We start from the raw sequence: 144,179 nt of genomic DNA, 5'->3' as shown, positions 1-144,179 counted from the left end.
GTGACTGCAGCAATGAAATTAAAAGACGCTTACTAGTTGGAAAAAAAGTTATGACCAACCTAGATAGCATATTCAAAAGCAGAGAAATTACTTTGCCGACTAAGGTCCGTCTAGTCAAGGCTATGGTTTTTCCTGTGGTCATGTATGGATGTGAGAGTTGAACTGTGAAGAAGGCTGAACACTGAAGAATTGATGCTTTTGAACTGTGGTGTTGGAGAAGACTCTTGAGTCCCTTGGACTGCAAGGAGATCCAACCAGTCCATTCTGAAAGAGATCAACCCTGGGATTTCTTTGGAAGGAATGATGCTAAAGCTGAAACTCCTGTACTTTGGCCACCTCATGTGAAGAGTTGACGCATTGGAAAAGACTCTGATGCTGGGAGGTATTGGGGGCAGGAGGAGAAGGGGACGACCAAGGATGAGATGGCTGGATGGCATCATGGACTCGATGGACGTGAGTCTGAGTGAACTCCGGGAGATGGTGATGGACAGGGAGGCCTGGCGTGCTGTGATTCATGGGGTCGGACAAGACTGAGTGATTGAACTGAATTGAAAACCAATCGGCTCAGGAGCACAATGTCTTTACCAGGATTTAATCCACAGTGACTTTCATGTTTTTTAGTACATTCCCCACCCCTTCCTATCCCACCCCCGCCACTTCACTGTGTTCTATAGCTTTGCATTAATAAGTGTATAATTAATTGTTGTGATGGTTTGTAATGTGAGAAGCAATTCAGGTTGTGGTAAATACATCTCAAAGACCCTAACTACAATTTAAAGCAGAGCACAATTTACTTAGATTATTTTCACTTTCTGCTTGGTTTCACCTTTACTCATTTCTATGTATTAATCTTTCCATTTGGCCCATTTAACTATTTTATCTTTGCTTGCAACCTCAGAAGAAAAAAAAAAAAACCTCTAAAATCAGTAAAATTAAATTTTAAAATAATAGTAAAACTTCTTGCATCATGCTTTATGCCTAATGCACTTAAAAATATTTACTCACTACAAATGTCCTCAGAAGGAAAGTAACCTCCTACACTTCAGGCATAAATAAATTGAAATAATCTTTTATATGAAGTTAAAAGTTATTTTAAAGACAGCTAATATTCAGACTTGAATTGGTACAGGTATCAAAATGCCAGTAAGCCAAAAAAAGAAAAAAATAATGTTTTAATAAGTAAAACAATTTAATGAATATTTATATGGAATAATATAGTATGGAATGTGTTTAGTAGAAAAGTAAGTAGTTCAAAATTAGTCCAAAGTAACTTGGCTTATGCAAGATCACAGGATGTCATCATACTTGAAGAAACTGTTCATGCCATTTCTCTTGTCACCATGTTTCTAGTCCTTGATTCTTTTCTATGCTACTGTCTTATTTACTTTATTTACATTTTTGGTTTTATTAGAGCCACATGCACCACTTAATTCTTCTCTTAGCTTCTTAGAGGCTTATTATGATTCCCGGACTCTACATGATCTCCTTTCTCTTGGCGCCACAATTTCTTTTGGTTTTTACTCTTTGAAAGACATTCTATGACACAGCTGCAAGATCTCTTATGGAATGAGATCTATGTTGCTTAAATATAGAGTTCTGTGTGCATCCATGGACCTATGAAACAGCAATCACTACTATAAATTACCTAGGAATTAAGTTTTAATATATAAGATCCAATGAGAAAAAAATTGAAACTCCTATAGGATATAGAGATGAGTTGAATAAATCAATAAATATTTTATACTCATGGATAGGATTGAATTTCTTAGTATTTTAACTTCCCTTCCCCTTCTGTGAAGAAGGTAAAAGTAAAATTAACAATCAAGAAAGTGTTAAATATTAATCAGTGAAATTGCTGTTCCATGTAATGAGAGGTATGATTAACTCAGCGTTCTTCACAGGAGGCTTGAAATTAAGAAATTCCCTAGAAAAGTGAGCACACACTAGATGTGAATAGACTTTAGATCCTTCTATGTAAGCTTCTATCTTATATTTTTCTATGTGCATATTTGTATCTTCTATATTACATCTTCTATATTACATAGCCTTGCACTGATCACATGGTTGCTATTTATTTTTTAATCATTAATAAAGAATATTTAAATATGATTAATAGTAACTTGATACTTTGATTTATTGAGATTCACATTGCATAGTATTTATTTTCTTAAAGAAAAGCAGAAATGCACAAACCTTTTTTTTTTTAACAAAACTATAACTTTTCATTAAACATGTCAAGACTACTTTTTTATTGCTATTCAGTCTCTAAATCATATCTGACTCTGTGAATCCATGGACTGCAGCATATGAGGCTTCCCTATCCTTCACTATCTACCAGAGTTTGCTCAAACTCAATTATATTGAGTCATTGATGCTATCTAACTAGCTCGTCCTCTGTTGTCCCCTGCTTCTCTTTCCCTCAATCTTTCCCAGCATCATGAATCTGCTCTTTGCATCAGGTGGCCAAACTACTGGAGCTTTGGCTTCAGCATCAGTCCTTTCAATGAACATTCCTTTAGGATTGACTGCTTTGAGCTCTGCACTCCGAGGGACTCTCAAGAGTCTTCTCCAACACTACAGTTCAAAAGCATCAATTATGTGATGCTCATCCTTCTTTATGGTCCAACTCTCACATCCATACATGACTCCTGGAAAAAACATAGATTTGACTAAACGGACCTTTGTGAGAAAAGTGATGTCTCTGCTTTTTAATATGCTTTTTCATAGCTTTCTTTCCAAGGAGCAAGTGTCTTCTAATGTCATGGCTGCAGTCACCATCCAGAGTGACTTGGGAATCCAAGAAAAGAAAATCCCTCACTGTTTCCACTCTCTCTGTTTCTATTTCCTATGAAGTAACAAGACTAGAGACAATGATCTTCGTTTTGTGAAAGTTGAGTTTTAAGTGATCTTTTTTTTTTCTCTCTCTCTCCTCTGTCACCCTTATCAACGAGGCTCTTCAGTTCCTCTTCAGTTTCTACCATTAGAGTGAAATCATCTTCATATCTGAGGATGTTGATATTTCTCTCAGCAGTCTTGACTCAGCTTATGATTCATCCATTCCAGCATTTTGCATGTTATACCCTGCATATTAGTTAAAAAAGCAAGGTGACAATATACAGCCTGGATGAACTCTTTTCCCAATTGTGAAACTGTCCATTGTTCTATGTCCAGTTCTAACTTTTGCTTCTTGACTTGCATACAGGTTCCTTAGGAGGTGGGTAATGTAGTATGGTACTCCCATTTCTGTAAGAATTGCCCATTGTTTATTGTGATCCACAGAGTCAAAGGCTTTAGTGTAGTCAATGAAGCATAAGCTGATGTTGTTCTGGAACCCCCTTGCTTTCTCTTTGATTCAACAAATGTTGGCAGCTTGATCTCTGGTTCCTCTGTCTTTTATAAACCCAACTTATACATCTGGAAGTTCTTGGTTCACATACTGTTGAAGCCTAGCTAGAAGGATTTTGAGCATTATCTTGCTAGCATGTGAAATTAGCACAATTGTATGATAGCTTGAAGATTCTTTAGCATTGCCCTTTGTTGAAATTGAAATGAAAACTGGCCTTTTCCAATCCTATGACCACTGAATTCCAGTTAAGCTATTTCAAATCCTTAAAGATAATACTGTTATAGCACTGAACTTAAAATGTAGCAAATTTGGAATAGCTTAGCTGGAATTCCATCACTTTCACTAGTTTGCTCATAGTAATTTTTCATAAGACTACCTTGTTAGTGGTAGTCACTCAGTTGTGCCCTACTCTTTGTGACCCCATTGTCTGTAGCCTGACAAGCTACTCTGTCCATGGAATCCTCCAGGCAAGAATACTGAGGGTAGCCATTCCTTTCTCCAGGAGATCCTCCCAACCCAGGGATTGAACCTGGGTCTTCTGCATTATAGGTGGATTCTTACCATCTGAACCATCAGGAAAACCCCAAGATTAATTTACTTCTGTATAAGTTTTGACACAAGAAAAAGGAAGTTTGTTTGGTTTGATATTATTTTATAGAAAATTGTATTTATGTATACTGATGATAAGCAATTATGGACTGTATTAAAATATTTATTTTTATTCTTCTAAGTGGGGTAGTCAATAACTTAGGTAAATATGAACAGGAAAATAATTTAATATAATAATTTTAGCAAAAATTTTATTTTTACATAAATACATTGGGAAGCATTATTTAGTCAATAAAATACTTCATTTTGAATGAATTTGTTCTTAATGCTGTAAGGGATAGGATCCATCCAATAACTGGTTTACCATTTTTACTCAATTTGATTTTGAAATAGTTTAAATTTTAAATAAGTAGCAGAAGTACTGTATACCTTGGTTGACTCTTGTTGCCAGAAGAAGGGACTAGATCAAAATTTGTATCTAATTAATTTCCAGTAACTCTCTTGTGTACATCTAACTAGAGGATGCTCTGCAACTTTCATACCTTCTTTAGTCTTTCTTATTCTATTTTTCAAATAATAATTCTCCGATTTCACCTGTTTTTTCCTTTTTGTGTGAACAAAGTCCCACTAATTAATATTAGTCTCCACCCTAGTTGTCAAATCTCCTCTAGAAACACCATAAAAATCCTACTGATGAAAATAAAGCTAACCTTATTAGAGTTATTGCAGTCAGGAAGTCTCTGCTTGGCCAAAGTGTTAGCACTGCCTCAAATGGGAAAAATCAGGGGAGAATATATTTAGTATATAAATATACTAATATATATTAATATAAGTATGACAAAAACAAATATTAATATATACTAGTATAAAAATATAGCAGGGTCTTCGCTGGATGCTTTTGAAGTAGGTCTTCCAAAGCAGGGACCGTGGCAAAACCAAAGACTTCAAAGCTTTAGACTGTAGACACAGAACAGTGAAAGTATTAAAGCAAGTATCAAAGAGAAAAATACGATAATTTCTTTTTGGTAAGTATGTTAGTTTGTATGCCCTATTATCTCAAAGAAACAAGTAACTACCTCATTTTGGTTTGAAATAAGAGATGCTTATGATATATAAAGAAAATATGTTTTGCCCCAGCAATGATTACAAAAGAATATTATGTTGATTTCAGTTCTGAAACACTACTAATTTTTTTAATTCCAAAATTTGAAATTATAACAAGCAGACAATTTTTTAAAGTTATTTATTGGACTTACACCCAATGAGAAAAATATAAATAAAACTATCTCTGATTCAAACTTTCACAAACTAAAATGATTTCTTCTCTTTTCTTGCTATTTAATCTTGAATAAATCATTTAAAACATTTGTTATAAAATCTTTAAGCAGTTAAATCTCTACATTTTAGCAACAGTGAACTTTAGTTCCAAAACTTTGCCTGCATATTTAACAAGGATTAAATTAGTAACAGCACAATGAAGTACTGAGTTCAACATCTGGCAAATAGTATTCAACCAAACATTTGTCAAAATTTAAATATGTAATAAATTATAGACATTATGTACATATAATAAATGAAGATGATCTTTAATTCACTGTAATTCTTAAAAGTATAAAATGATTATTTTATGATTACTTGCAACTATGCTGTGTCTATTTCATTTAGTAAAAAGTCGCTTGGCTCAAAGGAATGCTGAATATTTATATCTCCCAGTGTTCTATGATAATGCAAAACATGAGCTATTGTTTATCTGAGGAGATTAAAAAATATTACAAAAGGGTAAGAATGAGATCATAGTATATATTATAAATATTTTGACTTTGTTTTCATACATTTAATTTTGCTAATTTTAATATATCTCTATTAGACAAGATCCTAACAGTCCATCCTGAATATTCAGGAAATCAGTCCTGAATATTCATTGGAAGGACTGATGCTGAAGCTGAAACTCCAATATTTTGGCCACCTGATGCGAAGAGTTGACTCACTTGAAAAGACCCTGATGCTGGGAAAGATTGAATGCAGGAGAAGGGGACAACAGAGGATGAGACGGTTGGATGGCATCACCGACTCAATGGACATGAGTTTACTTATTTACATGAGTAAACTCCAGGAGTTGGTGATGGACAGGGAGGCCTGGCATGCTGCAGTCCATGGAGGTGCAAAGAGTCAGACACGACTGAGCGACTGAACTGAACTGAACAGAATTTTAGTATATCTCTATTAGACAATAAAGAAGGTTACTTCACAATGCCTTATTGAGAAAAGTTATAAATAAATGTAACTAATTGAATTAAGTTGGGCATATAGATGTATAAAGTCACTTCACATTTCTCCAATAAAGCAGAGAACTGAAGAGTCCTTTCCACAGTTTGGTCCTCTAAGACAGGTTGTGAATGAATTTGCTGTCAAATCTGTCAATAACTGAGGGAGGAGGAGAATAACATACGAGCAGGAGATTAACAAACTAGAGTGGGTAGGAAAATCACCATTCATTAATGTTATGGCTTATAAAAAGCAGAAGAAGCTTTGGTGAAAAGCTTGTAATTAATGATTGTCTTCTGGTTTTCTTAACGTTTTACAAATGGAATTAAAACTTTCACCCTCTCTCTGTCTCTCTTTCACACACACACACACACACACACACACACACACACACACACAATGGGTTCATTAGGAAAAGGAGAAAAAAGTTTCTCATGATCTTTGATGTAGATTTTTCCTGAATTCTAAACTAATGAAAACTTCTGCTTTATTAGAAGCATGTTCATAATGTTAATTTTAACATTGGGAGCAAAGGAGACTTCATGAACCATCTCTGCATGCACACCTACAAGCATTTATGATAAAGATAGATGTTCCTACAATGTGTAACATTCAAAAATTTACAAGTCATTATTTATAGATGGATAATTTGATACAGGGCTTTCCTGATAGCTCAGTTGGAGAATCCACCTGCAATGCAGAAGACCCCAGTTTGATTCCTGGGTCAGGAAGATCCGCTTGAGAAGGGATAGGCTTACCCACTCCAGTATTCCTGGGCTTACCTTGGGCTAGGTTGGTAAAGAATTCACCTGCAATGCAGGAGACCAGGATATAAATTAATCTCCAATTAAATCTTAAAAAAAAAAAAATAAAAGACTATGGTACACTAAAGAGAGAAAATAATTTGGACTCAATTGTTTAAGAAATTTGTCACACAGGATAATTGTGAATATTTAATGTCTATAAAAGGAGTACACCAAGGCTGTATATTGTCACCTTGTTTATTTAACTTATATGCAAAGTACATCATTCAAAATGCTGGGCTGCCTGAAGAACAAGCTGGAATCAAGATTGCTGGGAGAAATATCAATAACCTCAGATATGCAGATGACACCACCCTTATGTTAGAAAGTAAAGAGAAACTAAAGAGCCTCTTGATAAAAGTGAAAGAGGAGAGTGAAAAAGCTGGCTTAAAAGTCAACATTCAAAAGCACATATCATGGCATCCAGTCCCATCACCTCATGGCAAATAGATGGGGAAAGAAGGGGAACAGTGAGAAACTTTATTCTCTTGGGCTCCAAAATCACTGCAGATGGTGACTTCAGCCATGAAATTAAAAGATGCTTGCTCCTTGGAATAAAAGTTATGACCAATGTAGACAGCATATTAAAAAGCAGAGACATTACTTTGCCAACAAAGGTTTGTATAATCAAAGCTATGGTTTTTCAAATAGTCACGTAGGGATGTGAGAGTTGCAGCATAAAGAAGTTGAGTGTTGAAGAACTGAATCTTTTGAACTGTGATGTTGGAGAAGACTCTTGAGAGTCCCTTAGACTGCAATGAGATCCAACCAGTCCTGCATATTCATTGGAAAGACTAATGCTGAAGCTGCAGCTCCAATAATTTGGCCACCTGATGCAAAGAAATGACTCATTAGAAAATACCATGATTATGGCAAAGATTGAAGACAAGAGGAGAAGTTGTTGACAGATGAGATAGTTGGATGGCATCACTGACTCAATTGACATAAGTTTGAGCAAGTTCCAGAAGATGGTGAATGACAGGGAAGTCTGCTGTGCTGCCACCAATGGGGTTGTGAAGAGTCTGCTATGACTCAATGACTGAGCAACAACAACAGATATCTATTTGATTTAAAAAAAAAAAGTAACTTGCACTTGTATTTGAGATTTTATAACATTTTTAATCATAACTGAGATATCCACATGTCTGATATATAACATTCATATTATTATCTTGGCTATGTTCAGTCAGTTAGTCAGTTCAGTCAGTCATTTCAGTCAATCAGTCATGTCTGACTCTTTGTAACTCCATAGATTGCAGCAGGCCAGGCTTTCCTGTCCATCACCAACTCCCAGAGCATGCTCAAACTCATTTCCATTGAGTCGATCATGTCAACCAACCATGTCATCCTCTGTCATCCCCTTCTTCTCCTGCCTTCTATCTTTCCCAGCATCAGGGGCTTTTCCAATGAGTCAGTTAATCAGGCTAATCCACGTTTAACAGTAGTGACATTGATATTAAAATAATAACTGAATGTAAAGGACATCTTGCCCAAACAATCAATATTTTGTTAATCAGAATCACAGAAACCTTGTACAGCTGCAGAAGATAGCACTCTCCAAGAGCTTAATTGTTCCTGTAAATGCTCTGTTAAGTTTTGGAGTTGGTGCAATGCATTTACATAGAAATTAGCAACACAGATGCTCACCACCATCGTATATTTCCTTTGTTTTTAACTATAATTTAATGGTTTCTTGTATAATACTAGTCCAAGCCAATTAAAAAAGCAAATAAATAGTCATGGTGAAGGGTGCATTGCTTTCTTTGCCTTCATGAAGCATGTGCACACCATAAGATAAGATGCCAATCAGTTACCAGTGTGTCCACTCTTTTCCACCACTAGTAGCAGAAAAGCATTAACATTTTTGAAAAATGTGAAAGGTTATTTGCCTAAGATGGGGCAAACCCTAAGGTGCAGAAAGTTCATAGTATTTCTTGCAATGCATTAATCTTGGCTTTAAAGTAATAGAAAGTATTCCAAAAATGTCACAGTTAACTGTTTAAACACAATGCATTTGCGGCCTACCAGCCACCTTTAACTGCTTCATATTTTTAAGTAGAAAATTGCATTATGGTTACAAACATGAAGAAAAGCAAATGGTGTTATAGTTGGTCAAAGTAGATAGTCCACCTGTATAGTTATAAAAAGATAGTTTCTGGTATAACCATAGTAAAATAGTTGATTTTCAGTCTGTTTCAAATGACTTAAGGTGTCATGGCCACTCCCTACCCTCAATTCTGTGCTTGTTTAGCATAATGCTTCCTCTGTACAGAATAATGATGCATAGTCAATGTTCTAGGGGTATATACATATGTGATTAAGGAATTAATGGGTAAAAATGATGGGTACCTTAATTGTATAAATCCATTTTAATTTTCCTAATGTATTTTTATTTTAAATTGATATTATAGACTGATACTTTCATGATAAAGATTCTATTTCCAGCTTTTGATGGTAGACTGTTGACAGCTTTTAAGTCTCTGTCCTTCCTGTCTCTCTTCTGTTCACATCTGATAAGTTTATAAAGAGGCCTGCTTTCTCCTTCCTTTGACACATGTGAGAAGCTCAAGCCATGCAAGCTCCTCCCTGTGCACAGAAGCAGTCTAGCCCCAGCCCCACCCGTAACAACAAGAGACCCCCAAGCAGTCTCCTTTTCTTCCTCTCTCAAATCATATTTTGAACCTGCTTAGAAGACCTGTTCTTTTCTCCCCAGAAAAGCCCTACTGTGTAAATAAGAGATCTTTTTGCCCCATGGTATATTTGTGGCTTCATCAGTCTTTACATTTGAATGACATTTGGCTTGGGAGTGGGGGTCCATCTCGCATCTGCAGATTTTCTACAATAGCTTTTTAATTTTAAAGTATGCATAGGAAATATTCAGTGAAATGATAAAGTATTGCTTCCTATACCTAACTCAAGTTTGGAAATCAGACAGACTAGTGGGACATTGAAATATTCATATATTCTTATGAGTCTACTATGCATATCAGAATTTGAGAAACAAAATTTTACACTCTTCCCTCTAAATGATGGCTCCAATTTAAGAGTTATTCTGACACTCTTCTCTGTGGCTTCAAACTTTCTGTCTTTATTATCAACAAGTCTTATGGTACAATGTACTCAATTTGTTTCCACTTTAAATATAATGTAGCTAAATATGAAAGTCATTAATAACAATAATAAGCAAAAAATATCATCCTGATCTCTTATATCAATCTTTACTAGATTTGTCTAGTTTCTAACCAGAGTTAGAGAGAAATCTCCGTAGGTTGTTTGAATTTTCCATGCATCTTTGTTGTATTCAGCATCCAAGGGCTTGTTAATAGGCTGGCGTCTGGCTGACCCCATCAGCAATGCAGGAGGAATATTAAAACAAGGATTTCTTAGCCCTTTTCACAATAAGTATTGGGTTTAACCCACAAAAGCAAGCATGTCTTTAAGGTTCCTTTGGACTCAGTCAAACATAGAAAAACTAGTAATGCACATAGTTCAGATCTCACAGTTTAGAGTGGGAAACTATCACTAATTGTGCCAAAGTTTCTCTCCTCTTTTATAGCCTGGCATGTCAACTGATGAAAAAGCACTTCCACTGAAAAGAGTCTTGGGGATGGGATGGTGCTCAGGAAACCCCTGCACGAACTGGATTGGGTTCTCTCAGCCCACACTTTTTGGCTAACAGGTAACACCCAACCGACAGTAGCTGTCCCAAGGCTCTTTTGGATTGTAGTAAGACGATAAATTGTAATCTATCTATCACCCTGGGGAATGCTGATCTGAGGCTATTAGCTATGCCCCTGGTCTTGGCAATTGACAGAAGGAATACTATGCCAGGGAAAGTTTGACACAATGGGAAATTCCCTCCAAATGTTGCTATATACTATCATTCTTAGTTCTAGAACCATCAAAATATCAGTACATTCTGTTAGGTATGAAAATGTGAAAAGCTGCTCAGTATAGTGCTACTTTAGTCACTCAGCAGAAAATAACATTCAATAATTTAACAGATTTTTCACAAAACAGCATTAGGAGTATATAAGCTAGGCAGTACTTTAACTATAGGAGAATATTTGAATTCACAGTAATAATATTTGTGTTTACTTACATAATGTAAATAAAATTAAGACCACAAATTATCCTCCTTTAATCAACATAAAATTTTCTCCCATTTGTGCATTTTCAAAAAAAAAAAAAATAATAAAACCCTAACCTCTGACACAGCTGCTAAATTTTAAATGTAGCCTGAAAATGAAATCAGTAAACCACATAAGAGAGCAGATAATCAATATAGTAAACATATGCAATGTTTTCAATCCGTGTGTAATTTTAAATTGAACACTAAATAATTTCACCTTTATCCATCTCAATATATGCACTGCTCTTGCTAATTATATAACACAAGATTAATGGCATGTCTCATATAATTATTTATAAATTAGGCACCACATGTTAAAGCCCCTAATGCCTCTAATAATTAGTGAGGTAAAACTAGTCAGTGAATAAAGTTTAGTTGCACTAAGAAAGGTTCACAGGACACTAAGTCACGTCAGTCATGTCCGACTCTTTGTGACACTGTAGGCTATACCCTGTCAGGCTCCTCTGTTCATAGAATTTTCCAGGCAAGAATATTTGCCTTTGAGTGGGTTGTCATTTCCTCCTCTAGGGGATCTTCCCAATCCAGAGATCAAACCTGTATCTCCTATGTCTCCTGCATTGGCAAGTGAGTTCTTTAACACTGGCACCACCTGGGAAGTCTAAGGTTCACGAGAACAGGAGGATAAGGGGTAAAAGAGGATGAGATGGTTGGGTGGTATCAGCAACTCAATAGACATGAGCTTAGACAAACTCCAGGAGATAATGAAAGACAGAGGATTCTGGTGTGCTCAGTCCATGCGGTGGCAAAGTGTCAGACACCACTAGCAACTGAAAAACATAAAGAATGTATCTAATTCAACCAAGTAAATTACCTCAAAACAAATAGAATATATTTTCCATTTAGATAGGGCTTCCTTTGTAACTCAGCTGGTAAAGAAATTGCCTGCAATGCAGGAGACCTGGGTTTGATCTCTGGGTTGGGAAGATCCCCTGGAGAAGGGAAAGACTACCTACTCCAGTATTCTGGCCTGGAGAATTCCATGGACTTTATAATCCATGGAGTCACAAAGAGTCAGAAACAACTGAACAACTTTTACTTTCTTTCATATACATATACATTTTGTATGTTCATAGAAATTTTGTCCAAAGAGAGAGTAAGAGACAGCACATTAGAAAATACTAAGTGTTAACAGAAAAATTAAAAGAAAAACAAAAACATTTATGGGGAAATGGCCAAAATGTTGAAGTAAGTATACCTTGAGCTTACCTCTTCCTATAGGCACATCAGAATTTTAAATATTCATGGAATTATTATCGAGGAGAAATACCTGAGTACTAGCATAAGACTTTTGCATAACAAAAGATAATACAAAAGAGGAACCACAAGTTGGGTAAGAGGGGTAAAGGCATGATATAGTCAGGATCCACACTCGTGGATAAGCAAACCCACAAAAAGGAAGATAATCATGATTATAGAGATCCTCCTCAAGGAATACTTGGTCAGATTCCCTTACTGTGTTTCCCAGACTTGGTGTCCTGCACCAGAAAGATGAGTTATTGAGGTTCAAGAGGGAGGGGATATATGTATACCTATGTTGATTCATGTTTACGCTTGGAAGAAACTAACACAATATTGTAAAAAAATGATCCATCAATTAAAAATAAATAAATTTAAATTAAAAACTAATTAAAAAAAAAAAAGAAAGAAAGAAAACATCTGGTTTTAAAGACCAGTTGGAATGGTATACAGGAGAGTCAGAGGAAACAGAGAATCTACCCTTAAAGGGCATATGCAAAATCTCACACACTGCAAGAGCCATCATGGAAGCAGTAATTTGAAAACACCCTGTTTCAGATCCACTTGCCTATCTTTAAGTAGCTGCATGGCAAGTCAAGAGACCACTGGGGCACAGATGCTAGCTATAGCCATGATGTAGAGCTTCTTCTACTAGAAGCACACTGGAGCAGGCAGGGATCACTTTGAACACCTTCTAGACTGTTAGTGCCACCAGTCAGCTGGCACCAGCTTCAGGTTTCACCAAGTCCCACAACAGCACTATTCAGTAGTCTGAGACCAACACAGAGACTGCTGGTCCTCACAGTCAGCCACCCAATGCCTCAGCATCCACCAGCAGTCAAGACCAGGCCTAGATCCCATAGGTCATACATCCAGTTGTGTAGACACCTGGTGTCACTCACGTGAGGTCAGACATAACTAGGAGCACATGAGTTATTCAGCAAGCCTGCTGGATCCAGCCCTGACTAACAGCAGGCTAGGAGCATCTACATTAGGCAGGCCAGGCAAATAGATAGACCAGGAGCTATAAGTGCTCGATAATGAACCGACAATACTCAGACTGGCCACAACAGTAGGTCTCATGCAGCCCATATAATGGACTGTTTAGAACACACGACTCTGGTAACCAAAGAGGATTTGCTGCTGGGATCTATAGGACATCTTCTACATAAGCTTTCTTCTACAAGACTGGGAGATTTAACTAACCTACATAATACATACAAATAAACACGGAGAATTAGGAAATATTAGGTGACCAAAAAAATATATATAATAATAATACATTCCAAATGAAGGAACAAAATAAAACAAAGAAGAACAAAGTGAAATTGATATAAGCAATCCATCCAAAAAAAGAATTCAAGGCACACAAAAATTATATTCAAAACTTTGGAGAAGAACAAATCCATCGAGTAAAAAATTTAACAGTTTTACAAAACAAAACAACAACAACAAAAAAGTACCAAATAGAGTACAAGAACATAATAGCTGAAATACACATACACTGGATGGAATTGGCATAGTCTTATGCTCCACCAGGAGCCCCAGCCCTATCCAGCAGTATGCTGAACTAACTTTAGGCCCTATCATCTCCACAGCTTACCTGGCTGCCTTAGATCATGAAGATGGACTAGGTGAGCAAGTTGAAAGACAAAATAGTGGAAATAAGAACAGAAAAAAAAAGAATGTGGACAGTTTAGTAAAGTGAAGAAAAGAGAAGAAAATCCCTATATCCAAGAATACTACTTGGCAAAACTATCATTCTAATTCAAAGATTTAAAAAAAAGAGAGAGAGAGACTTAAAGACAAAGACTAAAATAGTTCAGGACCAAAAAATCAACTATAAAAGAAATATTGAGATAAATTTTCTAAGTGGAATAAAAAAGACTACAAATAGATATACAGATATTATGAAAAATGTAATATCCTATCTAAAAGGTAAATATGCAGTAAGGCAGTATATGACCATTTATAAAGCTGGTAGGAAAGCTAAAATTAGTAAAATCATCTATATCCACAATTAGTTAAGTTATATATAAAATAACACATTATAAAACATAATGTTGAAAGCATTAAAAGTGGAGAGAGTTTGAGGAGTAAAGCTTCAGGACTGTTAGAATGTTCTCTAACTTAAGAGATCATCAAATTATAATGATTGTATTCATTTTACATACCTCAATTCAGTCCAATTAGCTCACTCAGTAATGTCCGACTCTTTGAGACACCATGGACTGCAGCACGTCAGGCTTCCCTGTCCATAGTCAACTCCTGGAGTTTATTCAAACTCATCTCCATTGAGTCAGTGATGCCATCCAACTGTCTCATCCTCTGTTGTCCCCTTCTCCTCCTGCCTTCAATCTTTCCCACCATCAGGGTCTTTTCCAATGAGTCAGTTTTTTGCATCAGTTGGCCTAATTATTGGAGATTTAGCTTCAGCATCAGTCCTTCCAGTGAATATTCAGAGTTAATTTCCTTTAGGATGGACTTGTTGAATCTCGTTGCATTCCACATGACTCTTGAGAGTCTTCTCTAACACAACAGTTCAAAAGCAACAATTCTTTGGCACTCAGCTTTCTTTATAGTCCAACTCTCACATCCATACATGACTACTGAAAAAAATCATAGCTTTGACTAGACAGACCTTTGTTGGCAAAGTAATGTCTCTTCTTTTTAATATGCTACCTGTTGCTGTGCTGCTGCTGCTGAGTCATTTAAATCTTGTCCGACTCTTTGTGACCCCATAGACGGCAGCCCACCAGGCTCCTCTGTCCCTGGGATTCTCTAGGCAAGAATCCTAGAGTTGGTTGCCATTTCCTTCTACAATGCATGAAAGTGAAAAGTGAAAGTGAAGTTGCTCAGGCGTGTCTGACTCTTAGCGACCCCATGAACTTTCACCCACCAAGCACCTCTGTCCATGCGATTCTCCAGGCAAGAATATTGGAGTATCTAAGTTGACCATAAATTTTCTTCCCAGGAGCAAGCATCTTTTAATTTGAGGGCTGCAGTCACCATCTGCACTGATTTTTGGGCCCGAGAAAACAAAGTCTGTGACTGTTTCCCCATCTATTTGTCATGAAATGATGGGACCAAATGATCTTTATTTTCTGAATGTTGAGTTTTAAGCCAACCTTTTTACCCTCCTCTTTCACTTTCATATATATGAAAGTGTGAAAGTGTTAGTCACTCAATTTTGTCTAACGCTTTATGACCTCATGGACTGTAGACCACCAGACTCCTCTGTCCATGGAATTCTCCAGGCAAGAATACTGGAGTGGGTTGACATTCCATTATCCAGAGGACCTTCCCAACCCAGGGTTCAAACCCAGGTCTTCTGAATTGCAGGCAGGCTCTTCATTGTCTGAGCCACTAGGGACACCCACACGTAGTAGCTATATAAAAATCATGTTAGCACAATCAAGAAATCTATGACAGATACAGACATTCTTACACAAAATAAGAAATATAACACAATGCTAACAATAGCCATAAAATCTCAAGTGGAGAGAGTTTAATATATAAGGATAAACTTAAAAAAATACAAAACAATTGAAATTGCAATCAATACATACCTATTAAATTTGCTGTAAGTGTAAAATGAAAAAAACAAAACAAAACAATACTCTAATAAATAGACATAGTCTAGCTGGATAGATAAAAAAAATAAGACCTATCTATATACGCTTCCTATAAGAGAGTCACTTCACATCTAAAGACACACATGGACTGAAAGTGAGGAAATAGAAAAAGGTATTCTATGCCATTTGAAGTGAAAAGAAAGAAAATATAGCTATGTTTACGTTTTTAACTTAAATTAGACAAAATAGACTTTAAAACTAAGATTGTAATAAGTGACAAAAGGACAATATATAATGATCAAAAAATAAATGTAAGAAGACGATATAGCAATTTTAATTATATACACAACTAACATGAGAACCTAAACACATATATCAAGTATTAAGGGATATAGAGATAAAAGTTGATACTAACACAATAATAGTCCAGTTCAGTTCAGTCGCTCAGTCGTGTCCGACTCTTTGTGACCCCATGAATTGCAGCAGGTCTGGCCTCCCTGTCCATCACCAACTCCTGGAGTTCACTCAGATTCACATCCATCTAGTCAGTGATTCGATCCAGCCATCTCATCCTCTGTCACCCCCTTCTCCTCCTGCCCTCAATCCCTCCTAGCATCAGAGTCTTTTCCAATGAGTCAGCTCTTCGCATGAGGTGCCCAAAGTACTGGAGTTTCAGCTTTAGCATCATTCCTTCCAAAGAACACCAAGCACTGATCTCCTTTAGAATGGAATGGTTGGATCTCCTTGCAGTCCAAGGGACTCTCAAGAGTCTTCTCCAACACCACAGTTCAAAAGCATCAATTCTTCGGTGATCAGCCTTCTTCATAGTGCAACTGTCACATCCATACATGACCACAGGAAAAACCATAGCCTTGACTAGATGGAACTTAGTTGGCAAAGTAATGTCTCTGCTTTTGAATATGCTATCTAGGTTGGTCATAACTTTTCTTCCAAGGAGTGAGAGTTCAGTTAATAACAATGAGTGAAATGGAATGAGCCAAAAATTTCTGAATATGTATCAAACTGGAGAAGTTTTTGTCTTGTCTAAATGAGAATGTCCATGGGTTTAATCATTACTGAATTTGTGTAATGAGTAAATGTGGTTCCACAGCCAAAAATAAAAAAAAAAAATAAAAAATAAAAGGAACAATATGTGCCCCACCCTCCAAGTCCTCCTGTGTAGTCATCTAGAAACATTAAATTAAAAGACACTTGCTCCTTGGAAGGAAATATATTAAAAACCTAGATAGCATGCTAAAAAGCAGAGGCATCACATTGCCATCAAATATCCATAGGGTCAAAGCGATGGTTTTTCAAGTAGTCATGTATGGATGTGAGAGAGTTGGACCATAAAGAAGGCTGAGCTCCAAATAATTGACTCTTTCAAATTGTGGTACTGGAGCAGACTCTTGAGATTTCCTTGGGCAGCAAGGAAATCAAACTAGTCAATCCGTATGGAAATCAACTCTGAATATTCATTGGAAGGACTGTTCCTGAAGCTGAAGTTCCAACACTTTGGCCACCTGATATGAAAAGTCAGCTCATTAGAAAAAAACCCTGATGCTGGGGAAGAATGAAGGTGAAAAGAGAAGAGGGCAGCAGAGAAAGAGATGGTTAGATAACATCATTGTTACAATGGGCATGAATTTGAGCAAACTCCAGGAAATTGTGGATGAAAGAAGAGCCTGGCATGCTAAGTCCATGGGGTGGCAAAAGGTCGGACACAACTTACAACATATAACCACAACAACAGGAACATGAACTGAACATTCAAAGTTTTACAACATCTAGAGAAGATCTTCAGTTCTTTCTTATTACCGTTCCAATTTCATATCTCATCTTAATATCTATGTCAAGCATATTACAATCTTTTCAAGTCCTAGTCTGAGAGAAAACAATTTGTGACTTCTGCTATGGAATTTCTTTGTCTCAAGAAAATAGAGATTAAAAACATTTACTTTAGAAGATACTGCTTTACTGCATTTGGTAAGATAACCTAATTAGTTCAGGGATTGGGTGATGCCTAAAGAGAAGTTTCATCATCAGTATGCCATGGCGAAGCATTAAAACTTGTATAAATGAAAACCTAAATATTGAGTGACATCTCCCAGGAAGGTTTGCACTATTGGTATTCTACAACACTGCTTCCTCTTGAGTATATGCCATTCCTTGGTCTTTCTTGCCAAATTTTCCCAGTTTTTCAAATAGTTATCCTTTGCAGGAAAGCATCCCTGATTTCATAAATTATGTCAGAAGAAATTTAGAAATTTATAGCCAAAGTAACTGAAATGAATCTATTTCATAAAGGAAGATAAATTGAATTAATATACTACTAAGTTTGAATGTTTTGTTTGTTCCTTTTTGGTTACTCTTACCCATTTGATTCCCCCCCCCCTTCATATTTCTTTCCCTTTACACCCTAGAATTATCACAATAATTTAATCACTTGGAAGTCAATCTAGACTTGTCCCTGATTAACCCTTCAAGCTGATGCGGAAAAAAAAAAAAAACATTTTGACTACTTTGACTATATTTATTTCTTCATTTTAGGACTTTTAAAAACACTTAGGCATTTTGAGTTTAGCACATAACAAAACTCACTACTTGAAACATAAATACTTTCTGAACTTTACTCGAAAGATAGAACTCTTTACTTTATGTCTGAATTATTAATAGGAAGAGCAAGTGTTTGGGTCCAAAGTGCAAAATCATCTTATCATTGGAAGTGAAATACAATGACATTATATATATATATATATATATATATATATATATATATAAAATAATGCTAGTCTTTTGAGAGTTTCTTCTCATGAGCAATTAGGAATAAGTAATATTTAAAATATTACAAGGGAGGAAATGAAAAATGTGTGATAAGACAATATGGAAATAAGCTGGTCACTTTTTCCTCATACTTTCAAAAGAGAATCAGTTCAGTTCAGTTGCTTAGTCGTGTCCGACTCTTTGCAGCCCCGTGAATAGCAGCAGGCCAGGCCTTCCTGTCCATCAAAAACTCCCAGAGTTTACTCAAACTCATGTCCATTGAGTTGGTGATGCCATCCAGCCATCTCATCCTCTGTTGTCCCCTTCTCCTCCTTCCCCCAATCCCTCCCAGAATCAGGGTCTTTTCCAATGAGTCAACTCGTTGCATGAGGTGGTCTAAAGTATTAGAGTTTCAGCTTCAGCATCAGTCCTTCTAATGAACACACAGGTCTGATCTCCTTTAGGATGGATAAGTTGGATCTCTTTGCAGTCCAAGGGACTCTCAAGAGTCTTCTCCAACACCATGGTTCAAGAGCATCAATTTTATGGCACTCAGCCTTCTTCACAGTTCAACTCTCGCATCCATACATGACCACTGGAAAAAACAGAGCCTTGACTAGATGGACCTTTGTTGACAAAGCAATATCTCTGCTTTTAATATGCTATCTAGGTTGGTCATAATTTTCCTTCCATGGAGTAGGAGTCTTTTAATTTCATGGCTGCAAACACCATCTGCAGTGATTTTGGAGCCCCCCAAAAATAAAGTCTGACACTGTTTCCCCATCTATTTCCCATGAAGTGATGGGACCAGTTGCCATGATCTTAGTTTTTTGAATGTTGAGCTTTAAGCCAACTTTTTCACTCTCCTCTTTCACTTCCATCAAGAGGCTTTTTAGTTCCTCTTCACTTTCTGCCATAATGGTGGTATCATTTGCATATCTGAGTTTATTGATATTTTTCCCAGCAATCTTGATTCCAGTTTGTGCTTCTTCCAGCCTAGCATTTCTCATGATGTACTCTGCATATAAGTTCAGTAAGCAGGGTGACAATATACAGCCTTGATGTATTCCTTTTCCTATTTGAAACTAGTCTGTTGTTCCAAGTCCAGTACTTACTATTGCCAGAGGACATTTCCATCTCTTTCAGAATATTTCACAGTTTATTGTGATCCATGCAATCAAAGGCTTTAGCATAGTCTTTAGGCAGAAGCACGGCCAAGAGGAGCTACCCCATGCCCAAGATCAGGGTTGGTGACTGAGAGTGCCAGGCTGCAATGGTGCAGGAGACAATAATCAATACTAAATGAGTATTTTGTTTTTTTTTTTTTTTCTTTTATAAACTGTGCACAATGTTACACATCTTATATAAATATATAAAATATATATTTATAGGTATTTAATATATATTTACATATATATATATTTCAGGGAATACTTGCTAGGAGATTATTTGATAGCATAAACTCTTCAATAATTATGATTGTTCTACTTATTTGTGTATCAATTCTCGTATTTTGTTTGAAAATCATCTATTTTGTTAGGCTATGAAATTTGCTGTGGTCAGTGTTCCTATTATCTTCCATTTCTGTGTGCCAGTCTATCTTTGTATTCTTATGCTGATCAACTTGTGCATTTTATCATTTAGTAAATTAGATTCCCACGGAATGTGTCTATCTGATAGGTCTTTTAAAGCAAAATATTTTTTTTCATTATCCTTTAATTATTTGAGGAGTTTTATTTATTAAGGAAAATTTCATTTTTATTAATTCTCTTTTATGACTTTTAATTTCTCAAAATAAGTGTAGAGATTTTTTTCTTCTCTGTTCTAAGTTGGTGACATCATCTGAGTTTCCAGAATTTAATGTGGGAATCTCTTTCACTGTTTTCCATACACATTAGTAGAGGGTGGTCTAGCTTTTCTTGCTTCCTTTGAGTTCCCTTAGTTCTAAAATTTACCTAGCAGTGTTTATCAAATTGTAGTTAAATTTTCCATGATGACATAAGTATCCTAAATTAAAATGAAGCAACTGCAGCAGGTATTAATCTATTTTGCCTTGAGTGTTTGTAAGAAAATCCTGTTAGGACATACACAGAGAGAAAGCACAGGTGTCCTGAATGCACAGAGGGAAGGGCCATGTGAAAAGTCCTTAAGAGAGTGGGCCATATGCATGTTGAAGAGAGAGGCCTCAGAGGAAACCATGTCTGCTGCCAACTTAATCTTGGACTTAAAACTTCCAGAATTGTGAAAATTTAAAATAGGTATTTGCTTAATCTACCCAATCTGCAGAATTTTATTATGGCAGCTTGAGTAAACTAATATATCTAGCAAAATGAATAGTATGCTTACTTGCTGCTATACTTAGGCTCTTTTAAATATTTTTAAATTTTCTTTAATTGTTCAACTAAAATAAGTTATCAAATTGATAATAGTAGTCACATAGCATTAAATTGTATTTATGAAATTATTAACATTCAGCTTACTAGTGATAAATGTTTTACTGTGCTTTAAGATTTCACATAACAGGTACTTTGCTGTTGCTTTGGCAATTATTATGCAACAGTCTATTTTATATGACCATTCACGAGGAAGGATGTACTTACTTGTACGAGATTATTCTCCTCTTTACCATTCTGTAGACATACTAACCATTTTATTCCATATTTCAAAGAGACATTTAGACATAGTTATATATATATTTTTTTCCCATCATGTTTATGGTAGAATAGTTTGTAAGAAAGTTTGAAGAATAGATCGTGTAATCAGGAGGAAAATGAAATTCCTATTTTCAGCTTGGCATACAACATATGTTATAAACATTTTGAGTCTACCAGCTTATTTAAAAATTATGAAAATACTACCTTGCTTTAGGCAGTCAGTTCAGGCGATCAGTCATGTCCAACTCTTTGTAACCCTATGGACTGCAGAATGCCTGTCTTCCATGTCCATCATCAATTCCCAGAGCCTTCTCAAACTCATGTTCATTGAGTTGGTGATGTTATCCAACCATCTCATCCTATTTCATCCCATTCTCCTCCTACATTCAATCTTTCCCAGCATCCGGTTATTTTCCAGTGAGTCTGTACTTTGCATCAGGTGGACAAAGTATAGGCACTTTAGCTTCAGCATCAGACCTTCCAAAGAATATTCAGGACTGATTTCCTTTAGGATTGACTGGTTTGATCTCTTTGCTGTCCAAGGGACTCTTAAGAGTCTTCTCCAATACCACAGTTTAAAAGCATCTATAGTTCCATGCTCAGACTTCTTTATGGTCCAAATCTCACATCCATAAATGACTACTGGAAAAAAAAAACATAGCTTTGACTAGATGGATCATTGTTGGCAAAGTAATGTCTTTGCTTTTTAATATGCTGTCTAGGTGTCATAGCTTTTCTTCCAAGGAGCAAGCATCTTTTAATTTCATGGCTGAGATCACCATCTGCAATGAAGAAAATAAAGTCTCTCACTGTTTCCATTGTTTCCCAGTCTATTTGACATGAAGTTATGGGACCAGATACCATGATCCTAATTTTTTGAATAGTTGAGTTTTAAGCCAGATTTTTCACTCTCCTCTTTCACTTTCATCAAGAGGCTCTTTAATTCCTCTTCACTTTCTGCCATAAGGGTGGTATCATCTGATATATGTGAAGTTATTGATATTTCTCCTGGCAATCTTGATTCCAGGTTGTGCCTCATCCAGCCCAGTATTTCACATGATGTATTCTGCATATAAGTGAAATAAATAGAGTGACAGTATACAGCCTCGTACTCCTTTCCTATTTTAGAAACAGCCCATTGTTCCATGTTTGGTTTAACTATTGCCTCTTGACCTGCATATAAATTTTTCAGGAGGCAGGTCAGATGGTCTGGTATTCACATCTCTTGAAGAATTTTCCACAGTTTGTTGTGATCCAAACAGTTAAAGGCATTGGCATAGTCAACAAAGCAGAAGTATATATATATTTTTTTTCTGGAACTCTCTTGCTTTTTTCTATTATCCAAACGGGTGGTGGCAATTTAATCTCTGATTCCTCTTCATTTTCTAAATCTAACTTGAGCATCTGGAAGTTCTTTGATAATGTACTGTTGAAGCCTGGCTTAATTAATTTTGAGAATTACTCTGCTAATGTGTGAGATGAGTCCAAATGTGCAGTAGTTTGGACATTCTTTGGCATTCCCATTTTTTGAGATTGAAATGAAAACTGAACTTTTCCACTCCTGTAGCTTCTGTTGAGTTTTTGAAATGTGCTGGCATATTGATGCAACATTTCATCAGGACTTGAAATTTTTTAGGACTTGAAATAGCTCAGCTAGAATTACATCACCTTCACTAACTTTGTTCATAGTGATGTTACCTAAGGCCCACTTGACTTCTGAATCCAATGCCTGGCTTTAGGTGAGTGATCATCTGCTCAGTTCAGTGGCTCAGTCATATCTGACACTTTGCAACCCCATGAATTTCAGCACACCAGGCCTCCCTGTCCATCATCAACTTTCAGAGTTTACTCAAACTCATGTCCATCGAGTCGCTGATGTCATCCAGCCAACTCGTCCTCTGTCGTTCCCTTCTCCTCCTGCCCCCAATCCCTCCCAACATCAGGGTCTTTTCCAATGAGTCAACTCTTCGCATGAGGTAGCCAAAGTACTGGAGTTTCAGCTTCAGCATCAGTTCTTCCAATGAACACCCAGGACTGATCTCCTTTAGGATGGACTGGTTGGATCTCCTTGCAGTCCAAGGGATTCTCAAGAGTCTTCTCCAAAACCTCAGTTCAAAACCATCAATTTTTCAGTGCTCATCTTTCTTCACAGTCCGCCTCTCACATCCTTACATGACCATTGGAAAACCATAGCCTTGACTAGACAGACGTTTGTTGTCAAAGTAATGTCTCTGCTTTTGAATATGCTATCTCGGTTGATCATAATTTTTCTTCCAAGGAGTAAGAATCTTTTAATTTCATGGCTGCAATCGCCATCTGCACTACTTTTGGAGCCCTCCAAAATAAAATTGGATATTGTTTCCACTGTTTTCCTATCTATTTGCCATGAAGTGATGGGACCAGATGCCATGATCTTAGTTTTCTAAAAGTTGAACTTTAAGCCAACTTTTTCAACTCCTCTTTCACTTTCATCACGAGGCTTTTTAGTCCCTCTTCAATTTCTGCCATAGGGTTGTGTTCATACAATCATTATTATCTGGGTCATTAAGATTTTGTTGTATAGTTCTTCCGTGTATTCTTGTCACCGTTTCTTAAAATCATCTGCTTCTGTTAGATCCATAAAATTTCTGCCCTTTATTATGCCCATCTTTGCACAAGATGTTCCCTTGATATCTCTAATTTTCTTGAAGAGATCACTAGTGTTTCCCATTCTATTGTTTTACTCTGTTTCTTTACTTTAATCATTTAGGAAGGCTTTCTTATCCCACCTTGCTATTCTTTGGAACTCTGCATTCAGATAGGTACAGTTTTCTTTTTCTCCTTTGCCTTTAGTTTCTCTTCTTTTCTCAGCTATTTGTAAGGCTTCCACAGAAAACCATTTTGGCTTTTTGTATTTTAAGCAATAAACTACGTAAACTGGCAAAATTAATTCAATATGTAAGTATAAATAATTTAGGATTTTTTCAAGTTTATACTATTAATCTAACAAAGATATAGTTTTAAATATTAAACATTTTTCTAAAGTTTTTAGATTATATATTTTGTGTATTGATTTATTCATACTGCCTGCCAAATCTTATACCATGAAGAACAACTGTAAAACAAACTATTAGTACATTTAATTCTTAGTGTTGATGTATAGCTTGTTCTTGTATATCTATTGAAAGCAAGTACATTAAGAATTTAATTTTTGATAGATGAATTTGCTCAGAAAGAGGGATCTGTGGTTAGTATCAGTATTCTCAGACATATGGGGCTTCCTTTTGGCTCAACTGAGAAGAGTCTTCCTGCATTGCAAGAGATGTAGATTTGATCCCTGGGTTAGGAAGTTCCCCTGGAGAAGGAAATGGCAGCCCACTCTATTATTCTTTCCTTGGAAGTCTCAGGGATAGAGGAGCCTGGTGGGCTACCATCATGGGGTCTCGAGAGTTGGAAATGATTTAGTGAGTAAACCACCACCACCACCACCCAGACATGTGCCATTTTATGCTAATTTCTATCAACCTATATCTTTTGGAATGGAGTTCAAGGGAAAACTTCAGAAGACAATGAAAGAAAATTGTTAGTATAGCCTATTCAATAATAAGAGTACATAGTTAATAGTTAATCCATGAACAGTGACAAGTATTATTGATTATAACAGTTTTCATGTTGTCTTTCATTATGGCCAATGAGAAGACATTTCAGATCAGATCATATATGAAATGTCTCTGCTTAACCAAATATAACGTGTACAGTAAAATATACAATCAGTAGAACATGAGTTTTTGCAAAATAGAAAGCTCAGGATATTTCATGCTGCTTAAGTACTAGTTAAAAGCATTCCTTTTGTAGTCAGTTGTATGATTTATATATATTAAGTAGCAAATTACCCTAGGAATAAAATTTTAATCAACTCATGCTCACACTTTTGTAGATCAAGTTAATAAAGTTATGCTAAAAATAATCTTGTGGTAGACAGAATTTTAAATGGCTTTAAGATTACCATCTTTAAGCTTTCATCCCTATATACTCTCCTTCCATTGAGAGCCAATAGAGCCTATAAATATACAGGATACTACATTATTAAGATATACACAGAAATGAGGAAATAATTTTGAAGATATAAGTAACTTTTTTAATCATTTAACTTCGAGTTCCGGAGACATCTTGGATGGACTTGTCAATATCAGAAGGGGTTTTTCTGAAGTTAACGCTGTGCTGTGAGAATCTCTGTAGAAGAGACCTGTAGTCAGGACCTGAAGGAAGTCTCTCAGAGTTTAGAGTGGTTCTTACATGAGCTAGCAAGATAGTGTGAACCTTATTGCTGCAATCATAAGAAGTTAATTTCTTCATAGAGTCCCTTGAGTCTCAGATGAGACTGTACTCCCAGCTTATATGTTAGTATAGTTTGTGAAACGCTGAAACAAGGTCCCAGTTAACCTATGCTTAGCCTCCTGAGTCATGGAGGTGAGCTGGAATTCAGAGAAAACTCATTACCAGCTGACATACATATTTAAGAAACAAATCACGTCAGAAATTTAAAGTACAAAATTAGGTGAGCTTAGGTTTAAGGAACCAGTATTTAGTTCAATAATATCATCAATATTAATTTTCTGTCCACCTCTATACTCTGCAAATTTCCTCTCCTATATTGTTAGCCTGCTTATTTGACTTATATGCAGAGGATATCATGTAAAATGCAAGGCTGAATGAAGCAAAAGCTGGAATCAAGATTGCTGAGAGAAATATCAACAGCCTCAGATATGCAGATGACACCACTCTTATGGCAGAAATCAAAGAGGAACTAAAGAGCCTCTTGATGAAAATGAAAAAGAAGAGCATAAAAGCTGGCTTAAAACTCAACATTCATAAAACTAAGATCATAGCATCTGGCCCCATCTCTTCATGTCAAATAGATGGGGAAACAATGCAAACATTGAGATATTTTATTTTCTTGGGCTCCAGAATCACTGCAGATGGTTTCTGCAGCCATGAAATTAAAAGATGCTAGCTCTTTGAAAGAAAAGCTATGACCAACCTAGACAAAATATTAAAAAGCAGAAGCATCATTTGCTGACAAAGTTCCACCTAGTCAAAGTATGTTTTCTTCCAGTAGTCAGATATGGATGTGAGAGTTGGGCTATAAAGAAAGCTGAGCACTGAATAATTGATGCTTTTGAACTGTGGTGTTGGAGAACATTCTTGAGGATCCTTTGAACTGTAAAGATATCAAACCATCAATCCTAAAGAAAATCAGGTCCTGAATATTAATTGAAAGGAATGATTCTGAAGATGAAGCTCCAATAATTTGGCCACCTGATATGAAGAGCTGACTTATTGGAAAAAAACCCAATGCTGGGAAAGATTGAAGGCAGGAGGAGAAGGGGATGACAGAGGATGAGATGGTTATATGGCCTCACTGACTTGATGTACAAGAGCTTGAGCAAACTCCAGGAGTTGCTGACGGACAGGGAAGCCTGGCATGCTGTTGTCCATGGTTTCGTAAAGAGTCAGACATGACTGAGTGACTGAACAGAACTGATGTCATTGACCAGATGGATCTTCAGTGTGATGGGTTTCCTTTTCCATTCAGTTGATAGATATTTAGTTGTTTGCAGTATACCTAGTAATAAAGGAGTCAGTGTTTATTGTCACCCTGGAGAAGTTAAGGTGCTAGACAACAGCTGAGTTTAAAAATCTAAAGCAAAACAATATTGAACCAGTGGATTGAAGTTTAGCAAAGATGAATCATAACTTCTCTTTGAAGCATTCATATGCCAATTACATAAAATGGGAATATCTGGACTGGTAACAGTTTATGTGAAAAAAAGAGAAACTTTTGGTTGACAAAAATCCAATTTAAATGAAATGCTGCTTAAAAGCATATGTAATACTAGGTTATATTAAAATTAATAATGTAGACTGACTTTTGCATTCCATATCTCATGAAGAATGAATATGACAGATACTTATAAGTTTACATGGAATTGTGAAAACTAGACAGCATTCCAGGGAGGCCAGTTAAACTGAAAACTAAAAATGGTGTTACATGACAAAAGGTTAAAAACTCTTTGGAAGTTATATATGAAAATAAAAACACATAAAGAAATGCTCATTGATTATTACTGTTTTCTCAAGTAGACAACCTGTCAAGAAAAATCATGAGTTCCAAATCACAAGAGAAAATGTTCAGTAAAATTCTGAATGACCATCTCTTCACACTTAACAGTTTTCAGTGAGAAACAATTGAAGTATCACTATAAGTTTTCTCTAGGTTGATGTTTATATAACTATCCAATTTATCCTGAAAAAACTCTGAAATTCTTTAGTAAAAATATTTGTACTAATTTAAAGATAAAATTCATAATACATAAGCTGAGTAAACTTTCTTTTTCTTCTTAATACAAATCATTTGTTATCAGGTAACATTTGTCTAAAAAAAATGAAACAAAACTAAGCAAAGTAAATGAAACAAAAGCAGTGATTATAATTTTTAAAGCATCTTTTCTTATCATCTGATATTTTGATGTTCATATTCTCCTTTTTTTCTATGTTTGATTCTTTCCCAAAAATTAAATTAATATTTCCAAGTATAATATAGAGTACAAAAATGAAACTGCAAATAATTATTGGCATTACCTCACTGAAAAATGAGAGTTCAAGGTTATCAATTCTATAAATATAGAAGAGGAATCATTTTGGGAAAACTATTTTCAAACTACCTATGTACTATCCAATCAATTTACATATCCATACTAAGTGAAAACATACAGTTGAAGACTCTCTCTGTGGATTCTTCAGGTTGAATGTGATTACTACTTCATATTTGCTGCTTTTTCCATGTTAGAGATAATTATGGGAATCGTTTATAAGCAATTCTAAAGTAAAGTATTGACAAATAAGTCAATTGGTAAAACTAATATTTTATATCAGTTCAGTTCAGTTCAGTTACTCAGTTGTGTCCAACTCTTTGTGACACCATGAATAACATCATGCCAGTCCTCCCTGTCCATCACAAACTCCTGGAGTTTACTCTAACTCATGTCCATCGAGTCGGTGATGCCATCTAGCCATCTCATCCTCTGTTGTCCCCTTCTACTCCTGACCCCAATCCCTCCCAGCATCAGAGTCTTTAACAATAAGTCGACTCTTCGCATGAGGTGGCCAGAGTATTGGAGTTTCAGCTTTAGCATCAGTCCTTCCAATGAACAGTCAGGACTGATCTCCTTTAGTATGGACTGGTTAGATCTCCTTGCAGTCCAAGGGACTCACTCTCAGAGTCTTCTCCAACACCACAGTTCAAAAGCATCAATTCTTCAGTTCTCGGCATTCTTCACAGTCCAAATCTCACGTTCATACATGACCACAGGAAAAAACCATCGACCTGACTAGACAGACCTTTGTTGGCAAATATATGTCTCTGTTTCGAATATGCTATCTAGGTTGGTCCTAACTTTCCTTCCAAGCAGTAAGTGTCTTTTAATTTCATGGCTGCAATCACTACCTGCAGTGATTTTGGAGCCCCCCAAAATAAGGTCTGACTGCTTCCATTGTTTCCCCATCTACTTCCCATCAGTTCAGTTCAGTCGTTAAGTCGTTTCCAACTCTTTGCGACCCCATGAATCGCAGCACGCCAGGCCTCCCTGTCCATCACGATCTCCCGGAGTTCACACAGACTCACGTCCATTTTGTCCGTGATGCCTTCCAGCCATCTCATCCTCTGTCGTCCCCTTCTCCTTCTGCCCCTAATTCCTCCCAGCATCAGAGTCTTTTGCAATGAGTCAACTCTCCACATGAGGTGGCCAAGGTACTGGAGCTTCAGTTTTAGCATCATTCCTTCCAAAGAAATCCCAGGGTTGATCTCCTTCAGAATGGACTGGTTGGATCTCCTTGAAGTCCAAGGGACTCTCAAGAGTCTTCTCCAACACCACAGTTCTAAAGCATCAATTCTTCAGTGCTCAGCTTTCTTCACAGTCCAACTCTCACATCCATACATGACCACAGGAAAAACCATAGCCTTGACTAGATGGACATTTGTCGGCAAAGTCAAGTCTCTGCTTTTGAATATGCTATCTAGGTTAGTCAAAACTTTTCTTCCAAGGAGTAAGCGTCTTTTAATTTCATGGCTGCAAAAACCGTCTGCAGTGATTTTGGAGCCCCCTAAATAAAGTCTGACACTGTTTCTACTGTTTCCCCATCTATTTCCCATGAAGTGATGGGATCCGATGCCATGATCTTCATTTTCTGAATGTTGAGCTTTAAGCCAACTTTTTCGCTCTCCTCTTTCACTTTCATCAAGAGGCTTTTTAGCTCCTCTTCACTTTCTGCGATAAGGGTGGTGTCTTCTGCATATCTGAGGTTATTGATATTTTTCCTGGCAATCTTGATTCCAGCTTGTGTTTCTTCCAGTCCAGAGTTTCTCATGATGTACTCTGCATATAAGTTAAATAAGCAGGGTGACAATATACGGCCTTGACGTACTCCTTTTCCTATTTGGAACCAGTCTGTTGTTCCATGTCCAGTTCTAACTGTTGCTTCCTGACCTGCATACAGATTTCTCAAGAGGCAAGTTAGGTGGTCTGGTATTCCCATCTCTTTCAGAATTTTCCACAATTGATTGTGATCCACACAGTCATAGTCTTTGGCATAGTCAATAAAGCAGAAATAGATATTTTTCTGGAACTCTCTTGCTTTTTCAATGATCCAGTTGATGTTGGCAATTTGATCTCGGGTTCCTCTGCCTTTTCTAAAAGCAGCTTGAACATCAGGGAGTTCACCGTTCATGTATTGCTGAAGCCTGGCTTGGAGCATTTTGAGCATTACTTTACTAGCATGTGAGATGATTGCAATTGTGCAGTACTTTGACCATTCTTTGGCATTGCCTTTCTTTGGGATTTGAATGAAAAAGGGACTTTTTCAGTCCTATGGCCACTGCAGAGTTTTTCAAATTTGCTGGCATATTTAGTGCAGCACTTTCACAGCATCATCTTTCAGGATTTGAAATAGCTCAACTGGAATTCCATCACTTCCACTAGCTTTGTTCATAGTGATGCTTTCTAAGGCCCACTTGGCTTCACATTCCAAGATGTCTGGCTCTAGATTAGTGATCACATCATCATGATTATCTGGGTCATGAAGATCTTTTTTGTCTAGTTCTTTTGTGTATTCTTGCCACCTCTTCTTTATACCTTATACTTCTGTTAGGTCCATACCATTTCTGTCCTTTATAGAGCCCACCTTTGCATGAAATGTTCCCTTGATATCTCTAATTTTCTTGAAAAGATCTCTAGTCTTTCCCATTCTGTTGTTTTATTCTATTTCTTTGCATTGATGGCTGAAGAAGGCTTTCTTATCTCTTCTTGTGATTCTTTGGAACTCTGCATTCAGATGCTTATACCTCTCCTTTTCTCCTTTGCTTTTTGCCTCTCTTCTTTTCACAGCTATTTCGTTTAAGGTCAGGAATCACGGCAGAAAGGAGATACCCCTCGGCCAAGGTAAGGAACAGTGGCTGTGCTGTTCTGGAGCAGCCGTGAACAGATACCCCATGCCCAAGGTAAGAAAAACCCAAATAAGATGGTAGGTGTTGGAAGAGGATATCAGAGGGCAGACACACCGAAACCATTCTCACAGAAAACTAGTCATTCTAATCACACTAGGACCACAGCCTTGTCTAACTCAATGAAACCAAGCCATGCCCACGGGGCAACCCAAGATAGGTGGGTCATGGCGGAAAGATCTGACAGAATGTGGTTCACTGGAGAAGGGAATGGCAAGCCACTTCAGTATTCTTGCCTTGAGAACCCCATGAACAGTGTGAAATGGCAAAATGATAGGATACCCGAAGAGGAACTCACTAGGTCATTAGGTGCCCAATATGCTACTGGAGATTAGTGGAGAAATAACTCCAGAAAGAATGGAAGGATGGAGCCAAAGCAAAAACAATACCCAGCTGTGGATGTGACTGGTGATAGAAGCAAGATCCAATGCTGTAAAGAGCAATATTGCATAGGAACCTGGAATGTCAGGTCCATGAATCAAGGCAAATTGGGAGTGGTCAAACAGGAGATGGCTAGTGTGAACATCGACATTCTAGGAATCAGAATCAAAATGGACTGGAATGGATGAATTTACTCAGATGACCGTTATATCTACTACTGCCGGTAGGAATCCCTCAGAAGAAATGGAGTAGCCATCATGGTCAACAAAAGAGTCTGAAATGCAGTAGCTGGACGCAATCTCAAAAACGACAGAATGATCTCTGTTCGTCTCCAAGGCAAACCATTCAATATCACAGTTATCCAAGTCTATGACCCAACCAGTAACACTGAAGAAACTGAAGTTGAATGATTTTATGAAGACCTACAAGATCTTTTATAACTAACACGCAAAAAAGATGTGCTTTCATTCTAGGGGACTGGAATGCAAAAGTAGGGAAGTCAAGAAATACCTGGAGTAACAGGCAAATTTGGCCTTGGAATGTGGAATGAAGCAGGGCAAAGGCTAATAGAGTTTTGCCAAGAAAATGCACTGGTCATAACAAACACCTTCTTCCAACAACACAAGAGAAGACTCTACACATGATCATCACCAGATGGTCAACATCGAAATCAGATTGATTATATTCTTTGCAGCCCAAGATGGAGAAGCTCTATACAGTCAACAAAAACGAGACCAGGAGCTGACTGTGGCTCAGATCATGAACTCCTTATTGCCAAATTCAGACTTAAATTGAAGAAAGTAGGGAAAACCACTAGACCATTCAGGTATGACCTAAATCAAATCCTTTATGATTTTACAGTGGGAGTGAGAAATATATTTAAATGCCTAGTCTGATAGATAGAGTACCTGATGAACTATAGAATGAGGTTCGTGACATTGTAGGGGAGACAGGGATCAAGACCATCCCCATGGAAAATAAATGCAAAAAGCAAAATGGCTGTCTGGGGAGGCCATACAAATAGCTACTTCCCATAATGTCCAATAATTCTGAGAGATTATTAACATCTAATTGAACTGAATCAAATAATATTCATGCACAAGCATTTTGGTTTGTTTGTTTGTTTTGGTTATAACTGATTTATAATGTCTGTGGGGTATAACCTTTAAGGTGGGCTTTAGAGCCCCAGTCTCCTGATGTTCACACACTTGCGTGATCCCTTTTACTTTTTTGTAAGTAAGAGTAAAAGTGTGCTCAGTTTTTCAGTTTTATCAGACTCTTTTTGACTCAATGGCCTGTAGCCTACCAGGTTCCTCTGTCCATGGGGGTTTCCAGGCAAGAATATTGGAGTGGGTTACCATTTCCTATTCCAAGGGTCTTCCCAACCCATGGATGTAATCTGCATCTCCTGCATTGAAACTGCATTTCTACACTAGAAGTATGGATAGGACCTCACCAGTAATAAAGCAAAGATGAAAAGATGTATGTGATTATATATATATATATATATCACATAAGGTTGTAACATGAAGGTTTTTATGACTCTAGTCTGATGGCTCTGGAGAAGGCAACTGCCATGTTGTGAATGAATGTACGGAGAGAACCAGCCAAATAAGAATAGATGTCCCTAGTTCAGCAGCCTAGAAGGAACTGAATGCTGCCAACAACCTAAGGGAGATTGGAAGTCGAATTGAGACTTGAATGAGCTCACAGCCCAGCCAACAACTTGATCCAGTCAGACCCTAAACTGAGTACTCATTTGAGCTGTTCCATGAACTTTTTACCCACAGAAAGTGTAAAGTTATATATATTATATATATATATATATGTAAACTGGCAAATGCACCAAGTGCATGCCATGACTTATTGCTCTGTGTATCTGTCTTGCTCTATACATTGATTTGGAGAAAAATACTACTCACAAGTTTAAAATGAACATTTTTTTTCCTTCTTCTCAGATTTTTAAAAATGTTCTAAACAAAGTTGATCTACAAGCAGTCTCTTATTCCTAAAAAGTGGATTTTTTCTGTTGAGAGTGAAACTATCACAATTTCAGTTTCATGAGAATAGGATTCTGCTACCCACAGGACCTTTTTATCTCTACAGTCTATCCAACTCAGTTGATCTTATTCCAATATGTCTGTCTCACAGTAGCCTATGATGTGTGTGTCTCACTGTGTATTCAACCACAGACTTCTTGATAAATATTTCAGTTTTTTTGTTTTTTTGGCTTTAAAATTATTTCTGGAATAAACATCATTCATCATTAAACATAAATTTATGTACTAGTATACCTAATTGCTCTGGCAGCTGCGATGGTGCCCAAGCATGCCCAAGAGGAGCTACCGCATGTCCGAGGTCAAAGGCAGAAGCCAGGAGGACACTATGCCCGGGGGCAGTGGTCAAGAGGAGCTATCCCACGTCTGAGGTCAGGGGCAGCAGCTGAGAGAAGCTACCCCGAGTCCGAGGTCAGGGTTGGTGGCCGAGTGGAGCTACCCGTGTCCAAGGTCAGGGGTGGCGGCCGAGAGTGCCAGGCTGTGACAGCACAGGAGCAGGCTAGAGGAGCTACCCTACACCTGAGGTCAGGGGCGGCAGCCAAGAGGAGCAACCCCATGTCCAAGGAGCAGTGGCTGCATGGGATAGGAGGGCCTAGAGGAGCTACAATACGTTCAAGATCAGGAGGGGTGGCAGTGAGGAGATACCCCTCATCCAAGGAAAGGAGCAGCAGCTGTGCTTTCCTGAAGCAGACATGAAGAGATACCCCACGCCCAAGGTAAGAGAAATCCAAGTAAGACAGTAGGTGTTGCAAGAGGGAATCAGAGGAAAAACACACTGAAGCCATAATCACAGAAAACTAGTTAATCTAATCACACTAGGACCACAGCCTTGTCTAATTCAATGAAACAAAGCCATGCCCTGTGGGACCACCCAAGATGGGCTGGTCATGGAGGAGAGATCTGAAAGAATGTGGTCCACTGGAGAAGAGAATGTCAAACCACTTCAGTATTCTTGCCTTGAGAACCCCATGAACAGTATGAAAAGGCAAAATGATAGAATATTGAAAAAGGAACTCCCCAGGTGAGTAGGTGCCCAATATGCTACTGGAGATCAGTGAAGAAATAATTTCAGAAAGAATGAAGGGATGGAGCCAAAGCAAAATCAATACCCACCTGTGGATGTGACTGGTGAAAGAAGCAAGGTCCAATGCTGTAAGAACAGTAATGCATGGAACCCTGAAATGTTAGGTCCATGAATCAAGGCAAATTGGAAGTGGTCAAACAGGAGATGGCAAAGGTGAACGTTGACATTCTAGGAATCAGTGAACTGAAATGGACTGGGATGGGTGAATTTACTCAGATGACCATTATATCTACTATTGCGGGCAGGAATCCCTTAGAAGAAATGGAGTAGTCATTGTGGTCCACAAAAGAGTCCGAAATGCAGTACTTGGATGCAATCTCCAAAACAACAGAATGATCTCTATTCATTTCCAAGGCAAACCATCCAACATCAGAGTAATCGAAGTCTATGCCCTAACTGGTAATGCTGAAGAAGCTGAAGTTGAATGGTTCTATGAAGACCAACAAAGTCTTTTAGAACTAACACCCAAAAAAGATGTCCTTTTCATTATAAAGGATTGGAATGCAAAAGTAGGAAGTCAAGAAACACCTGCAATAAAAGGCAAATTTGGCCTTGGAATATGGAATGAAGCAGGGAAAAGTATAATAGAATTTTGCCAAGAGAACACACTGTTAATAGCAAACACCCTTTTCCAATAACACAAGAGAAAACTCTACACATAGCCATCAAAAGTTGGTCAACACTGAAATCAGATTGATTATATTGTTTGAAGCCAAAGATGGAGAAGCTCTATACAGTCAACAAAAACAAGACTGGGAGCTGACTGTGGCCCAGATCATGGGCTCCTTATTGCCCAGTTCAGACTTAAATTGAAGAAAGTAGGGAAAACCACCAGATCATTCAGGTATGACCTAAATCAAATCTCTTTTGATTATACAGTGGAAGGGAGAATTAGATTTAACGGACTAGATCTTATATATACAGTGCCTGATGTTCATGACATTGTACAGGAGACAGGGATCAAGACCACCCCCATGGAAAAGAAATGAGAAAAACCATAATGACTGTCTGGGGAGGCCTTACAAATAGCTGTGAAAACAAGAGAAGTGAAAATCAAAGGAGAAAAGGAAAGATATAAGCATCTGAATGCAGAGTTCCAAAGAATAGCAAGAAGAGATAAGGAAGCCTTCCTCAGCGATCAATGGACAGAAATAGAAGAAAAAAAAACAGAATGGGAAAGACTAGAGATCTCTTCAAGAAAATTAGGGACACCAAGTGAACATTTCATGCAAAGATGGCCTCAATAAAGGACAGCAATGGCATGGAACTAAGAGAAGCAGAATTTATAAGAAGAGATGGTAAGAAGACACAGAACTGTACAAAAAAGTTCTTCACAACCAAGATAATCACGATGGTATGATCACTCACCTAGAGCTAGACATCCTGGAATTTGAAGTCAAGTGGGCCTTAGGAAGCATCACTATGAACAAAACTAGCGGAGGTGACGGAATTCCAGGGGAGCTATTTCAAATCCTAAAAGACAATGCTGTGAAAGTGCTGCACTCAATATGCTAGCAAATTTAGAAAACTCAGCAGTGGCCACAGGACTGGAAAAGATCAGTTTTCATTCCAATCCCAAAGAAAGGCAATGCCAAAGAATGCTCAAACTACCGCACAATTGAATTCATCTCACAATGCTAGTAAAGTAATGCTCAAAATTCTCCAAGCCAGGCTTCAGCAATACGTGAACTTTGAACTTCCAGATGTTAAAGATGGTTTTAGAAAAGGCAGAAGAACCAGAAATCAAATTGCCAACATCCGCTGGATCATGGAAAAAGCAAGAGAGTCCCAGAAGAAAACATCTATTTCTGCTTTATTGACTATGCCAAAGCCTTCAACTGTGTGGTTCAAAATAAACTGGAAAATTCCGAAAGAGATGGGAATACCAGAGGACATGATCTGCCTCTTGAGAAACCTATATGCAGGTCAGGAAGTAACAGTTTGAACTGGACATGGAACAACAGACTGGTTCCAAACAGGAAAAGAGTATGTCAAGGCTGTATATTGTCACTCTGCTTATTTAACTTATATACAGAGTACATCCTGAGAAACGCTAGGCTGGAAGAAGCACAAGCTGGAATCAAGATGGCCAGGAGAAATATCAATAGCCTCAGATATGCAGATGACACCACCCTTATGGCAGAAATTGAAGAGGAACTAAAGAGCCTCTTGATTAAAGTGAAAGAGAGAGTGAAAAAGTTGGCTTAAAGCTCAACTTTCAGAAAACGAAGATCATGGCATCTGGTCCTAGCATTTCATGGGAAATAAATGGAGAAACTATGGAAACAGTGTCAGATTTTTTTTTTTTTTTTCGGCAGGGGCTCCAAAATCACTGCAGATGGTGATTGCAGCCATGAAATTAAAAGACCTTAGTCCTTGAAAGAAAAGTTATGACTAACCTACACAGCATATTCAAAAGCAGAGACATTACTGTGACAGCAAATGTCCATGTAGTCAAGGCTCTGATTTTTCCAGTGGTCATGGATCGATGTGAGAGTTGGACTGTGAAGAAGGCTGAGTGCCAAAAGATTGATGCTTTTGAACTGTGGTGTTGGAAAAGACTCTTGAGAGTCCCTTGGACTGCAAGGAGATCCAACCAGTCCATTCTAAAGGAGATCAGTCCTGGGTGTTCTTTGGAAGGAATGATGCTAAAGCTGAAACTCCAGTACTTTGGCCACCTCATGCAAAGAGTTGACTCATTGGAAAGACTCTGATGCTGAGAGGGATTGGGGGCAGGAGGAAAAGCGGACGACAGAGGATGAGATGGCTGGATGGCATCTTCGACTCGATGGACATGAGTTTGTGTGAACTCCGGGAGATGGTGTTGAACAGGGAGGTCTGGCGTCCTGCGATTCATGGGGTCGCAAAGTGTTAGACATGACTGAGTGACTGATCTGAACTGAAAGTAACGTCTCTCAGTAGTGCCCGACTCTTTATGACCCCATGGACAGTAGCCTGCCCCAAGGTCCTCAGTCCATGGGATTTTCCAGGCAAGAGTACTTGAGTGGGTTGCCATTTCCTTCTCCAGGAAATCTTCCCTGCTGGGGTCCAGTCCCGGTGTATCCAGGGTGATTTGAAGGAGAGATGGATAGGTGAGGAAAATTTATTTATTTAGAGATATAAGATTAGATTAGGAAGAAATAGTATAGTAGGAAATTTAGGCGGAGAAAAAGAGGCTAAATAACTTGGTTTACGGGGAAAACCGAGACAAGAGGTTTGCACCATCTACGTTAGGCCACTGGCACCCACTTGACTATCAAAAGGTGCCCCACCTTAGGCTCCCTTTCACGTTGATCTTAGCAGCCAGGACAAGAAATTATACATGGTGAGCCTCCCTGCTCCAGATGGGAATTCAGCCAAAAAAGGGGAGAAAAGAATGACATGGGGAAGCCCAGCATTGGTGCAAGACTCCAAAAACTTTATTTTTTAAAATCAGCTTATATACTCCAAGTTGTACATAAAGAAATAATGGAATATGCAGAGTTATGCAGGGGCAGCAGTCCTGAACCTCATTGAGACCAGACTTTCTTTTTGCATACCCTCCTGTATTCAAAAGGTCTTCTGGCCAAGAGGCCTGTTGACATTTTTATGGCTCTCTTCCTGGATAATTCTCTATCAATTAGAAAACTTCTTTTCCCTAGAAGTGTTTTTTCTTTATGCTGCATCACCCTCAAAGTACTAAATAAAGTTACATTCCTGTAGAACAAAGGTGCAGTGGGTTATAACAAAGAAAGTACTTAACTCAAAGATCTAATGTTGCCAATACCAGGTCTACTACCTGTTTTTCTATATACCAACTATCTTTACAAATAAAAGATATGAAAATTTGTCAGCAAGTATTGGCTCAACAAATGAAACCTTTAATCAGTCCTATTCTAATGATTTTGACTCCTCAGAAGCCCCTACATTCTTAGGATGTTTTAAGCTTCCTGTGCCTCCCACAGTCGGGAGGCCTCAAACAATCACATGTGCAGCCGTACAAGTCCTGCAAGCAGGCTAGCAAGCCATCAGAGGGGTTTTTGGATTGAAACACCCTTTCAAATGCAGAAGACTAAAGCCTTGAGAGGACTTTTTCCAGAGTGTGTCAGAAGAGTGGAAAAGCAAAGTACAAAAGCCGGCACACTTTGGTTTTTGGGGGTACATGCTCAGGAAATAACAGGGGGAAGCCCTGAGATTTAACTTGCCTTTCCCATCAGATCTCTACCACATGACCTTGTCACGGGTGGGATTCCTCACGCTGGTTCCCAGCACTTCCTAACCAGGGATCGAACCCAGATCTCCCACATTGTAGGCAGATGTTTCACCATCTGAGCCACCAGGAAAGTCCGAACTGAACTGAAGTGATACCTAATTGCTATGAAATTGAGTTTAAGAAATAATTTTTAATTCACGTATGATCTTTCTATTATTTTCTGAATTTAGTCTTATACATTGAAAAATACATTCTAAAATTTTTGAATCGTCAATAATCTTATTCTTATTGAGATAACATTGAAAGCTTTCAGGAGTTGGGTAAGTACACTGTATCTGCATATCAGTCAAATTAAGTATAACTTCCATGTTGTACACAGTACATAGCAAAGTTGATGTTGCTGCTGTCGTTTACTCACCCAGTCGTTCCAGCTCTTTGTGACAGCAAGGACTGTAGCATTCGAGGCTTCCCTGTCCTTCACCATCTCCCAGAGCTTTCTCAAACTCATGTCCATTGAGGTGGCAAGGCCATCAAGACACCTCATCCTCTGCCATCCCTTTTTGTTCCTACTTTCAATCTTTTCCAGCATCATGGTCTTTTTCAATGATTCAGTTCTTTGCATCAGGTGTCTAATTTATTGGAGTTTTAGCTTCATTCCTTCCAATGAATATTCAGAATTAATTTCCATTAGGACTGACAGGTTTGATATCCTTGCAGTCCAAGGAACTCTCAGGAGTTGTCTCCAGTACTATAGTTCAAAAGTATCAATTCTTCAGCACTCAGCCTTCTTTATGGTCCAACTCTCATATCTTCTATACATGAGTAGTTGAAAAAAACACATAGCTTTGACTATACAGACCTTTTTTGGCAAAGTTATGTCTCTGTTTCTTAATATGTTGTCTAAATTTATCAGGAAATCAAACCAGTCAATCCTAAAGAAATAAACCCTGAATATTCATTGAAAGGATTGATGCTGAACCTGGAGCTCCAATACTATGGCCAACTGATATGAAGGGCTAACTCATTAGAAAAGACTCTGATGCTGGGAAATATTGAAAGCCAGAGGAGAAAGGGATTGCAGAGGATGAGATGGTTGGATGACATCACCAGCTAGATGGACATGAGTTTCAGGAAGCTCTAGGAGTTGATCTCGGGCAGGAAAGTCTGGTATATTGCAGTTCCTTGGGTTGCAAAGAGTTAGACACAACTGAGTGACTGAACTAATTAAGTTTATCATAGCTTTTCTTCCAAGGAGCAAGGGCCTTTTAATTGCATGGTGGTAGTCATCATCTGCAGTGATTTTGGAGTCCAAGAAAAATAGTCTGTCACTGTTCCCCATCTATTTGCCATATGGGACTGGATGCCACAATCTTAGCTTTTCAAGGATTGAGTTTTAAGCCAACTTTTTCACTCTCCTCTTTCACTTTCATTGAGGCATTTTAATTTCTCTTTTTATCATCTGCATATGTGAGATTGCTGATAATTCTCCCAGCAATCTTGATTCCAACTTGTGCTTCATCCAGTCTGGCATTTCACATGTTGTATTCTGCATATAAGTTAAACAAGCAGGGCGACAATCTATAGTATTGTAATACTCTTTTGCTAATTTTGAAACATTGTTCTTTTTCTTTTTTTTTTTTTTAACAGCACTGTGCAGTCTTATTAACCATTCAAGTAGTGTAGCATCTGTAAGATTGTAACATAATTAGGATTTAAAAGACAACACATATTCAACATCTAATAATTTGAAAGAAGCCTATACATCCTCTTTTTACAGGCATGTTTTCATGGAACCAATACAGTACTAGCCATTAACCCAGCACACCAGGTGTACTGAAGTAGAAAAAAATGCAACAAGAAAAATAGCTACATTAGAAAGACTTCAACACTTTATAAAAAGAGTAATACACTTTTTATTTCTTCCCTTTTCCCCTAAATCAACACCATATGGTCTGAATCTACCTATACAGTCCTACATCAGCTTCTAGAATATTTGTCAGGGGGAAAAAAGTAAAATGACACTGGCCAGTACAGTCTTAGGATATTTCAGAAGGGGAGGGGGAGAAAGTCAGTTCTCAGAACAAATTAGTTGGCTTCAGTCTCATCAGCAGGAACTTTGAATTCTTTGTTCTTCCACACTTCTTTAATGTGCTTGTCTTTCTCTCATAAACGGTCCAGTTTGGCAGATGTATGTGCGTCCTTTGTTGACTTCCATCTTGTGGGTCAGCTTCTCTTCCACCATTTTACTGATGTTGTTGTTCTTCTCTATCAATTTCTGAAGCTCTTCTTTCTCACACTCCCATTTCTCACGGAGCTACTTCAAGACCTCAGCTTCATGGGGCTTGTGTCTTTCTTCTGCAGCTTCTAATTTCTTTTGAATTTCCTCCAGAGAAAGATCCTTGTTCTTAGGAGAGGAAAGGGGAAATTCTGGGAGAGATTCTTTTGATTGAGGGCTGAGAATCAGCTCAAAAGCCTGGCCAGAGGCATATTTCTCCAATTCCTTCACCTGGATATCAGAAGAAGCTATGGTGACGAGAAGACAAGAGACTGGAAATGTACTCTACATGATTCACGGGAAAGAAAAACCCTGCTCAGCCCAAGCTGCCCAGCCACACTCTGAGCACCACCAGACTGGAATGTGCACCAGTCAATTGTTCCATGTACAGTTCTAACTGTTGCTTTTGACCTGTATACAGGTTTCCCAAGAGACATGTAAGGTGGTCCGGAATTCCCATCTCTTGAAGAATTTTCCACAGTTTGTTGAAATCCACACAGTCAAAGGTTTTGGCATAGTGAATAAAGCAAAAGTAGATGTTTTTCTATAACTCTTTTCCTTTTTCTATGATCCAGTACATGTTGACGATTTGATCTCTGATTCCTCTGCCTTTTTTCAATCCTGCTTGAACATCCAGACGTTGTTGTTTCACATACAGTTGTAGCCTAGCTTGGAGAATTTTGAGCACTACTTGCTAGCATGTGAAATGAATACAATTGTGTGGTAGTGTAACCATTCTTTGGCTTTCGCTTTCTTTGGTATTGGAATTAAAGCTAACATTTCCAATCCTGGCTCCACTGCAGAGTTTTCCAAATTTGCTGGCATATTGAGTGTAGCAACTTAACAGCATCATCTTTTAGGATTGATAGTGGTAAAGATAAATATTATATGTGGACATTTAGCTATTATTTTTAAATGTTTACAGATACAAATATAAATGTATGTATTTATTGCAGTCTATTTCAAATGTTTAAATTTTAGTAGAATGCATGAGAAAAAAAGAGAGAGAAAAAAACAGAGAATATATTTAATTTACTTGCAGTATTTCTTTTCCCAGAATAAATTATTCATTATATGATATGTCTCTCAATTATAACTACTTCTTACCATATTAAAAGAACTTATTGAGCTAATAGTACCAAAAAATCATTAAAATTAATGGAATTTTAAAAGATAAATTGTGACTTTAGAAAGGCAAAATGGTGAATGTAATTATTCCCTTAATTTACCTTTATATTTTTTTCATTTTAAGTGTATAGGAATGCAAGGGATTTCTGTGTGTTGATTTTATATCTTGCAAATTTGCTATATTCATTGATTAGCTCTAGTAATTTTCTGGTGGAGTCTTTAGGGTTTTCTATGTAGAGGATGATGTCATCTGCAAAGAGTGAGAGTTTTATTTCTTCTTTTCCAATCTGGATTCCTTCTATTTTTTTTTTCCCCCCTGCTCTGATTACTGTGTCCAAAACTTCCAAAACTATGTTGAATAGTAGTACTGAAAGTGGGCACCCTTGTCTTGTTCCTGACTTTAGGGAAAATGCTTTCAATTTTTCACTACTGAGGATAATGTTTGCTGTGGGTTTGTCACATGTAGCTTTCAATATGTTGAGGTATGTCCCTTCTATTCCTGTTTCTGGAGAGTTTTTATCATAAATGGATGTTGAATTTTGTCAAAGGCTGTCTCTGCATCTATTCAGATAATCATATGGTTTTTATTTTTCAATTTGTTAATGTGGTGTATTACATTGATTGATTTGTGGATATTGAAGAATCCTTGCATCCCTGGGATAAAGCCCACTTGGTCATGGTGTATAATCTTTTTAATGTGTTATTGGATTCTGTTTGTTAGAATTTTATTAAATATTTTTGCGTCTATGTTCATCAGTGATATTGATCTGTACTGGCCCTGATATTGGAAAAGAAGAAATAAAACTCTCACTCTTTGCAGATGACATCATCCTCTACATAGAAAACCCTAAAGACTCCACCAGAAAATTACTAGAGCTAATCAATGAATATATTAAAGTTGCAGGATATAAAATCAACACACAGAAATCCCCTGCATTCTTATACAATAATAATGAGAAAATAGAAAGATAAATTAAGGGAAAAATCCATTCACCATTGCAATGGAAATAATAAAATACTTAAGAGTAAATCTACCAAAAGAAACTAAAGACCTGTATATAGAAAACTATAAAACACTGGTGAAAGAAATCAAAGAGGACACTAATGGAGAAATATACCATGTTATGGATCAGAAGAATCAATATAGTAAACATGAGTATACTAACCAAAGCAATCTATAGATTCAATGTAATCACTATCAAGCTACCAAGGGTATTTTTCACAGAGCTAGAACAAGTAATTTCACAATTTGTATGGAAATAGAAAAAAAAAAAATCTCAAATAGCCAAAGCAATCTTGAGAAAGAAAAATGGAACTGGAGAAATCAACCTACCTGACTTCAGGCTCTACTACAAAGCCACAGTCATCAAGACAGTATGGTACTGGCACAAAGACAGAAATATAGATCAATGGAACAAAATAGAAAGCCCAGAGATAAATCCACGCACCTATGGACACCTTATCTTTGACAAAGGAGACAAGGATATACAATGGATTAAAGACAATCTCTTTAACTAGTGGTGCTTGGAAAAATGGCCAACCACTTGTAAAAGAATGAAACTAGATCACTTTCTAACACCACACACAAAAATAAACTCAAAATGGATTAAAGATCTAAACGTAAGACCAGAAATTATAAAACTCCTAGAGGAGAACATAGGCAAAACTGTCTCCAACATAAATCACAGCAGGATCCTCTATGACCCACCTCCAAGACTATTAGAAATAAAAACAAAAATAAATAAATGGGACCTAATTAAAAGTTCCTGCATAACAAAGGAAACTATAAGCAAGGTGAAAAGACACCCTTCAGAATGGGAGAAGATAATAGCAAATGAAGCAACTGACAAATAATTAATCTCAAAAATATATAAGCAACTCCTGCAGCTCAATTCAAGAAAAATAAACAACCCAATCAAAAAATGGGCCAAATAACTAAATAGACATTTCTCTAAAGAAGACATACAGATGGCTAACAAACACATATAAAGATGCTCAACATCACTCATCAAAGAAATGCAAATCAAAACCACAATGAGGTATCATTTCACACCAGTCAGAATGGCTGCTATCCAAAAGTCTACAAGCAATAAATTCTGGAGAGGGTGCGGAGAAGTGGGAACCCTCTTACCCTGTTAGTGGGAATGCAAACTAGTACAGACACTATGGAGAACATTGTGGAGATTCCTTAAAAAACTGGAAATAGAATTGCCATATGACCCAGCAGTCCCACTGCTGGGCATACACACTGAGGGAACCAGAATTGAAAGAGACACGGGCACCCCAATGTTCATTGCAGAACTGTTTATAATAGCTAGGACATGGAAGCAACCTAGATGTCCATCAGCAGATGAATAGATAAGAAAGCAGTGGTACATATACAAAATGGATTATTCCTCAGCCATTAAAAAATAGTACATTTGCATCAGTTCTAATAAGTTGGATGAAACTGGAGCCTATTATACAGAATGAAGTAAGCCAGAAAGAAAAACACCAATGCGGTATACTAATGCATATATATGGAATTTAGAGAGATGGTAATTATAGCCCTGTATACGAGACAGAAACAGATACACAGATGTATAGAACAGCCTTTTGGACTCTGTGGGAGAGGGTGAGGGTGGGATGATTTAGGAGAATGACACTGAAACATATTTAATACCATATGTGAAATGAATCCCCAGTCCAGGTTCAATGAATGATACAGGATGCTCAGGGCTAATGCACTGGGATGACCCAGAGAGATGGTATGCGGAGGAAGTGGGAGAGGGGTTCAGGATGGGGAACATGCTTACACCCATGGCAGATTCATGTAGATGTATGACAAAACCAATACAACATTGTAAAGTAATTAGCTTCCAATTAAAATAAATAAATTTATATAAACAAATAAAAAGAAAGAAATTCTTCAACTGTTGAGAGTGTTCACAACTCCACATAAGGTTTCCCAACCTGGTGATCCAAAGAAGTGACTGGGAATCCCCAGAGAATATGACTTAAGGCCAGAGGGATTTGATTACAAGACATCAGAGGACTGAGAGATACAGAAACCCCACATTTGTGTGTGTGTGTGTGGTGTGTGTGTGTATGTGAAGTCACTCAGTCATGTCTGACTCTTGCAACCCCATGGACTGTAGCCCACGAGGCTCCTCTGTCCATGTGATTCTCCAGGTAAGAATATTGGAATGGGTTGCCATCTTCTCTTCCAGGGAATCTTCCCGACCCAGGGACTGAACCCAGGTCTCCCACATTGTAGGCAGACACTTTACTGTTTGAGCCACCAGGGAACAAACAAAACCTTCCATACACCAAGACTCAAAGGAAAGTACCAGTGACTCCTCAGGAGACTTAACCAAAAATACCTGCTAACATTGGTGGTTTTCCTGAGGTGGTGTGGGTTGGCAGGGGCTCACAACAGGGATGGACCCTGGCTGGATCAGGCCAAGAATGAACCCCTTGGTGCAAACCCTCTTGAAAGTGAAAGTGAAGTCGCTCAGTCACGTCCGACTCTTTGCAACCCCATGGACTGTAGCCTATCAGGCTCCTCCATCCATGGGATTTTCCAGGCAAGAGTGCTGGAGTGGGTTGCCATTTCCTCCCCAAGGGGATCTTCTCAACACAGGAATTGAACCTGGGTCTCTCACATTTCAGGCAGATGCTTTACCATATGAGCCACCAGGGAAGAAAACCCTCTTGGGAGTTACCAATAACCAACCATAAAGTCCATATACCCAAGGGCTGGTTCACCTCAGGCCAAAAAACTACCAGGGTAGAGATAATTTGATTAAAGCTTTACTGAGCAAGGCCTTGCCCAACAGGGTAAGGCCCAGTTTTTCCCACCACCAGTGCCTTCCATCAGGAAATTTGCACAAGCTTAGCCTCCTCTACCAGAGGGCAGACAGAAGAAGAAAGAAGAACTGCAATCCCACAGAGACTAAAGTAAAACCACATATTCAAAATTTAAACAGCATAAAAAAGAAGAAACTTATGTCACAGATGAAGGGACAAGATAAAACCTCAGAAAAATCACTAAATGTAGTAGAGATAGGCAACCTACCAGGAAAAAGAATCCAGAACAATGATAGTGAACATAATTCAGGATCTTGGAAAAAGAATAGAGGGAAAAGTTGAGAAAATTCAAGGAAAGGAAAAAAGTGAACCCACCTCTCCCACGTTGCAGGTAGACACTTTACCATCTGAGCCACCAGGGAAGCTGAAGATGCAAGAAACTTTACCAAAAACCTAGAAAAAATGAGAGAACAAACAAACAGAGATGAATAATACATGTGACACAATACATAGCAAGATAAATGAGAAAGAGGAATAGATAAATTACCTGGAGAACAGAATGTTGGGAATTATTGCCACAGAACAGAATAAAAAAAAAAAAAAAGAATGAAAAGAAAGAAAGAAATGAAATGAAGACTGTCTCAGAGACCTCTGGGGATATGCATGAACATTCACATTATAGGGGTGGGTCCCAGAAGGAGAAGAGAGAGGGAAAGAGCTGAGAAAATATTTGAAGAGATAATAGCTGAAAAATTCCCTAACATGGGAAAGAAAATAATCAACCAGGCACATGAAGCATAGAGAGTCCCAGGCAGAATAAAATTAAGGAGAAAAACACTGAGACACATAACAATCAAACTGATAAGAATTGAAAACACAGATAAAAATGTTGCTCAGTTGTGTCTGACTCTTGGTGATCCCATGGACTGCAGCACACCAGGCTTCCCTGTCCTTTATTAGATCACAGAGTTTGTTCAAACTTGAATCCATCCAGTTGGTGATACCATCCAACCATCTCATCCTTTGTTGCCCCCTTCTCTTCCTGCTGTCCGTCTTTCCCAACATGAGGAGCTTTTCCGATGAGTAGGCTCTTCACATTAGGCGACCAAAGTATTACAGCTTCAACTTCAGCATAAGTCTGTCCAATGAATATTGAGGGTTGATTTCCTTTAGGATTTACTGGTTTAATCTTGCTGTCCAAGGGATTCTCAAGAGGCTTCTCCAGCATCACAGTGTGAAATCATAAATTCTTCAGTGCTCAACGTTCTTTTTGTCAAATACTCAAATTCTGAATGATGACACTGTGAAAGTGCTGCATGTAATGTGCCAGCAAATATGGAATACTCAGCAGTGGCCATAGGACTGGAAAGGGTCAATTTTCATTTCAATCACATAGAAAGGCAATGCCAAAGAATGTTCAAACTGCCACACAATTGCATTTATCTCATACATTAGTAAAGTAATGCTCAAAATTCTCCAAGCCAGGCCTCAGCAATATGTGAACCATGAATTCCCAGATGTTCAAGCTAGTTTTAGAAAAGGCAGAGGAACCAGACATCAAATTGCCAACATCTTCTGGATCAATGAAACAGCAAGAGAGTTTCAGAAAACAAACAAACAAACAAACAAACAAACAAACAAACATCTATTTCTGCTTTATTGACTATGCCAAAGCCTTTGACTGTGTGGATCACAATAAACTGTGGAAGATTCTTCAAGTGATGGGAATACCAGACCACCTGACCTACCTCTTGATAAATCTGTATGCATGCAGATCAGGAAGCAACAGTTAGAACTGGACATGGAACAACAGACTGGTTCCAAATAGGAAAAGGAGTACGTCAAGGCTGTATATTGTCACCCTGCTTATTTAACTTATATGCAGGGTACATCATGAGGAACTCTAGGCCGGAAGAGGCACAAGGTGGAATCAACATTGCTGGGAGAAATATCAATAACCTCAGATATGCAGATGACACCACCCTTGTAGCAGAAAGTGAGGAAGAACTAAAGAGACTCTTGGTGAAAGTGAAAAAGGAGAGTGAAAAATTTGGCTTAAAGCTCAACATTCAGAAAACTAAAATCATGGCATCTGGTCCCTTCATGGCAAATAGATGGTGAAACAGTGGACACAGTGGCTGACTATTTTTCTGGGCTCCAAAATCACTGAAGTTGGTGATTTCAGCCATGAAAATAAAAGGCTCTTGCTCCTTGGAAGGAAAGTTATGACCAACCTAGGCAGAAAAATCAGACATTATTTTGCCAACAAAGGTCCATCTAGTCAAGGCTATGGTTTTTTCAGTGGTCATATATGGATGTGAGAGTTGGACTAAAGAAATCTGAACACTGAAGAATTGATGCTTTTCAACTATGGTGTTGGAGAAGACTCTTGAGAGTCCCTTGAATTGCAAGGGGGTCCAACCAGTCCATTCTAAAGGAGATCAGTCCTGGTTGTCCATTTGAGGGAGTGATGTTGAGGCTGGAACTCCAATAGTTTGGCCACCTGATGAGAAGTGTTGACTAATTTGAAAAGAACCTGATGCTGGGAAAGATTGAGGGCAGGAGGAGAAGGGGAAGACAGAGGGTGAGATGGTTGGACAGCATATCACCTTCTCGATGGACATGGGTTTGGGTGGACTCTGGGAGTTGGTGATGGACAGGGAGGCCTGGCATGATGAGGTTCATGGGGTCGCAAAGAGTTGGACATGACTGAGAGACTGAACTGAACATATGTTTACATGCCTACTGGAAAAAAAATAAAAAAGTAATTTTGACAAATAAGGACCTTTGCCAGCAAAGTGATGTCTCTGGTGTTTTTAAATATGCTCCCTAGGTATGTCATAGCTTTCTTTCAAGGAGCAAGCATCTTCTAATTTCATCACTGTAGTCACTGTCTGCAGTGATTGTGGCGCCTAAGAAGATAAAGTCTGCCATGGTTTCTATTTTCTCCCCATCTATTTGCCATGAAGTGATGTGACTGTGTTCCATGATTTTATTTTATTTTATTTTATTTTTAAATTGAGTTTTAAGCCAGCTTTTTCACTCTTCTCTTTCACCTTCATCAAATGGCTTTTTAGTTCTTCTTCACTCCTGGCTTGAGGGTGGTGTCATCTGCATATCTGATGTTATTGATATTTCTCCTGGCAATCTTGATTCCAGCTTGAGCTTCACGCAGTCCAGCATTTCACATGATATACTCTGCATATAAGTTAAATGAGCAGAGTGACAATCTACAACCTTGATGTACTCTTTTACAAATTTTGAGCCAGTCCATTGTTGCATGTCTTGTTTCTATCTCTTTCCTTCTAGTCTTGCGTGCATGTTTCTCAGGAGGAAGGTAGGGTGACCTGACATTCCCTTCTCTTTACGAATTTTTGGCAGTTTTTTGTGACCCACATTGTGGAAGGCTTTAGCATAATCAATGAAGCAGAAGTAAGTGTTTTTCTAGAATTCCCTCGGTTTTTCTGTGATCCAATGAATTTTGGTGATTTGATCTCTGGTTTCTCTGATTTTTCTAAATCTATCTTGTACATCTGGAAGTTCTTGGTTCAAGTAGTTTTGAAGCTGAGCTTGCAGGATTTGGGGCATTATCTTGCTAGCATGTGAAAGGAAAGGAATAATGTTGTAGTTTGAAATTTCTTTGGCACGACCCTTTTTTGGAATTGGAATGAAAACTGACATTTTGCAGTCCTGTGACCACTGCTGAGTTTTCAAAATTTGCTGCCTTGTCGAGTGCAACTCTTGAAGAGCATCATATTTTAGGATTTTAAATAGCTCACCTGGAATGCCATTACCCCACTAGTTTTGTTCATAGCAATGCTTCCTAAGACCCACTTGACTTCACACTTCACATGCCAGGATGTCTGGCTCTAGGTGAGTTATCCCACCATAGTGGTTTCAACGTTTTAATTTAAAACTATTCATCACAAAAATCTAGTATGTTATCCATGATATTGAAGTGAAGCAGAAACCAAAAGTATTTCAAATATAAGATTCTACAGTGCTGAATGTATATTCGTATGTATTTGGTAAAACTGTTCACTGATTATACTACCTTAGTTTTTCATGGAAATTCCATGGTGGCTCAGACGGTAAAGTGTCTGCCTGCAGTGCAGGAGACCCAGCTTCGATCCCTGGGTTGGGAAGATCCCCTGGAGAAGGAAATGGCAACCCACTCCAGGACTCTTACCTGGAAAATTACATAGTTTTTCATGAAGCAATCTCTGGTACCAAAAATGAAACAGTCTCATATGCATGAAAGCAAATTAAAAAAAAAAAAAAATCTTTTCACCAACCCTCCAGGGCAAGAGTGAAAGGGATCTTTCCCCCTCATTAACAGATGCATTGCTTACAAATGTTTGCAATATGAAAAATTTCACCAAGTCAAGCTAAACAAAGTTTCATTAAAAATAGTTCTTGAGACTGTAATTGTATGCATAACTGCAAGTATTTTTTAAAGGATATAGTGAAAAATTACTCGATTACTTTTAGAATTTTATCATTATGATAACAAGTTTTTTGCTTCACATTTGCTTTACAAGACAGTATTATACACTATGAACATTGTGCAGTGATTGAATTATATCAACTTGGAAAGTAATAATAAAATGTCAGAAAGCTATATGATGATAGAAATTAGTCATAATCTCCAAAGTTCAGCTTATCTTTTTGCTATAAATCTCATAGAAGAAACTAAAGGAAAACTGATTTTAATGACCTATCTTGCTCTCAAATAAAAGCTGAATAATCATGGAATTTCCCCTTAAGCATCACAATTTGTTTGATCATTTATTTGTTAGAATGTTGTAGTTTTTACTAAAATAATTAAAAAATAAATCTGATAACTCATAGAAGGTAAATGGGAAAATATTTGTTCAGACAGCCTTTTATTTCTTTTTAAAAATATTTTAAATTAGTTTTTATTGGAGTATAGTTGTTTTGCAATGTTGTGTTAGATTATACTGTACAGAAAAGTGAGTCAGCTCTACAAACATCTCCTCTTTTTTGGTAGTTCCTTCCCATTTAGGTCACCACAGAGTCTTGAACAGAGTTCCTTGACCTACACAGAATATTCTCATTATTTATCTACTTTATACATATTATCAGTATATATGTTGAACTTAATCTTCCAGTTCATCTCACCCATTCTATCCCCTTTTTCTCTTTGGTGTCCATACATTTGTTCTGTATGTCTGTGTCACTAATAGGAACATTAGTGCTTTGAAAACACTGTTTGAAGTAAGCTGACATAGAAAAGATGGACTCACTAATCCCTCTGAAATTTTCTTTAGTTCTATTCAGAGTTTTCAGTCCAACACTTACACAATGGGACAGATATATGCTAATAAGAATGCTAACTACTTCAATTAAAAAGTAATTGAATGAATAATGAGTGAATATACATGCACATGCATATTACCTAACAAAATATTATTTGAATATTCCCAAAGCCCATGGGCTTCCCAGGTGGCATTCGTGATAAAGAAACTGTCTGCCAATGCAGGAGATTTAAGAGATGTGGGTTTGATCCATGGATCAGAAAGATCCCCTAGAGGAAGAAATGGTCACCCGCTCTAGTATTCTTGCCTAGAAAATCCTATGGACAGAGGAGCCTGGCCGGGGGGTGGGGGGCGGCTACAATCCATAGGGTTACAAAGAGTCATATGTGACTGAAGCAACTTATCACCCACTGAAAGCCCATTCTATCGACCATTCTACTATTTGTAAAGGAGAAAATAAATGAGAAGTTATGCCTACTTTTTAATGCTATATATATTTGAATTGCTAAAACAACATGTATAAAACGTACATTTTCCTTAAGACAAGCATGTTCCATATGTCTATTATGACATGCATCATTTTGTATTTCTAACAAACCAGTCAATCCTTAAAGAAATCAACACTGAATATTCATTGAACAGACTGATGGTGAAGCTGAAGCTCCAAAATTTTGGCCATCCTATGTGGAGAGTCAATTCATTGGAAAAGACCCTGATGCTTGGAATGATAGAAAACAGGAGGGGAAAGGGATGACAGAGGACAAGATGGTTGGATGGCATCACCGACTCAATGGACATGAGTTTAAAGACACTGATGATGATGGTGAAGGACAAGGAGCCTGGTGTGTTGCAGTCCATGAGGTCAAAATGAGTAAGAAATGATGGAGCAACTAAACAGCAATCAAGTAGAGAAGGATATAGCTGAATCCTCATTAGGACAAAAATAATGCATTTTGCTCAGTTGAGCAATATAATTGAATACAATCAGAACATTTTGGAAAAGATAATACATTATATGTTGAATCTCTGAGGTTTGTCACTGACTAGGAGGGGTGACAATAAAGAGATACCCCTCATCCAAGGTAAGGAGCAGTGGCTGCACTTTGCCGGACAGCCGTGAAGAGATACCACGAGACCAAGGTAAGAGAAACCCAAGTAAGATGGTACGTGATGCGAGAGGGCATCAGAGGGAAGAACACTGAAAATATAATCACAGAAACCTAGTCAATCTAATCACACTAGGAACACAGTTCAGTTCAGTTCAGTCACTCAGTCACGTCCAACTCTTTATGACCCCATGAATCACAGCACGCCAGGCCTCCCTGTCCATCACCATCTCTTGGAGTTCACTCAAACTCATGTCCATCGAGTCGGAGATGCCATCCAGCCATCTCATCCTCTGTCATCCCATTCTCCTCCTGTCCCCAATCCCTCCCAGCATCAGAGCCTTTTCCAATGAGTCAACTCTTTGCATGAGGTAGCCAAACTACTGGACTTTCAACTTTAGCATCATTCCTTCCAAACAACATCCAATACTGATGTCCTTTAGAATGGACTGGTTGGATTTCCTTGCAGTCCAAGGGACTCTCAAGAGTCTTCTCCAACACCACCTTACAAAAGCATCAATTCTTCAGCGCTCAGCCTTCTTCACAGTCCAACTCTCACATCCATACATGATCACAGGAAAAAACATAGCCTTGACTAGATGGACCTTTGTTGGCAAAGTAATGTCTCTGCTTTTGAATATGCTGTCTAGGTTGGTCATAACTTTTCCTCCAAGGAGTAAGCGTCTTTTAATTTCATGGCAGAAGTCATAATCTGCAGTGATTTTGGAGCCCCCCAAAATAAAGTCTGACACTGTTTCCACTGTTTCCCAACCTATTTCTCATGAAGTAATGGGACCAGATGCCATAATCACCGTTTTCTGAATGTTGAGCTTTAAGCCAACTTTTTAACTGTCCTCTTTCACTTTCATCAAGAAGATTTTTAGTTCCTCTTCACTTTCTGCCATAAGGTACCATCTGCATATCTGAGGTTATTGCTATTTCTCCCAGCAATCTTGATTCCAGCTTGTGCTTCTTCAAGCCCAGCGTTTCTCATGATGTACACTGCACAGAAGTTAAATAAGCAAGGTGACAATATACAGCCTTGATGTACTCCTTTTCCTATTTGGAACCAGTCTGTTGTTCCATCTCCAGTTCTAACTGTTGCTTCCTCACCTACATATAGGTTTCTCAAGAGGCAGGTCAGGTGGTCTGGTATTCCCATCTCTTTCAGAATTGTCCACAGTTGATTGAGATCCACAGAGTCAAAGGCTTTGATATAGTCAATAAATTAGAAGTGGAAGTTTTTCTGGAATTCTCTTGCTTTTTCCATGATCCAAGGGATGTTGGCAGCTAGATCTCTGGCTCTTCTGCCTTTTAGAAAACCAGCTTGAACATCTCGAACTTCAAGGTCCATGTATTGCTGAAGCTTGGCTTGGAGAATTTTAAGCATTACTCTACTAGCGTGTGAGATGAGTGCAATTGTGCAGTAGTTTGAACATTCTTTGGCATTGCCTTTCTTTGTGATTCGAATGAAAACTGACTTTTTCCAGTCCTGTGGCCACTGCTGAGTTTTCCAAATTTTCTGGCATATTGAGTGCAGCACTTTCACAGCATCATCTTTCAGGAGTTGAAATAGCTCCACTGGAATTCCTTCACCTCCACTAGCTTTGTTCATAGTGATGCTTTCTAAGACCCACTTGACTTCACATTCCAAGATGTCTGACTCTAGGTGAGTGATCATACTATCATGATTATCTTGGTAATGAAGATCTTTTTTTGTATAGTTCTTCTGTGTATTCTTGCCACCTCTTCTTAATATCTTCTGCTTCTGTTAGGTCCATACCATTTCTGTCCTTTATCGAGCCCATCTTTGCATGAAATATTCCCTTGGTATCTCTAATATTCTTCAAGAGATCTCTAGTCTTTCCCATTCTGTTGTTTTTCTCTATTTCGTGGCATTGATTGCTGAGTAAGGTTTTCTTATCTCTTCTTGCTATTCTTTGGAACTCTGCATTCAGATGCTTATATCTTTCTTCTTGTCCTTTCTTTTTCACTCCTCTTCTTTTCATAGCTATTTGTAAGGCCTCCCCAGACAGCCATTTTGTTTTTGGTATTTCTTTTCCTTTGGAATGGTCTTGATCCCTCTCCTGTACAATGTCATGAACCTCAGTCCATAGTTCATCAGGCACTTTATCTATCGGATCTAGGCCCTTATATCTATTTCTCACTTCCACTCTGTAATCATAAAGGATTTGATTTAGGTCATACCTGAATGCTCTAGTGGTTTTCCCTACTTTTTTCAATTTAAATCTGAATTTGGCAGTAAGGTGTTCATGATCTGAGCCACAGTCAGCTTCTGGTCTTTTTTTCTGCTGATGGTATAAAGCTTCTCCATTTTGTCTACAAAGAATATGATCAATTTGATTTGGATGTTGACCATCTGCTGATGTCCATGTGTAGAGTCTTTTCTTGTTTTGTTGGAAGATGGTGTTTGCTAGGAACACAGCCTTGTCTAACTCAACAAAACTAAGCCATGTGCTGTGGAGCCACCCAAGACAGGTGAGTCATGGTGGAGAGGTCTGACATAATGTGGTCCACTGGAGAAGGGAATGTCAAACCACTTCAGTATTCTTGCTTTTGAGACTGTATGAAGAAGCAAAATGAACAGTAAGATAAAGTAAAATGACAGGATAATGAAAGAGGAACTTCACAGGTCCGTAGGTACCAAATATTTTACTGGAGATCAGTGAAGAAATAACTCCAGAAAGAATGAAGGGATGGAGCCAAAGCAAAAACAATACCCAATTGTGTATGTGACTGGTGATAAAAGTAAGGTCCAATGCTGTAAAGAGCAATATTGCATAGGAACCAGGAATGTCAGGTCCATGAATCAAGGAAAATTGGAAGTGATCAAACAGGAAATTGCAAGAGTGAACATCGATATTCTAGGAATCAGTGTACTAAAATGGACTGGGATGGGTTAATTTGACTCAGATGACCATTATATCTCCTACTGCATTCAGGGATGCCTTAGAAGAAATGGAGTAGCCATCATGGTCAACAAAAGAGTCTGAAATTCAATACTTGGATGCAATCTGGAAATGACAGAATGATCTCTGATCGTTTCCAAGGCAAACCATTCAATACCACGTAATCCAAGTCTATTCCTCAACCAGTAATGCTGAAGAAGCTGGAGTTGAACAGTTCTATGAAGACCTACAAGATCTTTAGAACTAACACCCATAAAAGATTTCCAGGAAGTCACGAAACACCTGGAGTAACAGGCAAATTTGGCCCTGGAATATAGAATGAGGCAGGGTAAAGGATAATAGAGTTTTGCCAAGAGAACGCACTGGTCATAGCAAATACCATTTTCCAACCACACAAGAGAAGACTCTACACGTGGACATCACCAGGTGGCCAACACCAAAATCAGATTGATTATATTCTTTACAGCCAAAGATAGAGAAGCTCTATGCAGTCAGCAAAAACAAGACCGGGGGCTGACTGGCTCAGTTCATGAACACCTTATTGCCAAATTCAGACTTAAATTGAAGAAAGTAGGGAAAACCAATAGACCGTTCTGGTATGACCTAAATCAAATCCCTTTTGATTATACAGTGGAAGTGATAAATAGATTTAAGGAACTAGATCTGATAGAAAGAGTGCCTGAAGAACTATGGACAGAAGTTCATGACATTGTACAGGAGACAGGTATCAAAACCATCCCAATGGAAAAGAAATGCAAAAAAGCAAAATGGCTGTCTGAGGAGGCCTCACAAATAGCTATGAAAAGAAGAGTAGTGAAAAGCAAAGGAGAAGAGGAAAGATATAAGCATCTGAATGCAGAGTTCCAAAGAATAGCAAGAAGAATAGAAAGCCTTCTTCAGCAATCAATGCAAGGAAATAAAGGAAAAAAAAAAAAAAACAGAATGGGAAAGACTAGAGATCTCTTTAAGAAAATTAGAGATACCAAGGGAACATTTCATGCAAAGGTTGGGTCAATAAAGTATATAAATGGTATGGACGTAACAGAAGCAGAAGAGATTAAGAAGAGGTGGCAAGAATACTCAGAAGTACTGTACAAAAAAATCTTCACGACCAAGATAATCACGACGGTGTGATCACTCACCTAGAGCTTGACATCCTGGAATGTGAAGTCAAGTGGGCCCTAGAATGCATCACTATGAACAAAGCTAGTGGAGGTGATGGAATTCCAGTTGAGTTATTTCAAATCTTGAAAGATGATGCTGTGAAAGTGCTGCACTCAATACGTCAGCAAATTTGGAAAACTCAGCAGTGGCCACAGGACTGGAAAAGGTCAGTTTTCATTTTAATCCCAACGAAAGGCAATGCCAAAGAATGCTCAAACTACTGCACAATTGCACTCATCTCACACACTAGTAATGTAATGCTCAAAATTCTCCAAGCGAGGCTTCAGCCATAAGTGATCCATAAGTTTCCAAATGTTCAAGCTGGTTTTAAGAAAGGCAGAGGAACCAAACCTCAAATTACCAACATCCACAGGATCATGGAAAAAGCAAGAGAGTTCCAGAAAAAACTTCTATTTCTGCTTTATTGACTATGCCAAAGCCTTTACTGTGTCGATCACAATCAACTGTGGAAAATTCTGAAAGAGATGGGAATACCAGACCACCTGACCTGCCTCTTGAGAATCTTATATGCAGGTCAGGAAACAATAGTTAGAACTTGACATGGAACTACAGACTGGTTCCAAATAGAAAAAGGAATATGTCAAGTCTGTATATTGTCACCCTGCTTATTTAACGTATATGCAGAGTACATCATGAGAAATGCTGGGCTGGAAGAAGCACATGTTGGAATCAAGTTTGGAGGGAGAAATATCAATAACCTCAGATATGCAGATGACACCACCCTTATGGCAGAAAGTGAAGAGGAGCTAAAAAGCCTCTTGATGAAAGTGAAAGAAGATAGCGAAAAATTTGGGTTAAAGCTCAATATTCAATAAACTATGATCATGGCATCTGGTGCCATCACTTCATGGAAAACAGATGGGGAAACAGTGCCAGACATTATTTTGGGGGGCTCCAAAATCACGGCAAATGTGATTGCAACCATGAAATTAAAATACTCTTACTCCTTGGATAAAAAGTTATGACCAACTTAGATAGCATATTCAAAAGCAGAGACATTACTTTGCCAACAAAGGTCCATCTAGTCAAAACTATATTTTTTTCCAGTAGTCATGTATGGATGTGAGAGTTGGAATGTGAAGAAGGCTGAGCACTCAAGAGTTCATGCTTTCGAACTGTGGTATTGGAGAAGACCCTTGAGAGTCCCATGGACTGCAAGGAGATCCAACCAGTCCATTCTCAAGGAGATAAGTCCTGCATATTCTTTGGAAGGAATGATGCAAAAGCTGAAACTCCAGTACTTTGGCCACCTCATGCAAGGAGCTAACTCATTGGAAAATACTCTGATGCTTGGAGGGATTCAGGGCAGGAGTAGAAGGGGACAACAGAGGATGAGATGGCTGGATGGCATCACGACCTCGATGGACAGGAGCTTGAGTGAACTCCAGGAGTTGGTGTTGGACAGGGAGGCCTGGAGTGCTGCAATTCATGGGGTCGCAAAGAGTCGGACACGATTGAGCTACTGAACTGAACTGAATTGAATTGAACCTAATTATTATTGAGAAGACTAATTTTCTGTTGCCAACAATGTAAGTCACACTACTTTGAAAATAGCTTCCAATTTTGGTCTTTAATAATATATTCAGGACAAATTAAGAAAAACGTAATATGTGTAAAGTAGGTAATAGTGACCTTCAGGCGAAAAAAAAAAAAAAAATCTTAAAAGTATGCTAAACATGGTTCCCTGGCCTTCCAGTGTTTAGGATTTCAGGCTTTCATTGCCAATCCTGGATTTGATCTCTTGTTAGGGAACTAAGGTCCTGCAAGTCTTTTGATGTGGCTAGAAAAGAAAAAAATAAATAAATAAATAAATAAATATATGAACTTACATAAAAAGTGTATAAAGTCTTTAATATCACCATGATGATTTTCAAGACATAGAATGTATTATATATGCCATGAGAACATAAGAAAAAGTATTAATACAATGAGGTCAAAGAATTAAATTTTGCTAAGTCAGTAAAAAATCTGCCTGCAATGTGTGTGACCTCAGCTTGATGCCTGGGTTAGGAAGATCCCCTGGAGAAGGGAATGAAAACCAACTCCAGTATGTTTGCCTGGAGAATTCCATGGATAGAGGATCCTGGTAGGCTACAGTCAATGGAATTGCAAGAGTCGGACACGACTGAGCAACTGACACTTTCACTTTGTTTAAGAAAGTAATATAAGTCCAAAACACTGAGGATGGTGACTGCAACCATGAAACCAAAAGATGGTTTATCCCTGTAAGAAAAGCTATAATAAATCTAGAGAGTATATTAAAAATCAGATACATTATTTGCTTACAATGATCCGTAAAGTCAAAGCTGTGATTTTTCCAGTAGTCAGAGAGAAATGGACCATAAAAATTCTGTGTTTGGAGGAATTGATGCTTTCAAACTGTGATGTTGAAGAAGACTCTTGAGAGTTTTTTTGACTTCAAAGAAATCAAATCAGTCAATCCTAAAGGAAATCAGCCCTGAATATTCATCGAAAGGACTGATGCTGAAGCTGAAGCTCCAATAATTTGGCCATCTGGTGTGAAGAGCTGACTCATTGGAAAAGACCCAGATACAGAGAAAGATAGAAGGCAGGAGGAGAAGGATGACAGAAAATGAGGTGGTTCAGTGGCATCACTGACTCAATGGACAAGAGTTTGAGTAAACTCCCAGAGATGATGAAGGACAGGGAAACCTGGTGTGCTACAGTCCATGGGGTTTCAAAGAGTCAGACATGACTGAGCAATGCACAGCAACAAAGCCAAAACACACACACACACACACACACTTTATAATTTTGTATGAGTGAAAGTGTGTTAGTCACTCAGTCATATCTCACTCTTTGAGAACCCATAGAGTGTAGCCCACCAGGCTCCTCTGTCCGTGGAATTCTCCAGGTAAGAATACTGGAGTGGGTCATCATCCCCTTCTCCAGGGGATTTCCCTGACCCTAGGATTGAATATGATTCTTCCACATTTCATGAAGATCCTTTACCATCTGAGCCATAGCTTTGTATAAGGGAAATTAATTTGAATTGAAATTTACCCCACAGAAATTTACACCTTTATGATGAGAATAATAAAGGAGAAGAGAGAAATTCACTTGCAAATGTTCTCGTAGATTTTATCATGCTGATTTAAAGGCTAGAATAGATAATTGCATCCTATTTTAAAATACTTTGATGCTGTGAGACATACTGCTTGTTATGTTATAGAAAATGTTAAACTTCATTGATTTTCTCATGTCTTTGGTTCTTTTGGAACATGCTTCCTGAAAAAGATGATGGTTTATAGATCATGTTTTGTAGAACTGTAAAATACTTAGTGGCAGTGAATGAGACAGGGAGAACTTCTTGTTCCTTCACTGTAAATGTACTACTGGTTCCAAAATATAAATCAGAAGAATAGAATATACACCAAGATAGAGCAGGAGGTACATCAAATCAAGTGTTAGAAAGATATCATGTACTATTTAACATCAGTAATTCTTCTCTGACTTATAATACTGGTATTATATTTGTTAAAATATTATATGCTCTGAAATATTTTATATAAAAATCTGTTTCAAGCAATTATTATAAAATACTTTGATAAGTCATAAAATTATCTTTTTTCATTTTTTTGTATGAGAAAATAAACAATTTTGGTTAGCTTTTGAAAATTTTGTTAAAGACATTAATGAATGTTGTCTGCAGATTTAACATTGGCAGACATGAAATAAAACTTAACTTTCTATTGACAAAATTATATAAATAAATTTGCAAGAAGAAAACATTTGTATTCAATTCTTGAATTAATTATATTGCAATCAAAGTAATAGTTAAGATTCAGTTCCACAAGGCCAAAGCTTGAAATAATGTGCTGTAATAATGTTGACACATAAAAATATTAAAGTAAAATTTCATCCATATCTTAACTATATACTTCAGTTACAATGAATATAAAATACTCTTTTTAAGGATAACACATGAATCCTCACTTCAGAGATTGGATAATAATATGGGAAAGAGGACACACCCACAGACTGTACAAAACAATCAAAGCTGCAAAACAGAACCACTATTATGGAAACAAAGTTTGGGTGAATTTTAAATGCTAAAACCTACCTCAAACAGACAGATGGTAAATCCAGATCAGTTTCTGTATAGAAAAGGGACATAGTGCTATATAATACATGCTCATGTTAGATTTATGTGACTATAAGTAGGAGAAAGCATTGTGCCTCAGTCTCTGAAGCTGATTTATATATATATATATTTTTTTCCCTTGTACAAAACACAAAGGACATCCCAGGTGGTGCTATAGTGGAAAAGAACTCGCCTGCCCATGTAAGAGAAGTAAGAGACAAAGTTTCAATCCCTGGGTTGGGAAGCTCCCCTGGAGGGGGGCCTGACAACCCAATCCAGTATTCTTGTCTGAAGAATTCCATGGACAGAGGAGCCTAGCAGGCTATAGTTCATAGGACAGGAAAGAGTTGGAAACAATTGAAAAGATTTAGTATGCTTGTATGTACTAAGCACAAAATGGACTCACATTTTTCTACAAGAAAAAATTAAAAAAAAAAAAAGTCTCTGTTCATCATCAAAAAAAAAAAATTACCAAAAGATTTTTAAAAACATCCTACAGATTTCAGAAACCTTTGTGACTAGAATAATCTCACCCACATATGTCCAGCATTACAGCTGACACTTTAGGTTTATTTAAAGTTAGCTAATCGTTCAGTCAGTTCAGTTGCTCATTCGTATCCGACGCTTTGCGACCCCATGAATTGCAGCACACCAGGCCTCCCTGTACATCACCAGCTCCCGGAGTTCACTCAGACTCACGTCCATCAAGTCAGTGGTGCCATCCAGCCATCTCATTCTCTGTCGTCCCCTTCTCCTCCTGCCCCCAATCCCACCCGGCATCAGAGTCTTTCCCAATGAGTCAACTCTTTGCATGAGGTGGCAAAAGTACTGGAGTTTCAGCTTCAGCATTATTCCCTCCAAAGAATCCCAGGGCTGATCTCCTTCAGAATGGACTGGCTCTGTCTCCTTGAGTCCAGGGGATCTCAAGAGTCTTCTCCAACACCACAGTTCAAAAAACATCAATTCTTCCACGCTCAGCTTTCTTCACAATCCAACTCTGGCATCCATACTTGACCACTGGAAAAACCATAGCCTTGACTAGAGGGACCTTTGTTAGCAAAGTAATGTCTCTGCTTTTCAATATGCTATCTAGGTTAATATGTAAACATAATTTGAAAAGTGTTGTGGATCAGACAAATAACAATATCTTTCAAAAGACAAATTAAAATTTGATCTTTCAAAGTTCATCTGATGAATATAAAAGACAGAGAAAATAACTGATTTTCATCCTCACAAACATTTTTTTCCCCTAAATTCTGTAGTTTTGAATAATACCTGTAATTGTTTCAACCCGTTTAAGTGGAGCAATTAAAATGCATAAAGAGTGAAAATCTATTATAACATTTGCAGAAATGTATTATAAACATCCTATTTGCAACTTAACAGTGACAAGATATTTTATTCAATTTCAGAAATTTTAAAGTTAAATATCAGTTAATATCAATAATATATCTTTTTTTCTTAAGTTTTGTGTGTTTTTTTTCCACTTTAAGTGTTGAAATCTAAATAAACAACAACTGTAAAATTTATCTTTATGGAGAGTTTGATTAGTTTTGAAAAAGCCAAACAGCACAATTAAAAGACTACTAAGGAAAGGAGTTTTGAAAACTAATTTTGGGGCTCCCAAATCACTGCAGATGGTGATTGCAGCCATGAAATTAAAAGATGCTTGCTCCTTGGAAGAAAAAATATGACTAACCAAGACAGTATATTAAAAACTAGAGACAATTCTTTGCCAACAAAGGTGTGTCTAATCAAGGCTATGATTTTTTTCAGTAGTCATGTAAGGATGTGATAGTAGGACTATAAAGAAAACTGAACACTGAAGAACTGATGCTTTTAAACTGTTGAGTTGGAGAAGACTCTTGAGAGTTCCTTGGACTGCAAGGAGATCCAACCAGTCCATCCTAAAGGAAACCAGTGCTGAATGTTCATTGGAAGGAATGATGTTGAAGCTGAAACTCCAATATTTTGGCCACCTGATGCAAACAGCTGACTCATTGGAAAAGACCCTGATGCTGGGAAAGATTGAAGGCGGGAGGAGAAGTGGATGACAGAGGATGAAACAGTTGGATGGTATCACTCACTCAATGGACATGAGTTTGAGTAAACTCCAGGAGTTGGTGATGGACAGGTAGGCCTGTGGTCGTCCATGGGGTTGCAAAGAATCAGACACCACTTAGTGACTGAACTGAACTGACTTTCTAGTCATGGTGCACAGGTTTCTCACTGTGGTGGCTTCTCTTGTTGCAGAGCACAGACCCTAGGAGCATTGGCTTCAGTCGTTGCAGCCTGTGGACTCAGTAGTCACGGCTCTCGGGCTCTAGAGCACAGGCTGAGTAGTTGTGGTGCACCATCTTAGTTGCTCTGCGACATGTGGGATCTTCCCGGATCAGAGACAGAGCCTGTGTCTCCTGCATTGGCAGGCAGAATCTTTATTATTGAGCCACCAGAGAAGCCCTACAAAAATGCTTTTGATGCTCAGACTAACTGCCCTTTGTTGCAAACTTCTATATAACTTGATTCTTCCTCCTGATCCCCGCCTCCTCGGAGCAGTTCTTTCAGGGTCGCTTAAGATGCTATCTCCCAGGCCTGAAGCTGTAAAAATTCCCACCAAATAAAACGTAACTCAATTTTTAAAATTGTGACTATTTTTAAGTCAACACTATTTACTCAGCTAAATCCTGCTGTCATTCCAGACCAGGTTAAGAATGGAGTGCTTTGTTTCCACAGCATCCTGTGCTTGTTTCATAGCACACAATGCCCAGTGGTATTATTCATTTACAACTGTTTTTCCCCACCAGATTGCAAATCCCATGCAGGCAAAGCCATATATGCCTCCTCGACTGCAGCAGTGCCTGCATCTGGAATAATGCCTGACTGTAGCCAGTGTTTCATTTTTTGAAATATTTATTGGCTGTACTGGAAGCAACAGTTAGAACTGGACATGGAACAACAGACTGGTTCCAAATAGGAAAAGGAGTACGTCAAGGCAGTATATTGTCACCCTGCTTATTTAACTTATATACAGAGTACATCATGAGAAATGCTGGACTGGAAGAAACACAAGCTGGAATCAAGATTGCCGGGAGAAATATCAATAACCTCAGATACGCAGAAGACACTACCCTTATGGCAGAAAGTGAAGAGGAACTAAAAAGTCTCTTGAAAGTGAAAGTGAAAATGGAGCTTGAAAAAGTTGGCTTAAAGCTCAACATTCAGAAAACGAAGATCATGGCCTCCGGTCCCATCATTTCATGGGAAATAGATGGGGAAACAGTGGAAACAGTGTCAGACTTTATTTTTTGGGGCTCCAAAATCACTGCAGATGTTGATTCCAGCCATGAAATTAAAAGACGCTTACTCCTTGGCAGGAAAGTTATGACCAACCTAGATAGTGTATTCAAAAGTAGAGACATTACTTTGCCAACTAAGGTCCGTCTATTCAAGGTTATGGTTTATCCTGTGGTCATGTATGGATGTGAGAGTTGGACTGTGAAGAAGGCTGAGTGCTGAAGAATTGATGCTTTTGAACTGTGGTGTTGGAGAAGACTCTTGAGAGTCCCTTGGACTGCAAGGAGATCCAACCAGTGCATTCTGAAAGAGATCAGCCCTGGGATTTCTTTGGAAGGAATGATGATAAAGCTGAAACTCCAGTACTTTGGCCACCTCATGTGAAGAGCTGACTCATTGGAAACGACTCTGATGCTGGGAGGGATTGGAGGCAGGAGGAAAAGTGGACAACAGAGGATGAGATGGCTGGATGGCATCACTGACTCGATGGACATGGGTTTGAATGAACTCTGGAAGATGGTGATGGACAGAGAGGCCTGGCATGCTGCTTTTCAGGGTGTCACTCAGACATGACTGAGGGACTGAACTGAACTGAATATGAGACATTAACTGAATTTGCCTATTCTAAATATGAAGCACTGATAGAACATTCTGTTACCTGTTGTTATCTACCATTTAGAAATACAATAGTATTTTGCATTTCGTTTTTTTTGTGTGTCATTTTAAAGGTTTATTTTTTTCTTTTTTTAAATTTAAATTTATTTATTTATTTTAATTGGAAGCTAATTACAATATTGTATTGGTTTTGCATTTCTAAAGTGTATACACTGTAAAGGTCATAGTTAGATTTGCAAAATAAGTAAGGTAAGTAGGTAAGACAAAAATGGAGAAATAAAAAAAGGGTAAGGAAGGACATTTGAGCAGATCTTATATTTAAGTGGTATGAGGAACAAGAGAATGGTTGGAGAACACTGTAATTAATCGTGGTCTAAAAAAGAATAAAAAGAAAAAAATGAAAAAAAAAAAAAAGAATGAGAACATTGTTCATGGTTGTGAATGGCTAGAAGGTGAATTGGTAAAGTATTTCTCACTGGAATTGCAAATAAGAAGCAAATATGGCTGATCAGGTGTCAGATACTTGAATTTCAAATTATATATGAAGCTGAAGATTATGATCAGGAAACTTTAACATAATCTATGTGTGATGAAACAGCTTCAATGATGAAGAATGACTTGGAAGGAAAATTGTGTGTGAGAAAGCACCCTTATTTATTAAGATGGACAGACTTAGTTGAGTCAACAGACACATACTGTAACCTTTACAGAATTTGTGAACTTACACACAGAACAAGTGCACCTGAGCTACTTGTGCTGGTTACTAAAGACTGTTCAAGCCCAGTTGTCCTGGTTATAGTACACCTCACCTCTAAGCCTGAAGGCTGTAGAGTCTTGTGTGATTGGAGGAGCGACTCTGCTCCCTGGAACCATTTTCCTGAAAAGTTTATTAAATTGAATAGGCAATTTATGTTGACTGTGTATGTTTGTCACTCAGACATGCCTGAATCGTTTTGATCCCTTTGACTGTAGCCTGCCAAGCTCCTCTGTCCATTCCTTTCTCTAGGGAATCTTTCTGACCCAGGGATCAAAGCCAGGTCTTCTGCACTGTGGGTAGATTCTTCACCCTCTGAGCCCCCAGGAAAACTCCTGTATGTTGAGTAACTATATGTTGACTACCCAGGTGAAAATAAGAGATTGTAACAGAAATGGCAAAATGGTTTAGTGAAAAGTGCCAAGATTCGAAATATTTTTTTTTCTTTTATGTAGTATTTTATTTAAGATTTTAAAACAATGTATTGAAATGATAACCCATATATTTATTATCCAAAAGAAGAGCTTTGTCTATGTCAGCTTCCAGTCTTTTTCCAGATAAAATCCTGGATTAAGTTTCTTTATGTCTTGCCTACTGTGTGAAAATTAAAGAAGTTATTTCAGCAACTTGTTCCTCAGTGTTTCATCTACAGACTGGGAATTAGTAATTACTATTGCAAAGATCTTGATAATTAAGTGAATAAATGACTAAGAAATTATCTTGTAAAAGTTGACAATTCATCCAAGTGATGTTGTTTATTGACTTTAATTTGCCTATTAATGAATATATATTTTGAATTTTAATGTATTTCCATACAGATGTTTTGTTTTGGGTAATTGCCTTAGCACACTTTTCCTTCACTGATTTTGCATCTTACAGCATATTTAGAATAGTTTCCCTCTACATTATGAAAACATACACTCTTTTGTGTTTCAGATGCCATCTTAAGTATCTGTTAGTCCCAGTTTTGTTTGTGGTTCTCTTTTCATGATAGATATATATGGCAATTTTGTATAATCAGTTATATCCATCTTTTCTAGCTTCTCCTGCTTTTATGGTTTGTAAGCAACTTTCCTTGATAAATCTCAGATCACTAACTATTCAATATTTTACGTATTTTATTCTGTTTCATTTATATTTAAAATTTGAATCATTTAACAATTTAATGTCTAAATGTTGGGAGATGAAGCATAATATTTTTCTATATACTCAGTTGTTCCATGAAAATGTATTGAAGAGTTATGTCTTATCTCCTTATTGTAATACGATATTTTCTTATTTTGAGCATGTTTCTGAGATATCAAATTTCATATAATATTTTTATATGTTCATTGTATTGTGAATTTATTATGTTTAAAAAATCTCATTAAGGTGGATGAAACTGGAGCCTATTATACAGAGTGAAGAAAGCCAGAAAGAAAAACACCAGTACAGTATACTAACACATATATATACAGCCTTGACGTACTCCTTTTCCTATTTGGAATCAGTCTGTTGTTCCATCTCCAGTTCTAACTGTTGCTTCCTGACCTGCATACAGATTTCTCAAGAGGCAAGTCAGGTGGTCTGGTATTCCCATCTTTTTCAGAATTTTCCACAGTTTATTGTGATCCACACAGTCAAAGGCTTTGGCATACTCAATAAAGCAGAAAAAAAAGTTTTCTGTAACTCTCTTGCTTTTTTCCATGATCCAGCAGATGTTGGCAATTTGATCTCTTGTTCCTCTGCCTCTTCTAAAACCATCTTGAACATCTGGAAGTTCACGGTTCATGTATTGCTGAAGCCTGGCTTGGAGAATTTTGAGCATTACTTTACTAGCATGTGAGATGAGTGCAATTGTGCGGTAGTTTGAGCATTCTTTGGCATTGCCTTTCTTTGGGATTGGGATGAAAACGGACCTTTTCCAGTCCTGTGGCCACTGCTGAGGTTTCTAAATTTGCTGGCATATTGGGTGCAGCACTTTCACAGCATCATCTTTCAGGATTTGAAATAGAATCACCAGTCCAGGTTTGGTGCATGATACTGGATGCTTGGGGCTGGTGCACTGGGACAACCCAGAGGGACGGTATAGGGAGGGAGGAGGGAGGGGGGGTTCAGGATGGGGAACACGTGTATACCTGTGGAGGATTCATGTTGATGTATGGCAAAACCAATACAATATTGTAAAGTAATTAACCTCCAATTAAAATAAATAAATTTATATTAAAAAAAAAGAGATAGCTCAACTGGAATTTCATCACCTCCACTAGCTTTCTTCATAGTGATGGTTTCTAAGGCCCACTTAACTTCACATTCCAGGATGTATGGCTCTAGGTGAGTGATCACACCGTTTTGGTTATCTTGGTGGTGAAGATCTTTTTTGCACAGTTATGTGTATTTTTGCCACCTCTTCTTAATATCTTCTGCTTCTGTTAGGTCTATATCATTTCTGTCCTTTATAGAGCCCATCTTTCCATGAACTGGTCCCTTGGTACCTCTAATTTTGTTGAAGAGATCCCTAGTCTTTCCCATTCTGTTGTTTGCCTCTATTTCATTGCATTGATCACTGAGGAAGGTTTTCTTACCTCTCCTTGCTATTCTTTGGAACTCTGCATTCAGATGCTTATATCTTTCCTTTTCTCTTTTGCTTTTTGTTTCTCTTCTTTTCACAGCTATTTGTAAGGCCTCCCCAGACAGCCATTTTGCTTTTTTTTTGCTTTTCTTTTCCATGGGGATAGTCTTGATCCCTGTCTCTTGTATAATGTCATGAATTTCAGTCCATAGTTCATCAGGCACTGTATCTATCACATCTAGCCCCTTAAATCTATTTCCCATTTCCACTGTATAGTCATAAAGATTTGATTTAGGCCATACCTGAATGGTCTAGCAGTTTTCCCTACTTTCTTCAATTTAAGCCTGAATTTGGCAGTGAGGAATTCGTGATCTGAGCCACAGTCAGCTGCCGGTCTTGTTTCTGCTGACTGTATAGAGCTTCTCCATCTTTGGCTGGAAAAAATATAAACAATCTGATTTCGGGGTTGACTGTGTGTATATTGTCACCCTGCTTATTTAACATATATGCAGAGTACATCATGCAAATGCGGGGCTGGAAGAAGCACAAGCTGGAATCAAGATTGCCGGGAGAAATATCAATTACCTCATTTATGTAGATGACACCATTCTTATGGCAGAAACTGAAGAGGAACTCAAAAGCTTCTTGATGAGAGTGAAAGAGGAAAGGGAAAAAGTTGGCTTAAAGCTCAACATTCAGAAAACGAAGATCATGGCATCTGGTCCCATCTCTTCATAGGAAATATATGAGGAAACAGTGGAAACATTGTCAGACTTTATTTTTGGGGGCTCCAAAATCACTGCAGATGGTGACTGCAGCCATGAAATTAAAAGACACTTATTCATTAGATGGAAAGTTATGACCAACCTAGATAGCATATTCAAAGCAGAGAAATTACTTTGCCAACAAAGGTCCATCTAGTCAAAGCTCTGTACTTCCCAGTGGTCATGTATGGATGTGAGAGTTGGACTGTGAAGAAAGCTGAATGCCAAAGAACAGATGCTTTTAAACAGTGCTGTTGGAGAAGACTCTTCAGAGTCCCTTGGACTGCAAGGAGATCCAACCTGTCCATTCTGAAGGAGATCTGTCCTGGGTTTTCTTTGGAAGGAATACTGCTAAAGCTGAATCTCCAATACTTTGGCCACCTCATGGCAAGGTTGACTCATTGGAAAAAACTCTGATACTGGGAGGGATTGGGGGCAGAAGTAAAAGGGGATGACAGAGGATGAGATGGCTGGATGGCTCACCGTCTCAATGGACACGAGTTTGAGTGAACTCTAGGAGTTGGTGTGTACAGGGAGGCCTGGCGTGCTGCAATTCGTGGAGTTGCAAAGAGTCGGACATGACTGAGCAACTGAAATGAACTGAACGCATATATATGGAATTTAGAAAGATGGTAGTGATAACCCTGTATTCGAGACAGCAAAAGAAGCACAGATATATAGAACAATCCTTTGGACTCTGTGGGAGAGTACTAGGGTGCAATGATTTTGTGAAAATGACATTGAAACATGTATAATATCATATGTGAAATGAATCTCCAGTTCAGGTTTGATTCATGAAACAGGATGCTCGGGGCTGGTGCACTCTGATGACCCAGAGGGATGGTATGGGGTGGGAGGTGGGAAGGGGGTTCAGGATGGGGAACACGTGTATACCTGTGGCAGATTCATGTTGATCTATGGCAAAACCAATACAATATTGTAAAGTAATTATCCTCCAATTAAAATAAATAAATTTATTCTAAATAATTTTCGTTAAGTATTATATGATTTGTGTGATATATTATCCTTTTATCTCCAAAACTTTTAAACTATTTATTTTATAATTTGATTTGAAGTTCTTCAATTCCCAATGTACTTTCTTAGAATTTTATTTGTAACTTCAGCATATTCATACAAATGTTTGAAAGTATAGCCCTTACTATATTTCACAGTAATTTGAAGGAAATATAGTATTTTCTGAGTGACTAAGCACACACACACACCTCACACATTATTTCCCCTTCTGTATTAGTGCTTTACAATTCCTATAGAAGAAAGTTCTACGTAAGTAAACCTCTAAGGAACTAGCTTGCTTTCTGGTATGACAAGTAATTAATTGCATTTTTACCTTGATGGTTAAAGTTTATTGATAGAGATGCCTTAGGCAACTTAATATCTATCAACTTCAATCTTGAAATTCTTTTTAGTGAAATTCATTTCAATAAGTATCATAGGAAACTTTGTTGTACTTTTTAAAGATGTGTGCTGTGTTCCTGGCAATTTTTGAAAGTAAAATGTGAGAAGAATCACAATTCACATGGGGATTCACTATATCATTTTGTTGCACAATTTCTTGAGAGAAACAAAATACTCTTCACATATGCCAAAATCAGAACAAGGTATCAGTATGTTAGGATATAACTGGGAGGTTATGTTATGTCTTAGGAGACTGGTTGATTTTACTCTGTACTTGGGTTGCTTTTGACTTCATAGTTGTAACTAAGTCTACTTTGTCCAGTTCATTACATCGGGGAATGAACTCTGCACACAATACTGTACAGGAGAGAAGGAATTCCAAATAAAATGATGACATAGATGAAATCATGCTAACAATGACACTTTGGAAGTAAGGTGACAGAATTCATTAAAAATTAAAGATCAGTAAAGTTCATAGGGCTTCTCAGTGATCTTAGTGGTTAAGAATCTGCTTGCCAATGCAGGAGACGGTGGTTTGATCTTTGGGTTGGGAAGATCCCATGGAGAAGGAAATAACAATACACTCCAGTATTCTTGCCAGGAAATCCCATGGACAGAGGGATTCACAACTCTCTACTTAAAAACATGGAGTCTCATGGAAATCATTTACCTCCTCTAAGAGACTGTTGTTAAGACAATTCAGGATAGGGTCTCAACTGTGAGATTATAGTATAACATCAGGGTTCCTGACAACATTTTTTACCAAATGGGCAAAAAAATGTGTACTGAGGGTGTTAGTTTGTCTCATAAAACTTTAAATTTTGACATAGTCTTACACTTCTTAATGATATCAGATCAATTAGTCACATTTTTCTCCCCAAACCAAAATTTTAGTTCTATTGAAAGTATACTGAGGAAGGTAGCCCTTTTTTCTTTCTTTTTAAATTTTCATATCTAAAAAGCTACCTTCATTTTTACAGTAAGAGCGTATCACCTTCAGGGTTGAACAGATTCAAACGGGCTCTAAATGGGGACACTATTTGAGATTGTATACTAATGTTTAAAAGTCAGCAGTACGGCCACGTTACATATTTGGATTCTTTTAAAGTGTCATTTAAATATATATATATATATATATACATATATATATATAATAAATTAGAATTGCATTGCATTTATTCTGAGCAATACAAAATCCCATGCAATATTCAGTTTACAAATAAAATGCATATGATAGCTTGGGACCTTCAAACAAGGAATAAAGCAATCCCAAATGGATGAGGGGAGGGTAGGATCAAAAGATAGAGGTAGTACAACAATTTCATGATTTCAACTTACAGTTTTTATGTCAAGTATTAAAATAACATACAAAATGTTTTCCAATACGTTCTAGCTTCAATTGTTACTGGTAAAAATAACTCATGTCAACATGTCATTTTAAAGATATAGAATAGGAAAGAAAATAATAGTATAGGCAGAGTGACAGACATTTCTTGCCAAAATATGAATAATTCCAACTCTTTTATGCAGTTTTCAATTCTGTTGGGGGGTAATGTCTTATTCAGTTGCTGTTTTGTGCTTGCTATGTATTTTATACAATATTGTCAGTTAAGTAGGTTAAACAAATGCAACATCCTGTACTTTGAAGCCTGGGTAAAAATAATAAGACAAAATCAGAAAAAAAGTCTCCATAGTCAAGAGATATGTCTAGTGAGGAAGAGCTTTTCCAAACTTAAAAATCCATTTGATAATGATGACTACCATTTATTTTGAAAATCTGTTGGAAATGAATGCATTCTTGTAAAGATATTGCAAATTTTGTTTTTCACAAATTAATTTTTGGCTTTGACGTTTATCTAAAAACACTTGAAAGTGAACAAAACCACATATTCTATCTTCTGATTTACTATTCTTATGTGTAACAAATAATTTTTGTATTTATTTTCAGGGTTAGCGAATTTTATCCTGCACATATTTAATCTTAAGAAATTAGAACATTTTTCTTCTCAACTGAAATATTTCTTTATTTTAAACTTCATGTAAAATCATAATCAATTTTAATGTCATACTCTAGTTTTTCAGAGTTTAAAAATATTTTTTTTTCTTTTTTTAAAGAAAGCTTAGGATTTACTCTGAACACTTTTTATATGTAACATACAATATTTTTATTTATATTTATAATTTTTTCCATTACATCCCCAGTATTCATTTATCTTATAACTATACCTTTTTATCTTTTGATTGTCTACATCCAATCCACTTTCCCCAAACTCCCACCTCTGCTGACCACAAATCTGAATATTTTCCTGTGAATGTCTTTGTTTCTTTTTGAAATGCAACTTATCTACAACACTTTAGTTCCTATTACATGGAATAATAATTCAGTACTTCTATACATTTCATAATTATCAACACAATAATTCTAGTTACTGTATGTTAGCATACAAATAAATTACACTGTTATTGACTATATTCCCCACATTGAAGATTTCATACCTGTGATTCATCTATTTTGTACTAAAAGTTTGTTCCTCAATCTCCTTCACTGATTTCTCTCATCAGTCCATTGCTCTTCTCTCTGACAACCACTTATTTATTCCCTGTATCACCCATGACTCTATTTCTGTTTTTTTATTACCACTTATTTGTTTGGATTTTTTAGAGCCACATATATGCAAGCCATAGAGTTTCTGTCTACCTCTGTTTGACTTATTTTACCTAATACAATACGCCCTATATTCAATCATCTTGTTGCAAATGGGAAATTTTCATTCCCTTTATGCCTGAGTAATATTCTTTTGTGTGTGTGGACACACATACATCATCATCATCATCATCATTTATCACCATCTTTATCCATTTGTCTAGTAGCTTCTATATCATGACTCTTGTAAATAGTGGTGCCACAACTATTGGGTTGTATATATATTTTCAAATTAATGTTTTCATTTTCTTCAGATAAATATCCAAGAGTGGAATTGCTGAATCATACAGCAATTCTATTTTTAACTTTTGAGGTACCTACATATTGTACACCATAGTTGCTGTAGCAATTTAAATTTCAACAATATATGAGTGCTCTCTTTTGTCTACATCCATTCTAACTTTTGTTATTTGTGGTCTTTTTGATAATAGTCATTGTGACAGGTGTCAGATGATATTATATTCTGACCTTGATTTGCACTCCCTGATGATCAGTGATTTTGAGCATCTTTTCATGTACCTGCTGGCCATCTGTATGTCATCTTTGGTAAAATATTCAGATCCTTTGCCAACTTTTATTTTTGCTGCACTCCATGGAATGTGGGATCTTATTTCTTTGACCAGATATTGAACCAACATCTCCTGCATAAGATATGTGGAGTTTTAGCCACTGAGCCACCTGGGACGTCTCCTTTTGTCCACTTTTCCACTGAGTTATTTATTCTTTTGATATTGAATTATATGAGTACTTTGCATATTTTGAACATTAAAATCTACTATTATAACAATGTTAATTCCTATATTGCTTGCAAATGTTTTATCAACCAACAGGCTGTGTTTTCTTTTGTTGATAGTTTCCTTCACTGTTCAAAAGCCTTTTGGTCTAATATAGTCTTATTTGTTTACTTTTGTTTCTGTTGCCTTTGCCTACAGACACAGTTCTGAAAATATATTGCTGAGACTGATGTCATATAATGCAGTGTCTGTGTTTTCTTCTAGAACTTTTCTTCAAGAAGTCCTATCTTTCCTACTACCTCTACTTTGTACTCAAAATAGATGCTTTCACAATTCTGAAAATTAATCCTAGTAAATATTTATTTTAAGTAGATGTGTATCAATCTTATTTGAAACACTATAGAAAGCCCATCAAATATATCACAGGTTCCTCAATTCACATGAACTTAGTTCTAGGAATTTTGTTGTTGTTGTTTGTTTCTGCTCTCAATTGTATTGGAAGATAATAATCTTCACTGGGAAAAATGTTAGTTATCTGCCCATCGTGATATAAACTATATAATTTAATGTAATTGAAGTATAATATTGATTCATAAAATCTTCATGTATTATAGTATCTATGATATTAGTTTTTAAAAGTTAAAATTCACTTTATTAACTTCTCTTCTATTTCCATAAAAACAGTTTTGTACTGTAAACAAAATAAAGGGTATTATCCAAAATATATGTTTAATTGAAATACTCAGTAGCCTTAGTTCATCCAAGGAAAACACTTTACAATGCATCTCTATGGTAGTCAGAATAGTGGCCTTCAAACATAAATGGTTACATACTAACCTCCAGAACATGCAAATTAAATACATATGAATATAAAGGACAAAGAGGATTTAGATAAAATTAAAGGTCTAACCAAATAATCTTGAATGAAGTGTTCTATCCTGGATTAACTAGAGATTCAATATAATCACTCCCCAAAAGTAGAAGGAAATCGAAGAGGAGGTCAGAGTGATGCAGTGTACAAACTCACCATTTTTGGCTTGAAGCATGAAAGAAGAGAACTAGGAGCCAAAAAATTTGGATGAATACATATAATGATTAAAAACATGTTATTTTTCATGACTCTTTGAAGGAAAGTGAATGTTTACTATGAAAGTAAAAAAAAAAAAAAAAAAAAAAAACAGCAACCAAAGCATAGAAAGGACAAGTTGAAAGTAGTTGAAGACGAGTTTAAAAAGAAAAAGAAAAAAAAAAAAAAAAGAACCCCCCCCCCAAAAAAAAAAAAAAATCCCTGTGCTACTTTCATTCAGGCCAGATACAGTAGCCCCTATTATTCCAAAACACAAGGACCAGACACACTGGGACAGCTGCCATCAGAGGCCACAGCTCCTGCATTCAGAGGTGAAAATGGTTCATGGGACAGTTTTGGGCACATGGGGTTCCTTATATAGACAACTCAAGATATTTTTGTATAGAAGTGGTGAGAACTATTTCTGCTTTTGGTGATGCATTTACTTGAGAGCATCTTAGCAAATTTGAATGAGATGGTGAATGTGTTTCTGTCAATGGTAACAAGAGTCATGTGGGAGATGCCCATATGCAGATGGACTGCACTATTATTGCCAACTTTGTCAGGATGATTTTCCTTAGTATGTTGCATGGTCTTTTACTAAAGTTCCAGTTTAAGGGGTAAAGGCAGATGAATACAATAAAATCATGTGCACATAATGTAAATGAAGGGCCACGATATCCAAAGCAGCTGTAACGATGGGGATGAAAATAAATGAAGTAAGTAATAATGTTCTAAAAATAGTGGCTTTTTGTCATATTAGGTCTATTATTGATCCAGATACCTTTGCCTTTGTGGGTCTCTCTGCTTCTCTCTATCTAGATAGCTGGATAGATAGATATAGATACATATACATATAGATAGCAACTCATAGATAAGGTACATTACATAATATAATCCAGGCTATACACATTTGTAATACTATTATTCATTATTATCATGTATATTTTCCTTTGTTTTCTAAAAATAGTTTAAAATTATAACGTTTTCACAAGCTCATAAAATTATCATTGGTGAGCTTTAGGCAACTACGCTTACTATATCTGGTTGAAAAATTATTCCTGGTATTCATAACTATTAATGTGCTGTGCTAAGAAATTGCAGTTGTGTCTGACTCTGTGCATCCCTATGAGCTGTGGCTCACCAGGTTCCTCTGTCCATGGGATTCTCCAGGCAAGAAAACTAATCAATTAAAATTCACAGTATGAATGGACTCAGAATTATTTATTAATGAGTATAAGCACTAAGATAATGATGAATGCTATGAAGTCTATTTTTCTATTTTATTTACAGTGTCTTCAATTATATTGAAAATAATGAGTATTAAATGAAAATATTATATAATGTGCATATATCATTTCTGAACAAGATAAGTGAACAATGGAAATTACACTATTAGTCAAGCCAAGGCATGCACAATAACACATGTGTGCAGGAACATTACTCATAGAAAAAGTCCAAAACTGCCACATCATCTTGTAAGGTATAAACGAAGAACTGATAATGGTAAACGACAGCTCATATGTGCTCTACACAGTTTCCCTGATAGAAGTGACTTGGGAACATTGAACTTAGTAAAATTCTCCATCAGTGTGCCATGGCATAGATAAGTTAGTTAAACTGGAAAATCCTGAAAAATTAGACTTCATACTGAAACAAGGCAGCAAGCTGAGCATTTTTCTTAAATAATCCATAATTTTGGTTTCTTACAATTCCTGCCTCACTTTTTCTGAATTAAACTGACCATCTGAATTTATGTTAAGTGTATATGCTTAAGCTTACCAAACTAACACTTACCTCCTTGGAAAATTCTAAAATGTGATAAGAATATCAAATAGTTAAACATAATTTGACCTAATCACGACAGGTTTTGTTATGCAAGTATACACAAAATGAGGTTGATATTTTAGACCACAGTAAAACCTACCTCTAGAAACATAGATAGCAATTACTTGATTTCCCAAAAACTGCCTTTGTTTCAAGGAACTCAGGGAAATATGTTCACATATCACCTTCTGAAATGGGAATAATTTATGTTCTTTCAACTGTGAACACCAATCACACAAAGACACTTGGAAATTTACATAAAATGGAAAATAATTTCAGGCAATCAACTAAACCACAATAAAAGTTACACATGCATCAGAGCATTGGGAGAGAGATAAAAGTGTGATTTGCCAAAAGAGAATCAGTTTGAATATATCTCTGGCTGATGGGGTGGTGCTCTGAATGACAAGGGGCTGTCTATAGGCAAATAACAGTGTAGACTGATTTGTTAACTCAGTCTTCAATAAGAAACACATGTGTCCAAGGATTCAGTGTGATAAAGAAAGGCTCTGACTCTTGGTCTGTGCTCTGTGTTGACTCATAATTGCTAACTTGAAATATTTTGGTCAGTTTTCAGTAGTTAGCTGATTCCTAGTGTCAGATAAATTATTCACAATACCCCAGAAAGGTAGGATTTAAAAGTAAAACATTAGCATCAACAGGCTGGAAATATTTACAAATAAGATAATGACCCACAATTAAGTTGTGGGTCAATGTCTTACTAAAGTGCATCAGGGCTTCTGAAATGAGGCCTTACTTTCATTTCCATTGGTAACTTATCCCATGTAAGATTTGATTTTTAATCTGTAAATAATGAATAATAATTTTGTTTTTTCAGGAGGAGCTTATGTGAAATGAATCAGTGAATAGTAAGGAGGTTGTCATAAGCAGCAAAACTCAATGTGTAGAGATTTTTTTCTTAATTTTTTACTTCCTTAGCTCCATTTATTACTTGATTCTCAGTAAATTAAGCCAAGAATAATACTGAAAAATATCCCCAGATTTCACCAGAGTTAGATAACAGGGCTTGTGAAAATGAAACAGACATTGATGCTTGCACTAATCATTTAGGTTTTGTTCATATTATACTTCTCCCTTTCATCATAACAGCCACCACCACCCACCACACCACCCTTGCCAACAACACTGCTTCTCTAATAAAGAAGAGAGGTATGGGAGAAGACAGGAAAAGTCCCATTTACTTTTATTGCCCTGAGTCCTAAGCTTGGTTGCTGACCTTATTAAATGCTACATATTTATTAACCCATCAATATTGATTTACCTAATTTCCATTGCATATCAGGTATGGGGCATACAGTGGTAACTGGATAGAAAAAGTTTTGAACCTGCCTGATGGAGTTTACATGCTAGTGTAGATGACACAGAATCCAAAACATATAACATATTATACCTTTTGGTAGAGATACGTGCAAGGAAAGACTAGAGAATTATGCACACTGTGGTCAGGTGTCACATTTCTGGAGAGCTAGTAACTGAGCAGAGAATGGAATAAAGTTAAAGGAAGCAGCCACATGAAGATGTAGGGAAAATGAGAAAGCCAGTAAGATTTGAACACAATGAGCAAACAGGAAGAGCAGAAAGTAAGTGCTCAAAGCACTTGGGACATTGTAAACTTTAGTAGGGACTTTGGATTTGAGAAACCAAACCCTAAATTAATAGAGGGAGGAATAAGGCTAATGACAACTGAAAATACAGCAGAGTAAGATATGCTACCAAATAATAAATATTTCAAACATAAGAATATAAACACAGGCACCGGATTGAGTTCCTAAATTTTGTAAGTGCTTTAGAATTGACAAATGATGTAATACTAACAATTATATGCATAATCTCTCACCTACTCTCATGAAAGTTTCATTGGCATACTGTTCCAGGTCCTTGCGGAACAAAATGTTTATTTGGAGTGATTATATGTGAATTTTCCCGTTGGAATCCTACTTGTCTCTTCTCCTTTAAAGGTTTTTAAATAATGAGAGAATACAGGAAATGTGGCATAGTAGCTAAATTATCTTTCTATTTATGTACATAGACCTAATATCTGGTGTAATTAATTATATTTAATGATCACATTTAATAATTTAACTTAAGATCTAGAGGTTTTTTTTTTTTTTAATATAAAGAGAAACTGCAGTTATGAGTACACTGGAAAATGCTTTCATAAAATCAATTGGCATGGATCTCAGATATAGGAAACATGAAGAAGCAAGCCGGTTTGTAAATATGTGGAAGCAGAGACAATAAATAACAGTGTTTGGCAGAAGAAAAAACATGTGAGAGGAAGCATGAGTAAAAAGCTAACAATGTATACACATTTAAATAAAACTGACAGTTGTGAAAATGGAAAATTATTTGTAGCATGAACAATATAAATTTTGCTAAAATTTTTCTTACATATTTCAATGAGAGTTTGTATTTATCAAAAGAGGGTTTTTCCCCCAAGTGGTTCAAAAGGCAACCCTTTAATCATGTCTCTTTTTTTAATATAAATTTATTTATTTTAATTGGAAACTAACTACTTTATAATATTATATTGGTTTTGCCATAGATCAACATGAATCCTCCACAGGTGTACACTGTTCCACATCCTGAACCCCCCTCCCACCTGCCTCTCCATACCATCCCTCTGGGTCATCCCAGTTCATCAGCCCCTGTATCATGCATCGAACCTGGACTGATGATTTATTTCACATATGATATTATGCATGTTTCAATGCCATTCTCCCAAATCATCCTTTTAAGTATGTATTTTAAAACAGTTTGTACTTCTTGATTACAAAGGCATTGCCTAACAAGCCCTAAACTTAGTTTTTCCTATAGTCTTGTAGGAAATTCAAATACACACACATACACCACAAAGCACAGAGGATCCCTGAAGCCTGAGAGGTAACTATATCAATCAATGACTAATTGGGAATACAGACACTACACTAGGTCATCCCAAGTGAATTTGAACTTGGGAATCGGTTACACAGATTTCAGAGAGACTAAAGAATAATGTAACCCTGAGGTTAAATAATGGTAGTATCTTTAAGAGTAGTTACTAATCCTAAGGAGAGGGGAACATGAGAAACCTGTGTGATTACCAGAATTTTAAATCACAGAAGAATCTCATAGAATAATAAATAGTCAGACCTCAAGGGGAGGGCTTGAGTAGCTTCAGCTGGTACCTTTGAGTATTCTGTTTATTTCTAGATACTAATAGAATATCTATTAGTAAAGTAATCTAGAAAATGCAGCTTACAAAGCCCCACAACAATCAAAGAAAAGGTCTATAAAACTGATCTTGTTTCTCAGAAGTTACAGACAAAACACTGGAATACAACTTATTGGCAATATATTTCTGATTTATTAACTATGCCAAAGCCTTTGACTGTGTGGATCACAATAAACTATGGAAAGTTTTGAAAGAGATAAGAAGACCAGACCACCTGACCTGCCTCTTGAGAAACCTATATGCAGGTAAGGAAAAAACACTTAGAACTGGACATGGAACAACAGACTGGTTCCAAATAAGAAAAGGAATATGACAAGGCTGTATATTGTCACCCTGCTTATTTAACTTCTATGCAGAGTACATCATGAGAAACTCTGGGCTAGAAGAAACACAAGCTGAAATCAAGATTGCCGGGAGAAATATCAATAACCTCAGATACGCAGAAGACACCACCCTTATGGCAGAAAGTGAAGAGGAACTGAAAATACTCTTGATGAAAGTGAAAGAGGAGAGTGAAAAAGTTGACTTAAAGCTCAACATTCAGAAAACAATGGTCATGGCATCTTGTCCCATCACTTCATGGGAAATAGATGGGGAAACCGTGGGAACAGTGTCAGACTTTATTTATTGGCCTCCCAAATCACTGCAGATGGTGACTGCAGCTGTGAAATTAAAAGACGCTTACTCCTTAGAAGAAAAGTTATCACCAACCTAGGTAGCATATTTAAAAGCAGAGACATTACTTTGCCAACAAAGGTCCATCTAGTGAAGGCTCTGGTTTTTCCAGTGGTCGTGTATGGATGTGAGAGTTGGACTGTGAAGAAAGCTGAGCGCCAAAGAATTGATGCTTTTGAATTATGATGTTGGAGAAAACGCTTGAGAGTCCCTTGGTCTGCAAGGAGATCCAACCAGTCCATTCTGAAGGAGATCTGCCCTGGGATTTCTTTGGAAGGAATGATGCTGAAGCTGAAACTCCAGTACTTTGGCCACCTCATGCAAAGAGTTGACTCATTGGAAAAGACTCTGATCCTGGGAGGGATTGGGGGCATGAGGAGAAGGGGACAATAGAGGATGAGATGGCTGGATGGCATCACGGACTCGATGGACATGAGTCTGAGTGAACTCCGGGAGTTGGTGATGGACAGGGAGGCCTGGCGTGTTGTGATTCATGGGGACGTAAAGAGTCAGACATGACTGAGTGACTGAACTGAACTTAACTGAAGGGGAATTTTTAATGAAAAAAAAAAAAAATCCTAGAGACTTTAGGTTGTTCTGACTGTCCCATTACACTTATAGGCACAGAAAACTGTTTTTATAGACTTTATGATCTTAATCTCACCCAAATACTTTTACATTTAACCATATCCATTTAGGTAGGGAAACGACCAGAAATTAGAGTGACAGGAAAGTGGAGTATGGCTTGCTGTTAAGAATTGTGTACTTGTAAACACAAACAGATATGGATGTATGTAGGAAAAGAAGAGGCAAGAATAGCCCAGATAGCAATTCAAACATGGGATTGTGATTTTATGTGTGTATCCCACGCCACTATAACATAGATTCTGGAAGGAGTTAGGTCTTGCACAATATAGAGAACTACATTTAGATGAATGCTTGGTTTGCCAGAAAACTTGGCTAGGAGCACTGGGTATTAATCTATTTCCTAGTCTATATGATAATAGCCTCAATTATCACTCAGTGGAAACTCAGAAAAGGCTAAAATATCATTAGCATGTGCAGTCTTTGGCTACGATCAAGTCATGGTGGATACTGGTGCCTTGTTTATGGACAAGAGAGTAGTAAATCAACCACTGGGTTTATTAAAAATCAAGGAAGAGGTAACCTAGTCATGAAGACTCCTGGAGGAAAATATTTCTATGACAGATGAAGAATAAAAATATCAACCAATATCTGCAATGGAACAGAAAGATACAGTAGGAAAAAAAGGGGATGATATTGCAATATGATGCTATTAAATTGTAGATAGGACATTTTATCCATTATGTGGAAAATTTGAGTTGTATCCAAAAACTCAGCATTAGTGATGTGTGATAAGATGATATTTGGAAAAAAAAAAAAAAACACATGCAGGTAAAAGTGAGTTATAAGTTATTTACAGGACGAATTTAAAGAATTTAAAGTAAGAATTGAAAGGGAAGAAATAATCAAAAGACACTTTTTTTAAGAAGAAAATAGCATTTTGAATCTATACAACTCAATGAAGCATTTTAATTACAGCTAAAAAAACTCAAAACATTTCATCCTACTCTTTTATATCTTATGAAGTTTGTCATATGATAGTCCCTGTTGTTGTTCAGTTGCTCGGTCACGTCCAGCTCTTTACAAGTCCATGGACTGCAGCATACCAGGCTTCCCTGTCCTTCACTATCTTCCAGAGTTTGGTCAAACTCATATCCATTGAATCAGTGATGTAATCCAACAATTTCATCTTCTGTTGCCCCTTTCTCCTCCTGCCTTCAATCTTTACCAGCAGTCAAGATCTTTTCCACTGAGTAAGTTCTTTGCATCAGGTGGCCAAAGTATTGGAGTTTCAGCTTCAGCATCAGTTTTCCTTAGGAATGACTGCTTTTATCTCCTTGCTGTCCAAGGGACTCTCAAGAGTCTTCTCCAACACCACAGTTCATAAGCATCAATTCTTTGAAGCCCAGGTTTCTTTATGGTCCAACTCTCGCATTTGAACAAGACTACTGGAAAAACCATAGCCTTGACTATATAGACTTTTGCTAGCAATGTGATGCTGCTGTTTTTTTAATATGCTGCCTAGGTTTGTCATGGATTTTCTTCCAAGGAGCAAGCATCTTTTAATTTCATGGCTGCAGTCACTGCCCGCAGTGATTTTGGAATCCAATAAAACAAAGTCTGTCAGTTTCCATTTATTCTCCATCTATTTGGGATGACACTGGATGTCATTATCTTAGTTTTTTTGAATGTTGAGTTTTAAGCTAGATTCACCTGTGAGTATTTGGGAGTCTCTAGCTGAGGCATGGGTTTACAGTGGCCTGCGGTAGGGTCAGGGACATGGTCCTGCTGACAGCAGCAGTCCTGGGAGGTGAGGCTTGCTGGCATAAGTCCTTTTGGAGGAGGTCACAATTACCCCTACTGTAGTTTGGCTGGAGTTGAAACTACAGAGAGGGAACACAGCCCCACTCCTCAGCAGAAAATTGGATTAAAGATTTACTGAACATGACCTTGCCCACCAGAGCAAGACCCAGTTTTTCCCATAGCCAGCCCCTCCCATCAGGAAGCTTGCATAAGCCTCTTATCCTCATCCATCAGAGCACAGACAGAATGAAAACCACAATCACAGAAAACTAAGCAAAATGACCAGATGGATCATAGCTTTGTGTAACTTAATAAGCCATGCCATATAGGGCCACCCAAGATGAGCCCATCTTGGTGGAGAGTTCTGACAAAACACATGATGAACCATTTCAGCATTCTTGCCTTGAGAACCCCATGAACAGTATGAAAAGGCCAAAGGAAATGGTGTGTGCATGTGCGTGCTCAAACCTGTCCGACTCTTTGCATCTTCAGGGACTATAGCTTGCCAGTCTCCTCTGTTCATGAGATGCTCCAGGCAAGAACATGGAGTAGGTATACATTTTCATCTCATGATCTTCATGACCCAGGACCAAACCTCAGTTTCCTGCATTTCAGGGGATTCTTTACTGTCTGAGCCACTAGGGAAGCCCCAAAGATTATATACTTAAATTAAATTTTTAGTTTATGTTTACTTTTATATATGTTTTATATTATGCAGTAATTTATTAAGAAGTTTGGTTTAAATAAGTAGAACACATTTATACAAATGAAGAGTGTATATCTCTTCACATGTATCTAGGCACTAAAACATCCCTTGGGGTTGGTGCATGGGGATGACCCACTGAGATGTTATGGGGAGGGAGGGGAGGAGGGTTCATGTTTGGGAACACATGTAAGAATTAAAGATTTTAAAAATTAAAAAAAAAAATAAAAATTAAAAAAAAGAGACAAAATATGTCATATGTACATACATATGTACATAATATAGACAAATACATCACTCATATGTACAAATTGTCAGTATGAATATAAAGATGTGACTTCTCAGTAACTCAGTCCCGTCCAACTCTTTGTGAGTTTATATACTATAGCCCACCAGACTGCACTGTCCAAGGGATTTTCCAGGCAAGAATACTGGAGTGATTTTTCATTTCCTCCTCTATCGAATCTTCCCAACTCCAGGATTGAATATGTGTCTCATGCACTGAATCACCTAGGAAACCCATCATAAAGTATTAATATGTGTTTGTATCATGAAATAATAATTTGCATAAAATTATAAAATTCTGCAAAAGGAATATAAATTGTGTTGGGTGTCATGCTTAGTTGCTCAGTTGTGTCTGACTCTGCAACCTCATGTACTATAACCCAGCAGACCCTGCTTGTCCATGGGATTCCCTAGGCAAGAATACTGGAGTGGGTCGCCATTCCCTTCACCAGGGAATCTTCCAGATTCGGGAATTGAACCTGGGTCTTCTGCCCTTCAGGGGAATTCTTTACAGTCTTGGCTACCAGGTAATCTCATATAAATTGTTTTATTAACATATAAAATTAATATAGACAAATACATTAAACTTGCCAACAAACATAGGTCAAAGTTAAGTAACATTTGTTTTGTTTTGTGTAAACTTCAAAACATAATATAACTACCACTCTGTTATAGTCATGAAGGCATTTTTTAATATTAAAATATTTTAACTAAAAATAATGCAATGTCAAAATGGAATAAGTACATAGTATAAACAAGTGTTATGAAATTCAATATAAAACACAAAACCAGGAGTGTCAAAGCTATTTTATGATCAATACTCAATAGTACTCAGTAAATATATAATACAAAATATATTTTTTAAACTGCAAAAATTTTTGACTCTAATATATTCTATAATCCTAACACATATATTAATTATAATTATCAAGACTTTTTTCTAATAGCTTATTTTTGATGACATTTTTATAGACTCTATGTTATGACAAATAAAGGACAAAATAATTTCCCAATTTGCCTAGGATTCAGTATATCTATCTATTTATCTCAAAATTAGTGAAGTGAAGTGAAGTCGCTCAGTCATGTCCGACTTTTTGAGACCCCGTGGATTGTAGCCCACCATGCTCCTCTGTCCATGGGATTTTCCAGGCAAGAGTACTGGAGTGGGTTGCCATTTCCTTCTCCAGAGGATCTTCCCTACCCAGGGATCAAACTCAGGTCTCCCGCATTGTAAGCAAATTCTTATTTAAATTTAATTTACATTTACAAACTAATTGCTGGATCACATTAATCAATTAATCAACCAATCAATCTTGGGTTAATTGAGTGTATGACCCTCAGAAATGCTGCTTAATACTTAACTTTAGCCACCAGATGTGAAAAAGACAGTGATGCATGCAAAGATTGAATTCGGGAGGAGATGGGGACAACAGAGGATGAGATGGTTGGATGGCATCATCATCAAGTGATGGACATGCATTTGAGCAATCTCTGAGAGTTGGTGATGGACAAGGAAGCCTGGTGCGGCGTAGTCAATGGGTTGTAAGGAATCATACATGACTGAGCAACTGAACTGACTGAACTGAAGCAGAACTAGATTAGCAAGGCAATCAAAATGACTTAATATTTCATATAATTAGGAGGAATAGGGGGGCTTCCCTATTACTTCATTTGGTAAAGAATCTACCTGCAATGCAGGAGGCCTGGGGTCAATCTTTGGGTTGGGAAGATTCCCCTAGAGAGGGAAATGGCAACCCACTCCAACATTCTTGTGTGGAGAATTTCATGGACAAGGGAGCCTGGTAGGCTACAGTCCATGGAGTCACCAAGAGTAGAACATGACTGAGTAACTAACAGGCCCCTCCCCCCCAACACACACACACACACACAAATACACAAGAGAAATAGGAGATTATCTGGGGTCCATCTCACAGTATGTTGTGCCCTTGTGATGGTCATCTAGAATCTAAAGTAGACATGTTTTAATTTCTTGATCATTTTTACATGCATAAATTGACTGCATCAATTTTAAACAACTGTTTAAATCTAATATCTGACAAATCTAGATAGCAGACAGTGTATTAAAAAGCAGATATCACTTTGTTGAAAAAGCTCCATATAATCAAAGCTATGGCTTTTCCAGTAGTCATGCAAGGATGTGAGAGTTGGGCCATAAAGAAGGCTGAGTGCTGAACAATTTATGCTTTCAAATTGTGGTACTGAAGAAAACTCTTGAGTTCCTTGGACAGAAAGGAGATCAAACCAGTCAATCCTAGATGTTCAGTCAATCCTAGATGTTCAGTCAATCCTGAATACTCATTGTAAGTATTGATGCTAAAATTGAAGCTCCAGTAATTTGGCCACTGGTTGGGAAGACCCAATTTATTGGAAAAGTCCCTGATGCTCAGAAAGTTTGAGAGCAAGAGAAGAAAGGGGCAACAGAGGATGAGATGATTGAATGACATCATCAACTCGATGGATTTGAGTTTGAGCAAATTCTGGGAGATAGTGAATGACAGAAAAGCCAAGTGTGCTACAGTCCATGGGGTCTCAAAGAGTCAGATCTGACTTAGTGGCTGAACAACAGCATTGTCATTTCATTCCGTGAATACGGGGGTATCATGGAAAGCAAAGTCTCTTTAAAAAAATGTGGTAAATCTAAAATGTTAAAATTTGTACTATAACTATTAATAATGTTTTAAATGTTTTACTATAAAAATTGCCAAATGTGAAAAAAACTATATATATATATATATATACATATATGTACATATATGTTTCTTTCATGTATTTAATAACATGAAATATTATTAAGATAATTATTTTTAAATGCCATAATTATTTACAACAACTGCCTCTAATTGTTTATTTTTGGTGGTGATCAAAGCAGACCTGGGACTTGGTGATGTAATATACAGTAGCAACCTCAAAGGAAGGGGGCTCCTTTAGTTAGGAAAGTCCTAGAAGGTATTTTTGAGAATATGATAATTCAGTTATCAGCTAGCTAATGAGCAAGAAAGCACATGAAAATGATCACGCAAAAAATCTTCTGTGCTTTAGAGTAAAGAATGTAAATGATCTTCATTAACAAGTGGGTGAAGGGTAGACAGAGAAATAAAGCTAACCTGGAAAATAAGCCAAGGAAAGAACACTTAGAATCTTGTGGACCATGGTAGGATATCTAGATGCCATGCTGAAGTACTGAGTTCCCCCTAGTTTAATAACTTTATCTGATTTAAATACACATTAAGAATACTTTGACCCTTATATGGACGATGGATGATCTGGGATGATTGGAAGCATGGAGATCAGCTGTGAGATAAATTTCATTGTCTCAGTTGAGAGATATTGGCACCCTTAACAATGAAAGATAAATTGGAGAAAATTAATAGCATGAGAGCAAATTTTAAAACAATAAACTAGGTTTTAGAAGCAAGTGTTGAAAATATTTATTGGTACTTAAAACTGAGTAAGAAAAATGCATTGATAAAATTCCTTTGTTTTTGTCCTTCAGTTTTTGAGTGAAAAAATATAAATGTACTAACAGAAGGAAGAGGAGGAGGAGAAGGCAGGAGGAAAAGGGGACGACAGAGGATGAGATGGTTGAATGGCATCACCAACTCGATGGACATGGGTTTCGGTGGACTCCGGGAGTTCGTGATGGACAGGGAGGCCTGGCGTGCTGTGGTTCATGGGGTCAAAAAGAGTCAGACATGACTGAGCGACTGAACTGAACTAACAGGATAAATGCAAGCAAAAATATGAGATAGTGGTGAAGCATCATTGTTTTATTTCTGGCATCGCGTGTTTATCTGATAAAATAATTACTGAGAAGTATCAAATGTGATCTGTGAGACTTGCCCTTAGAGAAATAAATGGGAGGAAAATACTTTTTTATATTGACATATAGATGACATGAGACATTTTTGATACTCATATGCTCTCTTTCCATAATTTACTGATACCACTGAGGTAAGAGTTTAATTATGAAATGGATGATTTGGAATTTGGGCATATGGCTTGTTTTACCAAACAAAATATGAATGGAGATGACAAGTGCCAGTTCTGAGTTCAGTTCTTAAGAAGCTTTAAGTACTACAACTCAACATTTTTTTGTTTCTTCCATTTGCCTTAAGAAAATGTCTGCGTATTCATTGGTTCTTAAATGAAAGAAACATGGAATAACCCGGAAAACAATCCTTGGCCTGAATCATAACTGCTCCAATCACCTTGCTGTGGAGGTAGATATTATAATATATACCCTGATGGAAAAAAGAGGAAACAATTAACAGACAATGATTTTCCTTTCTTTCTAAGATTGGAGCTGGGTGACAAATAGCAGAAATTAGAGGAAAGTATCGAAAAGTGAACAGAATTATTTTAGAAACTGATTAGTAAATCTAAGAAGTCTAGTATGTTATCCTAGTAGTTTGTCAGGTCCATTTTATACTGAGAATCATAAATTTATTCTAAGAGAATTCTACTTTATTCTGCAATAGTATAGCTTATATAAGTTTCCAGTTGAAGGCACAGAAAAAAACTAGACAGTTGGAATTTGCCAGAGATCTGAGACACATATGTAAATTATCAAAGAGTCTTAGAGGAGTATTCTTAAAATCATCAATCATGTAGTCTAAGTCATGAGGAGAAATGAGAATAAAGGAAAGGTTGATGAGTTGGTTGGAAAAATGGGGGTCAATGAACTATGAAAAGAGAATATTTGTACAACAGTCATTTGAGTAATAAGGGGTAGAATGCATCATAGGTTACTTGCAGTTTAAACATCTGTTCTCATAACACAATAGAAGCAATCTAAATAAGTGATCTAATTAAGACAAATTAAGTGATCAGTTTCTTGACAGAATGAGTCACAGTTCTTTCCTTTGCATTACTCTCATATAATTTTCTCCTAGATTAATTTCATTGTGCTCCTGTATCTTGTTCCATATTTGGATAGATTTTAAAGCCAAAATGGAAAAATACAAATATTTGGTGAATAACAAAGCTAAATAACAAAAATAATTTACATGGACTTAGCAACCATTTAATAAGATAAACTTACTATTCCAATTAGTCATGTTTCCCCGCTTCATAGATCACAGCCTTGTTGTGGTGAAGGGGCCTGCATAACTCAATGAAGCTATGAGCCATGCCATGCAGGGTCACTCCAGATGAATGGATCATAGTGGAGAGTTCAGACAAAATGTGGTGCACTGGAAGAGGGAATGGCAAACCACACCAGTGTCCTTGCCACAAGAACCCCATGAACAGTATGAATGGGGGGGAAAAAAAAAGACATCAGAAGATTAACACCCCAGGCCAGAGAGATATTCAATATGCTATTCAGGAAAAGTAGAAAGTGATTTAGAATAGCTCCAAAAAGAATGAAGTGTCTGGGCAAAAGCAGAAATGATGCTCAATTTTGGATGTATCTGATGATAAAAGTAAAGTCTGATGCTTTAAAGAACAATATTGCATAAGAATCTGGAATGTTAGTTCATGAATCAAGGTAAATTTGTTGTGATTAATGATGAGATTGCAAGAGTGAATATTGACATCTTAGGAATCAGTGAACTAAAAGTGACGGGAATGGGAAATTTTAATTCAGATGACCATTATATCTACTACTGTGGGCAAGAATACCCCTTAGAGGCAATGGAGTGGCCCTCATAGTCAACAAAAGTCTGAAGTGCACTTGGGTGCAATCTCTAAAATTGGCAGAATATCTTTTTCTTTTTTTCCTAAGGCAAACCATCCGAAATCACAGTAGTCCAAGTCTATGCCCCAATACTTAATGCAAAAGAAGTTAAAGTAAACCAGTTCTATGAAGACCTTAAAGACCTTCTAGAAATAGCACCAAAAAATATGTCTGTTTCATCATAGAGAATTGGAATGCAGAAATAAGTCAAGAGATACCTGGAGTAACAGGCAAGTTTGTCCTTGGAGTACAAAAAGAAGCAGGGGAAGGATAACAGGGTTTTGTGAAGAAAGCACTTCATCATGGCAAACACTGTTTTCCAGTGCCACAAGAGATAGCTCTACACATGACCATCATTAAATGGTCAATACGCAAACCAGATTGATTACATTCTTTGCAGCTGAAAATGGAGTAATTTTATGTAGTTAGTAAAAAGGAGACTTGGAGCTGACTGTGGCTTAAGTCATGATCTCCTTATTGTAAAATTCAGACTTAAATTGAAGAAAATAGGGAAAAACGCAAGACCATTAAGGTATGACCTGAATCAAATCTTATGATTATGTAGTGGAAGTGATGAGTAGATTAAAAGGATTCGATCTGGTTAACAGAGAGCCTGAAGAACTATGGACAGAGGTTCATAACATTAAACAGGAGGTTGTGCCCAAGACCGTCCCAAAGAAAAGGAAATGGAAAAATGCAAAGTGGTTTTCTGAGGAGGCCTTATAAAAGACTGAGAAAAGAAAAATGAAAAGGCAAAAAAGAAAAGAAAAATTATACCCAACTGAACGCAGAGTATCAAAAATTAGCAAGGAGAGATAAGAAATTTTTCTTAAGTAAATAAAGCTAAGAAACAGAGAAAAAAACAATAGAATTGCAAACCCTAGAAACCTCTTTGAGAAAATTTAAGTTATCAAAGGGACATTTCATGCAAGGATGGGCACAATAAAGGACAGAAACCATAAGGACCCAACAGAAGCATGAGATATTAAGAAGAGATAGCAAGAATACATGGAAAAACTATATATCTATATCTATCTATCTATCTATCTATCTATCTATCTATCTCTCTCTCTCTCTCTCTCTATATATATATATATATAAAGCCTTAATGACCCATATATAAATGATGATGTGGTCACTCACCTAGAGCCAGACATCCTGAACTGTAAAGTCCAGTGGATGTTAATAAGCATTACTATGAACAATGTTAGTGGAGGTGATGAAATTACAGACGAGCTATTTCCAATTCTAAAAGATGATGCTGTTAAAGGCCTGCACTCAATATGTCAGCAAATTTGGAAATCTCAGCAGTAACCAAAAGACTGGAACAGGTCAGTTTTCATTCCAATCCCAAAGAAGAGCAATGTCAAGCAATGTTCAAACTACCATGCAATTGTGCTCATTTCACACGTTATCAAGGTAATGCTGAAAATCCTTAAAGGTAGGCTTTAGCAGTACATGAAACAAGAACTTCCAGATGTACAAGCTGGGTTTAGAAAAGGTAGAAGACCTAGATATCAAGTTGCAAACATTTGTTGGGCAACAGAAAAAGCAAAGGAATTCCAGAAATTCATCTATTTCTTCTTCATTGATTATGTTAAAGCCTCTTACTATGTGAATCACAACAAACTGTGGAAAATTCTCAAAGAAATGGGAATATCAGGCCAAGTTACCCATCTCCTGAGAAACGTGTATGAAGGCCAAGAAGCAACAGTTAGAACCTGACATGAAACAATGGACTGGTTAAAAATTGGGAAAGTAGTACATCAAGGTTGTATCTTGTCACCTTGCTTTGTTCTTTTATTTTTCTTAATTTATTTTAATTGGAGAATAATTACTTTACAATATTATGATAATTTTTGCCATACATCAATACATATCAGCCATAAGCATACATTTATCCTCTGCATCCTGAACCCAATTCCTTCCCACCCTACCCCTCCAGGTTGTCACAGAGTACCAGCTATGGGTGCCCTGCTTCGGACATTAAACCTGCACTGCTTATTTCACATATTGTAATATACAGGTTTCAATGCTATTCCCTCAAATCATCCCATCCTCTCCTCCCACTGAGTTCAAAAGTCTGTTCTTTACATCTGTGTCTCTTTTGATGCCTTTCATGTAGGATCATCATCATCTTCTTTCTAGATTCCATATACATGGATTAATAGATTGTATTTGTCTTTATTTATTTTTATTTTATTTTTTTTTGTTTTTACTTCTCTTTGTATAATAGACTTTAGGTTCATCCACCTCAGTAGGACTGACTCAAATGTGTTTCTTTCTAAAGATAAGGAATATTCCAATGTGTATATGTACCACAACTTCTTTACCCATTCAACTGCCAATGGACATCTAGACTGCTTCCATGTCCTAGCTATTGTGAATGGTGATGCAATGAACAGTGGGGTACATGAATTTTTGAATTCAAGTGTCCTCACGATATATAACCAGTAGTGGGACGGCAGGGTCATATGGAAGCTTTATTCCTCATTTTTTAATGAATCTCCGTACTGTTCTCCATAGCGGTTGCTTCAGCTTGCACTTTCACCAACAGTGTAAGAGGGTTCCCTTTTCTCCATACCCTCTCCAGCATTTATTGTTTCAAGATTTTTTGACAATGGCTATTCTGACTAGTAGCAGATGATACTTCATTGTGGTTTTGACTTGTATTTCTCTAATAATGAGTGATGTTGAGCATCTTTTTATGTGTTTATTAGCCATCTGTATGTCTCCTTTGGAGAAGGAAATTACAACCCTCTCCAGTGTTCTTGCCTGGAGAATCCCAGGGACGGGGAAGCCTGGTGGGCTGCTGTCTACAGGGTCACACAGACTCGGACATAACTGAAGTACCTTAGCAGCAGCAGCAGCAGCAGCATGTCTCCTTTGGAGAAATGTCTGTCTAGATGTCTAGATATTCTGCCCACATTATTATTTTTTTTAATTTTAGTTGGAGGGCAATTACTTTACAACATTTTAGTGGTTTTTGCCATACTTTGATACGAATCAGCCATGGGTTTACATGTGTTCCCCATTCTGAAGTTCCCTCCCACCTGCCTCCCCATCTTATCCCTCTGGACCATCCCAGTGCACCAGCCCTGAGCACCCTACCTCTTGCATCAAACCTGGACTGGTGATCTGATTCATATATGAAAATATGAAAATGTTTCATATATAAAAATGTTTCAATGCTGTTCTCTCAGATCTTCCCACCCTTGCCTTCTCTCACAGTGTCCAGAAGACTGTTCTATACATCTGTTTTTTTTTTTTTAATAATATTCATTTTTCTGGTATTGAGCTGTATGAACTGTTTGTATATTTTGGAGATTAATTATTTGTCATTTGTTTCATTTGCTATTATATTATTATCCCATTCTGAAGGCTGTCTTTTCCCCTTGCTTATACTTTTCTTCATTGTACAAAAGTGTTTAACTTTAATTTGGTCCCATTTGTTTATTTGTGTTTTATTTCCATTACTCTGGGAAGTAAGTTATAGAGAATCTTGCTGTGATTTATGTCAGACATGTCTGCCTATGTTTTCTTCTAAGAGTTTATATTTTCTGGTCTTACATTTAAGCCTTTAATCCATTTTTATTTTATTCTTGAGCTTCCCTGGTGGCTCAGATGGTAGAGAATCTGCCTGCAATATGGGAAACCAGATTCAATCCCTGGGTCAAGAAAAATCCACTGGAAAAGAAAATGGCAACCCACTCAAGTATTCTTGCCTGGATAATTCCATGGACAGAACAGCCAGCCTGCGGACTACAGTCCATGGGGTCACTAAGAGTCAGACATGACTGAGTGTTCTAGTTTAGTTGATGAAATTTATCAGCACCACTTGTTGGAAGAGATCGTCTTTCCACCACTGTATATTTTTGTCAAAGATACGGTGTCCGTACATGTATGGATTCATCTCCAGACTTTCTCTTTTGTTCCACTGATCTATATTTCTGTCTTTGTGTCAAGCCATACTGTCTTAATGACTGTGGCTTTGTAGTATAGTCTGATGTCAGGAAGGTTTTTTCCTCTAGTTCCATTATTTTTTCTCAAGACTGCTTTGGCTATTTAGTTTTTTTTTTTTTTTTTTTTTTATTCCATACTAACTGTGAAATCACTTACTCTAGTTCTTTGAAAAATATGGTGGTAGTTTGATCAGTTGAGTTATTCAGTTGTGTCTGACTCTCTGAAACTCCATGAACTGCAGCACACCAGGCTTCTTTTAACATCACTAATAACCAGAGTTTGTTCAAACTCATGTCTATAAAGTTGGTGATGCCATCCTACCATCGAATCCATTGTCATCCATTTCTCCTCCTGTCTTCAATCTTTATTAGAATCAGGGTCTTTTTCAATACGTCAGTTCTTTGCATTAATGGGCTAAAGTATTGGAGATTCAGCTTCAGCATCAGTCCTTCCAATGCAAATTCAGAACTGATGTCCTTGACGATTTACTGGTTTGATCTCCTTGTAGTCCAAGAGACTTTCAAGAGTCTTCTCCAACACCACAGTACAAAAGCATCAATTCTTCAGTGTTCAGCTTTCTTTATGGTCCACCTCTCACAACCATACATGCTTCTGGGAAAACGATAACTTTGATTATACAGACATATGTTAGCAATGTAACATCTCTGCTTTTCATTTATTTATTTATTTTCAATATAATATGTAGGTTGCTGGCTCACTTAGTGTGCCATCTAGCAGCCACCTGCACTTAGTACACCGGCTCACAGGTCAGTGGTGGCCAGGAGGAGAAACTCCATGTCCAAGGTCAGTGGTGGTGACCCTGAGGAGCCACCCCGAGCCCGAGGCCATGGGCAGCGGCCAGGAGGAGCAATCAGACGAGTGGTGGCTGTGCAGGCCCAGGAGGGCCAGGAGGATCTATCCCACATTGAAGGTCAGAAACAGAGGCAGTAGGGATATACCCTTCATCCAAGGTAAGGAGCAGTGGCTGTGCTTTGCTGGAGCAGCTGTGAAGAGATACCCTACGCCCAAGGTAACAGAAACCCAAGTAAGATGGTAGGTGTTGCAAGAGGATATCAGAGGGCAGACACACTGAAACCATACTCACAGAAAACTAGTCAATCTAATCACACCAGGACCACAGCCTTGTTTAACTCAATGAAACCAAGCCATGCCTGCGGGGCAACCCAAGACAGGCAGGTCATGGTGGAGAGGTCTGACAGAAAGTGGTTCACTGGAGAAGGGAATGACAAGCCACTTCGGTATTCTTGCCTTGAGAACCCCATAAACAGTATGAAAAGGCAAAATGATAGGATACCAAAAGAGGAACTCTCCAGGTCATTAGGTGCCCAATATGCTACTGGAGATCAGTGGAGAAATAACTACAGAAAGAATAAAAGGATGGAGTCAAAGCAAAAACAATACCCAGCTGTGGATGTGACTGCTGATAGAAGCAAGACCTGATGCTGTAAAGAGCAACATTGCATAGGAGCCTGGAATGTCAGGTCCATGAATCAAGGCAAATTGGAAGCAGTCAAATAAGAGATGGCAAGGGTGAACACTGACTTTCTAGGAATCAGTAAACTAAAATGGACTGGAATGGGTAAATTTAACTCAGATGACCATTATATCTACTACTGTGGGCAGGAATCCCTCAGAAGAAATGGAGTGACAATCTAGGTCAACAGGAGAGTCCAAAATGCAGTACTTGGATGCAATCTCAAAAATGACAGAATGATCTCTGTTCGTCTCCAAGGTAAACCATTCAGTATCACAATAATCCAAGTCTGTGACCCAACCAGTAACGCTGAAGAAACTGAAGTTGAACGGTTTTATGAAGACCTACAAGACCTTTTAAAACTAACACCCAACAAAGATGTCCTTCTCATTATAGGGGACTGGAATGCAAAAGTAGGAAGTCAAGAAACACCTGGAGTAACAGACAAATTTGGCCTTGGTATGCAGAATAAAGCAGGGCAAAGACTAATAGAGTTTTGTCAAGAAAACACACTCGGGAAGAGTCTACACATGGACATCACCAGATGGTCAACACGGAAATCAGACTGATTATATTCTTTGCAGCCAAAGATGGAAAAGCTATATAAACTCAACAAAAACAAGGCCAGGAACTGACTGTGGTTCAGATCATGAACTCCTTATAACTACATTTAACTCAAATTGAAGAAAATAGGGAAAACTGCTAGACCATTCAGGTATGACCTAAATCAAATCCCTTATGATTATACAGTGGAAGTGAGAAATAGATTTAAGGGCCTAGATCTGATAGATAGAGTGCCTGATGAACTATGGAACGAGGTTCTTGATATTGTACAGGAGACCGGGATCAAGACCATCCCCATGGAACAGAAATGAAAAAAAGCAAAATGGCTGTCTGTGGAGTCCTTACAAATAGCTGTGAAAAGAAGAGAGAGGAAAAGCAAAGGAGAAAAGGAAAGATATAAGCGTTTGAATGCAGAGTTCCAAAGAATAGTAAGAAGAGATAAGAAAGCCTTACTCAGCCACCAATGCAACAAAATTGAGGAAAAGAACAGAATGGGAAAGACTAGAGATCTCTTCAAGAAAATTAGAGATACCAAGGGAACATTTCATGCAAAGATGGGCACAATAAATGACAGAAATGTTATGGACCTACAGAAGCAGAAGATATTAAGAAGAGGTGGCAAGAATACACAGAAGAACTGTACAAAAAAGATCTTCATGACCCAGATAATCATGATAATGTGATCTCTAATCTAGAGCCAGACATCTTGGAAAGTGAAGTCAAGTGGGCCTTAGAAAGCATCATTATTAACAAAGCTAGTGGAGGTGATAGAATTCAAGTTGAGCTGTTTCAAATACTAAAAGATGATGGTGTGAAAGTGCTGCACTCAATATGCCAGCAAAATTGGAAAACTCAGCAGTGGCCACAGGATTGGAAAAGGTCAGTTTTCATTCCAATTCCAAAGAATGGCAATGCCAAAGAAGGCTCAAAGTACCACACAATTGCACTCATCTCACATGCTAGTAAAGTAATGCCCAAAATTCTCCAAGCCAGTCTTCAGCAATACGTGAACCATGAACTCCCTGATGTTCAAGCTGGTTTTAGAAAAGGCAGAGAAACCAGAGATCAAATTGTCAATATCCGCTGAATCATGGAAAAAGCAAGAGAGTTGCAGAAAAACATCTATTTCTGCTTTATTGACTATGCCAAAGCCTTTGACTGTGTGGATCACAATAAACTGTGGAAAATTCTTCAAGAGATGGCAATACCAAACCACCTAACCTGCCTCTTGAAAAATCTGTATGCAGGTCAGGAAGCAATAGTTAGAACTGGAGATGGAACAACAGACTGGTTCCAAATAGGAAAAGGAGTATGTCAAGGCTGTATATTGTCACCCTGCTTATTTAAATTATATGCAGAGTACATCATGAGAAACGCTGGACTGGAAGAAGAACAAGCTGGAATCAAGATTGCCAGGAGAAATATCAATAACCTCAGATATGCAGATGACACCACCCTTATGGCAGAAAGTGAAGAGGAGCTAAAAAGTCTGTTGATGAAAGTGAAAGAGGAGAGTCAAAAATTTGGCTTAAAGCTCAACATTCAGAAAATGAAGATCATGGCATCCGGTGCCATCACTTCATGGGAAATAGATGGGGAAACCATAGAAATAGTGTCAGACTTTATTTTTTTGGGCTCCAAAATCATGGCAGATGGTGACTGATGCCATGAAATTAAAAGACGCTTACTCCTTGAAAGAAAAGTTATGACCAATCTAGATAGTATATTCAAAAGTAGAGACATTACTTTGCTGACAAAGGTCCTTCTACTCAAGGCTATGGTTTTTCCAGTGGTCATGTATGGATGTGAGATTTGGACTGTGAAGAAGGCTGAGCGCCGAAAAATTGATGCTTTTGAACTGTGGTGTTGGAGAAGACTCTTGAGAGTCCCTTGGCCTGCAAGGAGATCCAACCAGTCTATTCTGAAGGAGATCAGCCCTGAGATTTCTTTGGAAGAATAATGCTAAAGCTGAAACTCCAGTACTTTGGCCATCTCATGCAAAGAGTTGACTCATTGGAAAAGAGTCTGATGCTGGAAAGGATTGGAGGCAGAAGGAGAAGGGGACGACAGAGGATGAGATGACCTGATGGTATCATGGACTCGATGGACATGAGTCTGGTGTGGACTCCGGGAAATGGTGATGGACAGGGAGGCCTGGCTTGCTGCGATTCATGGGGTTTCAAGGAGTCGGACATGACTGAGCGACTGAACTGAACTGATGTTGGTTGGTCATAGCTTTTCTTCCGAGGAACAATCATTTTTTAATTTCATTGCTGCCATCAATCACCATCTTCAGTGAATTTGGAGCAAAAACAAATAAAAGAAAGAACTCTCTCACTGTTTCCATTGTTTTCCAATATATTTGCCATGAAATGATTTGGCCATATATCATGATCATAGTTTTTCTAATGTTGAGTTTTAAGCCAGCGTTTCACTCTCCTCTTTCACTTTCATCAATAGACTCTTTAGTTCGTCTTCACTTTCTTCCATAAGGGTGCTATCTGCATATCTGAGGTTACTGATATTTCTCTCAGAAATCTTGATTCCAACTTGTGCTTCATCCAGCCCTGCATTTCACATGATGTACTATGCATATAAGTTAAATAAGCAGGGTGACAATATACACCTTTATCCACTCCTTTCCCAGTTTTGAACCAGTTCATTGTTCCATATCTGGTTCTAACTGTTGCTTCTTGACTGGCAGATAGATTTCTCAAGAAACAGGTGAGATAATCTGGTATTCCCATCTCTAAAAATTTTCCACCAGTTTTTGTGATCCGTGGTGTCAAAGATTTTGGTGTAGTCAATAAAGCAGAAGTAGACGTTTTTTCTATTCATATCAAGATAGCAGAGTAGAAGGATATGTGCTCATCTTTTCCTGTGAGAACTCCAAAACTGCAACTCTCTGCTAAACAACCATCAACAGGAAAATGTTGTATCTTACCAAAAAAAGATACCTCACTCCAAGAGCAAAGGACAAGTTCCAAAAATACTGTAGGAGGGGTGAAATCACATTTAGAATCAAACCCCATATCTGCCAGAGATGCCCAGAGGGCTCAAACAAAACCCTGTGTGCACCAGGAGACAGAGATCCCACAGAGACTGAGTGAGACCTGCCTTTGAGTGTCTCAGTGTCTCCAGTGGAGGCGTGCTTCTGCAGTGGCCTACTGCAGGCACAGGTGCTCTGGCTGCAGCAGACCTAGGAAGTGTGGCATGTGACATAAATCCTCCTTGAGGAGATCACCATAGAGCTGCAGAGAAGACAAACCACAAACTGGAGAACAATTCTATCGCAGAAGTTCTCACACTGTTGCAAAAGTTCTAGGACCCACAACAGATTCCCCAACCTGGATATCTGGCAAAGGGACTGAGAATCTCCAGTGAATTTGACTTTGAAGGCCAGTGGGATTTGATTACAGAACTTCTGCAGGACTGGAAACCAGATGTTTGGATGACACAAACAAAAATTTGTGGGCACCAGGACACAGGAGAAAGGAACAGTTACTCCACAAGAGATTGAGACAGACTGGTCCAGAAATCTCTGGCAGAGGCTTGGATTGACAGTGTGTTGCTGTGGAATCAGGCACTGACTACAACAGTCCTTTTGAAGGTCACCATTTCCACCATTACCCCTACCATAGTTTGACCTGAGGCCAAACTACAGGGAAGAAATACAGCCCACCCATCAACAGAAAATTGGATTAAAGATTTATTGGGCATAGCCCGCCCATCTGATCAAGACCAATTCCTCCACAGCCAGTCCCTCCCATCAGAAAGCTTCCACAAACTGCTTGTCCTTCTCCATCAGAGGGGAGACAGAATGAACACCACAATCACAGAAAATTAACCAAACTGATCATGTGAATCACAGCCTTGTTTTAACTCAGTGAAACTATGAGTCATGACGTGTAGGGCCATCCAAGATGGACAAGTCATGGTGGAGAGCTCTGACAAAACATGGTTCACTGGAGAAGGGAATGGCAAACCACTTCAATATTCTTGCCTTGAGAACCCCATGAATCGTATGAAAGGCAAAAAATATGACACTGAAAGATAAACTCCTTAGGTCGGTAGCTGCCCAATGACCTACTGAAAAACAGCAGAGAAATAGCTCCAGAAGGAATGAAGAGGCTGAGCCAAAGCAAAAACAATGCCATGTTGTGGATGCGATTGCTTATGGAAGTAAAATCCGATGTCTCTAATACCCTTTGTTAAAATGAAGCACATGTGTGCAGTGCATTCTAAGCTTCTTCAGTTGTATAGGATTCTTTGTGATGCTATGGACCATAGCCAACCAGGACCCTCAGTTCATGGGATTCTACAGGCAAGAATACTGGAGTGTATTGCCATGCTCTTCTCCAGGGGATCTTCCAACCCAGGGGTTGAACCCACATCTCTTCTGTCTCATGCATTGGCAGGCAAATTCTTTACCACTTTGCCACCAGGAAAGCCCTAGCATATAATATACTGCCATATTTTTAAGTATTATTAATTACCCAGTTATATCCTAAAATATGTATTATATATATGTATCATTTATATAAAATTTATAATTATTTATTTTGGAAGTATAGATAGAGCTAATAATTAACATTCATAAGTGTTAATGAAAGACTAGGCAGTTTATGCATAGTTATTGATAATCAATGTTTATTCCATCAGAAGGACACATCAATTATAATTCACTCATAGAAAAGCTACTCATCTAGGGAGGCGGTCCTAAGATGCTAGAGGAATAGGATGGGGAGACCACTTTCTCCCTCACAAATTCATCAAAAGAACATTTAAACGCTGAGTAAATTCCACAAAACAACTTCTGAATGCCAGCAGAGGACATCAGCCACCCAGAAAAGCAGCCCAGTGTCTTTGAAAGGAGATAGGAAAAAATATAAAAGACAAAAATAAAAGAGACAAAGGAGGTAGAGACTGAGCTAGATCCTGGAAAGGAAGTCTTAAAAAGAGAGAAGTTTTCAAACACCAAGAAACTTTCACTGCCAAGTCTGTGGCAAGCCTTGGAACCACAGAGGGCAACATAACTGGGAGGGAAAATAAATAAACAATTAAACCTGACAGATTACGTGCCCAACGGTAACTCCCTCGCAGAGAAACAGGGCAGACACCTGCACCTGCCACTAGCAAGCAGGGGCTGAGCAGGGAGACGTGGGCTGCACTGCTTAGAGTAGGGACCGGGCCTGAATGCCCCAAGGGCAATCTGAGGGAATTAACTTAGGCTAGCAAACCAGACTGTGGGATAGTTCCCACACAAAAAGCCCTAACCTAAGAAACCTCCAGGCCTGCTCACAGAACAAAGGACTAAACAGAGCTAGCCCACTGCAGACCATCGCCCTCTGGTGACAGGTAGCCAGAGCCAGAAGGGGGCAGTCACAGCCCCAGAGAGACATTATCTACCAAACTGCAAGCAGGCTTCTTTGCTAACTAAGACTTCTTGGGGTTCTGGATGGTCAACATCCACCTGAGAAGGTGCACTGGTTGTACACCCAGAAAACCGAGTGGGAGGGACGGGGGAGGGGATAAGTCGCAGCGACTGCGCTCGCCAAACACATCATCACCTGAGCTGCTCGGACCTGGGAAGGACACAAAATGCAGGCCCAACCGAATTTGCACCTCTGCGAACTACCTGAGTGCCTGAACATGAGTGGCTTAGACCTGGGAGGTGCATGCAGCCCAGGGCTGGCCTCAGATAGTTCCTGGTGGAGCAACCTAGAGCCTGAGCAGTGTGGGCAGGGAGGGCACACGTGCTGTGAGCGGGGGCAGGTCTAATGTGGCTCAGACACTTTGAGCACATGCCAGAGTTATTTGTTTGCAGTGTCCCTCCCTCCCCATTGTGCTACTGAACAAGTGAGCCTAAAAAAGTGTCCACCACCACCCCCATGTTTCAGGGCAGAAATTAGACACTGAAGAGACCAGCAAACAGAAGAAGCAGAAACAGAGGGAACTGCCTTGGAAGAGATAGGTGCAATAGATTAAAACCATGTATTTAGTATCGACTACATAGGAAGGGGCCTACAGATCTTGAGAAATATAAGCCTGGCCAAGGAACTGTCCGAAAATGAACTGACCCCACACTGCCCACAACAACACCAGAGAAAGTCCTAGATATATTTTTACTATTTTTGCTATCATTCTTTTTTTTTAATTTTAAGTCCTCTATTACTCTTTTAATTTTCATTTTTATAACCTACTATTACTTTGCAAAAAAAAGTGACCCTATTTTTTAAAGAAAACTTCATAAATATATATACATATAATTTTTGTGACTTTTTTTCTTTAATATTGTATTTTTGAAAATCCAACCTCTACTGTAGATTTTTAATCTTTGCTTTTTGGTATTTGTTATCAATTTTGTACCTTTAAGAATCCAATCTTCAGTACCCAGTTTTACTTGGGAGTGAGATTACTGACTTGACTGCTCTCTCCCCCTTAGGATTCTCCTTTTCTCCACCAGGTTGCCTCAATCTCCTCCCTCCCTCTTCTATTCTCTACCCAACTCTGTGAATCTCTGTGTGTTCCAGATGATGGAGAACACTTAAAGAACTGATTATTAGCTGGATCAGTCTCTCTCCTTTTGATTCCCTCCTTTATCCTCCTGGCAACCTCAGTCTCATTCCTCCCTCTTCTCTTCTCTGCATAAATCCGTGAACATCTCTGAGCAGTCCAGACTGTGGAGTGAACATAAGGAAGTGATTACTGGCTAGCTTGCTCTCTCCTCTTTTGATTCCACCTCATCTCATTCAGGTCATCTCTAACACCCTTCTCCCTCTTCTCTTCTCCATGTAACTCTGTGAACCTCTCCGGGTGCCCCTCACTGTGGAGAAACTTTCCATCTTTAACCTAGATTTTCTATCAATGGTGCTGTATAGATGGAGAAGTCTTGAGACTACTGTAAAAATAAGACTGAAAACCAGAAGCAGGTGGCTTGCGTCCAAATCCCGAGAACACCAGAGAACTCCTGACTCCAGGGAACATTAATCAACAGAAGCTCATCAAATGCATCCATATCTACACTGAAACCAAGCACCACCGAGGGCCAACAAGTTCCAGAGCAAGAAAAACGACACAAATTCCCCAGCAACACAGGAACACAGCTCTGAGCTTCAATATACAGGCTGCCCAAAGTTACTCCAAACCATTGACATCTCATGACTCATTACTGGACACTTCATTGCACTCCAGTTCAGTTCAGTTCAGTTCAGTCTCTCAGTCGTGTCCGACTCTTTGCAACCCCATGAATCCCAGCATGCCAGGCCTCCCTGTTCATCACCATCTCCCAGAGTTCACTCAGACTCACTTCCATTGAGTCCGTGATGCCATCAAGCCATTTCATCCTCAGTCGTCCCCTTCTCCTCCTGCCCTCAATCCCTCGCAGCATCAAAGTCTTTTCCAATGACTCCACTCTTCACATGAGGTGGCCAAAGTACTGGACTTTTAGCTTTAGCATCATTCCTTCCAAAGAAATCCCAGGGCTGATCTCCTTCAGAATGGACTGGTTGGATCTCCTTGCAGACCAAGGGACTCTCAAGAGTCTTCTCCAACACCACAGTTCAAAAGAATCAATTCTTCAGTGCTCAGCCTTCTTCACAGTCCAACTCTCACATCCATACATGACCACAGGAAAACCCGTAGCCTTGACTAGACGGACCTTAGTTGGCAAAGTAATCTTTCTGCTTTTGAATATGCTATCTAGGTTGGTCATCACTTTTCTTCCAAGAAGTAAGCGTCTTTAATTTCATGGCTGCAGTCATAATCTGCAGTGATTTTGGAGCCCAAAAAAACAAAGTCTGACACTGTTTCCACTGTTTCCCCATCTATGTCCCATGAAGTGATGGCACCGGATGCCATGATGTTCGTTTTCTGAATGTTGAGTTTTAAGCCAACTTTTTGACTCTTCTCTTTCACTTTCATCAAGAGACTTTTTAGCTCCTCTTCACTTTCTGCTGTAAGGGTGGTGTCATCTGCATATCTGTGGTTATTAATATTTCTTCTGGCAATCTTGATTCCAGCTTGTGTTTCTTCCAGTCCAGCGTTTCTCATGATGTACTCTGCATATAAGTTAAATAAGCAGGGTGACAATATACAGCCTTGACGTACTCCTTTTCCTATTTGGTACCAGTCTGTGGTTCCATCTCCAGTTCTAACTGTTGCTTCCTGACCTGCATACAGATTTCTCAAGAAGCAGGTTAGGTGATCTGGTATTCCCATCTCTTGAAGAATTTTCCACAGTTTATTGTGATCCACACAGTCAAAGGCTTAGGCATAGTCAATAAAGCATAAATAGAAGTTTTCTGGAACTCTCTTGCTTTTTACATGATCCAGCAGATGTTGGCAATTTGATCTCTGGTTTCTCTGCCTTTTCTAAAACCAGCTTGAACATCAGGGAGTTCACGGTTCACGTATTGCTGAAGCCTGGCTTGGAGAATTTTGGACATTACTTTACTAGCATGTGAGATGAGTGCAATTGTGCAGTAGTTTGAACATTCTTTGGCATTGCCTTTGGAATTGGAATGAAAATTGATCTTTCCAGTCCTGTGGCCAATGCTGAGTTTTCCAAACTTGCTGGCATATTGAGTGCAGCACTTTCACAGCATCATCTTCCAGGATTTGAAACAGCCCAACTGGAATTCCATCACCTCCACTAGCTTTGTTCCTAGTGATGCTTTCTAAGGCCCACTTGACTTCACTTTCCAAAATGTCTGGCTCTAGATTAGTGATCACATCATCATGATTATCTGGGTCGTGAAGATCTTTTTTGTATAGTTCTTCTGTGTATTCTTGCCACCTCTTCTTAATATTTTCTGCTTCTGTTAGATCCATACCATGCATGTCCTTTATTGAGCCCATCTTTGCATGAACTGTTCCCTTGGTATCTCTAATTTTCTTGAAGAGATCTCTGTCTTTCCCATTCTGTTCTTTTCCTCTATTTCTTTCCATTGATCCCTGAAGAAGGCTTTCTTATCTCTTCTGGCTATTCTGTGGAACTCTGCATTCTGATGCTTATATCTTTCCTTTTCTCCTTTGCTTTTCACCTCTCTTCTTTTCACAGCTGTTTGCAAGGCCACCCCAGACAGCCATGTTGCTTTTTTGCATTTCTTTTCCATAGGGATGGTCTTGATCCCTGTCTCCTGTACAATGTCATGAACCTCATTCCATAGTTCACCAGGCACTCTATCTATCAGATCTAGGCCCTTAAATCTATTTCTCACTTCCACTGTATAATCATTAGGGATTTGGTATAAGTCATACCTGAATGGTCTAGCGGCTTTCCCTACTTTCTTCAATTTAAGTCTGAATTTGGCAATAAACTGTTCATGATCTGATCCAAGTCAGCTCCTGGTCTTGTTCTTGTTGACTGTATAGAGCTTCTCCATCTTTGGCTGCAAAGAATATCATCAATCTGATTTCAGTGTTGACCACCTGGTGATGTCCATGTGGAGAGTCTTCTCTTGTATTGTTGGAAGAGGGTGTTTGCTATGACCAGTGCATTTTCTTGGCAAAACTCTATTAGTCTTTGCTCTGCTTCAATCTGCATTCCAAGGCCAAATTTGCCTGTTACTCCAGGTGTTTCTTGACTTCCTACTTTTGCATTCCAGTCCCCTATAATGAAAAGGACATCTTTTTTGCATGTTAGTTCTAAAAGGTCTTGTTGGTCTTCATAGAACCGTTCAACTTCAGTTTCTTCAGCATTACTTGTTGGGGCATAGACTTTGATAACTGTAATATTGAATGGTTTGCCTTGGAGACAAACAGAGATCATTCTGTCATTTTTGAGATTGCATCCAAGTACTGCATTTTGGACTCTTGTTGACCATGATGGCCACTCCATTTCTTTTGATGGATTCCTGCCCACAGTAGTTGATATAATGGTCATCTGAGTTAAATTCACCCATTCCAGTTTATTTTAGTTCAGGGATTCCTAGAAAGTCAATGTTCAACCTTGCCATCTCTTGTTTGACCACTTCCAATTTGCCTTGATTCATGGACCTGACATTCCAGGTTCCTATGCAATATTGCTCTTCACAGCATCAGATCTTGCTTCTATCACCAGTCACTTCCTCAACTGGGTATTGTTTTTGCTTTGGCTCCATCCCTTCATTCTTTCTGGAGTTATTTCTCCACTGATCTCCAGTAGCATATTGGGCACCTAATGATCTGGAGAGTTCCTCTTTTGGTATCCTATCATTTTGCCTTTTCATACTGTTCATGGTGTTCTCATGGAAAAAATACTGAAGTGGCTTGTCATTCCCTTCTCCAGTGGACCACATTCTGTCAGACCTCTCCACCATGAACTGCCCGTCTTGGTTTGCCACACAGGCATGGCTTGGTTTCATTGAGTTATACAAGGCTGTGGTACTAGTGTGATTAGATTGACTAGTTTTCTGTGAGTATGGTTTCAGTGTGTCTGCCCTCTGATATCTTCTTGCAACACCTACCATCTTACTTGGGTTTCTGTTACCTTGGGCATGTGGTGTCTCTTCATAGCTGCTCCAGCAAAGCACAGTCACTGCTCCTTACCTTCGACGAGGGGTATCTCCTTAACACTGCTGTCCTGAACTGCATCGTGGGATAGCTCCTCTAGGCCTTCCTGTGCCTGCCCAACCACTGCTCCTAGGGATGCTCCTACTGGCTGCTGGCCCTGGCCTCAGGCATGGGTGTCTCCTCCCAGCTGCTGCCCTTTGCCTCTAGCTCACTCCAGAGAGAAGAAATCCAGCTCCACCCACCAGAACAGGGACACAAGCTTCCCTAACCAGGAAACCTTGACAAACCACTTGTACAACCCCACCGACCGTGAGGAAACTCCACTCTAAAGAGAACTCCACAAACTGCCAGAATACAGAAAGGCCACCCCTAACTCAGCAATATAAACAAGATAAAGAGACAGAGGAATACACAGCAGGTAAAGGAACAGCATAAATGCCCACCAAGTCAAACAAAAGAGGAAGAGATAAGAAATCTACTGATAAAGAAATAGGGATTATGATCGTGAAAATGATCCAAATTCTTGAAACCAAAATGGAATCACAGATAGATAGCCTGGAGACAAGGATTGAGAAGATGCAAGAAAGGTTTAACAAGGACCTAAAAGAAATAAAAAAGAGTCAATATATAATGAATAATGCAATGAATGAGATCAAAAACATTCTGAAGACAACAAATAGAATGGAGCCAGAAAATAGGACTAGTGAAGTAGAAGACAGAATGATAAAAATAAATGAATCAGAGAGGAAAAAAGAAAAATGAATTGACACAAATGAGGATAATCTCAGAGATCTTCAGAACAATATTAAATGCCCCAACATTCGAATCATAGGATTCCCAGAAGAAGAAGACAAAAAGAAAGACCAGGAAAAAATACTTGAGGAGATAATAATTGAAAACTTCCTTAAAATGGGGAAGGGAATAATCACCCAAGTCCAAGAAATCCAGAGAGTCCAAAAAGGATAAACCCAAGGCAAAACACCCCAAGACACATATTAATCAAATTAACAAAGATCAAACACAGAGAACAAATATTTAAATCAGCAAGGGAAAAACAACAAATAATACACAAGGGGATTCCTATAAGAATAACAGCTGATTTTTCAATGGAAACGCTTCAGGCCAGGAGGGAATAGCAGGACATAAAGTGATGAAAGAAAACAACCTACAGCCCAGATCACTGTACCCAGCAAGGATCTCATACAAATATGAAGGAGAAATCAAAAGCTTTACAGACAAGCAAAAGCTGAGAGAATTCAGCACCATCAAATCAGGTCTCCAACAAATGCTAAAGAATCTTCTCTAGACAGGAAACACAGAAACGGTGTATAAACCAGAACCCAAAACAATAAAGTAAATGGCAACAGGATCATACTTATTAATAATTACCTTAAATGTAGATGGATTGAATACCCCAACCAAAAGACTAAGACTGGCTGAATGGATACAAAAACAAGACCCTTATATATATTGTCTACAAGATATGCACCTCAAAACAGGGGACACATACAGACTGAAAGTGAAGGGCTGGAAAAAGTTATTCCATGCAAATAGAGACCAAAAGAAAGCAGAAGCAGTAATACTCATATCAGATAAAATAGACTTTAAAACAAAGGCTATGAAAAGAGAGGAAGAAGAACACTACATATTGATCAAAGGATCAATTCAAGATCAACAATTATAAATATATATTCACCCAACATAGGAACACCACAATATGTAAGACAAATGCTAATGAGTATGAAAGGGGAAATTAACAATAACACAATAATAGCGGGATATTTTAATACCTCACTCACACCTATGGATAGATCAACTAAACAGAAAATTAACAAGGAAACACATACTTTAAATGATACAATAAATCAGCTAGAACTAACTGATATCTATAGGACATTTCACCAAAAAACAGTAAATTTCACCTTTTTCTAAAGCACACATGGAACCTTCTCCAGGATGGATCTCATCCTGGGCCATAAATCTAGCCTTGGTAAATTCAAAACAACTGAAATCATTCCAAGTATCTTTTCTGACCACAGTGCAGTAATATTAGAACTCAATTACATGAGAAAAACTATTAAAAATTGCAACATATGGAGGTTGAATAACACTCTGCTGAATAACCAACAAATCGCAGAAGAAATCGAAATATGCATAGAGGCGAAAGAAAATGAGAACAAAACAACCCAAAGCCTATGGGATACTGTAAAAGCAGTGCTAAGAGGAAAGTTCATAGCAATACAGGCATACCTCAAGAAATAAGAAAAAAAGTAAAATAAATAACACAACTCTACACCTAAAGCATCTAGAAAAGGAAGAAATGAAGAACCCCAGGGTTAGTAGAAGGAAATAAATCTTAAAAAAAAAAAAAATAAGGCAGAAATCAATGCAAAAGAAACAAAAGAGACCATAGCAAAAATCAACAAAGCCAAAAGCTGTTTCTTTGAGAGGATAAATAAAATTAACAAACAATTAGCCAGACTCATCAAGAAACAAAGGGAGAAAAATTAAATGAATAAAATTAGAAATGAAAATGGAGAGATCACAACAGAAAACACAGAAATACAAAGGATCATTAGAGATTACTGTTAGTAATTATGTGCCAATAAAATGGACAACATGGAAGAAATGGACAAATTCTTATAAAAGTACAAGTTTCCAAAACTGAACCAGGAAGAAATAGAAAATCTGAACAAACCCATCACAAGCACGGAAATTGAAACTGTAATCAGAAATCTTCCAGCAAACAAAAGCCGAGGTCCAGATGGCTTCACAGCTGAATTCTACCAAAAATTTAGAGAAGAGCTAAAACCTATCCTACTCAAACACTTCCAGAAAACTTCAGAGGAAGGTAAACTTCCAAACTCATTTTACAAGGCCACCATCACCCTAATACCAAAACCTGACAAAGATGCCACAAAAAAAAAAAAAAAAAGAAAAAGAAAAAGAAAACTACAGGCCAATATCACTGATGAACATAGATGCAAAAATCCTTAACAAAATTCTAGCAAACAGAATCCAACAGCATATTAAAAGATCATACACCATGACCAAGTGGGCTTTATCCCAGGGATGCAAGGATTCTTCAATATCCACAAATCAAAGTAATATACTACATAAACAAATTGAAAAATAAAGGTGGTATGATTATCTCAATAAATGCAGAGAAAGCCTTTGACAAAATTAAACATCCATTTATAATAAATACTCTCCAGAAAGCAGGTATAGAAGGAAAATACCTCAACATAATAAAAGCAATGTATGGCAAATCCACAGCAAACATTATCCTCAATGGTGAAAAATTGAAAGTATTTCCCCTAAAGTCAGGAACAAGACAAGGGTGCCCACTTTCACTACTACTATTCAACACAGGTTTGGAAGTTTTTGGCCACAGCAATCAGAGCAGAAAAAGAAATAAAAGGAATCCAAATTGAAAAAGAAGGAGTAAAACTCTCACTGTTTGCAGATGACATGATCCTCTACATAGAAAACCCTAAAGACTCCACCAGAAAATTACTAGAGCTAATCCATGAATATAGTAAAGTTGCAGGATATAAAATATACACACAGAAATCCTTTGTATTCTTATACACTAATAATGAGAAAATAGAAAGATAAATTAAGGAAATATTTTCATTCACCATTGCAACAAAAAGAATAGAATACTTAGGAATATATCTACCTAAAAAAAAAAAAAAAACAAAAACTAAAGACCTATATATAGAAAAATATAAAACCCTGGTGAAAGTAATCAAAGAGAATGAGAACACTAATAGATGGAGAAATATACCATGTTCATGGATTGGAAGAGTCAATATATTGAAAATAAATATTCCACCCAAAGCAACCTATATATTCAATGCATTCCCTATCAAGCTACGAACGGTATTTTTTGCAGAGCTAGAACAAATAATTTCACAATTTGTATGGAAATGCAAAAAACCTCGAATAGCCAAAGCATTCTTGAGAAAGAAGAATGGAACTGAAAGAATCAACCTGCCTGACTTCAGGATATATACAAAGCCACAGTCATCAACACAGTATGGTACTGGCACACAGACAGAAATATGGATCAGTGAAACAAAGTATAAATCCCAGAGATAAATCCATGCACCTCTGGACACCTTATCTTTGACAAAGGATGCAAGAATATACAATGGATTAAAAACAATCTCTTTAACAAGTGGTGCTGGGAAAACTGATCAAACACTTGTAAAAGAATGAAACAAGGACATTTTCTAACAACGTACACAAAAATAAACTGAAAATGGATTAAAGATCTAAATGTAAGACCAGAAACTATAAAACTCTTAGAGGAGAATATCGACAAAACTCTCTCTGACATAAATCACAGCAGGATCCTTTATGACCCACCTCCCAGAATATTGGAAATAAAATAAAAAAATAAATAAATGTGACCTTATTAAAATTAAAAGCTTCTGCACAACAAAGGAAACTATAAGAAAGGTGAAAAGTGAGTCTTCAGAATGGGAGAAAATAATAGCAAATGTAGCCATTGACAAAGAACTAATCTCAAAAATATACAAGCAACTCATGCAGCTCAATTCCAGAAAAATAAACGACCCAATCAAAAATGGGCCAAAGAACTAAACAGACATTTCTCCAAAGAAGACATACAGATGGCTAACAAGCACATGAAAAGAGGCTCAGTATCACTCATTATCAAAGAAATGCAAATCAAAACCACAATGAGGTACGATTTCACGCCAGTCAGAAATGCTGCTATCCAAAAGTCTACAAGTAATAAATGCTGGAAAGGGTGTACAGAAGTGGGAACCCTCTTACACTGTTGTGGAAATGCCAACTAGTACAGCCACTATGGAGAACAGTGTGGAGATTCCTTAAAAAACTGGAAATAGAATTACCTATGACCCAGCAGTCCCACTGCTGGGCATACACACCGAGGAAATAAGAATTGAAAGAGACACGTGTACCCCAATGTTCATCGCTGCACTGTTTATAATAGCCAGAACATAGAAGCAACCTAGATGTCCATCAGCAGATGAATGGATAAGAAAGCAGTGGTATATTACTCAGCCATTAAAAATAATACTTTTGAATCATTTCTAATGAGGTGGATGAAACTGGAGCCTATTATACAGAGTGAAGTAAGCCAGAAAGAAAAACATCAATACAGTATACTAATGCATATATGACGACTGCAGCCATGAAATTATAAGACACTTACTCCTTGGAAAAAAAGTTATGACCAAATTAGATAGCATATTGAAAAGCAGAGACATTACTTTGCCAACAAATGTTCATCTAGTCAAAGCTTTAGTTTTTCCAGTGGTCATGTATGGATGCAAGAGTTGGACTGTGAAAAACCTGAGCACCAAAGAATTGAGGCTTTTGAACTGCAGTGTTGGAGAAGACTCTTGAGAGTCCCTTGGACTGCAAGGAGATCCAACCAGTCCATTCTAAAGGAGATCAGCCCTGGGTGTTCTTTGGAAGGAATTATGCTAAAGCTGAAACTCCAGTACTTTGGCCACCTCAAGCAAAGAGTTGACTCATTGGAAAAGACTCTGATGCTGGGAGGGATTGGGGGCAGGAAGAGAACAGGGTGACAGAGAATGAGATGGTTGGATGGCATCACTGACTCGATGGACGTGAGTTTGAGTGAACTCCACGAGATGGTGATGGACAGGGAGGCCTGGCATGCTGCAATTCATGGGGTCAAAAAGGATTAGACACCACTGAGTGACTGAACTGAACTGAACTGAACTGAACTCATATTTATGGAATTTAGAAAGATGGTAATGATAACCCTGTATGCAAGACAGCAAAAGAGACACAGATGTATAGAACAGTCTTTTGGACTCTATGGGAGAGGGAAAAGGTGGGATGATTTGGGGGAATGGCATGGAAACATGTATAATATCATTTAAGAAATGAATCACCGGTCCAGTTTGAATACAGGATCCTTGGGGTTCGTGCACTGGGATGACTTGGAGGAATGGTTCGGGGAGGGATGTGGGAGGGGAGTTCATGATGGGGAACACATGTACGACCGTGGCAGATTCATGTTGATGTGTGCCAGAACCAATACAATATTGCAAAGTAATTAGCCTCCAATTAAAATAAATAAATTTAAATTAAAAAAAAAAACAACTACTCATCTAAAAACATCAAAAAAGAAAGAATAATATCTGACTAAATCTGGTTGTTATGGTCCAGCTAATTTGACACGTAAAATTGCTCATCATAACAAATAAGAAATAAAATACAAATCTAGAACTAAATGTAAATTATAAATTTACTCCAAATTAAAACATAAATCTTTATTGTGAACTTTTTTATTAAAAAAAAATGGGTAACAAAGTCACTAGATAAGCAAAGATGGTTTCTAGTATAATAAATCCAGGAAGAATTCTTGATTAAAAAAAAATATTTCTACTAGATAATGATAGCTTAAAATAAAGTTATGTTTTGTGTGTTTTCTCAGTCTATCAGTTATGTCCAACTCTTTGCCACCCCATGGACTGGAGCCCCCTGGTCTCTGTCCATGACATTCTCCAGGCAGGAATATTGGAATGGGTTCTCATCTCCTACTTCAGGGTATCATCTCAGCTCAGGGGTTTAATCCTCATCTCTTACCTTCTGCATTGACAGGTGAATTATTTGCCATTGTGCCACCTGATAACTATTGCTTGTGAATTAACAAACATCAGACATAAAAATGACTAAGTATATTTAATATATGAAGTGTAAAATTCATTGAAATATTACTAACAAAATAGGAGAGGTTTCATAATCTTTTAATAAAAACCCGGCCAAAACACTCTGTCTGTGCTTCCAACATTGTATATTTCAGCCAAAAGCATAGAAGGATAGTATTAAACCTCAAATGCATAAAAACAAAGCAGTGATCACACTATCAGAGAAATTAACTGTGAGGTTTTAAGCAGACCAATATATATTGACAGAATGCTTCAGAACAATAAAACAGAAATGGGGGTGGTTATTTTCAGTATAGTGAGCAGAGTTGTCTATGACAGAACCAGAAGACTTGTCAAAAGTTCTTTCATTTTGGGACAAGGTGACCCTTCTGCAGAACTTCGAGTAGGCAAATAAGAAGTGTCTGACAGAGGAACACATTATAGATCAAGTGAGTAGGAGAAGCTCAATCAAAGTGTAACCTGGCCTCTGAGGAAGCCTAGGCAGATGAAATCATGTGTTATAAGTTCACCAACTTGAGTCACAAGACAGGCAAAGCAAGTAGTGATCAGATGGAGAAGTGTTAATTAGTCCAGGTATAAAAGCAATCATAGCATGCTGCCGATTTAGAAACAGGAAGGGAGGACCTGGTGATCCAGTGGTTAAGAATCCATACTTTTACTGCAAGGGGCACCAGTTTCTACCCCCAGGTTAGTGAACTAAGATCCTGCATGCTTTGCAGTGAAAGGAAAAGGCAAAAGCACAAGGAAGATGTAGAAGACCACAAAATCTAATATGTAAAATGAGTTACAGATTGAAATTTCCCCTCCTCAAATTAATATGTTGAAGCCCTAACTCACCCCACTAAGACAGTATTTGGAGGTAAGGCTTTTAGGAATTACTTAACATAAAAATAAACACAAAGTTGCAGCATTAATCCAATAGGATTTTTGGCCTTAGAAAAAGAGGGAAAAAGAAGAGCTCTCTCTTTCTCATGAAAGTCCAGGTAAGGACATACAGGAAGGCATGGGGCTATAGGCCAGGAAGAGAGCCCTCACCACAGCCAAGCTGTGCTGGTTCTTCGATCTCAGATTTCCACCTCCCAGGACTTCAAAGATGTGAGTTCCTTTTGTTCAAGGCACACCAACCTGCAGTATTTTGTTATGGCAGCCTGAGTTATATAATACACGTTGGAATATTTTTCACTTCCTATAGCAACTGTTAAGATTTCTACGTATGAATATTTCAAAATGTGCCTGATTTGTTTTTGCTCTTATCCAATTCTTTAAAAACATAAATCAGTTAAATATAATAAATTACATTTATTAGTAGGACAAGTAATGAATAAAGGCTTAAGAGGTAAGTGAGTACTTGAGCTAAATTCAAAATGTAAATAAATGTCTACATCATAGACTAGAAGGAAGAACAGGCAAGAAAAATAATAAAAATTGTGCCTTGAAACTACCATTTTTGCATAGATGGGCAGAAGATTCATGAAGAGGAGTTATAGTATCACTGTGTGTGTTTTTCACTCAGTCATGGGCAACCCTTTGCCACTGCCTGGCTTGTAGCCCTGCAGGCTCCTCATTTCATGGGATTTTCCAGGGAAGAACCCTGGAGTAAGTTGCCATTCTCTTCTCCAGGAGATCCTCCCCACCCAGGGATTGAACTAGGGTCTCTTGCATTGCAGACAGATTCTTTCTCATCTGATCTACCAGGGAAGCCCATATTATTACTGAAATAGTCCAAATCTGTTTCTCTTGTTTGAATAAAGATGTGAAATCCTAAGCAGTTTCTGCAAGAAGAGGATAACTGATACATCCACAGGGGATTTAATCAGTTACCTAGTTAGACATTATATAGAATGATTCATTTATTGGTTTAATACTGCTGACAGGTGAAGTTTTAACGCATGCTTCCAGTGAATGGGACAATTTGATTTTAGTCCAAGTAGTCTAACATAAACTTCACCTTGTTTCAATTACTTTTTTTTTTTCGGACACTCTAATATTAATCATTGAAATGGTGACATTTTAATTTGCTGTATTTTGATTTGTGGTGTCAAATAACTTTGTTTTCCTTAAAGTTAGCAGTTATGATATTTTTTTTTAAATTTATTTATTTATTATTGAAGGATAATTGCTTTACAGAATTTTTCTGCTTTCTGTCAAACCTCAATATGAATTAGCCACAGGTATACAAATATCCCCTCCCTTTTGAACCTCTCCCCATCTCCCTCCCCATCTCACCCCTCTAGGTTGATACAGAGCCTTTGTTTGAGTTTCTGAGCCATACAGCACATTCCCATTGGCTATCTATTTTACATATGGTACTGTAAGTTTCCATGTTACTCTTTCCATACATATCACCCTCTCATTCTTAAAATAGTTTCTGGAGAAATTTTATTTATTTATGTCCCTATATACCATGGATATCCCCTCTCTGGATGAGTGAGCTAAAAACTGATTATGTTACTTTATTACAATTTAAATCTTTTTATTTTCCAAATTTCTTGAAGTTTAAATTCCTGTGTGTATATGTATCCTAAATCACTTCAGTCATCCTGACTTGTTGCAACCTTATGGACTGTAGCCCTCTAGGCTCTTCTGTCCATGGTATTCTCCAGGCAAGAGTACTGAAGTGGGTTGCCATTTCCTACGCCAGGGGATCTTACCCACCCAGGGATTGAACCTGTGTCTCTTATGTCTCCTGCATTGGCAGGAGAGATCTTTATCACTAGCACCACCCAGAAGCCCTTAAATTTCTTTACATACCACCCAAATGTTCAGGTTTATCTACCACCATTTCCATCCCAAACCCATTTTTAAAATAAAATTTAATTTCTGAATATTTTTAGAATTACTGAAAAGTTGTAAAAATAGTTGAGTTCATATGTACATCCACAGCCAGTTTCTTCATATCTCAGCCAATGAAATAATATTAATCCATTATTGTTAAAATCCATATCTTATTCAGTTTTACTTAGTATTTACCTAATGCCCTTCTTAGTATCCCACCGAGAATGCTACTCTGCCTTGTTTCCAAACAAGGGCACATTCTGAAATACCAAGGGTTAGGATTTAGAAGTGAAATTTGAAGTTTGGGAAGGAAAAATTCAATTACACACATCAAAGTCCTAGGCAACCACTAATCTACTTTCTGCCTCTATGCATCTGCTTGTTCTGGATAGTTCAGATAAATGAAATCACACTATGTGGTGTTGCAACTTTTCTCTCACATGTAGCTTCATGGTTTCAGGACTGAGCCATATTGCATCCTGTGTCAGTACTGTTCAAACTCTCTAGCGAATTTTTCATTCCAATCATTAAGCTTTACAGCTACAGAATTCCCATTGAGTCTTTTTTTATAGTATCTATCTCACATTGATATTCTCTGTTTGGTGAAAAATTGTCATCATGTCTTTCTTGAATTATTTAATGTTGGTATCATTAGTCTTTGAAGAGATTTATAATAGCTGTTTTGAAGTCTTTGTGGGCTTAACCCACCATCTGCTTCCAGTGTTGTTGTTGTTGTTGTTGTTGTTTTCCTGTATATGGGTAACTTCTTTATTGTCTTTACATCTCTTATATTTGTGGCTGTAATTTGGATGACTTAGATAGTATGTTGTAGCTCCTCAATATATATCCCACCTCTATTATTCCTATCTGCATGGTGATGCAATTGTTTGGTGATTTGCTTAAATTAATTCTGTGAAATATATTTTCTCTGCAGTGATGTACCTGCTCATGTTGTTTTCTGCTTGCTATTATCTTTTAGCTGAGCTACCTAGAGATTGTCTCTGGGATGTAAGGATAAGGTATGCACAATTTTGGAGGGAAAACAATGTGCTTAAGTCTTCTTAGCTAGCTAGATTTTTACCTTTTTACTGTTGAGTGTGTTTTTTGATTTGGAAACTCAGGGAAGTTAAGTACTTTTGGCTCACATTCAGAGACCATTAGCTCAGAGATTCTCTCTCTAAGGGCTCCTTGGAGGGTGCCACCTTGGGCCTTAGGCCCAGTCTTCCAGATTGATGAGGATAAGAGTTATTTTATTCTAAAGTTTGGCTCCTTTAAGAGTCACCTCTGAGATAAAGTAGCTAACTGTTCAGTCAGCATTTCTTTAGAAGTTGTGTTTAACGCCCTTATGCCAGTGAGGCGTCTGTCCTGTGATGAGGGGTTTCTTGTGGGTTAGAGAAAGTCTACAATTTCACTCCAGGTCCTGCTCTAAGCACTCTGAGTCTAAATGCACCTAACACTTGCACAAAGTCTTTCCAGGCCCCAGAATTGACTGTGATTTCAGGGCTTCCCTTGTGGCTCAGCTGGTGAAGAATCCATCTGCAATGTGGGAGGCCTGAGTTCAACCCCTAGGTTGGGAAGATGCCCTGGAGAAAGGAAAGGCTACCCACTCCAGTATTCTGGCCTGGAGAATTCCATGACTGTATAGTCCATGAGGTCACAAAGAGTTGGACACAACTGAGCGACTTTCACTTTCAGAGTATGTACATTTGTGTACACCTGTTCCTCTTAATTATTCTGCCATAACATAAATAATTCATATCCATGTGTGCTGGTAATTAATTTGAATGAAATTGCATAAGAAAGTTGGACATGAATGAGCGACTTTCACTTTCACTTTTCAGGAGAGTTCCTCTGGATTCTTTTCTATTAAACTTCTTGCTCCTCTGTTATTTGCTTGTATTATGAACCTAATGTTTTCTTTGTAATTGCTGTTCACCAAGATCTCCATTATTTTTGATGATATCATTAAGCATGAAACTGTCCATTCTCTGTTAAAAAAAAAAAGTCAGTTCCCTCAGGCAAAGCTGTAGAATACTTTGTGCTATGGTCCACTTCTCCCAAAACCAGAACCCCTTTTTACCGCACAGCACTGGAGGTAAGGATCCTATTTTATCAATGATGTGTGCATGCATGCTAAGTTATTCCAGTTGTTTCTGATTCTTTGTGACCCTATGAACTGTAGCCCTCCAGGCTCCTCTGTCCATGGGATTCTCCAGACATGAATAATAGAATGGGTTGCGATGCCATCCTCCAGGGGATCTTCCTGACCCAGGGACTGAACCCATGTCTCTTACATCTCCTGCATTGGTAGGAAGGTTCTTTACCACTGTTCCACTGGGAAGCAATACTCATATCCTAAGGATATGTATGGTTGTTGGGACACAGTCCTTGGTCTTTCCTCATTGACCCTTCTAGCAGCAAACCTCCTCTTATCCCTAAGTTAGGGTGTGGGGAATCAAGTGCCCAGATTTCTGGTATCTGTCAGGAAGATCCTGAAGGAATAATTTCCTTCTTACTAGTGGGGACCATGTAGAGGAAAGATCTGTTTCTCTGTCTCACTTGCCTGTAATGGAGCTTTGGTATCAGGGATGGATGGTGTGATGAGAAAAAAGGGCAGCCTGCTGCTGCTGCTAAGTCACTTCAGTCGTGTCCGACTCTGTGCTATCCCATAGATGGCAACTCATGAGGCTCCCCTGTCCCTGGGATTCTCCAGGCAAGAACACTGGAGTGGGTTGTCATTTCCTTCTCCAATGCATGAAAGTGAAAAGTGAAAGTGAAGCCGCTCAGTTGTGTCCGACTCAGCGACCCCATGGACTGTGGCCCACCAGGCTCCTCCATCCATGGGATTTTCCAGGCAAGAGTGCTAGAGTGGGGTGCCATTGCCTTCTCCAAAAGGGGCAGCCTATCCAGAGGTAAAACCACAGTCCTTCACAGGGAAGTAGGTAGAGAGTGAATCAAGGTTTTCTTGGCTACACCTGCTTGAAATAGAATACTTGGTGTTGGGCTTCTGTTATATAGAATTGAGTGTTGACAGTGGTGATGGGTCTGACAAGTTATGGCTCAATTTCCACAAATTCTTGCTGCTTCCCTCAAAGTTTAGTAGATCATTTATTTACTGATCTTCTTGTTGTATCTTTTTAGGACAGTTTTCATAGCTGTGGAATAATTTTTTTTAAATAATTTTAGCCACTTTATTTGTTTTGGGGGAGGGTCCATTGAGTTCCACTGAGAATACTCTGCATTGCAGAAATCCCAGACATTTTATATATATCTTTTGTTTCATTATTTTGTTCATGCTTTGTGCTTCACCAAAATAACTTCTACTCTGCCTTCTGAGAACAACTTACACAACATTTTCTGACCCAGGCTAGGCCAATCACTGCTCCCATAGAAAACGCTTCACATTTGCAAATTTGAATGTCAGTCTTAATTGATTATTTGTGTTATTATATTTACTTTCATCTTCTGGGAAGATTGATAGCTCTTTTAAGATAACAGTCTTTTTTTTTTTTTTTCTTATTTCTTACTGCATTCCCACAGTACTAGTTTTACTAATTGCCAAAATGTAGCAGGTACATAATAAATGGAATGGTAGTAGCTAGTTGAACTAATGTGACCCAACATTACACAAAAATCTTGTATAAGTAGATCCACGATTGTCTCCCAGTTCTTATCTACCTCTTGCTCTTAGAAGGGCTGAGCTGAAAAATCTTATCATATGTTTGTCCATGTAGACAAATATCAGAATCCTTCCTTGAGAATGGAGATAGAGAGTGTATTTCCATTTGAATTTCCTTAGTTTAATCACCCTAAAATTAGCCAGAGTCAGCTGTATTTGTCCATATATAGTATAGGACTTTTCAGGTGGCTCAGTGGTAAAGAATCCACCTGCCAACGTAGGAGACACAGGAGATGTGCCTTTGATCCCAGGGTCAGGAAATACCCTGGAGAAGGAAATGGAACCCCACTCCAGTATTCTTGCTTGGAAAATCCCATGGACAGAGGAGCCTGATAGACTGAAGTCCAAAGGGTTCCAGAGAGTCAGACACAACCGAAATACTGAGCATGTGCCCCAGAAGATTATTAGGGTTATTGCCACTGGCCTGAAAGCTGCAAAAACCTAGGAACCAGCATTATCCCTACTGGGAATAAAGCTTGATGAACAACTTGATGGTCGTGAGCCTCAGTATCTCACAAATTTGTGGCACAGGTTCACTTCAGGTCTACCTGTTGAACTCAGATTAGATATATTGTATTTTAAAGAATTATATTTTGAATCCAACTTGTTGTTATTAAGTTGCTCAGTAGTGTCTCACCCTTGGCAATCCAATGTACTGCAGTGTACCAGGCTTTCCTGTTGTTCACCATCTCCTGGAGCTTGCTCAAACTCACATCCACTGAGTTGGTGATGCCAACCATCTCATCCTCTGTCATCCCCTCCTCCTTCTGACTTCTGTCTTTTCCATCAGCATCAGTCCATTCAATGAATATTTAGGATTTATTTACTTTAGGATTGACTGATTTGATCTCTTTGTAATCCAAGGGGCTGTAAAGAGTCTTCTCCAACATCACAGTTTGAAAGCATCAATTGTGCAGCCTTCTTTATGGACCAAGTCTAACATCCATACATGACTACTGGAAAAACTACAGCTTTGACTACACGGTTCTTTGTTGGCAAAGAGATGTCTCTGCTTTTTAATACAATGTCTAGGTTTGCCATTGTATAGGAAGCAATAGAAATAGTGACAAAGTTTATTTTTTTGGCCTCCAAAATCACTGCAGATGGTGACTGCAGCCATGAAATTAAAAGACGCTTGCTTCTTGGAAGAAAAGCTATGATCAATCTAGACAGAATATGAAAGAGCAGAGATATTACTTTGCCAAAAAAGATATGTACGGTCAAATCTATGGTTTTTCCAGTAGTCATGTATGGATGTCAGAGTTGGACTATAAAGAAAGTTGAGCATCAAGTAATTGATGCTTTTGAACCATGGTGTTGGTGAAAACTGTTAAGAGTCCCTTGGACTGCAAAAAGATCAAAACAGTCAATCAGAAAATAAATCAGTTCTGACTATTTATTTGAAGTACTTATGCTTAAGTGGAAGATCCAATACCTTGGCCATCTGATGCGAAGAATGACTCATTGGAAAAGACCCTAATGCTGGGAAAGATTCAAAGCAGGAGGAGAAGGGGACAACAGAGGATGAGATGGTTGAATGGCATCACTGACTCGATGGACATGAGGTTCAGCAAACTCAAGGATTTGGTGATGGTAAGGAAAAGCTGGCATGCTGCAGTCCATGCGGTCACAAAGAGTTGGACATAACTGAGTGACTGAACTGACTATGTTTGCCATAGCTTTTCTTCCAAGGAACAAACATACTTTAATTTCATGTCTGCAGTCACCATCTGCAATGATTTGGGAGACTCAGAAAATAAGGCTGTTTTCATTGCTTTCCCATCTACTTGCCATGAAGTGATGGGACTGGATGCCATGACCTTGTTTTTTCTTTTATTGTTAATTTTAAGCCACATTTTCACTCTCCTCTTTCACCTTAAAGAGGCTCTTGAGTTCCTCTTGAATTTCTGTCATTAGGGTGGTGTCATCTGCACATCTGAAGTTATTGATATTTCTCCTGCCAATCTTGATTCAAACTTTGATCCATCCAGCATTTTGGATGATGTACTCTGCATATAAGTTAAATAAGCAGGGTGACAATACACAATCTTGACGTATGCCTTTAGAATTTAGAATCAGTCCATTGTTCCATATCTGGTTCTATATGTTGCTTCTTGATTTGCATACAGGTTTCACAGGAGGCAGCTAAGGTTGTCTGGTATTTCCATCTCTTTAAGAATTTTCCACAGTGTGTTGAGATGCACACAGTTAAAGGCTTTAGCATAGTCAGTGAAGCAGAAGTTGATGTTTTGGGATTCCCCTTGCTTTTCCAATGATCCAACGGATGTTGACAATTTGATCTCTGTTTCCTCTGCCTTTTCTAAATCCTGCTTGTATAGCTGGAAGTTCTTGGTTCATTTACTTTTGAAGCCTCGCTTGGAGGATTTTGAGCATTACTTTGCTAGCATGTGAAATGACTGTGATTATGCTATAGATTGAACATTCTTTGGCATTGCCCTTCTTCTGGATTAGAATGAAAACTGATGCAACTTACTGCAGTATATTAAGTATTGAAAGGTTGTTACTGAATCACGATGCCAGGATTCTTGGCCTCCAGAGGAGAAGAATTCAATCCGGAGCCAGAGATGAGGCTTGATCACTTAGAGCTTTTGTGTAATGAAGTTTTATTAAAGTTTAAAGGAGATACAGAAAGCTTCTGATATAGGCATCAGAAGGAGGCAGAAAGAGTATCCCCCTGCTAGTCTTCAGCTGGATCTTATATAGTCACTAGCAGTCTGTTAGTGAAAGAAAAGAATTTCTTAAAATTCAGAATGGCACCAGGCCCCTCACCCATAAGATGCATTTTGGGATAATCTTGGCACCAAATGATTCATCCTGGGCCATAAAATGATTAACTTGAATCTTGAGGAAGGGCAGATCACCATACAAATATTTTCATTTACATAGATTAGAGGAACAATATCTGAGTATAACATACTGGTTTGTCAAGTAGGTTCTGGGCCAAAAGGCAAAACCAACTGGAAGACAGAGTTTGGGGTAAATACATAGTACATTAGCATAGCTTAAGATAAACATTTCCATAAGAAAAAGGCATTGATTATCTCTAGGTTTGAGAATAGTTAACTTCAGGTGAAACCCAGTGTAATTATCGCAACACAGAATTTTAAGAGAAACCTCCTTTTAAATTTGTATCAGTTCAGTTCAGTCGCTCAGTCGTGTCTGACTCTTTGCGACCCCATGAATCGCAGCACGCCAGGCCTCCCTGTCCATCACAATCTCCCGGAGTTCACTCAGACTCACGTCCATTGAGCCCGTGATGCCATCCAGCCATCTCATCCTCGGTCGTCCCCTTCTCCTCCTGCCCCCAATCCCTCACAGCACCAGAGTCTTTTCCAATGAGTCGACTCTTCACATGAGGTGGCCAAAGTACTGGAGTTTCAGCTTTAGCATCATTCCTTCCAAAGAAATCCCAGGGTTGATCTCCTTCAGAATGGACTGGTTGGATCTTCCTGCAGTCCGAGGGATTCTCAAGAATCCTCTCCAACACCGCAGTTCAAAAGCATCAATTCTTCGGCACTCAGCCTTCTTCACAGTCCAACTCTCACATCCATACATGACCACAGGAAAAACCATAACCTTGACTAGACGGACCTTAATCGGCAAAGTAGTGTCTCTGCTTTTGAATATACTATCTAGATTGGTCATAACTTTTCTTCCAAGGAGTAAGTGTCTCTTAATTTCATGGCTGCAGTCACCATCTGCAGTGATTTTGGAGCCCCCAAAAATAAAGTCTGACACTGTTTCTACTGTTTCCTCATCTATTTCCCATGAAGTGATGGGACCAGATGCTATGATCTTCGTTTTCTGAATGTTGAGCTTTAAGCCAACTTTTTCACTCTCCACTTTCACTTTCATCAAGAGGCTCTTTAGTTCCTCTTCCTTTTCTGCCATAAGGGTGGTGTCATCTGCATATCTGAGGTTATTGATATTTCTCCTGGCATCCTTGATTCCAGCTTGTGTTTCTTCCAGTCCAGCGTTTCTCATGATGTACTCTGCATAGAAGTTAAATAAGCAGGGTGACAATATACAGCCTTGACGTACTCTGTTTCCTATTTGAAAACGGTCTGTTGTTCCATGTGCAGTTCTCACTGTTGCTTCCTGACCTGCATACAGATTTCTCAAGAGGCAGGTTAGGTGGTCTGGTATTCCCATCTCTTTCAGAACTTTCCACAGTTTATTGTGATCCACACAGTCAAAGGCTTTGGGATAGTCAATAAAGCAGAAATATATGTTTTTCTGGAACTCTCTTGTTTTTTAAATGTCTGACACTTGCAGACTATTTCCTCTGTTTGGAGACCCCTGGCCTTCCTGCCTGTTATCCTCTCAGTATTAATACATTCATTAAATTATTTTGGGCATCTCTTCAAGTCTTCAGAGAAGGCAATGGAACCCCACTCCAGCACGCTTGTCTGAAAAATTCCAGGGATGGAGGAGCCTGGTGGGCTTCCGTCTATGGGGTCTTACAGAGCTGGACACGAATGAGGCAACTTAGCAGCAGCAGTAGCAAGTCTTAGGATATCGTCAGTTACTAACAAGCTTTTTGTATATAATGAAGAATTTCACCTTACCTACTGTATCTAAATATTGCTCCTTCCATTGTAATTTTAAAATTACTAAAAAGAAAATTTTCAAGAAACTAAGAAATATCAAGTAAGAATAGTTTGTTTATTTTACGTAAATTTTATATTCAGTTCAGTTCAGTTGCTCAGTCGTGTCCGACTCTTGGTAACCCCATGGACTGTAGCACGCCAGGCCTCTCTCTCCATCACCAACTCCCAAACCTTACTCAGACTCATGTTCATCAAGTCGGTGATGACATTCAACCATCTCATCCTCTGTTGTTCCCTTCTCCTCCCACCTTCAATCTTTCCCAGCATCAGAGTTTTTCCCAATGAACCAGTTCTTCTCATCAAGTGGGCAAAGTATTGGCATTTCAGCTTCAGCATCAGTCGTTTCAATGAATATTCAGAACTGGTTTCCTTTAGGATTAACTGGTTGGATTTCCTTACATTCCAAGAGACTCTCAAGATTCTTCCCCAACACTGCAGTGCAAAAGCATTAATTCTTCAGCACTCAGCTTATTTTATAGTCTAACTCTCACATCTGTACATGACTACTGGAAAAACTGGAGTCTCCGGCAGAGGTGTGGGTCAATGGTGGCCTGCTGCAGGGTTGAGAGCACTGTGTGGCATAGTGTGCATGGGACCTTTTGAAGGAGGTCTCTGTTATCTTCCTTATCTCCACCATAGTTTGGTCTTAGGTCAAACAGAAGATAGGGGACAAAGCACTGCCTATCAACAGAAAATTGAATTAATTTTGTATATTATTTTATATGAATTCATAATGACTTAATATAAAATTTATATGAATTTATAATTAAGACATTGATTTAGATATTTTTAGCTTCTACATATGAGAAGTGAGTTATAGGTTCAAATATAGGTCCAGGTATAGCTACAGTGAACCTAATTTTGGAGTTATAGGTTCAAATTGCTATCATTTTTGCATCATTAAAGCAAAGTTCCCAATTTGAGTTATATTAATTTATTTATAAAAATTTAATTTAACTTTTCCTTTCACTGAAATTCCAAAATGAATGGGACACAACATTTGAGTTCAAAAGTTTTCTGTTTTAATGTAGCATATGGAAATAAAAGCAGATTAATTACCTGATTTATTTGGTCAGTTAGTACTGATAAATATGTACAAATGTTGGTGTAATATGGTGATTACTGTATGAAAAGTTTTGGCTTCAAAGAAGAGCAAACCCATACGTTGGACATCCATAAATTAAAATCATATTATACCTGCTGACTTTTGATATGTTTAACAATTTATGCAAATGTTTATCCAGAAATCAGAAGTGGAATGAGTAAAAATTCATGCCATTAACATGTAAAATGAACAAAATATAGAGGGAGTTGGGCATGACATATTAAAGTAACTAAAATTAGTTCAACTGGGATTAGCATACACACACACACACACATATATGTATACACACTGCTGCTGCTAAGTCGCTTCAGTTGTGTCCTACTCTGTGCGATCCCATAGATGGCCTCCTACCAGGCTCCTCTGTCCCTGGGATTCTCCAGGTAAGAACACTGGAGTGGGTTGCCATTTCCTTCTCCAATGTGAAATTTCGAATGTGGCATTTCCTTCTCCAAAGTGAAAAGTGAAAGTGTGTATATACACACACACACTCATATCTGGAGAAGGTAATGGCAACCCACTGCAGTACTCTTGCCTGGGGAATCTCATGGACAGAGGAGCCTGGCAGGCTACAGTCCCTGGAATCACAAAGAGTTGGACATGACTGAGGAACTAAGGTTATACTCATATATATGTATAACTGAATTACTGTATAGTACACCTGAAACTAAAATGACTTTGCAAATCAACTATACTCAATAAAAATTGTAAAATAAAAATAGTTCAGTATGGCTACAACAATTGTTAAGGGTGGGGAAAAAATATTTTAAAATGCTTAAAATCCCATCCTTATAGAATTTAAACTGTCATAGAAACTAAGAAACATCAGCTGGCATTATAAAAAAAAAAAAATTCTGCATATGCATTTGAACTAGTTCTGCTTTAAGTTATTGTTAAGGAAATTTGTCATGGTTATCACAGAGGATGACAAGGTTTCATTCTTTAACATGGAAACCAGTTTAACTGATTTACATTGTTCAACTTTCTCTGAAATATGGAGAAAGGTTGTCATCCACAGTCATCCTATGACTAAGCCACATTTAATCTGCTGGAAGTAAATTGAAGTAAATGGAATATAAATGACACTCTGAAGAGTGGAATGCATAAATATGCAATGAAAATACGTGGCTTGACTGCATAAGACACTGTAAGGGAAGAAGCTATAAGAAAAGTATTTATCATGAAGTTTTGGCAATTTTTCTCCTGCAATTATTACATACACTATTTTTTTGTAATTAATAATGCTAAGAAGTGCAAGTTGACAGTAATAGTCAGATATTGAATTACGAATTAAAGATTTGGGTTTCAATCCAGCTTTTTATAACAATTTTGTCACTTCAGAAAAGTTTCTGAGTTTAAAATTTAATATTTTAAGATGGAGATATTGCATGATTCTGATTAAATTATATTATAGATAATTTAGTAAAAGTTTACTTGTTGGTATTTGAAATACATGTACATCATCTAAGTAAATAAAGCAAGAACATTACATAGTATTTTATAATAAATATTTTTAAATTTGTTAGTTTAGGCTATGTCATTATTTCTTTAATAGATTAAACAAGGCTTAAAAGGAAAATTCTTAAAGACCCCAACTGTTGCCTTAAATTTTCATAATTTTACAAAAGTTTCTATGATGTTATTTAAAATATACAAGCATAAAACTTGGCATGCATATCATAGGCTTGCATTTCTTATAGATCATACAATTAATATAGTTGGTTTTCTGCTAAAGTGAGTAGTCACAAACACAAATTCAAATGAATATATTAAATTTTCTATACACATTTTCCATAATAATTCAAATGAATATATTAAAACCGAGTAAATTTGGTATAAGGTAAGCGGCGGCAGGCCGGTGCACTAAGCGCGGCTGAGAGCTACCCCACATCCAAAGTGAGGGACAGTGGCCCAGAGTGCCAGGCTGCGATGGAGCAGGAACGGCCGGAAGGAGCCACCCCACGTCCGAGGTCAGGGGCGGCAGCCGAGAGGAGTTACTCCGTGTCCAAGGTCAGTGGCAGCCGGGAGGAGACACCCCACGTCCGAGGTCAGGGGCGGCCAGGAGAAGCCACCTCGTGCCTGAGGTCAAGGGCTGTGACCCTGAGGAGCCACCCCGAGCCCAAGGCCAGGGCCGGCGGCCGGGGGTAGCAACCCGAGGAGCGGTGGCTGAGCAGGCACAGGAGGGCCTAGATGAGCTATCCCATGTTGAAGGTCAGGAATGGCAGCGGTAAGGAGATACCCCTCATCCAAGGTAAGGAGCAGTGGCTGTGCTTTGCTGGAGCAGCTGTGAAGAGATACCACACGCCCAAGGTAACAGAAACCCAAGTAGATGGTAGGTGATGTAAGAGGGCGTCAGAGGGCAGACACAATGAAACCAAACTCACAGAAAACTAGTCACACTAATCACACTAGGACCACAACCTTGTCGAACTCAATAAAACCAAGCCATGCCTGCGGGGCAAACCAAAATGGGCAGGTTATGGTGGAGAGGCCTGACAGAATGTGGTCCACTGGAGAAGGGAATGGCAAGCCACTTCAGTATTCTTGCCGTGAGAACCCCATGAATAGTATGAAAAGGCAAAATGATAGGATATCAAAAGAGGAACTCTCGAGGTCATTAAGTGCCCAATATGCTACTGTATATCAGAGGAGAAATAACTCCAGAAAGAATGAAAGGATGGAGCCAAAGCAAAAACAATACCCAGCTGTGGATGTGACTGGTGATAGAAGCAGGATCCAATGCTGTAAAGAGCAATATTGCATAGGAACCTGGAATGTCAGGTCCATGAATCAAGGCAAATTGGAAGTGGTCAAACAAGAGATGGCAAGAGTGAACATCGACATTCTAGAAATCCGCGAACTAAAATGGACTGAAATGGGTGAATTTAACTCAGATGACCATTATATCTACTACTGCGGGCAGGAATCCCTCAGAAGAAACGGAGTAGCCATCAGGGTCAACAAAAGGGTCTGAAATGCAATGCTGCTAAGTTGCTTCAATCGTGTCCGACTCTGTGTGTCCCTAGAGATGGCAGCCCACCAGGCTTCCCTGTCCGTGGGATTCTCCAGGCAAGAATGATGGAGTGGGTTGCCATTTCCTTCTCCAATGCAGGAAAGTGAAAAGTGAAAGTGAAGTCACTCAGTCATGTCCGACTCTTCTGACCCCATGGACTGCAGTCTACCAGCCTCCTCCATCCATGGGATATTCCAGGCAAGAGTACTGGAGTGGGGTGCCATCGCCTTCTCCACCGAAATGCAGTACTTGGATGCAATCTCAAAAATGACAGAATGATCTCTGTTTGTCTCCAAGGCAAACCATTCAATATTACAGTTATCCAAGTCTATGCCCCAACCAGTAACGCTGAAGAAACTGAAGTTGAACAGTTTTATGAAGACCAACAAGACCTTTTAGAACTAACACCCAAAAAATATGTCCTTTTTATTAAAGGGGACTGGAATGCAAAAGTAGGAAGTCAAGAAACACTTGGAGTAACAGGCAAATTTGGCATTGGAATGTGGAATAAAGCAGGGCAAAGACTAATAGAGTTTTGCTAAGAAAATGCACTGGTCATAGAAAACACCCTCTTCCAACAACACAAGAGAAGACTGTACACATGGACATCACCAGATGGTCAACACCGAAATCAGATTGATTATGTTCTTTGCAGCCAAAAATGGAGAATCTCTATACAGTCGACAAAAACAAGATGAGGAGGTGACTGTGGCTCAGATCATGAACTCCTTATTACCAAATTCAGCGTCAAATTGAAGAAAATAGGGAAAACTGCTAGACCATTCAGGTATGACCTAAATAAAATCCCTTATGATTATACAGCAGAAGTGAGAAATAGATTTAGGGGCCTAGACCTGATAGATAGAGTGCCTAATGAACTATGGAATGAGGTTCGTGACATTGTACAGGAGACAGGGATCGAGACCATCCCCATGGAAAAGAAATGCAAAAAAGCAACATGGCTGTCTGGGGAGGCCTCACAAATAGCTGTGGAAAAAAGAGAGTTGAAAAGCAAAGGAGAAAAGGAAAGATATAGGCATCTGAATGCAGAGTTCCAAAGAATAGCAAGAAGAGATAAGAAAGCCTTCTTCAGCCATAAATGCAAAGAAATAGAGGAAAAGAACAGAATGGGAAATACTAGAGATCTCTTTAAGAAAATTAGAGATTCCAAGGGAACATTTCATGCAAAGATGGGCTCGATAAAGGACAGAAATGTCATGGACCTAACAGAAGCAGAAGATATTAAGAAGAGATGGATGAATATATGAAAGAACTCTCCAAAAATATCTTCACGACCCAGATAATCATGATGATGTGATCACTAATCTAGAGCCAGACATCTTCAAATGTGAAGTCAAGTGGACCTTAGAAAGCATCACTACGTACAAAGCTAGTGGAGGTGATGGGATTCCGGTTGAGCTGTTTCAAATCCTGAAAGACTATGCTGTGAAAGTGCTACACTCAATATGCCAGCAAATTTGGAAAACTCAGCTTTGGCCACAGGACTGGAAAAGTTCCATTTTCATTCCAATTCCAAAGAAAGGCAATGCCAAAGAATGCTCAAACTACCCCACAATTGCACTCATCGCACATTCTAGTAAAGCAATGCTCAAAATTCTCCAAGCCAGGCTTCAGCAATACATGAACTGTGAACTCCCTGATGTTCAAGCTGGTTTTAGAAAAGGCAGAGGAACCAGAGATCAAATTGCCAACATCCACTGAATCATGTAAAAAGCAAGAGAGTTCCAGAAAAAAAAACATCTATTTCTGCCTTATTGACTATGCCAGAACCTTTGATTGTGTGGATCACAATAAACTGTGAGAAAATCTGAGAGAGATGGGAATACCAAGAGAGATGGGAATACCAGACTACCTAACCTGCCTCTTAAGAAATCTGTATGCAGGTCAGGAAGCAAGTTAGAACTGGACATGAAACAATGGACTGGTTCCAAATAGGAAACAGAATACATCAAGGCTGTACATTGTCACCCTGCTTATTTAACTTATATGCACAGTACATCATGAGAAACGCTGGGTTGGAAGAAACACAAGCTGGAATCCAGATTGCCAGGAGAAATATCAATAACCTCAGATATGCAGATGACACCACCCTAATGGCAGAAAGGGAGGAGGAGCTAAAAAGTCTCTTGGTGAAAGTGAAAGTGGAGAGTGAAAAAGTTGGCTTAAAGCTCAACATTCAGAAAAAGAAGCTCATGGCATCCGGTCCCATCACTTCATGGAAAACAGATGGGGAAACAGTAGAAACAGTGTCAGACTTTATATTTTTGGGCTCCAGAATCACTGCAGATGGTGACTGCAGCCAGGAAATTAAAGATGCTTACTCCTTGGAGAAAAGTTATGGCCAATCTAGATAGTATATTCAAAATCAGAGACATTATTTTGCCGACTAAGGTCCGTCTAGTCAAGGCTATGGTTTTTCCTGTGGTCATGTATAGATGTGAGAGTTGGACCGTGAAGAAGGCTGAGTGCCGAAGAATTGATGCTTTTGAACTGTGGTGTTGGAGAAGACTTCTGATAGTCCCTTGGACTGCAAGGTGATCCAACCAGTCCATTCTGAAGGAGATCAACCCTGGTATTTCTTTGGAAGGAATGATGATAAAGCTGAAACTCCAGTACTTTGACCACTTCATGAGAAGAGTTGACTCATTGGAAAAGACTCTGATGCTGGGAGGGATTGGGGGCAAGAGGAGAAAGGGACGACCGAGGATGAGATGGCTGGATGGCATCACTGACTCGATGGACGTGAGTCTGAGTGTACTCCGGGAGATCGTGATAGACAGGGAAGCCTGGAATGCTGCGATTCATGGGGTCCCAAAGAGTCGGACACGACTGAGTGACTGAACTGAACTGAAGCGCTGTGAAGATTTAGTTACGTTTATTTTTTTCAATCTCAATCTCTCTCAAGTACACTCAAACCCATTTTCATTATTTTTACTAGATATAAAATAAAACCCTTAAATATAAAAGACATAATACAAAACTATTTAAACCTGGAGTATATGCCTATAGCTTCCATAGAGTCTGAAGATTCCTCTCTGATAAAATAAAAAATAAAAACCTGGACTTTGTGATAACTAGTTTTACACTTTGTTCACTATATTACTATTGGCAGCTAACAAGATACAACTAATGCACAAAAAATTATGTTAAAGTCTCGTCTTGCACACTTATAGAACTACTTGAAATTTCAAATTATAAGTGTGAAAAATGCCACTACATTTTGAGATGTCCCATAGAAGCTAGAATAGTATAGGGTTATATAATTATAATTGAATGCAGTTTCTTACCAGATTCTTTGTACTAGTTTTAAGTATCTAAAAGGAGAGGCATTTGTGCTACTTAGCAAAGAGGAGAATTGAGAAACTTTAGCAGGAAAAAAATTTAAAGAAGTAATAGATCCAACCAGTCCATTCTGAAGATCAGCCCTGGGATTTCTTCGGAGGGAATGATGCTAAAGCTGAAACTCCAGTACTTTGGCCACCTCATGCGAAGAGTTGACTCATTGGAAAAGACTTTGATGCTGGGAGGGATTGGGGGCAGGAGGAGAAGGGGACGACAGAGGATGAAATGGCTGGATGTCATCACTACGTGAATCTGAGTGAACTCCGGGAGTTGGTGATGGACAGGGAGGCCTGGGGTTGTAAAGAGTCGGACACGACTGAGCGACTGAACTGAACTGAATATGTCTCAGTCCACCAGTCCCAAGCATCCAGTATCAGCATCGAACATGGACTGGCACAGGGAGGGATTAGGGAGGGGGGTTCAGGATGGGGAACACGTGTATACCTGTCTCTGATTCATGTCGATGTTTTGCAAAGCCAATACAATATTGTAAAGTAATTAACCTCCAATTAAAATAAATAAATTTATATTTTTAAAAAAGGAATAATATGGTAGCACTGTGTACCAGATTTGTGTAACTGTATGATGCTGAACAAATATTTGTGCTCTGCTTTTTTAAATACTCTCATCTTTATGGTCATGATAATGGTTTGTTCATCTAAGATTATGGAGTTTAAATGAGCCAATATTTACAAAATGTTCATAAACAGTGAACAAAGTCTTCTGTTAAAGACCCATTGTTAACACTGGAGTATTTCCACACAAATTATTCATTTTCTTAACTAGGAATTATACATGGAATGATGTATAAGTATGGGAAATGGGCATAATATACAATATTTGATGAAAAGATATATCACTGGGTGTAACTAGTTACAGCGAATTAAGATCCATTTTGGCAAGAGTCACAACATGGCAGATTAAGATGGTACAAAGCACTGAAATAAACAATGATCATAAAAAGACTTATGTGACACCATGGAGATTCAGTTCTTCCTGAATTTTCAAGATTAGTTCATGGTATAGTATAACTTAGACTTTATTTTTCTACATATTTAGAAACATGTAGAAAATAAGCATATTCTTTTACACCAACATTTATTGAATGTATGTTGTTAAAAGCTTAAATTCCCATAACTTTTAAGACTGACAATGTGACTATCTTTACAAAAAAAAAAAAAAACTTTAAAAAAACATTTTTGCTATTTTTAATTTTTTAAATTAATTTCTGTTACATTTTCTATACTCAGAATTATATAAATATTATTGCCATGAAAATAGTATAATCCTTTAAAATATTGTATTTTAATATTATTTTATGCAATGATATTACTGTATAGTATTATAGTCATAGTTTTCAGAAGAGGCACAGCCTATGCATTAATCAATAACAATGGAAGTAATTTTTATTCATTTTGAATTAACATTTTGCTATATCCCTTGCCAGAAGGAATAATTCAAAGCATCACCATGATTTTTCTGAAAACACATCATTTTTTACTATCTGAATTGTTGGATTTGGTTTGATTTTGCTCAAATTATTAGACCTCTTTGTTCATGATTTTCCATTTGTAAAATAGAGGTCAATTCCTCTTGTGTATGTGCATATGCACATGTGTCTGTGAGAGAGAGAGAGAATTAATAGAAATAATTTACATGAATGTATTTTAAATAATAACTCATCATACTTTTGTCATTATTAGTAGTATAATAATGAATACTAATTTTAATAGTTTTGAAATCTGCCTCAAAAGCAATGTAATCAAAAACTCCCAATGTATTTTCAGCTTTAAGTGTGACATATGGGCAACAGGCAAAGGTAACCACTTATTTTTTATTGGAATATAATTGCTTTACAATGTTGCATTAGTTTTTGCTGTAAAACACTGTGAGTCAGCCATACATATACATATATTCCCTCTTTCTTGAGCCTCCCTCCCCTTCTCCAATCCTATCCCTCCAGTTCATCACAGAGCACTGAGCTGAGCTTCCTGTGCTATACAGCATCTTCCCACTAGCCATCTATTTTACACCTGAAAGTGCATATATGTCAGTTGTTGTCTCAATTCATACCCCGTCTCTCCTCTGCTATGTCCAAAAATCCATTATTTACATGTGTCTCTATCCTTCCCTGAATATTGGTTCATTAGTATGAATATGTAAATATATATATATATATATATATATATATATATATATATAATTTCAATATTTATTTTTCTTTCTGACATTTCATTTTGTATGACCGACTCAGGGTCCATCTACATCACTTCAACTAACTCAATTTCATTCTTTTTTATAAGGTGACCAACCACATATTGATTACAAAATTTATTTTTATACAATTTCATTCAAGTTAATTACCAACACACATGAATAGGAAATGTTTAAGTTATGGCAGAATAATTGAGAAGAACTGGTGTGAAGAAATGTAGATACTCTGAATGTGAAAGTCATTCAGTTGTGCCCAACTCTTTGTGACCTCATGGACTCTACAGCCATGAAATTCTCCAGGCCAGAATACTGGAGTGGGTAGCCATTCCATTCTCCAGGAGATCTCCCAAACTCAGGGTTCAAATCCATGTCTCTCACATTGAAGGCAAATTCTTTACCAGCTGAGCCACCAGAGAAGTGCAAGAATACTGGAGTGGGTAGCCTATCCCTTCTCCAGTGTATCTTCCAGACACAAGAATAGAACTGGGTTCTCCTGCATTGCAGGTGGATTCATTACCAGCTGAGCTACCAGGGTACTCTGAGGTCACTTACAAGACATAATGGAAATAAAAGTAAAGTAATTATGTGAGTATTCTTGATAAAAATTCATGGAAGATTTATAGAATAGCAAACTGCTTCTATTGAACAGATTTAATAAGCAGAAACCTTACTTAAAATAATGTAAGGAGACCAGAAAAGGGAGATGTTATGACTAAGATAGCAGAGCCTGACAGGAAGGAGAGAGACTTCTTGTTTCCTGGCAAGAACTCACCTGGTAAGAAACTGTCACATCTAAGCCAATGAAAAGCCTTGGACTCTTGGTTTAGCTCTCCCAATACCCCTTTCCTCTCTATTAAAGACTTCTCTTCATTTCTGCTGGAGACCTGCATGGGTCTCACCGTGCTTGAAGACCGTAATTGTGATTCTTTGCTGATCACAAATAAACCTATTTTTTTCTGGAAAAATAATGGGTAATGGGCAGTCTATTTGTTTCATTTAGCTCAACATTATAATGGGTTGAAAAAGAAAAACTAAGGATGACATAGACTTTATTATAATAGCATTTTCCTAAAACTTTTCTAACAGGCTTTCCCACTGGAACATCTGCTTGGATTCCTGATAGTAGTTTCCTAAATCATTTAAAACTAAATACATATATAAAGAGATATTTCCTCAAATAAATAATTATTGACTTTTAAATTATGAGGGCAATTATTTATTAGATTTCACATTAAGTTATAGAAAATGATTGCTTTTAAATTGTATTTAAGAATTTTGAAATTTAGTTTTACATAAAAACTTTGTGATTTCTTATCTATATATTAGCTATTCCTTAATGATGGACTCTGTGTTATTTAACGGCATTGTAAAGGGAAGTTATTGCAATCAAAATTATGAAATACATACCTTCATGTAATTATTTGAATTAATGTAGCTGTTTCCTCTGGCAAAGATCACTTACCAGTCTTCTTCCTTTATGCAGGTTATATGTATGAATGAGTTACTATTGTTTTACATTCTCAGCTTTATTTCCCATCATGCCCTTGGCTTCCCTAGTGTCTCAGATGGTAAAGAATCTGTCTGCCATGTAGAAGACCTGGGTTGGGAAGATATTCTGTGTTGGGAGAAGGGAATGGCAATCTGTTCCTGTATTATTGCCTGGAAAATTCCGTGTATAGAGACTGATGAGCTACAGTCCATGGGGCCACAAAGAGTTGAACACGACTGAGCAACTAACACACACACACACACACACACACACACACACACACACACACACACGCAGACCTGGTGCTGAGTAAATGCTATGCTCTAGTCTTAGCCTGGATGAGAGGGTAAGTGAAAGTGAAGTCACTCAGTTGTGTCCAACTCTTTTGCGACACCATGGACTATAGCCTACCAGGCTCCTCCGTCCATGCGATTTTTCAGGCAAGAGTCCTGGAGTGGGTTCCCATTTCCTCCTCCAGGGGATGAAAGGGTACATGTGTGTTAAAGACTTCCCAGGTGGCGCTAGTGGTAAAGAACCCACCTGCCAATGCAGGAGAAATAAAAGATGTGGATTCTATCCCTAGGTCAAGAAGATCCCTGGAAGAGGGCATGGCAAACCACTCCAATATTCTTGCCTAAGAATTCCATGGACAGAGGAGTCTGGCTGGCTACAGTCCATAAAAGGTCCATAGTAAATGAAAATTTATAAACATTAGAAAAGACCCTGATGCTGGGAAAGATTGAAGGCAGGAGGAGAAGGCATCAGTAGAAGATGATATGGTTGTATAGCATCACAACTCGATGAACATTAGTTTGAGCAAGCTCTGGGAGTTTGTGATGGACAGGGAAGGCTGGCATGCTGCAGTCCATGGGGTTGCAAAGAGTCAGACACAACTGAGGGACTGAAATGAACTGATAAATGTTTCAAAAATTCAGCGTCTTTCAAAACTCATAATCTGATAAAAGATCTCACTGTTTTCTAAGTAAGAATCACTTAATTTTCTGTTTTCCTTTGGTCTAATTTTCAACATAATCCTGTTATTCAGTAGTTTCTATCTGCACTATATTTCTACTGATCAACTAAAGGAATCCTAGAATCACTCGCTTGTTCTGTTGTTTCTTATTTATGGTTCTATACTTGATTTTTTCTTTTGACATGGAAGATATTCCTTAAAGTTTTGTCTTTGCTTGCTTGGATCAAGGAAGAGTAACTCAGGTGTCATCTTGTATTTTAAAAATTACTTCTAATACCCTTTATTAAAAAGAAGCATGTGTATGTGTTCATGCAAAGTTGCTTCAGTCCTATCAGATTCTTTGGACCATAGCCTGCCAGGCCCCTCTGTCCATGGAACATTCTCCAGGCAACAATACTGGAGTGAGTTGCCTTACCTTCCTTCAGGGGATCTTCCCAACCCAGGAACTGAGCATTTCCTGCATTGGCAGGCAGATCTTTACCACTACTACCACCTGGAAGCCCTCCAAAAAGAAGCAGTTGAAATAGCAAAGATATGGGATCACATATAAAGTGGATTAAAGAAAACGATCATGTAAGAATTGAATCGCCAGTCTATGTCTGACGCAGGATACAGCATGCTTGGGGCTGGCGCATGGGGATAACCCACAGAGATGTTATGGGGAGGGAGGTGGAAGGGGGGTTCATGTTTGGGAACACATGTAAGAATTAAAGATTTTAAAATTAAAAAAAATTAAAAAAATAAATAAATATAATGTTAAAAAAAAGAAAAAAAAACTATATATTAATTTCAAATTTCCTACAGATAATACCAAAATAAATGTTAAGTGGATTTTTAGTACAATGGCCCCATTCTAATATCAAAAATAACCTTATATTCAAAGTCACTATGCATATTTTTAATTTCTAATTGAGCTATATAATTCATATAACACTAATGTATAATTTTAAAAATATTTAATTAGTTTTCTTTTTTTTTTGTATAATGAGAGATTTATGCAACAGTCATTACAAATCTAATTTTAGAACAGTTTGCTATCACAACAGAACCTACTAGCATTCATCTCCAGGTTCCTACTTCAGATCTAGGCACTGTAACTAGTTTCTGTCACTGTAGATTTTAGGATCTTCTGTGTATGTTAGATATGAAAACTAACCATATATGGGTTTTGTGAGCATCAGCAGAAAATTTTTCAAGTTTCCAGGCCTCCTCAGAGTCAGTTTCTCTTAACTGTTTTTCCCTGTTTGTTCTGTTTCCTTGCACATACTATTTTGGTTGTTGTTGCTAACTGTATATTACAGATAATACATTGTAGCAAGTGGAAAACTATATTTAGTTTGTCCATCAGTTCAGTTCTGTCATTAAGTCACTCAGTTATGTGTGACTATTTGTGATCCCATGGACTGAAGCACACCAGGCCTCCCTGTCCATCACAAATTCCCAGAGCTGGCTCAGACTCATGTTATTCGAGTTGGTGATACCATCCAAACGTCTCATCCTCTGTTATCTCCTCCTGCTCTCAGTCCTTCCCAGCATCAGAGTTTTCTCCAGTGAGTCAGATATTTGTATTAGGTGGTCAAAGTATTGGAATTTCAGCTTCAGCATCAGTCCTTCCAATGAATATTCAAGACTGATTTCCTTTAGGATTAACTGGTTTGATCTCCTTGCTGTCCAATGTACTCTCAAGAATCTTCTCCAAACCATAGTTCAAAAACATCAATTCTTCATCGTTCAGCTTTCTTTATGATCCAACTCTTACATCCATACATGACTACTAGAAAAACATAGTTTTGACTAGATGGACATTTGTCAACAAAGTAATGTCTCTACTTTTTAATTTGCTGTCCAGGTTAGTCATAGTTTTGTGTCCAAGGAACAAATGTTTTTTAATTTCATGGCTATAGTCATCTGAAGCAATTTTGGAGCCCAAGAGAAAAAAAAAAAAAAGTCTTTTAAAGTTTTCACTGTTTCCCATCTATTCGCCATGAAATGACGGGACTGGATGGCATGATCTTTTTTTTTTTTTTTAATGTTTATTTTAAGCCAGCTTTTTCACTCTCTTCTTTCACTTTCATCAAGAGGCTCTTTCATTTTTCTTCACTTTCTGTCATTAGGTTGGTTTCATCTGCATATTTCAGGTTATTACTGTTTTCCCAGCAATCTTGATTCCAGCTGGTGATTCATCCAGTCTGGTATTTTGTATGATACACTCTACATAGAAGTTAAATAAGCAGGGTGACAATATACAACCTTCACGTACTCCTTTCCCAATTTAAAACCAGTCTGTTGTTCCATGTCTGGTTCTAGCTGTTGTTTCTTGACCTGCATAAAGTTTTCTTGGGAGGCAGGGAAGACAGTCTAGTATTCTCATCTCTTGAAACATTTTCCACAGTTTGTTGTGACCCACACAGTCAAAGCCTTTAGTGTAGTCAATGAATTATAAGTAGATGTATTTTTCTGGAATTCTCTTGCCTTTTCTGTGAACAATTAGATATTGGCAGTTAGATCTGTGGTTCTATCTTTTCTAAAATCCAGCTTGAATTCAAGTTCTAGGTTCATGTACTGTTGAGGTCTGGCTTGGAGAATTTTGAACATTACTTTGCTAGCATGTGAGATGAGTGCAACTGTGCAGTATCTTGACCGTTCTTAGGGACTGGAATGAAAACTGACGTTTCCTAGTCCTGTGGCCACTGCTAAATTTTCCAAATTTGCTGGCACATTTAGTGCAGCAATTTCACAGCATCATTTTTTTTTAGGATTTTAAGTAGCTAAGCTGGAATTCCATAACCTCCACTAGCTTTGTTCATAGTGATGCTTCTTAAGGTCCACTTGACTGCACTTCAGGATGTCTGGTTCTAGTGATTACATCATCATTAGTTAGTGATCATTTCATTGTGGTTGTCCTGGTCATTGATATATATATATATATGTATATGTATGTATGTATGTATGTATGTATGTATTATAGTTCTTCTGTGTATTCTTGCCACCTCTTAATATCTTCTTCTTCTTTTAGGTCCATATCATTTATATCCTTTATTGTGCACATCTTTGTATAAAATGTTCCCTTGGTATCCCTAATTTTCTTGAAGAGATCGCTAGTATTTTCCATTCTATTGTTTTCCTCTATTTCTTTGCATTGATCACTTAAGAAGGCTTTCTTATATCTCCTTGCTATTCTTTGGAACTCTGTATCTTTCCTTTTCTCCTTTGCCTGTATAGAGAATGTCAATACAGCCAGCAAAAACAAGACCCAGAAGTGACTGTGGCTTAGATTATGAACTCCTCATTGCAAAATTTAGACTTAAATAAAGTAGGTAAAAGCACTAGACCATTCAGGTATGAGCTAAATCAAATCCTTTTTATATTTTTCCAGAGCCCATATATTAAGCTTTTTGTAATTAGCTATGTGATCATTAATATTTTGCTATTTTGCAGTAGAAAGAAAATATCTTAATGTAAATCAGAATAAAAAATCAATAAAATATTTTTATATCATTGCTATTTTTGTTGGATAAATCTTCTTAATCATATTTATTTTGAAAAAAGTTTACATGTATTACATATTCTCTATAAAATATGAAAGATCATATACTGTGTTTCTAGTTTGCTTACATTTTCTCCATGTGATTTACTCTTGAAAAGAGAAAGACACCTCTTATTTTCTACACCTCAACTGGTTTGGCATTTTGATTTTGTCACTTGCCAGAGAGCTAAGAAATGTTTAACTGATTTAATGGCCTGCTATTATTGACAGATATATTCTATTTTATGCTGTGATTGCCATAATCATTGCAATAACATTTGAATAATATAGCAGAGAGTGTACCCATGTATATTTTAGTGAATTAATCTATATCCTTTTCTTTGACTTGCTTATTGTGGCATGCTGAAAGCAATAATAACAAATGTAAATTTTCAAACATTCTGGAATGCGGCAGGAAAATAGTTTTAATATGCAGCAAGCAATAACAGAACCTCCCCTAAAAGTGTATTTATCTAAATAAAAATGAAAGTAAAGTCATGCCCTAAAATATTCAAATTAATGTAGATGTGCTCATGTACCCTACAGGGAATAAATATGGTGCATTATATGCCCTAGATACCTTGGGAAAGGAAGGGTATGCACAGTGTCTCCTGATACCATTTTGGGGCTCATATTGCTTGTCACATTTCAGTATATTGTGATTTTTTTTTCCATTGCTGAGTGTGTCCAAATAAGTTTATTTAAGCATATTTTATGGATTTAATAACATTTTCCCTTAATTTATTTTATTCCCTTTTTAAAACTGACAAACAAATTCATAATAAAACACAAAACAAAACAAGTAGTAATGAGAACACAAGTAAAAAAGAAAATGGCACTACTGATATTTCTCAAAGTATGATTAGGTCAGTCACATTATGACATAAGAGTAATAGTCTAGTTTTGTAAAAATGCCAGACCCTCAGAACTCAAAATCATGATAATTAAAAATATAGATACTTGACTAATGATTGTATAAAACCACAAAAATTACTCAGATGGTAAAGAATTTTTCTACAATGCAGGAGACCTGGGTTCAATAGCTGGGTCAGGAAGATTTCCTGGAGAAGGGAATGGCTATCCACTCCAGTATTCCTGCCTGGAGAATTCCATGGACAGAGGAGCCTGGCAGCTACAGACAATGGGCCACAAAGAGTCACACATGACTGAAGTGACAGCATGGACTAAAATCACTAAGTAATAGCAATACAAAAACTAAGCATCTTAATATGAAGATAAAAATTAGAACATCTTCAATAATATTCAAACTTATTCAACTTTTAGAGAGAAGATGGTGGAGGAGTAAGATGGGGAGATCGCCAGCCTCCCCCCAGATACATCAAAAATGCATCAAGATTTGGAACAAAGCAACCTCTAGGTGACAGCGGAAGACCCCAGGCCTTCAGGGAGACAGGCTAAGCTCCCTGAAATAAGGTAGGAGAGAGGAAGGAGACATAAAATTTGAAAAGATGGAGAACTTCTGGGCAGGAGGTTATGCCCCAACGGAGGGAGCCCTGAAACAGAAGTTCCTGTTCTCAGGGAAACTCCCTCACAGTCAGGCCCAAAGGGGAGCTGAAAAGTGTTGGAAAACCAGGCACAACAGGGACTTGGAGGGCAGTAAACAGAGAGAGCTGCACTTCTCAGCCCATTAACAGCTCGTGACCTTTGGTCCCAAACAGACAGTGGGCTAGAGGAATCGAGAGTGGTGCAGCATATGAACCCAGCCAGTGCACCACAGCCCTTGCAGCACAGAGGGCTGGCCCAGGTTCCCAAGTGTGATGGGGCAAACAAATCCAGCCAGTGTGAACAACCTTTGCAGCATGGAGGGTGGGCCTAGATAGCCCAGGTAGCCAGCAGACAAACCCAGCGAGTGCAAGGTCGGGACTGGGGTTCCGTTAGAGGGGAGGCATACAAACTTAGGCAGTGTACACAACTCTCCTGCCACAGCTGAAAACGAAAAAAAAAAAAAAAAAAAAAGTCCCAAAACAAAGAGTGCAGTCCGAGGAGAAACAAGTCCACACTTGACCTGTGATGCTGAGGCCAGGCCAGGAAACCAAGACAAGTGCACACAAGCCCCACACATGTGTACACAAAGGGTAAACCTGGGGAACTGAGAGTCAAGTGCACACAAGCTCTGCAACCCAGAGGGCAGATATCAGAAACTGAGTCAAATGCACACAGCCTTGTGATACAGATGCTGAGCTTAGAGGGCTGAGGGAAGCCCACACAAGTTGCAGATCCGCACAAGTGCCCTCCTAGCAAGTTTGAGCCAGCAGCTCAAGACGAGACAGGAGAACAGAAACACCAACAATGATGCCAGGGATAAATAGCAGATTGGCAGCACTGCACTTATGCTGAAGGAGCCACTTTGAAGCAACTGCAGAAATAGATGCATCTAACACTGCAAAAGCTATAACGACTGCCCAAAGGCATACTGAACCTATTGACAATCCAAAACCTACTACTGGGCACTGAACTGCCCTTCAGAGAGAGGAGATCCAGCTCCATCAACCAGAACACAAGCACAAGCTCTGCCAACCAGGCAAACATCACAGGACACTAACCCAATCCCATCCACAGAGGCAGACTCCACAATCAAGAACTACAACCTTGAGAACTTTATATTTTATTTATTTTTTCTTTCTCTCTTATAAGGCACACTGTTTATTTCCCAGCATATTTACACCATCACAGTAGATTTTGCAGTGCTGTGGAGTTTTCCTCTTTGTTTTACTTCTTATTAAAAAAAAATAATAATAATAAAGATTCTTCTTATAAGTCACACTGCTTATTCCCCAACATATTTCCACCATCACATTAGTTTCTTGTGATGCTTTGGAGTTTTCTTCTTTCTTTTCCTTGTTAAAGAAAGGAATTCATTTTAAGACTTCTTTTTCTTTTTTTCTTATAAATCATATTGTTTATCCCCCCTACATATTTACACCTCCACATTATCATTTTATGATGCAGTGGAGATTTCCTTTTTGTGATTCTTGTCAAAAAAAACAGCAAGAAAAAAAATAATTTCAGTTTTGTTTTTTTTCTCTTTCTCACTGCTCTTTTTTCCTTTATGAGTTTTTGCATATATATATATATATTGCTGCTTTCTCTACTGATATTTACCTGCTGTATCTATACCTGAATATATATATATATAAATCTTTTCCACACACCTCTATTCATCTTTGCTTTTCTATTTATTTTTTCTTTCTATTTTATCCTTCTTCTCCATTCCCTTCCCTTCTCCTTTCCCTTCCTTCTTCTGTTTCTTTTTTCCTCTCTCATATTTTTTCTTCTCCCTTTTTTCCTTCACTCTTTCTTCTTTCACTCAGTAAGTTAATTTTTGAACTCTCTACTCTATATTGGTCTTCTGCTAATGCTCAGATTTCCAGATTGACCGTTAGATGACTCTGCTTTCAAATGGGTGATGTCACCTCTGGTTTCCCTTGCACACCAAGTCAATTTCTGTATTCTTTTCTTTAGAACACTTTAGTTATAACTGTAAATGTGGAAGTGTGTGTGTGTGTACATGTCCCAGTATTTCCGTAATTACCTACTTGATCTCCTCCCAATAGAACACAGGCACAAGTCATCCCCAAGAAGAAATCAACACAGTAATCTGGCAAAACAAATACAATACTGTAAATTAATTAGCCTCCAATTAAAGTAAATTAATTTATATTCAAAACGTTAAAAATAAATAAATAAATAAGAAAGAAATCAACACAAACCATCCAACCAACATTTCCCTCCAAGGGCAAAAATCAAAAGGAAGAAGTAATGCAACCCTAAAGCCTAGGGAAAAGGAGACGTCAAATGGAGCAAGTTAGGAAAAGAAAAAAAAAAAAAAAAGATGAAGAAATACAACACAAATGAACAGGCAAGGTAGAAACTCATAAGAGCAGATAAATGAATAAATAATCTCCCTGAAAGAGAATTCAGAATAGTTAGTAAAGACACTCTGAAGACTTGAAATTAGAATGTAGAAAATGCAAGAAACATTTAACACAGTTAATACAATCACCAAGGACATAGAATAAATAAATAATAAGCAAACAGAGATGAATAGCACAATTACTCAAATTGAAAATACACTAGAAGGAAACAATAGCAGAATAATTGAGGCAGAGGGATGAATAAATGAGCTGAGGATAGAATGGTAGAAATAATTGCTGAAAAACAGAATAAAGGGAAACAAATGAAAAAAAAAAAAAGATGAAAGTCTCAGAAACTTTTGGGGCAATACTAAATGCACCAACATTCAAGTTATAGGGATCCCAGATAAAGAAGAAGAAAAGAAAGGCCCTGAAAAATTTTCTGAAGAAATTATAGTTGACAATTTTCCCAACATGGGAAAGGAAATAGTCAATCAATTTCAAGAAGTGCAAAGAGTCCCCTACAGGTCAAACCCAAGGAGAGACATATCCAGAGACATATTAATCAAGCTAACAGAGATTAAGCACAAAGAAAGTATATTAAAAACATCAAGGGAAAAGCAACAAGTAGCATACAAGGGAAAGACCATACAATTAACAGTAGATCTATTAGCAGAAACTCTAAAGGCCAGAAGGAAATGGCAGGATATATTTAAAGAACTGAAAGAGAGAAAAAAAAAAAAAACAAAAACCTACAACCATGATTACTATACCCAGAAAAAATCTTATTCCAAGTTTATGGAGAAATAAAAGGTTTATGGAGAAGCAGAAATTAATAGAATTCAGCACCAAGAAACAAGCCTTGCAACAAATTCTAAAGGGATGTACATAGCCAGTAAACACAAGAGAAAGGAAACAAACAAACAAGCCCAAAGCCATAAAGAAAATGTCATGAGGAACATATTTATCAATACTTATCTTAACTGTAAATGGATTAAATGCACCAACCAAAAGATACAGACTGACTGGATACAAAAACAGGACCCATATATATGATGATTACAGGAGACCTACTTCAGACCTAGAGACACGTACAGACTGAAAGTAAAAGGATGGAAAAAGATATTCCATGCTAATGGAAACCAAAAGAAAGCTGAAGTGGCAATACTTATTTCAGAGAAAATAGAATTTAAAATAAAGAATATCATAGGAGACAAAGA

At 37.9% G+C, this 144,179-nt stretch overlaps 1 pseudogene; it reads right to left on the bottom strand.

Annotated features, from left to right (window-relative positions):
• Positions 1-40,681: 40,681 nt before the first annotated feature.
• LOC138088728 (stathmin-like) lies at positions 40,682-105,699 on the bottom strand (annotated as a pseudogene).
• Between the last annotated feature and the right edge of the window lie 38,480 nt (positions 105,700-144,179).

The sequence above is a fragment of the Capricornis sumatraensis genome, chromosome 11, assembly GCF_032405125.1.
Source record: "Capricornis sumatraensis isolate serow.1 chromosome 11, serow.2, whole genome shotgun sequence".
NCBI lineage: Eukaryota > Metazoa > Chordata > Mammalia > Artiodactyla > Bovidae > Capricornis > Capricornis sumatraensis.
Note: the sequence above shows the minus strand (reverse complement) of the source record. Positions and strands in the feature narration are given on the sequence as shown.